Below are 144,179 nucleotides of genomic sequence, written 5' to 3'. Positions count from 1 at the left end.
ACATATTAGAGGTACACAGCTTTTCATATGGATACCTTATGCAAACAGACTCCCCATTAAATCCCACCACAACATAAGGACAATTAGTTATTTCAATGGTGATGAAATAATTAACTGGATTTCAGGTCAAGAAGCATCTTTGGTTAAAATTAACAGCCCAGTTAGAAAACTGAAGCCAGCAATTTTAACATTTCCATTTTCTCACATATGGGAGAATATGAAAAAAAAATTATAACACAGCACCAGGAAAATGTAGTCTGCCAAATCTGTTTTTCATGAAGGCTACTACCTTTCAGATGATAAAAAAGAGCAAAGAATAACAACATAAAAAAAACCAAAAGCCCTGTCACATTTAACAGTATGCTATAAGAAAAATAAGACCATAAATCTTAAGCCCAAATTGGAAATCTCTGTGTATGCAGACCCTAGGTTCAATCCCAATTCTTTCATATAAGGTGACTATTTGATGCAAATATGAGTTATGGAGATGCCTCTCAGAACAGAAATGTGAAAAACACCCCTGCAAAACCAGAAATTTGTGATAGCTGCCACTGTTCAGAAGGTGCACGGAGTCATTTACCTGAAAAGGCAACAGATTGTTGCCATTGTCCGTCCTGAACGCGTTGTCTTCCATCCAGGATTTGGGGGTTAAGGGTGCAGCCCGTGGGAACTTCGGAGGGGCAATGACATTGCTGGAGAACGGTTTTTTAAGGGGTGAAATGGGATTGAGGGGGGAGGGTACACCGACCCCCACTCCCACGCCGACCCCCACTCCAACTGCCCTTCGAGGGTCCCTACCAGCCTGCAGCCCACCCCAAGGGTTGGAAGGTGTACTCCAAGCCGCATTTTGATGGTTATTCCAGCTGGAGGAGGAAGAAGAAGAGGCAGAGGAGGAGGATGGTTTGCTGGTCATGATGGGCTGATGGCTGTAAGCAGCATTTCTCTGGGCAAAAGGTGCCTGATTAGGGCTTACAGGTGACCTCCGCTGCTGCTGCTGCTGCTGGGCTTGCTGCTGCTGCTGCTGATGTTGGTGGTGTTGAGTCTGAGCTAGGCCAATCTGAGGTGAGAAAGTGCCACCAAATACAGGGTTGACATGGTGTGGAAAATTCTGGAAAAGCATTGTCCCATTGACTGGAGTAATCCCCTGGAAAAAGCTATCATCCACCGTGTTTGTGGTCCCTGTAGACCAGGTGCTGCCAAAGGAGGGAGACAAGGAGGTGCCGGCTGCAGGTTCTTGTTGAGGCTGGTGAAAGCTCAAGCCAGGCAAAATGGGAGACTCCATCTGCATCTTCTCCTTGCTATTTTGGGAAGGAGCCGATGTGCCGATACTAGTCACTGAACTGTTGTCTTCTGGTTTGGGTGTCTCCGACGAGATGGGTGTAGAGGGGGCTTCTGCTGAGTTTGGATCTTGCTGTTGCTGCTGCTGCCGCTGCTGCTGGGGCTGGGCTTTGCTTTTGTCCATCAGTAAATCATCCTGCATGGTTTGCGCAGCTGAAACAGTAGGGGAAAAAACCACAAAGACAGATTATTAACATTGTCATTCATACCACAAACCAGTCTGTTTTAATCATTTGCCAGCCAAAAATCTCGCCCTATTGCTAGTACTATGCTACAGCAAATTGCAAGGCAAACCCGTAATCTTCCCCCTCCCCCATTTAGGAATATGTAACCTTTGATCGTGCTAGATTGCCTTTAAAAGATTTTTTAAGATGCTTCACCCTTTTTGATGCCTTGTTTCCCTTCAGTCTAAATGAGAGATGTGCTTATAGGGCAGAGATATACAGCAATTTCGCCACGTCTCTTTTCTCTTACACCGGAACTCAGAGCTCTCACCCTGCAATGAGAAACTGATTCTGGTTCCTGTTTTTCCAAGCACCCTCCTCCTCCTCCACCTCCTCCCCCTGGTTATTTGCATACGTCAATAAATACTGCTGCGTCCTTCAGCAAGGTTAAAAAGACACCAGTCTTCGCTCTTCTCCACCCCCTTTTCTATTAGGGGAGCTTTAAAGGAGCCGGGTACCGATTTTTCCTAATTAACAAACAAGCCTTCAATGATTTAGATTTATCAGAGAGAAAGCACACACGACAGCTCGCACTGATACGGGAGAGGTTCTTCGCCGCACAATCGTTTCCTGCCCTTTCCCTGCCGGCTCGGGGCAGGAGGGGCGATGGCCACGCCGGGGGAAGGGAGGGAGCTGGGGGTGGAGACACTTCACGTACAAAGCCTCCGATGGATGTTTTATTTGCCTTCATGACCTTACGGTCTCTCCGTGTAAAATGTTGTTTTACATTAAAGCAGTCATCTGCTCGCTCTATTTATACATATATATGTATATATATATATAATCATCGGTATTTTGTTCATTAGAAAGCCATAAGGTCAAAATGAGCAGATCTTAGAGCTATTACTAGACTATGATGATTCTGTTGCTTTCAAATAAAAAATAAACCCAGGGAAAAACAAAATACCTAACATATAGACAGAGCTGCATGTTAAAAAGCATCCTTATATGCACAAGACAAAGACTAGTGATGCAAATTTTTTTTTAAATCAATACATAAGGTTAAGCTTTAAAAAGTAAATGTGGAATGGTTGAGTCATCTGCTAGAAAAGGTGCTTCATATGAAAAGATGATATAATTTTATTATTGTTTTGAAACACAATAGTACTAATGCAATACAGACATTGCAATTGTATGAAATCACAACAGGAACATCAACATTTTGCAGGCTTTTAGTCAACTGAAGAGATCATTCTAAATCTCAAAAGTATTTTAAATGAGCCCCCAATCACTCAGTTTAATTGAGTGACTATGTCAAAGATGGCCATCGCTGGATACCTAATTGCATTTCTATTGAGTTAATCATGTGATAGGAACATGCCTAAGACTGCATTTTTAGGATTGTTATTTTAAGGTAACAAAGTAAAGCCAAATCGATTGACTGTTTAAGAAAGGTGGCAAAGCATGAAATTGTCGACACTGTCCTTCCTGATATCAGCGGTCTTCAGATGGTCTGTGTGTATCTAACATTTTTTGTCTCTTTTTTTCTTTCTTTTAAATCTCTTTGAGCTACACACACACACGTTTTAGTTAATATGAATGTCAGGAGAGGTTCCTGCTATCAATTAAGTTACTGCTTATGCTCCCCCTTATTTACCAGTTCAATATGTAAACCGAGCAGCAAGGGTTCCTGAACAGACTAAGCAGTGAGACAACATTAAAGCAAGCTCCTAAGAAGGATGGACTAAACTATTGCATCTGTACCAGGCAGCGCTGCTGCTGCTGCTGGGAGTGCAGAAAACCTTGTGAGGCAGTTTAAAGCAATACTGCAGTCAGCCAGAACATACCAAGCTCTGTGTAACTTTCCATTAGCTTCACTTCTACCGAAAATCACTATTGCTCCTAAGGCTACATGAAACTACTCATGGTTCCACATCAGAGAGAGAAAAGGATTATATGTATCCCCCTACCCTGGTTCTGAGCTATCAGTATAAAAATACATTTAGAGATAAAAACATAGCAGATGAAATGTTAAAATTCTATTGTCAGTAACGTATATTTAAATCAGTTAGTCCCCAGGTTATCTATAGTGGCTAGCACAGCAGTTGCTTCAAATATGCACCTTGCCTTAGCTAGCTGGTTTTGAACTTTATCCTAAGGACTGTGATTTGCATTCCCTTTCATGTTGCTTCTTAAAGGTAAAAATCACTGTGCAGTTCAACCCTCTTGTCAAGGTCAAGACCTACCTTTAATGAATGAAGCCAGTCTGAATGGAAAAACACTGGATAATGAATGACTTTGAAAGACAGGCCAGCCAAAGTCTAATGTTGGACTACTACGCAGTACCTCTTGATTATTTGCCGGTGTAAGTATTTTTACAAATTTACAATCCAGTACAGGAAATCTATATCCCCACAGCAATACCAGCTCTGTTTGCATGCAGTAACCCACGCAGTCAACACAGAAACTTTTAAGGAACAGTTACCTTTGGATTTTCTGTATTTAAAGATCAATAAAAGGAGAGTATATTTATTTTCTTCTTTCGGGTTTGCTATATGATAAATAGTCGACCATTCGGGCAAGAGCACTTTGACAACTGGAAGCTCTCAGCGCATGCTCTCCCAAGGAATCATGGGGGTTGAAGTCTTATCTATAGACAGCATTTCACTGCTGCCTATCCTGAAAGGAAAAGAGCTCGAAAGGGAAAAAAAATATGTGCAGTCTCCCTCTTTCCAGGGAAAACTGCTGCAATCTGAATCACCACCTCTGAGAAAATATCTGTCATACTGAGCTGAAAATGAAGAACTAAGTAAGAGCTCTAAACAGTTTCATTTATAAGCCCAGATCAATTAGCCACCTATTCAGAACAATTGCTAGACAAATAAATAGTTCTAGTATTTCCAAAATTCCCTTCCAACCTCCTAGTATAAAAAAATAATTATAAGTTCATATTAGCTATAAAATTTAAAGCTATTACAAAGGAGAGTGTGTCATGTTCCTTAGCTGAAGAAAATATTAAATAATCACTTAATGTAATTTCTCAAAATATTCTGAAACTCAAACACAAGTAGGTCAAGTATGAAAATATAAAACAAATCAAAATCAGTGCATAGGTGAAAAGTTGTACTACTTGAATAGTTTCCAATTTCCAAGTTATGACTTTTTCATTACTTAGTTGTTGGTCCGCTGAAAATTCTACCAAGAAAAATAAGCTGCTCAGAAAAAAAGCAAGGTGCAAATTTTACTATTTACCATTTCATCTACTCTGTGCAAAGTGGTTCCACATTTCAACCACCTCCCTTTCACTACCTACTATCTACATATCTCCAGGCTCTACATAAATATATAGTCTGACAGGGGTTCCTCTCGTAAGATATTAATATTGTGATGATTAATGTAGATTGGGTAAAGTTTTCAGAATTTTATTCCTTGGCACTTGTGTTCTGTTTTGCACTAGCCCATTCTGTATATTTATTCTAGGTAGTTATTCATAATACTAATTATTCAGGACCAAATACTAATGCTTGTATGGGAATTACTTAGTTGAAATCAGAAGTGTGAAAATAACTGTTTAATAAAAGTGCAGGCTGATTTTCAAAGGATGAAATATGCACAGTTTTGTAGGTGAAAGAGAGAAGACTGAAGCTGAGAAAGAAAAAAATAGGGCAGTTGAAAGTGAGTTTTTATAACACGTCTTTGCTTTCTGCAGTCTGTTTATGTTGGACTGTATGGTCTGCCTGCCCTAAATCAATGCCGTAATTAAGAGTTTCTCAACACTTGCTCTAACCTGTTTATACTACTCTGAATCATTAAAGGCAGGAAAACTGCTTTCTTACAGCAATTAAAAAGACTTAATTTCCTGAACTATCCCAGCTATCACAGGGCTGGCTCTAGGCATTCTATATCCCCCTTTACGTCCCTATTTACTTCTGGATTATTGCTTTTCAGATGATCTGAGGATTCACGTGGAAGGCACTGGTTCTGTCAGTTCTTCCCAGGAGACAGCTTCCCTTTGCAGATCAAACATTAGGAGAAGGAAAAGCACTCCAAAACCAAAGAAAATCAGGATGCAAATACAGTTTTTGATGGACTAGCCACTAACAGAAAAGTCTTTTTTTGTTTGTTTGTTTATACCAACCAACTCTTTCATAACTGGAAGTTAAAAGATAATAATAACAGCTGAATCAGAACATAAGAGCTTAATTCAATCTGGTATCTGAATTACTTGACCCAGGCCAGTTCCAAAGAAACAAATGTAAGAAGGCCAAAATAAGCCTAGCTAACTCAATTAACATTGTACTAAGTGTATTTTTATTTTAAGAAATTCATTATGAAGCACTATGACTAACAAACCATGCTAGTCTTTTTGACAGATAGGGACTATTCAAACTAGCTTGACAGTTGAAATGAAGTGTTATGCTATTGGAAAAAGGTTTTGCTGTAGAAACATTTTTCTCAGTTTAGATCAGTTTCATTTTAGCCTAATTGAAGGCTCTTTGTCTCTTAAAAACTGGAAATGAGTAGATGAAAAATGCCTAACTGATCTAATAGTTTAATTTTACATATTACTATCATAGTTAAAATTTAGTTTTGCCAAAATAGAATACTCTGATATTGCCAGATTACTTAGCTTTGTTGAAAACAGTGAATAATTTCAACAGTTTTAATGCTGTCACATCAAAAGAACTGTATTAAGGTACAGCTTCTTTATTATTTTTCCTCTTTTTCAGGCCTCACTGAAATAATCAGATAAATATTTCATCTACCTCCATATAGTTCTTGCAGTAATTGCTTTTCAACTTCTTTATTAAACTTAAATCTGTATAAATTTGTTATCAAACAATTTAGCATTTTAAAAGTTGATATTTTGCAGTAAATCTCATGGCCAAATTTAGGACTCAGTTTTAAGCCCTAAATAGCTTATATTGCTTTTGGTGATTTTCATTAAGTTCTCTACTTGCCTTCAATGTGCAATTTTACTTAATTCAAAATGGCTGGTGCCTCCAGCTAGTGTCAGGGAGGCTGAGCTCTGGCAAATCTCCATTAGTAGCAACCACTTTCCCTCACTTTGCAGTGGTGAAACAGAGTCTGCTCCCAGGAGAGTTCTCTCTTGGTTCAAATGCAGGTGCTACCAGGTGAAGGTAAAAGATGACAGAGTGAGACTGTGCAATGAACGCCACGGAAGCAGAAGGAAGAAACAAAGAAGGATCTATTAAAGGATGATAGGGGAAGCAATAGTTTTAGAAGAGAAAAAACTGCAAGAGGCAACCTGAGATTTATAGTGGAAATTGCCAATGAAAAGAAGGAAGCACAAAGATCAAGAAGTGGAAAGAAAATGAAGAGAAAAGTGGGATGAGGGAGAGTGAAGGAGGAGATTGTAGGGGATAATAAAGCAAGCATTTGAATAGACCAGCTGCATATCCAGTCTTGTTAAGGAGATAAGGGTGGAATGACAACCCTTCCTCTATCAGAGAATAAGGAGGGTTTCTTTCTCCGATTGTAAAACAGTTGGTTATACACGTATTTTAGGATCATGCTTTGATTCTGAGAAGAGCAGACAAATGGAGAGCACATACCCCAAGCTGTCCAAGAGACTCCTGAACAATAAAAAGGCACAAATCAGTTTTTAGATTTCAGAATCTTTAAGGAATATTAAGAGATCTGCCATTATAAAATGGTTTGGGTTCTAAGGGACCTTTAATGGCCATCTTGTCCAACCCCCTGCAATGAGCAGGGCCATCCTCAACTAGACCAAGTTGCTCAGAGCCCCATTCAACCTGATCTTGAACGTGTCCAGGGATGGGGCATCTACCACCTATCTGGGCAACCTGTGCCAGTGTTTTACCACCCTCATTGCAAAACATTTCTTCCTTATATTCTGTCTAAGTCTACTGTCTTTTAGCTTAAAACCATTAATGCTTGTTCACTTATGCTTTTATGTATCCTATTATGTTTTTACTTTTCATGTTAGAGAAAAAAATAGATTAAAAAAAAAAAAAAGTCCAAACCTACCAAGTGTTCACTATATGGCCTGATATTCAAGTTTTGTCCAGTCTTGTCATACCTCCTTGTGCCAGTGGTAGAACAAAGTAGCCACCTTTGTCACAGACCGTTCCTTAGCCTCAAATGGTAGCCAAGTGATCCTGGGTTCTGGTTCTACTTCTTCAGGTAAGTAAAGTTCACAGCCATTATTACTCATCATGACCTTTATCATAAATGGCAGGCAGCTAGCATATCTTTCTAACTACAGAGCAAAAATACAGAAATTGCACAAACCACATAATCCTAGAAATAAAATCAGCTTCCCTATTTCCATTCATAACACTGGAGAATAAATTTAAAAAAAATAAGTATAATAAATATAAAACCCCAAAACATTTGGCTAGTCTAGCTGATCAGTGTTCTGGACAACAGACAATGCACTTAGTCTAAACCAAGAATAGGAACTAGACATGCTTGGTATCTAATATTGCTCTTACATGTCACAAACAGCTGTAATTGGGACAGAGTGTATTATGTTCTCTTCCAGGAAGTCATGCCCATATGGTTTACTCAAGCCACTGTACATCCAAGAGTCCTCAGCAGTGTCAGTAACACTAAATTTTACGGTCCCAAGAATAAGTACAAAATAAATTTTCTGTGACAGGATGTCAACACCTTTTTCCTACCCACTTCTATACATACTTCCTATAAGGAACATTTACATCACTGTAACTACTTCAGCAGTCCTGTTTATGATATTTGTAGCAATCAGAAAATAAACAACACCCTCCCTACCTTTATGCTATCCCTACCATTATACACATAATGCAACTTACAGATCCAAACCTAAATGTTTTACACACCTTTTGACAACACTTTTCTCTCAACAAAGACTCTCAAAACCAGACTGATTTGTCCCTAGCTAGGGCAGCAGTCAAAGAATCCAGTATATTCACTTCCTCTTCTACCTGACCTCTGTAGACATGTATATCCACCATGCAAATGTTTGGTCTCAGCCAAGAACAGATGTAGGTTCATGCAGCTTTACAGTTGCACCCCGTGCTTGGCCCTGTAAATTACTACCTTGTGCAGCAACTGCAGTGTAACAAAGTTGTAATTTACACAAGGTATGAGGAACTAGTTTCATGTAAGAAAACTTATTACTATTCATTAAAAATATAACCCGAAAAGCTCAAAGTCGATCTTTATTAGCTAACCTTTCCAAGAATCTGAAATGTCACAACAGCCTCTGAAAAACAAGACATTGCCCTTTGCTTGGGGAACATGACGCAAGGGCAGGATACAGATACCCACGGTGGAGGTAAATGGAAAGGCAACTTCCCTCCAGGTGCTATCCACCTCTTTGCTCTCTAAAGGCTTTTCAATTTCTAAATTTCCAGTTTTCCAGACTGTGATGCTCTATGTTGACTTCTGAACATACAACAAATTTTAAAAGCACGTTAGAAGGACTTTTTCCCCATTTGGAAGCATGCCCACAAGCCCAGCTGAGAGCGTTGCCATTACCACCGGCTGTCCCACGCCTCGCCCCACTCGCACACAGCAGCGAGCGGTCACCGGGCCTCCGCCGAGCACCAAGAGCACTTACAAGGGCGCTGGGTGCTTGTCCTTGTCATTGACAACAACCACACGGGCACGGACTAACTTCCCTTTCACCGTTCCAGCCGCCGCCCCTCGGGGCAGCCCGGTCGGGGCCGGGGTCCCCTCCGCCCCGAGGCAGGGCCCGGGGCCCGGCGGGCCGAGCCGGGGGGGTCCGCCTGCACCTGTCCGGCAGGGGCCGTGCAGGAGGATGCTCCTGCCCCGACGGCGTCCTGCGGGAGTGGGGAGGGGGCAGAGGAGGCGGCCCGGCTTCTCCCTCCTTCCCTCCCTCCCTCCCTCCTCCCGTGAGGGGTCCCGGCGCGGCGGCGGAGGGCGGCGGGGGGGGGGGGGGCGGCGGCCGCCGGGCGCGGACCTTCCCCCCGCGGAGCCCCCGCGGTCCCGTACCTGCCCCGCGCGCGGTGCCGGGCAGCGACTGCGCGACGGCGGCGAGCAGAGACATGGGCAGGGCAGGGGCACTGCGGGGAAGGGGAAGGAGAGGAGGGGACGCGCCCCGCCGGACCTTTAAACCCGCGCCGGCGGCGGGACTACAGCTCCCGGCGGCAGGACTGCGGCAGGACTACAGCTCCCGGCGGCAGGACTACAGCTCCCGGCGCTCCGGGACACGCCGCCCGTTCCCTGTGGCGCAGGCGCTGCCGAGCACCGGTGACGGGCGGCTGCGCTCAGCGCTCGCCGCTCTCCCCGGGCGCCCCGTCCTGCCCCAGCCACCGGCCCCGCGCCGCGTCCCGCCCGCCGGAGGAGGAGCCGCCCCGCGGAAGGGCGGATTTGCTGCCTTCCGTCGCTCCCTCTTCGCCGCCACCGCACGCGTGACGCCTTTGTGAGGCTCCGGGCCCTCGGCTGGGCCCGCTCCGCCGCCCGGGGCCATGGCCGAGCAGACGGGCCTGGCGCTGCCGCAGACCATGGACAGGTACGGGCAGGGCCCGGCGGGAGGGAACGCCTGTGTGGGCCTTCCGCGCCCCCGCGGCGGGTCTGGGGCCGCTCCGGGGGACGGGGCAGGGCCCGAGCCGGTGCGGCGGGTCCGGTTTCGCTTTTTTGTCTTCTGAAATGTTTGGTGGCCCGGGAGAAGTTGTGCAAGTGCAGGCGTAAATCAGCGCAAGGCGGGGTGGTGTGGGGGGATCCTTCCAGAGCCTGTGGGCAGGAGGTGTGTCCGGGCTGCGGTGGGGTCTGGCGGAGGTGGAGGGCTGCACAGGGCTGTCCGTGTCCCGGCGTCTGGAAGGGCCTGTGGGTATGGAAGGCGTTGACGTGCACGTAAAATGAGGCACCACAAGACGACCGAAGTTTAGCTGCGTTGTGTGTTTCGTTGCTGGTTTTATGATCTGAAGAAAGCTTAACAATTGATTTTTGGAGTGCTGTTAAAAAGTACAACCTTAGAAGTATTTTGACGTCGTTATATGCTTATATGCTTATAGTTATATGCTTAGTAACTCTTAAAATCTATTACACTTGCTTTCTCTTTATGCTTTTATTTGAATAGGTAGCACTTTCACCCTGTTCCACTAATCGCTTCAGATTCTTTATGTGTAATTTTGAGTCATCCAGGAAGCCCTTGTGACCTGTTTCTGCACACGATAAAACCACAATGATGGCCTGTTATTGCGGGAGTTGTTATAGCCTGGTATCTCAGAAGGTGGGGACCCAAAAGGAATCAGGCTTCTGCTGATGAACCTGTCAAGTTTTCATCATAAGGAAGCAAAAAGAACCCTGGTGGTTTTTTCCTTTCCAGGTTATCTCTAAGGAAAGAGTATTTAGTGAAATACAGGCTGTCGTCAGGCAGGTGATGGAGACATAAACCATGTTGGGCAGGAGTAGAACTGCAGCCTGGAAGGTGAAGATGAGAAGTTCCAGGTTGATGTAGAAAGAGGGTAAAAGTGAGCTGGGGAGGGAGGGAAAGTTTTTTGTGTTTTAGAAAAACTGAAAGTGAAAGATAATGATGGGATGATTTAGGTTATAATTTAGAACTATGCCTGTCAAGGAGGCTGGCAGCCAGGAACAGCAAGTGGATTTCCAAGAAGTAACAGGGAGGTAGATTTTTAGAAGTACTGTCAGGAAAGCATTCAGTTTGATACACTTCCTGTGGATGTAGGGAATAAAAGGGAAGAGTTAAGGAAGACAAAGAACTGAGAGGAGAATGATAGAATTATCTTGTAGGAGAAAGGAGGGAGGGAGGAATAGATCAGGAAGAGTGCTGCAGAGTCACCTTCTTTTAAACAAACAAAAAGAAAATTTCATCTTCATCCTGAAGTTTGTAGTTCTGTAATATATAATATTTAGTGGTTTTGAGTTCTAGGAACCTGTGATATTCTCAGCAGATGCTTTACTGCTGTTATATCATACCATGAAGTCCTAGTTCACCCTGTTGGGAAGTGGTTGAAAGGTGGTGTGTATCATCTGTGTTGTGACCAACTGTTAGGTTAAACAGTTAATTTAAAAAAAGGAAATTAGTTAACTAGTGGCCAAACCAGTTTACTGTTCATCAATTGCCTGTAATAGAGATGTGGGGTTTGACGTACACGTAACATTCTTGTATCCTTTCAAGTTTGTGCAATTGTAATTTGTATCTCTGGCCCTTTTTTAAGATTTTTTCCAGTATACTTGAAGTAGCTTGATATCTAAAACAATTGAAAGTGTCCCTGACTTTCTTAATAACAAGGGCAGCAGGAAAAAATTTGAAGTACCTAAGTAGAGTAAAAGGAGGTATGAAGAGAAGCTGAAGCTTTTGTGTAAGAATTCATTGGGCTTAGTGTAGAAAACTTTAGAAACAGGAGTGTGAAAAGTGAGAAGTGGTAATGGTAAGAAGGAGCCAAGTATTAAGGATTTGAATTTAATTCAGGGTGTAGCACAATACTAATAAAAGGATTTTGGAGTAACCAAGACCTCAAAATGCAGTCAGTGTAAATAATTTTTTGTTTTATGTTGGGTTTACGGAGTGGGGTTACATTCAAAGAAACCAATTTTTATTCATCAGATACTTCTGAAGGTCATACATAACTGCTTTCATGTTGTTTGTAGTGATAGACCCTCAGTATTTTGCCTTGTGGGACATAACCCTTGGATAAATTATCTGTAGGGATTCTGAGGCATGGAAATGCCTCTTCTATCCTGTCATCTTTTTTGCTCATGAAGACAGTTGTTTTTGTGATTAAGAGGCAAAAATACATGTACAAAAGCTTAAGAGTAACTGTTAATGCATTATACCTTAACACAAAGTGCATACTTTTAAATGAAATTCAGATCTCTTAGTGAAGGATGCAGAAAATAGCTTTCCAGTAAGATGACTTTCATTTGAGTTCTAATAGTTAAGGAGGAGAAAAAGGAGGGTTTTTTCTCTGTTTCCACTACCTAGATCACCACTGAGTGGTGATGTGCTGTTGTAGCAGGAGTAAGGTGTTGCTGTGGATCAGAATGTATGCACTTTGTATACAAGGGTCAGAGCTCTCAGAGCAAGTTCTTAGTTCTGTATTTCTGAGAGAGGACAGTTGGCTTCTTCTCTGTACTCTTATATTCTACACCTATGTGATTATTGGTTTTTTTCCTTAATACAGCAATTTGGATTTCTCCAGTGTAAGGACTGTCTTGGTAGCATCTCAACATCATTGCCTGGGATTTGTCCATCTTTGATGTATTTTGTGCTCCATCCTTTATTTTCCTTACATAATTTCAGTTTGGAAGCAAACCATACATTTATAACAAAGAAGGTGTTAAGATGTAAGGAGTTTGTTCCTCAAAATTTCTAGCTAAGGATTTTATGCCTGGCTGAAGGATTGGCTACAACATAAATAAAAGAAGCAGGATTGTGAAGTAACACTACATTGTGGAGTTGTCTCATCTGCAGCATTTAGGAAACTAATCCATGTGATTATCATGATCTTTTCTAGCCTCAAAATTGGAATTTCCATCCCCCTTGTAATTTTTTTCTTGTTGTTCAGGTTTAAATAACAGTTCCAGATAATAGTCTTAAAACATGTTCCTTTTCTGCAAGAACTCTTATCAATCTATGGTAAAGGGCCATGTTCCTAAACTAATGTCTACACTTAAAGGCAGGGGTTAGTGGTCTGTTTAAATGCTAAGATTTTATTATTATTATATTATTTTTAATCCCTTTATTCATGTTGATTTAATGTATAAATTACAGAATTATAGTAATTTTCATTAAAACTTGAAATTATGTGGCAGTGTTTTTTATATGCTGTTAATGTGAGCTGTAATGCTAAAATGTACTCATATATTTAAGCTTTATTCTCTTGACTTCAGTTGAATTGTGTGTGGATTGCTCTTGCAATTGCTTATGCTAAGGCTTCAGAATGCTGGCATTTTGTTTTTTAAAGCATGTTCTGTGGTAGTGATTTGTGGTACTTCCTATACTATCTACATTAATAAAGACAACTGCTTCTCTCTTCCCATGTATTTGCCAGCTGGTCAGAACATGGGCACCATTGCCTTCTGTTATTTCAGTATTCAAATATGTTAGTTAAAGTGTGATAAACAATCTGTTGAAGGCTTGTGCAGGTACCTGCTGAAGAATCAGTGTAGTGGTAATTTTAGCATGGTTTAATTTTTGAATTAGCATGCTTTGTTTTGTGGGTGGATGGTAGTTGGTTCAGTTGTGGTCAATATGCACCCTCCTTGATAAAAACGAGCAATATGGTACAACTTTTGTTATCTACCCTTGCCATTCCTTTTTGAAAGGAGACAGCAGAGTTGAAATTGCAGGTTGACTTTAAAAGCAATTAAACAATAAAATGCAGAATTGTAGTTTGCTTAAGAAATTACTTATACTATCAAGAGAGGAATACTGTTGCGATTAAATTTTCTCTTTGGCAGAGCACTGATTTATCAGAAAAATGCTAGCAATTATAGTTCAAAAGTGGCAAAATAGTAAATTCATGGGTTTTTTATTTCAGTTTTCTAAATTGTCATCTGATTCAATGCTAATTTTTTCACAAGAAAAAAGCATATGGAGTAGTTTTGTACATCATTTTCAATTGTTACTTTCACTGCAGGTAGCATTTGAGGTGGTGTTTGTGTTGGTATGAATCTTTTCCTTCCCTCTTTGAAAGGGCAAGCACTGACTTAGTTTTACTGTCACCATTAACTGTTGATACTTTAGTAACTTAATACACAGGTTTGGCTTAAAACCTTAATGCTACAGCCTAGACAATGTAATTAGTGCAGTGTGGTCCTTGATTAAAGACCTTTATTCTGAACTTCTTAAACTTGTACTGGGTGTTGTGCACTGTGAGTTGTCTCCCTGACTGAAGTTGACACATCAGTAACTCTTTGTAGGAGAGGAGTTCAACCAGATAAGATGGGCAGAGTAATAAAGAATAAAAAACACAAAGCAGGATTTATGTAGTATTTTCACTTTTCATAAAAATGCCATCTCTGCAGTTTGTTTTGCTTACACTGATTAAGCACATCTCTCTTCATTGTCCTACCTGAAGGAATTGTTTTCTTTCTACACAACACAATTAAACTCTTTTTTTGAGAGAGGATTTTCCCTGACTTCTGGTCAAAGCCTATCAACATCTAGAAGTACCTGGCTTTCTGTTGTTCCTCCAGAGTAGTTTGTGCATGCTTAGAAGGAAGGGGATATAAGAATAAAGAATGGACTGTGCTGGTTAATCTCTACCGGAAAGGAAATGAGGTGTTTGTTTTTCCCTGTCTTTACCCCAACTGATTGCAAGCTGATACTGATGCAGGATGGAAAAAGCAAAATCACCTTGGAGAGTGGGTTTGGAGAATGAAAGTTTGAAACAATGATAACTTTGTAGTAGCTTGGCTTTTGCATTAGTGCTTCATCCCAGGTACATTCCTTACTATTTCACTTCTCTTTATGCTGAAGGTTTTACGTAGATTGAGTTCTTCCTGTGTCTTACCAGTAAAGATGGTTAGTGAAGACTTAATGCAGACCTGTAGAGTGCCTTTTGCCCATCTGAAATATAAAGGTGTCAGCATGTTATTTATAAACCATCTTAACCTTTTGCATGTCATCTTATAGGTGTTATATTTCCATCTTTGATGTCTGGTTTGATATGCTTAGGAACAAACGTACATGTTTTAATTGCTGCTTCACAATTAACTTCTACCTGCAGACAGTAAGTAATTATTCTTCCTATTTAAGTGTGGGGAAACTCCTGAGAGACTAGTTATAATTTTTTGTTCTAAAGTCTCGGTATTCCTTGTATTATCAAGGCATTCAAATAATATTATCAGTTGTTGTATCAGCTTCATCTAAAAAAGCTATACAAAACCTTGTTCATTGATCTCTTCCACATAAAAGTGCTCACACCTCTGCCATAGTGCTTAACTGGGATGGTTTCCTTTGGCATGGTGTCTTAAAGTGCTCACTGAAGTTAAAACTTTTGACAGTTAATGCAAATGTATGATGCAAATAAATATATTTATAATAATTTACAGAGAAATACCAAAAAGTTCAGATTTCAATTTTGGAACATCTTTTTAAGTAATACTTAAAGTGGTAATGAATATGCCAACTGTTTAGGACTTGTTTGTTTGGTGTTTTCTGACATCTGAACCTGCTTAAGGCCTTACTGAACTGTAGAGTGGGTGGAAAGTTCCTAGGGTGAAAGTAACAGCTTTTAGATGCATCTCTTTCTTCCTCTCTGCACAGAATAGGTCAAGTACTATCTTGTTATAGGATGTAATACCTACCTTTATCAAAAGAGTGCATGACTTGCTCATGTTTTTACTGGCATTTGTAGTTTACCACACTTTGCAAATTCATCTTCAGTGCAGAAGAATAAGATCCAATCTGAAGTGGTTAAAGCAAACTGCTTCTGGCTAATGTTTCTAAATGAAATTGTTGAGATTACATAAGATAGTCAAGGGGCTGGAGCACATGACTTACTAGGAAAAGCTAGAGGGAACTGTGCCTGCTTACTTAGCCTGAAGAAGGGATGGCTTGGGGAGACCTAATAACCTAATACCTACCAAGGAGGTTGTTCAGAAGACTGTCTGTCTGTGGAGGTGAAATGAGAACAACTAAATTTGAACAGAGAAAGTTTTGGCAGTTGAGGATGGGAGCTGGTGCAGTTGAACTTGGGAACAGTTTGCCCAGTGCAGATATGGATCTCTGTCCGTTGGGCTTTTTCAAGGCCCAGCTGGAGAAAGCTCTGGCTGCGTGGTCTGAATTCAGTGTTCCTTCTGCCTTGGGCAGGAGGTCTGACAGGACCTCCTGTGGTCCCTTCCAACCAGTAATTCTACAATGTCAGGTCTAGATGCAACCCCAGTTTAAATAGGAAGACAGCACAGTATTAGGGTTCTGTTTGCACTGCATGACATGAGCATACTGAGCTGGAGGTGCTGATACAGGAGGTACAGTCCACCAACACCTTCTAGCAAATCTACATGTAGCCTTTTTTTAGCACCTGCTCTGAAATCTGTACCTAAAAGTTAAGATGACTTCTTGTCTGCTTGGACTGGGATCTTGTTTTTTCCTTTTCTCTAAGATTTTTTGCTCCTGTTACTTTAATGGTAATATGAGTGCTTTCTGTCAGTAGTTTTCTAATGTTCAGTGAAAGTGCTTATGCTCAGGATTTTTGTGTCAGTGATTCTGGGGGAAGGATTATACACCTCCTGCCTAACACTAATATAGGATAAGAAAAATTCCAATCAAAATCTGCACTTTTAAATGCTAGTTAGAAAAATGTTGCACTGAAGTCGTATTGAATCTGGGACCAGCAGTTCATTTGTTTCTACATTAAAATAAAAATTAAACTGGCCTGCTATATAACAGTTTCCCTATAATAAGTAAATACCTACTGATTTAAGGGCCAACCATGGAATCTTGATACATGCTTATGTTTGGAAGCAACTCTCACAGAAACAAACTTTTTGGATAAGTGTTGTTCCTAGATTTTCAGGTGATTGCTGTTGAGAATTATGAACTATTTTAGTGGTTTTAGTTTATATATCTGCCTGTTTTAAATTCCAGCATCTCTTTTCAAACCTATGACACATATCTGCCTGTTTCTCCCTGTGGCTGTGCAGCTCTTTTTCAAGGTGTACATGATAAAAGAAAATACAGTGTGAAGGTAGTGAATAATAGTTGTCATGGACAAGAGGGGCTGGCATTCAGTGATTTATTTTGTCTATATATAGTAGTTATTCCTTCACCATCTTTCTAGAAAAAGGACAAGATCCTTTATTTATTAAGGTTGTCTTTACTTACCTTCCTATCTTTCCTCATTTGCTTCTTCTGTGTGCCTCCTCCTGGCATCTGAATACTTTAGTTTAAAAGTGGATATTTTTTACTGGACTAAATGTGCCAGCATAAGTTAGCCTTCTATGAAGGATATAATTACAAAAGGCCATGTGCTGAGTGCTTGTGACTGTTCTACTGGTGACTCATGCAGTCAATTCTACAGAGTGTTGAGGGGAGTTACTCAATGTTATCGTTAGATATCTTGGAGCTTTGTTCACATTTATTCAAAGTAAAGACAAATTTTCCATGTCTGCCACATTTGATTGTTGTTTTTTGTTGTTCTTGAGGTATTAATGTCCCAAGAATATATTTTCTTGGCATGTTAAGTTTTTTGGTAAAATTTAGGTCAGAAATTGTTCAGATTTTATTATTAGGGTGATACAAGATGACTGATTTCAGTAGAGCATTTTGGTTTGTTCTCTTATACTGTAATTATCTGGTAAAAAATAGAAAATACAAACTGAGAATAATTTGAGTAATAGTGTCTGTTATATAAACTCTTGAGTTAAAAGCAATTTGCTTGCTTTGGAGTCTTCTGACCACTTTTTGCAGCTTTAGGGCTATACTTTGTTTTTTCTTCTTTTTTTTTTTTGAAAGAACATAACAGAAAAATTGCTTAACTTGTGTGGTCACTTTAACCATGAAACTCTAGGAATACATGGGAAAAAAAATCAAACTTTTATTTCACAGTTAACCTTCCCTAAAAATGGAATGTAAAGTGAGTAGCCATGTTTGGTTTTTGAAGGATAAGGTCTGTGCTAATGTGTTTGCTCTGTAACTAAAGTTACTGTGCCTAGAGATTAATTTGTACTTCTGCATTACCTGTGTGACACTGGAAAAAGGCTTCAGGAGACTGAGCTCACATGAAACAGACTGTGAGTAGAATAGAACATAACTTTGCATTTCTTATCTTTTGCTTATCACAGCACCAGCTTAATGTCAAGATGGTTACGGCTTTAGACAGGTCATAGTTGGTCTATTCTGTATGTGGGTCAGTCCTGGTATTTGTAGATCTGTCATCTACTCTGTGCACACACAACCAATACCAATATTGGTATTTTTCTTATGCAACTCTCTTCCTCTTTCCCCCAGTGCAAAGTAACGTTTAATAGAAACTACGTATTTTTGTTTTCATTTTGAGACTGGTCTTCTTGAACATGCTTAGCAGCTTTTCTTTCTTCAGCCAGTGTAAATAGTAGTATATGAATTTCAGGTAATTAAGCCTCTTACTACTTCAGTTATACCTTGACATTTTGCTGCTTTGCAGTTAGAGAAGATAAGACTTCAGGGAACTTCTTTTGGTTTTCATTTTCCTCATCAGGTGGCACTTTCAGACATACTGCTGTACAATGTTGTGAATATTAGAGGCAGCTAATAAATAAAGTCACATTCAAGGAAGTAACTTTAAATAGCCTCTAAAATATAATTTGCTAGTTGCTTCCTATCTCTGTTACTTCCTATGTTTGTGATTATTGACAGATTTGTCAAACAATGCATGAGAAAATGTTTCCCTGTATAGTAAGCTATCTGCATTATAAAAAATCCATTAAATTTCTAAGGCATTAACTTAATGCTATAAGAATTCTTCAGTGTTTGCTATGTATGTAAATACTTGACTACTTGTTCAGCTTTTCTGTTCCTGTTGTTCAAAGCACGTTTCAGGTCTGGAAGTAAATTGTTTTGTGTGGGTGTATGGGGTTCTTTGTAATAAGGTGCTTAATGTATCAGTAATAGTTTTACCTGATTTGTCCTTTGCACACTTCTGGGGCCCTGTTTTCCCTCCCTCCCTTAAAAAATAAAACAAATGTAACAGCAAAGTTCATTGTATAGTTAAAGGCTGATAGCAAGGCCACTGAGCCTTGGTGACTTCTCAGCTTTTCCTTTTGAAAAAGAGTATGGTAATATTAAAGCCTTTAAGATAAATGAATTTTGAAGTCTTTGCAGAAGGGATATGTCTGAATAACTGGTTTCAGAAGTTTAATTTGTCCAGAATGAAAGCTAATTTTTTTACTGACAGTCTAGATTGGCTTTGGCAAATTAGAGACTAAAACCTAACGAGATAGAATAAGAAATGCACTCCCCCAGATTTAGCTAAGTTGTGTAGAAGCAAAGAACACAAAAGCCTTGTAAGGCCCAATTTTAACATAATAGGTGGTGGCTGGCAGTCCAAGGTTTAATTTTATCCACAAGCTGAAAAGCTGCGAGCAGGATTCTGTTAACTGTCCTTTACTCATCTCTGCCTTTATAGTGTGATTAACTCAAGTATTTCCCCTTGATTTGAGCTAAAATTGAGAATATATAAAGAAGTTCAAATTGAACTTCTGATAATCACTGGGTCTTTCTGATGCACTTCCTAATTAATTATTCTATGTTTTAATGTGTTTGCTTGTTGGACTTCAGTTATCCATGGGCTTTTATTAAAAGCTTTTTAAAATTAGCTTAAACCATGCCACCTTGAGGTCAGAGGAAATCAGAGCCTGTATATGGATACCACTTGTATGGCCATGTGTTCACACCATTAGCTTGATATTCTCTGTTTAAGCTTTCCCTGCTGCTTTTAATGAAAGCACTACTTCTGTAGTAAAGTCTAGTTACTGTTGTGTCTAGATGCTTATCAATGCCTCCTTTACACAGCATTACACTCTATCTTTGATGACTAGACAGAGCAGAATTGGGTATTAGGTCAGATGACTTTCAGGACTTCCTTTGAGGATTTTAGACTTTGTTTCAAGGTGACAGCATCTTTTCTAGTTGAATGATACAGGCTGGCTTATGGCTGCTATGCTATGCTGCTTTAAAAGGATCCACGGAAGTCCTGATGGAGCATCCAAGGCTACTATTTCTGCACTGGTATCTCTTTTCCTCACTCACTCTGTGTTGTGTTTTTTTCCCCTTAGGTTAATGTAAGGGTTTTTTGAGGTTGATAGGCACATCTTGGCTTGAAGATAAAAGTATTTTCCACTGTGTATAATGGCCAGGAAAATACTGGGGAAAGAGCAGTGTTCTGTCTGTAATCCTGCGAGTCCATCTCTTCTGGCACTTCATCTCCTCTGTGAAGCATGACATAAGCTAACATTTCTTGGGTTAATGGTATTCCCCTCTTTGTAGCCTTTATAAGGGATTTGTAGGCTAGGCTTGCAGTCTGTTGTGACCAGGCAGTGCTCCTTTAGCACAAGAATCTTATTGCTGCTGGTTCCTTCACATGCAGGGGAAGGAAATGCTCAGCAGTAGCATTTGCAGTGTGGTGTTTCTCCTGCTTTTTTTCAGACAAATTTGCTGTCCCCAAACTAAAATTCCAGCCAGCTCCAAAGCAGTGTGATGCTACTAGGTCACTCCATTTGTCTGACATCCTAGTCTTTCCACTTAAACATGATCTTACTGTACTTAGAGTGTAGTTGGCAGGTTTAGTGTAATCTTATCAGTATTTGTCATCAAGATATTTTATCTGTTGGTATAGACTGTGCATAAAAAGTTGTTATAGAAGATAATGAAAAATTGCCTCTTCCAAACAGCAGATTTGTGGTCATCCCTTAGCAGAGTGCCTTTTTATTGGAGTGCCAGTTATTGGAATGCTTTCAGTCATTTCTTCCAAGATAAGTTTTCACCCCTCACTGTGTGGGCTCTCTGTGCTATTGTAACTGTCAGTTACGTTTCAGCATTTTCACTTTCTTCCTTTTGGATGTGAAATTCAATTGCAATAAGTTACTCAGACACTAATTGCTTAGCAGAACAAGGATGCTTTACTCTGACAGCAAGATATCAGCAAATTCCTGCCGCTTTAAGGGAAAGCAATGTGCTTTAGGATGTGGGAGAAATGCAGAAAATTTCTGTTTTTGTGAAGGACCTATAATGAGAGTGAAAATGCTTTTTAGTTCTAGAGTATGTCCTGCATGTTCAAATTTGCATTTCCTGTGGTAAGGGTTATGTCCTGCTAAAAGTCTTGCAAGAATTTTCTTTTCTGAGGAGTTTTCTGGCTTTGCTTACCATTCATACTTGTGTGCCATTGAACATCAGGGGAAAAGGTACAAAACATTTTGCATTCTCACTTGCAGTAGTGAATATTTGAAACCAACCTATAAGGCAGCTGTGCTGTGCCAGTCTCACAAATCATCTTCCATTAAGTGTTGTGGACACAAGGATATCTGCTGGGGTTGTGGGGCTTTAGAAATTTCTGCAAATCTTTTACTAGTGCATATATGGAATCAATATACTGCTTTTAAATTACTTTTTTGTATTGCTTTACACAGTCATGCCTGCTTGAAAACAAAGCTGTTTTATGATGAATTCAGCTCTCACAAATTGAGGCAGATTTGATTTAAGTTATGTGAATGAGATCCTGTCTTCCATCCCATCTAAGACTGGTTTTGGAAAAAAAGTAACCTTTAGGAGGAGTATAGCTTAATAGAAAGGAAAGCAGTCTGCCTCTAGGTATGACTGTTGAAACTGGAGGATTGATGTGTGGGAGCTGTAGCTCCAATCAGGTATCAGAGAGAGTGGCCTCCTTACCTGGTAAGAAACTTGTGGTTTGGAAAAGCCTGTTTTTAGGTAGGCTTTGGCTTTTTAGATTAGTCATATAACATTTGGAGTATAGGATGCCTAGTCTTCAGTACAAGTTTCTCTCCATCTGCTTTGCTCTTAACATATGCAGTGTCCCAAAAAGGGTGTATCTTTGCTAGAGAAAAAACCAGATGCAATAAATGCATTATTCTTGGAGTGAGAATAGAATTGTTGAGACCGGAGAGCTTTAGCTGCTGGGCAGTGGAATTTAGAAGGCATTTGTAACCTTATATTCAAAGCTGAAATGGTGATATTGGCCTCGGTTTTGCTTATGTTTGGGGTTTGTTCTGGTGTTTTGGTTTGGTTTTTGTTTGTTTGTTTTTGTGGGAGGTTTTTTGTTGGTTTTTTTTTTGGTTTTGGGGGAGGCGCTTTTTTTTTTTTTGAGCCAAGGAAGTGTGGAAAAATATATTAGTGTTATTGATTTGGCTCTGTAGAAAGTCATCAAGGAAAAAGGCTTGAGTTTCTATCAGAAACAATGCTTTGTTCCACCTTTTCAGCCCTTTCTATTTCAGGTTATCTGAGTAGCAACCTGATTCAGTGGTAAGAATCAAGGTCATATTTTATTCAGTACAAGAAAATGGAAAATCTGGCAAGAGCCAAGATACTTGTTTTGAAATGGTTTTATTTAGCCCTTTCTGCTACAGCTGCTGTCAATGGAAAGAGATAAAGCTGATGACAGAGTACAGGGAATTTACTGTTCATTATTCATGACTTGCTAAAAGTTCAAGTCTGTAAAGGATTTTGTTATTCTTTTCATAGGTCTTTCAGATTTTCAGATATAATTGGCTGCAAGAAATTGGATGAAGCAATTAAAGAAAAGATGTATGTTTTTCTTGACTTACTAACCTTGAGAGAAAACTTGAGAACAGAATTTAATCCACAGAATATTCATGGACAAGTTCACTAGTTAAAATTGCAGTGTAGCAAGATTATGTTCATGCTTAAATCTGTCATTATTGGAATAAACTCTAGACTTGTGTTTTGGGCTGGCATCCTCAGATGTAACTAGCTCTGTTGTGAAGCCTTTAGTTTATAAATAAAAATCTGAGTTACAAAATTAAAGCAGTTGTAGACCTAAATAGGATGTGGAATGAATGAGTGGAGATTTACCTTTAATGCAGAAAAACCTCTGCTGAAAAGGAACAATTATCAGCAGTGTTGTGATGTCTTATTTGTTCTTAAAGTAAATTTGAGGGTTCTTGATGTAAATAAAAATGAATAAACATTTCATCTAGATTCTTCCTAACTTGTGGCTTGGCTGTCTTTCCTCCTCCTGCTTAGGAAGGTTGATGTGTCCTTTCATTTGGGACTGCAGGAGGTGCATACTGGGAGCACGAAGGTGAAAAGAGGGGTGGTGCTACAGGAGTACATAACATGACACTTCTGATTTAAACCAATGTGGGGAAGGAAAAGTCAGGAAGAAGCCAAGTCAGTCTTTGATTTTTACCTTCCCATTAAGACAAATGGAAGAAACCACAGCTCTGATTCAAGGTGTCAGTTCTTTGGCTGAAGGGTCTTGGCTGCAAACTGAGGCAGTTCTAGTTTTAGAGCACCACAGTTTGACTTTACATCTGTACCTGCTGTAATGTATTCTGTACTTACAACTGGACACGTGGACATGACAGGTTCATTTTACATATTGTTCAGTTTTACATTGCTTTTTCTGCAGTCTTCCCTGGAATCTGAATCCCAAATTGTGTTCCCTTTTACAAGTATGTCAGTAATAAGTTGCTACAGGCTGCCTTCTGCTCGTACACACAACGTAGTTTCAACGTACTTCCACCACTATAGATCAAAAAAAAGATTGAGTGCTTTAAAAGAATGTCTTTCAAATATTTTACAGGCACAGTTATTTTTACAAACAAAACATGGTTATTCTTTGTAAAGAAACATTTTCAGTTTACAAATAAAATGCTACCCAAAATAGCGAGGAAGGTGTTAGACAATATTTTTCATTTCTTCAAGTTGGAGCCCAACAACATGAAACTTCCCACGGTAGAGTCCCCCCTCTTTTTCCTCATAGAGTCGAAAACAAAAACAAAACCCACAACCTGTTTAAAACTGACCTTTCAAAGGAATTACTCAGGTTTTGTTGCTTTGAAAGTGGCTGTAGTGGCCCGTGCTGTGCATATAATTCCCTTCTAAATGTTTTTTGGTGAGCTTAGTTAGTTACAAGCATTGTTTCTTTTTTTTTGAATGGGTGCAGCAGAAAGGCCTCCACTACATATATGCTCGAGTATAAACTTGTGAATTTCTGACAACTGTTTCGGACTGGTTTCAACAAGAGAGAATATGACAATCTGGCAAAATTATTAGAGTTGGAGGGGACTTCTAAACTGTAATTTCTCCTCCCCAGGTGCTAACATAGGTTAGAGATGGGATACAGAATGGGCAGACTGAAACAAAAAAGTATGAGGGGGAGAAGGAATAAAGGTGGATTAGTGATTAAGGAGCTGAAACAAGAAAAAATGAGATGGAGGAGTTTAAAAGGCTAGCAAGAAGGTTTTTTTACTGACAAGGAATGCTGGGGGGGGGGGAGAGGAAAAGCATTATAAACCACCATAACATCTTGGCATAGAAACCACTGTCACAATTCTCAAATAGTAAAGATGTTTTGTTTACTAATGCCAGAGCATTTCTCAGCTTCTTCCTGTCTCAGTTACTGTCTGTCACTGGTTACACATAAGAAGCATCTTAGCTCTTCATCTTAATATTGTTACTGGAGTTTTTAAGAGAAAAAACTCCATCAAAATAGTGATGCAAAACTTCACATAGTGCAATGTCTGATTAGATTGTGTCTTGGTAGCTAAATTATAGGGATGATGTTGCTGTGCTGTTTTTTAAAGGTTTAACTATGATTGCAATGGCTTGTGTAAAATATTTTTTTAAAATATCAAAACAGATATCTATATTTATATATATACACTTATCTTTGTAGTAAGATCCTTATTTTGATAGATTCTGGTTTATTATATAAATTTCAATTTCTTCAGTATGGGAATTAGTAAATTATTTCACAGTGAAAACTATTGGGTCAACATGTCTGATATTTTCCTAGGTTAGATTGATATTTTACTTTCTCTTGCAAGTTGTAAGGTGTCCAAGGGTCAGGCCTAATCATCAGATCAGATATCTGGGAGGTGTTGGGTTATGTGCTCACTTCAGGTCAGGTCATATAGCCTGTCAGTCTTGTGTTTTCTCCTTAGAGAATTATTATGTTTGAATTTTACATGTCCACATAATTCTTCAGTGCAGAAATTTCCTTCTTTAGCGGTACAGTAGTATTCTTGAATTACTTTGCAACCTGATCTATATTATACAAAATCGATTTGTTTCGACAAAGTACTTTTTCTTTCCAAAGAAAGGAAATTAATTTAATACAATTACTTACAGTTTGTTTTGTGACACATTGTATCATTTGTTTCGTTTTATAATTTCGGTGGATTGGAGTTAGTTTTCCAAGTCACAGACTACAGTATTGATGTTACGTTTTTAAAAATAAAAAAAACTTACCAAATGTCTGCTGTAGAAGGAGATGGTAATACGCTAAAAAATATATGGATTTTTCGTATGTTGAATTATTCAAAGGTTGGACTACAGTCTCAGTGCTTTTTAATCATAAATTAGCTAAAAGTTAAATTAATAATTCAGGTTGTATTAAAAGCAGTTATTTAGCTATCCGAAATATTACGTTTATTATGTTGTTTTTCATGGGAAAACTGTGGTACAAAATACTCACATTTTTGGTGATTTAGAATGAGGTAACAAGCATCCTCTCCTCTACTTGCACATTTTCTAAAGCCACCTGCTTTCACATGTGAATGTTTGAGTATGGAAAAGTAGCAAAAAATATCTTTTTTTTTTTTTTTTTCCTTCCTATAATTTCAGGAGCTGCTGGGTTTGTTTTGCTACCGACGAGGACGATCGGACAGCGGAGTGGGTGAGACCTTGCAGGTGCAGGGGCTCCACAAAATGGGTTCACCAGACGTGTCTGCAGCGCTGGGTGGATGAGAAGCAAAGAGGAAACAGTACTGCTAGAGTTGCTTGTCCTCAGTGCAATGCAGAATATTTAATAGTATTTCCAAAGCTAGGTAAGATATGTATCACTGAAATTCTTGTTTCTTTATTTGTTCTTGCTTTCTTTTTTTTTCCTTTCTTGTGCTTGGAGCATCAGTTCTGTTGAAAACTTGTCTATTCCCTTTTCCAGACAGAAAGAAATAACTTTATATTTTGCTCACATCCTATTTGATGGCTTAGTTTAAATACCTTCTAAAAATTTTGAATGTGTTTGATAAATCTTGTGATTGACCTGTAATTATTTCATGGCTAATGGGATTATTTTTCAAGTTGAGCAGAGGGTGAATTCTTTCAGCAGTTGCCACACAGCACATAAACACATCCCTTTTTTTGACTCAGCTTGCAGAGAAACTTATCAGAGGAAATTAAGAGGAAAGAACCTTACTAAGCAGCGTGTGGTATTACCCAAAAAACATACTTTCACTTTGTTTGGGAGGTATTTCTGAGTCACCACTGCCCTGTAATAGAGGCAGAACATCTGTGGTTGCTGGGCACTGCTTTAGCTCTCTTTGTCAAGGTGAAAGAAAAAGGTTGGATGTGGTCTTCCAGAGTCTACTTACTTGAGTAGCCAGGTAGGACACTGCATGGTGTGTTGCATGTTATTAAATTAGCAGTGGTTGCTGTTAGTCCAGCCCTTATTTGCCCATATGTTCTATGGGATATATTAAGTAAAGCAAGAAAATGAAATGTTGCCATGGAAACTTAAATTTTGTTTAAAAGTAAAACTGCTTGTTAAAGAAATGCTGATGTAGCAAGTGAGTGCAGGTATTTAGAGGATTTTAAAGATCTTTTAAAGGACCTTTTTTTGTAATGAAACAGCTGAAAATAAGTCAGGTCTTTGGGACAGAACCTCTTTCCTATTGGTACAAGAGCTGACAAAATTAGGTGTCAAGGGAGTTTTACGAGTGATAATGTTTATTTCCATGATAGAACACTGAGTATTGGGAAAGAAAATACAGACTAGTGTATTGTTGATATTCAAGAAAACATAAACCAGCATGAAGCTTACTACCAAGTTATTTGTGTATTGACCACAATTCAGCTTTGCTGTAAAGATAAGGGAAATCTCCATCATAAAGAAGGCATCAAGTGATAAAATTTAGCATTGGCTTTGGGAAGAAAACTAGTGTGATATCTGGACAGAGGATGTACCACAAAACTTGAAGCTGTTTAAAATTCTTATTTGTATCTTGAATGATGAAATTGTAATGTGAACTGCATTTGCATTTTATTGGGAAAAAGGGGAAGCAACTGTAGTTTGGACAGGATACATGCACATAAACAACAGGCATTTTAATATGTTCTTGAAATTTGTGGCATAGTGTATTTGAAACCTAAAATTACTAAATTCTAACATTTCTGCTTTCTGAAGGTGACCTAAAATTCTTGCATGAGATTTTTCAGCTCTTGCATGCAGGTATGCAAGAACCTTTTTATGTATTTGATGTATTTTCCTTCACAATACCATCTTTTTCCATTTTAAGAGATACGAGCATAAAATTCAGACTTGTATGAGAGTACAGAAGACATCAGTAGTAGAGCAGGGAGATGAATCTGGGTCCATGCAACATCAATCATGAGCTTGAAGAGCCTTAAACAAGTGAGACAGTCTTGCCTTTTTGTAGGTCTTTCTAATAACCCAAAGCTGTTCTCTCACAATTCAACTGTAAGTCAGGCAAGGTCACAGCAGGCAGAGTTGGACAGTAGGATGTTTTCAAGCAGTCTTGTTTCTTTCTCCTGCAGCAGGTAACTTTGAAGTCAGTACTGGTCATAGCGTACAGGAATCTAAAATTACTTGAGCAGGGAAGAAGTAACAAGTTTCCCTGAGGCATTACAATTCAAAAACTTATTTACATTAAGACTTCTCTAATGTGCTGCTGGAAACTTCTTTCTAAAAACAAATTTCTGTGAAAGGGCACTCCTTAACACAACTTTTAATTTATGTTTATAGTTTGGAAGTAATATCAGTTTGAGGAGACATCCATTTATATCTTTATAAGTAACAGTGGGTATCTTTTTATATATTTACCAATTCTCAACAACCACTCCCATGGCATATCTTTACATTATAATTCCATTTCAAATTTGATAGTGCCTATCAGTTTTGGTGATTGGTAGCAATTATGTTCTTGCTAGCTGTTTTCCTCTCTTCTGAGAACTTTTACTAAATAGAAAAATGTTATTGCCACTTTGAAAGTAACTGAAGTATCTCTTAGATAATTATTTCACTTTATTGAACAGAAAACAGACTTTGGCAGAAAAAATTCTGTTAAAGCATGACAAATTTTGCAAAATGAAAAATATTTTCATTTTTATTTCCTTCTTTAATTTGTATATCAGTGATATTTATTTTCCTGCTTTTTCCTTAATACCATCTTAAAAGAAACAGATTTGTCCTCCTTTCTCACTACTGCCTTCCTAAGGGACTAGTTAAAAGATTGTTTCAGTAATTTTTTTCCTAGTGTTCTATAGCCAGTTCTGTAACTAGCTTCTCTTAATGATTAGTATCACTAGGTGTGATTTGTTAATATTTGAAGTGTTATAAGGGAAGCTTCACTGCTTTTTGAGTCTCTTGTCTTCAAACAAATACAAGTTTTCAAAATTATGCAACTAAACAACTTTTTCAGTGACTGTGGGAAACAGTCAAGATGTGTCAATTTTTGTGCATTTAGTACTTGCAGTTACGACCTTGTTGCTACTTCAAGCACATTGATAGACATCCCAGCGCTTTCTTAAGTCTGTCCTGGAAAGTTAAACACAACTGTTAAGAGCTGAACTGCTTGTTCCAGTTCTTTGTATTTTAAACAATGTTCCTTCTTCACAAGCCTTTTAATTTTGGTACTAATCAACAATATGATGCTCAGCTCGAGAACAAATTTAACTCTATAGTTACACTGTTTGTGGACTAATTGACATCAGTTGGTGTATTTGAAGCAGGATACTGGTGAGGTGTTCAGTGTCTTACAAACCACATAGGAACATGCTTCCTGCCCTTAAAATGAGAGCTTTTTACTAAAGACTGCACGCTGCACTGGAAAACACACACAAAGGGAAACAATTTGAAGTACATGAGTAGTAAATTAAGAACTCAAGGCTCCAGCAGAGCTCAAGTAGAGAGTACATTAAGCAATATTCTGCCCAAGTTGTTAGGACTGCCCACTAGTCTGTGCATAACTGCAATATTTACAATGACTTGTGTCAAAACTGCACATAAATTGCAACTCTTCAGTATGATATTCACACACGTACACAGGAACAGGGAAAAAAAGTTAGTCCTTCTACAAGGTCTCTGTACAAACAGTGTGTAAAATCCTACCCTGTTTAAAAAAAAAAAGGAAAAAACCCATCACAAAACATGTATTTGAGAGTGCTTTACGAGAATACCAATGCTGATAAAACATGACAACAGATGAATTCAATTAGATGTTCCTGTTGCTTTTTTTCACTTACTGACTTGAACTGAGTAGAACTGGTTGTTTTGAAATCATTCACACTAGAGCTGTGCTTTTAAAAAGAGGAACCAACGAAGTCATGAAACAGGAGTCACAATTTTGTCACTGTGGCTCATGGAAACACGTTTTCTGCAAATATCTGATGTGAATTTCAAATCTTGTTTGAATGTTTAAATGCACAGCTTTTAATTCATTTAGTGTAAATATGATAGTTCAGACACAAATTTTGGGGAAGGGGGTGTTAAATTATCGCCACCCTAAAAACTAAGAAAATAAGATTGTGATGTACTATGAATATTCGAGGTGAGAATTGAACTGCAAGGGATTTTTGGAGAATGCCAAATACAATACCTTTTACCTTTGGAAAGGTAAAAAATAAAAAACCCTATGGCACCTAATCTTAATTCTGTGCAAGGTCAGAACAAGTTTTGATTTGTTGAAGGTCAGGAGGAAAATGGCAGTGAACTTGGGACCAGCCTGGCAGTTCATCTAGCAGAAGTTCTGTACATCTAGTCTATCCAGACTTCAGAAAGTCATTTCATGCCACTGGTCAAGAGATCATTTTTCCCCCACCCTCCAAAAAAAAAGAGATTAGTGAAAAAATTACAGGCTAGAGTGGGTAAACCTCGATGAGAGACACAGAGGATTAGTAAGTTGAAGAATGCCTGTAGGCTGGTTTTGAGCATAACTTTTGAGCATAACTGAATTTGGTAGGAAAAAGTAGGAGGAAGCTAACAGGAACTGTTCTGCATTTGAGCTGGGGGAGGACAGTCTGTATGTAGAATTTGTTGACAAATACAAAAGTAATGTGGAATGTGATCATGGTGATGATGTTTTTCACTTCCATACATACATCTCAGTGTTCTGGCTTTTGCTTGACTGGTGCTGTTGCAGTCCCTCAAAGAAAACATGCAAGCATTGCCCTTGTTTGCCTCACCAGAGGTGGTCAGGGTAATGTCTTGCTCTCTCTAAGTCTGGAAAGTGCAGTTGTCCATAGACAGAACAATGAAACTATTCATGCATTGTTGTCAAAGGCACTAAATAAACACTGGAGAAAAAAATACTCCTATTCAGGTTGAGAGGTGGTCCTCTAAAAATACTGAATGCAGTCTCTACCAGTAGAGTCTTTCTTCCTGACTGTGCTGCTACTTACTGTATAGCAGGATAGTTTAATGACAGAATTTTCAGGTGAAGCTGTCAAAGATAAGTACATGAAGTACATTACTACTTATTGGTATTTTTTCCTTTTGAAACCTAAGTGTCTAACAAATAAAAAAGCCACTAAGCCTAAAGTGCTTTCCACAACAGAACTATTCTGATTCAACACAAAGGAAGCTTGTCAACTATAGTGGGTAAATTAGTGCTCTAACCACTGTATCAATCTCTTGGAAAGATGTTGCAGTACATTAAATAGTATTTAGTTACAAGTTAGGCTTAATAGCTTTTTAATTATATATATCCTCATTTAAACAGCACATGTGGTATGTCAGACATGTATTTTGCCCAGTTTTTTCTTTCTTATCAGTGATAGACATCGAGACCTTTCTTCAGGATGCTTTTATGTGTATCTATATCTATCTTGAAACCTTACTTTTCCTTTATCATAGGTCCAGTTGTTTACGTTTTGGATCTTGCAGATCGACTGATCTCAAAGGCATGTCCCTTTGCTGCAGCTGGAATAATGGTGGGCTCTATATACTGGACAGCTGTTACGTACGGAGCTGTGACAGTGATGCAGGTACACACGTATTCCCTCTCCTTACCAGCTTTGAAAGCAGGTCTTCTAAAGAAAAAGTCTATTAGGATTCCTTTTTTCCTTGGCTTAAAGCATATTTCAGCTGCTTTCATTGTAGTTAACAAGTGAATTCCAGATGGGCGCATAGAAAGCTTTTCACTTTTAACTGGTCACACAGACTTGGCTTGGTATAAAGCCAAGTCTGCCTGTTCAAACATGGTTCAGTCTGCAACCAACAAAATTCACTGCTGCTCTAGCTGGCTGCCTGTTGTATGGCAGGCTGGTGAACCCAAGTCTGTTCTCATAGAAAAAGTACCATTACTGCCTAGATATTACTAATGGGCAAATCTTCAGAAAGGACAAGAGATTCATCTTTTTCTCTTAGCTGGAGAAAAACTTTGCCGGTAACATTCAAAGGGTTGAAACATGGTGAAATTTTTTTTTTTTTGCGTAATGTGATTTTTTTTTTTAAAATTATACAAAGGAAAATGCGTCCTCTGAATGATGCAGTTCATTCATAAACAAGAAATGCAAAACACTGCAAATTAATAGTATGCTCTTTTAATTACTTCAGACTGTATGATTAGTTGAAAGGGGAAAAAATACTTTCCTTCTGTTCTTGTGAACTTGCTATTTAAATATAAAAATAATGTTGATAGGTAGTAGACTATTAACTACAGAAAGGCTTGTTCACAGCTGTCCTAGTTCAGCCACAAGACAAGAGTTTTCATAGATTGTACAACTAGAAGGATCTTTGTTACTGTTGTAGTTGTTGATTCCTATATCAAGTCCTTAACCTGTCTTGCCTGAAAGCATAAAAATATTTCTGATGCCAATTCAGTTGTACGCCAGCAAATATTCCTCTACACAGTTCTCATTTTAAATGTACAACCTGGTCCTTCTCCACCTAAGTCATCTGGCACTAGTTGTTCCTGAACTGTGTGGTACCTGCCCTGCAGTTCTGCAGATGGCTCCATCTCAAGATCGTGCGCTGTTTGGGTTCAGTTTGTGTGTGATCTTGTAGCAGAAATGAAGTGGAGCCCAAATGAGTTGTTGCAGTCCCCCTGGTACCAGTGTGGCCAGGGTCAAGCAGGTGCATAAGAGATGTTTAATGACTTTGAATACCACCTCCATTCCAGTGGATGAGCCTCTGTATTACAGAAGGGTACACTTAGGAATTTTCTCATTGGATATTTTGCTCTTGTGGCTCCTACAGGAACATTACAACCATCTGTAATACTATAACCAGACTTTTGAAATGCACTAGTCCTCTTCTCCTTGCTCATTGAGACCTTTTCTGTAGGAAAATATATGACCTTTTTTAGCTGCCCTAGAATTACATAACAAAGTGGAAAGATAAATGCTTCTTTCTGTAGTTGTTTTGCTTTTGAAATGAGGATCTGTCTAAACATTAGTTTAGGCAGCTGGTCAAATCCAGATATGAAGAATTAGCTGTTTACTTGATTTAATGTTTTGATTGTATGGGTGACGCCCTTGGCAAGACAATTTATTAAGGTGGTAATAGAGGGAAACTCTTCCACCCCTTTTGCCACCCCAACTTTGCTGGATTTAATACAGCTTGTCTCCTGATGCATTTCAGACTCCTTCAGCTGAATGGCTGGGGAGAAGCACAAAAGCTATTTTTAAAGGTTAAGAAAATTAAATACAGAATTGACATTGTGACTCCAGTAGTAGCTAAGTCAGTAACAAATCATATAGGGTTACTGAAAGCAGAGAAATATAGTAATCTAAAGCAGAAGAGACAAGATACTGAGGCTTTTTTAGATGGACAAGGAGTCTAAGGAGAAAAAGGATAGTGTCAGACTTCATGGTTTGGGTGGAAGATATGGAAGAAGCTGGAAGACAGATGCTGAATATTTTTTTCAGGGATAATCTTTTGGCAGCAACAGTATTGGTTATGCCTATTTTTAGAGGCTGTGGTAGATAACATAACTTCCTGTTCTAGAAGCATAAAATGGAATGGTTTTCAAAGTGTGTCTAAAAAAATACAGTTTGAAAGTACTGGGGTACATTACCCTGGTTTCTTCCCTATGCCCTACCTACTCCAGAAGTATCAGTTTTGCTGTTTTCTTTTTTTTAAAATTTTTGCTATTGTTGTGTGTTCTTATCACCTAATTCTTAGTTTTGTGCAAGTGAAGACTTGATAGCTTGTGGTATTTGTGGAAAAACGAAAAGTCAGTGAAAGTGCATCAGGAAATTTGCTGCCTGACAAACATAATAATTATTTTAATGTTTCTAGTCTTCCTGGATTCTTATGGAGAGAGTCATGAAAGAGCCTGTTCTTCACAGAAGGACTTCAAGGACTTTGTTACCAATTCTTAAATTGAGACAACTCTAGAGGATATCTACCACTTGCATGTTTTTTATGTCCTCAGCCCCATTAGATTTATTCAAAATTAAAACTATGTACTTTTTAGGAAACATAAGGCACTGTTTTGTTACAGTTTTAATCCATACATTTTATAAACTGCAAAGACTGATTAATATTTTTGTGTGCCAGTGGAAAGGTTCAGACACAGCAGTAAGGATTGTCTTTTAAAATCATAGCATTAATCACATTTGAAAATAAAGTACACATGAAGATATGCTATTTCCACTACAGTTGAAAATAATGTACATCTTCCTGCACTGTCTAGAGAAGCAACAGTTTAATACTGTGATCTCTATTGCACAAGGGATTCCTAAATAACATGAAATTTTTATTACAACATCGTGAGATACTTGCTATCAATTTATCCTTTGAACAGTAGTATCTAATCAATTTCTGAGTGTAGAATTAATTTTTGTAAAACTGTAAATGCTTCAATGCATTTTGGAAAGCCTGCTATATTAATGCTTCAGACATTTAGGGGTTTTACCTACACAGAAACACGTGAAACTTCTCTTGGGATGGGAAGGAATTGTGTTACAGCTCTCTCTAAGATTAATGATTTGCAAGCTAGAGCTGGTACCTCACCTGCATTACACTTCATAAGCAACCAAGAGAAAACAGAGTAAATTAGGTAAAACCATATTCCTTTTTTCTTAAAAAGGAAGCTCCGAACAAACTCGAGTCTTTAAGTTATATTTTGTTCAGTTGTGGCCTCTGTTATGTTTGCCAACCATATGTGTATTTTCCAGGTTGTGGGTCACAAAGAAGGTCTTGATGTGATGGAGAGAGCTGATCCTTTATTTCTTCTGATTGGCCTTCCCACTATCCCAGTCATGCTAATATTGGGCAAGATGATCCGCTGGGAGGACTACGTGCTCAGACTGTGGCGCAAATACTCCAATAAGCTACAAATTTTGAACAGCATATTTCCAGGTAATGTGATAAATTTGAAGGAAAATACCAAGATCGAATTTCTGCCTTTAGGAGATGGGGATAGGCAAGTAGTGTTTGCCATTCTTAAGCAGAGGTGATTAACACCATCCTTCTCTTTCATGTTCTTTCTATTTAGATTGTGTTTGTATAGTACCTAGGGAGAAAGGTGGGCCAAGAGGAGCAGGAGCATGGTTTCAGTTAAGGCCTTAGTAACAAAACAAGCTGCTAAAAATCATGTCTTACTTGAAAGTAAAAATTAATACAGTCATTCAATGGAAACAGAATATTCACTGAGAAGAGGGATTGGGCCATAGATTTGTAATGGAGTGGAGGGTGGGCATTACTGTGCTGTGTTTATTTTGAGGCAGTGGCTGTGTAATCTTTCTTTCCCCACTTTTATCCCTTTAGGCATTGGATGTCCTGTTCCTCGAATTCCAGCAGAGGCGAACCCTTTGGCAGATCATGTCTCTGCTACACGTATTCTCTGTGGAGCTCTAGTTTTCCCTACTATTGCCACAATAGTTGGCAAGCTGATGTTCAGCAGTGTTAACTCAAATTTACAAAGGACAATCTTGGTAAGATTCAGTATTGTTTGTTTCATAAATTATTATAATTTGGGAATATGAAGTGTTGTGGGGGAAGGAGGAAATGTAAAAAGGAACATGAATTGACCTAGAATTTTAAGAGTGGCATTTGATTAAGGGAAGGGGTTTTTTAAGGTTGCCTGTCTTGGTAACCATGTGGGTGAAAGACTTTGTCCATATGACTGAAACTAATGTCAGTTCAAGACAAGGCTGAAACTTGTATCTGGTACTGTACTAGCCAAACTTTAGCAGTAACCTTAGCCAGCATCTTCTAAGAACAATCTCTGCAAGGGAAGACTAAGGTTTATATTATAAACTTTTTCATATAAACTTTTGTTTACTAATTTTGAGAGAAATTCTTCATTTCTTATTTTAATAAGGAGAGAAAAACTAACTCTGCATAGAAGTTGAGTGGAAGGGGAGTGACAAAGAGAGGAGATGATCTCTTCCTTTGTGAATAATCTCTCTGGTTGCAGCCTTGCAAGGGGAGTTTGGTAATATGGTGTCCCAGGTCATCTGACTGTCACTTCAGCCCCTGTTTACAATTCCTATGTATTTATGCCCCTCTCTTCCATATGGAAGAAACAGTGATGTTACAAACATTCACGCAGACTAAAGGCTTCTTGGTGTCTCATTTTGAAGGCTTGAGATAAACATATTATAAAGCTTTCCAGAGGGAAATACAAAAATAGGTTTTATTTCACTTCACTTTTGGCAAGTGGTGTTTTTCACAGTCTGGTTATGGAATAGTTTATTATTCCTTGTGCCACGTATAGTATATATACAGAGAAGGAAGGTAAGCAGATACATATCTGCATTTTCTTTGTTCTTGAAATAAGATGTATTTTGATTTTGGTTTTTTTTTAAGAATATTTGTCAGACTTCCAAGCAAATAAAAGCTCTTATAGAGTCAGTGTGTAATCCCTTTAAGTAATATTAACCTCTGTAATAGTGCATTGTGACAGAAAAGTTTGAGGTATTTGTTTGGAATTGTCCTAATTAGGTAATCTTCAAAAGAAAATGCCATATGTTTGAAAACAAATCTTCTTTGACTGGAAATTTTTAAGAAGAACATTTGCAATGGTATGTCACTGAACTGTGCAGGTTTTCAAAATATCTTTTTATTTCAGGGTGGAATTGCTTTTGTTGCTATAAAAGGAGCTTTTAAGGTTTACTTCAAGCAGCAGCAATATTTGCGCCAAGCTCACCGCAAAATTTTAAATTATCCTGAGCAAGAAGGAGCGTAAGGCTGTGACCTCCAGATGTCATACAGTCTCACCTAACAGGTTTCCATGTTGTATTGGTTCCTTTGTTATTGCACAGTAGTGGAAAATTGTGATAAGTTGCTGCTCTTCTTTTTTTTTTTTCTTTAAATACAATAAAGCACTGTCTTGTGGCAGGGTAAATCCTTTCAGCAACCACTGAACCTAAGAATGTGACTTGGCTTTCATTATTTTTGAGTATTTCTGTAGGACAACAGGCTTCTGAATTATTTTCTTTGAGCCAATGTACTGAATGGAAAAAAAAAAAAGCATTAACTACAGAACATTTTAAATGTTGTTAATGTAGGCTTTATCCAAATGCCTTTTCCATAGGTGTTGTCATACCCACGCTGTCATCCAGTCCAGCATTTCACACAATGAAGGGAAATTGTTTTAGAAAGGAAGTGTGAGTCATTGCCAAGGAGAAGTAATTGTAGGACATCAGTCAGTAAACATTTCCTTGGGTTTTGCTGGTATCAAACCGGGAGTGCGAAATACTCAAATGACAGAGAAAGCAGAAGATAGATCTCCCTCTACAGGACTTGTATGTCAGCTTGAACCACCTAAGTACTAGGTGTTAAAATTAGCATGCCTTTCAGGTGACTGTTTTATTACTGATAATTTTCAGTGTCCTGTTGTATCTTCTGCAGTGCCTGGTGTCATTTTCTCATGGCTTTACTGGTTTGTAACTGGTGCTGGATAGCATTTTTTTTCCTCCACAGTAAAATAATGGGGGAAGTAAATTGCAGTTGCTTAGTTTGTAGTTAAATATTAGAACACTTGTTTAGTTTCCATGTCCTTTTGATTGTGTAAATATCCATACAAGTACCAAGAGCAGTAGAAATGTGGGGAAAAAACACTGAACACTAAAGCTACGCTTTAACTGACAGAGTAGGGCATCCTTCTGAATTTCCAGACCTGAGTGTGTGACTCAGCTCTGTTCAGGACTGGGCTCTCCTGCCCTAGAGGAAGGGCTGGCTGGAAGGGTGTGACACTACACGTAGAGTGTCATCTGAGCATCATGCTGGCAGCATAGATGCTCTTAAGGTAACTTGACTCCATTTTGTAAAGGACTAAAGGATAAATCTTGAATGTGTAATGAAGTTTTTTTATCCAGTAAGCTTTACTGTTCCAATATGTCTAAGGTAGTCAGCTGAGAGAGACATTAGCACTTCAGTTATTTGATGTGTTTATAAACTTAATTTCAACAGAAATTGTTTTGTGAAGTTAAATTTTGACAAACATAATACAGCCATTTAATATTCATACCAGACCTAATCTAGATTTAGTACTTCATATTCTTTCTTAACAAGAGTTTCTTTGTTTTTCTCCAGGTTTTTCTTTTCCTTGTTCATATTAGTATGTCAAATGCATGGAGAAGGGTTTAAAAAAATCTTCTAGTGGAATTATTCATAAATAAATATTTCTTTTCACCAGAAATGAAGTAAATGCAGAATTGACTTCATATTTGACTGCAATAATGTATGTTAAGAGAAATTCAAAATAAGGTACCTTTTCTATAGTATGTTTATCTTAATTACCAAGATGTAATATTTTAGAATTGTACAAAAGTGTATATAAAGGCCAATTAGTATTCAAAAACTATACAGGTATTGAGAATTATACATTCAATCAATATCAAATACAGTTGAGTTTCTTGCAGTAATGGAAGAATTACTATAATCTTGTAAGTCTGCTGATTATATTTGTCTTAGTGGGCTCACTTTTATATAAAACTCTTAAATTGAGTAGCGGCCTCTGAAAGTTGCTGCTTTCTGTAAGATAGTCTTGAAACAATATTATATGTATTTCTTACAGAATTCCTCGTTTCAAGAAAACAGCTTTTCCGTGGTCTTCACTGTATATATTTCCAAACAATTTATTACTGTTTTTTAAAAGTTTGAAGAATTGAATGATGCAAATTAGCGGGTTTGAAACTTGTTCCATGGGAAAGCTCATTGTCTCCTCTGGAAGTTAAAGCTATTGTAAAAATACAATTATAAAAATACTGTATGGACTGTAAGATGATTTCACATGAGCAGTAGAAGGTCATTACTCTGTAAATCTTGTTTTTAAGTATTGAAAATTATAGTTATGTTGAATTAGGTTGAATAAATATTTTTTACACTCCCTAGTGTATTTTGTCAGTTGAACAAAAGCCTGTAGCAAAACTTTTTAATGAAAAGTGTGTCTTGTTTTAATGCATATATAAGGGCTTATAATTAATTTTAAGTTTATAGCCTAAAGAAATATCTTGGTGATGAAGGAAGAATTACTATAAGACTTAAAGCTGACACTGACTTTTGGTTTGATTTTGTTTTTTTTCTCCTCTCTAGTGATCAATAAAGGATGTAGGGGAATGTGTTTCTCAAACATTTAAAAAGCAAAAGAATTGCAACACAGACAACTGCCAGTAACACAGAGCTGGGTTTGGGAGCTACTACATTTCTTTAGGTTGGCTGATGGGCAGCATTTATTTGGGCAATACACTGATCCCTCCTCTTACCTTGAGAAAGATAATACTGTCTGTAGGAAGTGTATTTTTCACTAATAGCCAATTTTTTGTCCCATTATTTTCAGGACAAGGAATATGAAATGTTATCTGGCATTTCTGACTATACTGTTTGTAATTTGGTTTCTCTTAGACTTCCATTATATTGACAAAGGCACAAATTTTCTGAGCTGTGATTATGTTAATACACAGGACTTGCTTTTCCTCTCTAGTCCTGCCTTAAAATCTTTTATTTAGATGAAGCCCTACTTTGCTTTTCACTATTATTTTTTTTTTTTTTGCTTGCATGGTGGTTCTTTCCTGTAAAACTTAAAAGTATTTGTGCCAAAATTTGCCCAGCATTCTTTCTGCTTTACTAATACATGGAAGTCCAGGGTAGGCTTTATTAATTCATTTCAAACCTTACTCAAGAGCTTGAGTAATACAGTTGACTTTCCAGAAGGGCAACTGTGACATTGACATGTGCACAGAGAGAATATTGCTGTGAGTGAAAAATGTGTTCTGCAAACAGGGATGAACTCTCTCCATTAGGCCATGGCCCCTCTGTCTCAAGAAGATTTGAAGATCTGTGACCACTTTGTCCATTCTTGCCAGTTAGTTATTCACATGTTCTGGATATTTAATTGCTTTTGCTCCTCTGAATATTGTAAGCATAAAGCAGTTATTTCTGGTGCACTGTACTGAGTCTTTCAGTAGAAAAATTCCATTCCAGAACCACTAAAAGCAAACAGCAGACATGACTTGAAACTGCCTCAACTAAACAGCTCAGCAGCACCTGTCAAAACATATCGTGCAGGCACCTCATTTAGTGCTGGGTGACTAAGCCACGGAAAAGCAATTGCCTAAGCACTGGCCCTCCATAGGAAGTACTATGCTTATTAAAAAAGTTAAAAAGAAAAAAAAGGCAACTTCTTGCTTTAGACCGCTCTGTGATAGAGCACACACAGCTTGATGGTTTGGGTGGTTTGTGTTTTTCAGTTGCTCCTCTGCTCTTACTACAGCTCAGTAACACTGGGCTGCAGATAATGGGAGCTGACAAAGGATCACACTGCTCTGAGTATTTACTATATGTCTAAGGACAGTTTTGTCAGTAATTGTCATTTCTCTGCCATGAATCATTACAAGAAGCTAATACCCTTACTTGCTACCTCTAAAAGTGCTTCCCCCTACCAATTTTCTAGATACTTCTCATGCACGGAAAATAGAATATGAAAACAACATAGAATTAGAAAAACTTTTAGTGTGATGAAAATGAAGAGTGGGGGGTTTTTTCTGCAGCAAAATGGTGGCTGGTTCAGAACTGTCTGACTGACTTGATGGAATAAAGTACCCCATGACCTCTCTGGCATAGTTATAGGTTAAGATCCCATGGGTAATTCAGAGTTTATTACTAGTCATAGTTTGCTGCATGTCTCTTGTGTTACTCTGTTTCAGTAGAAAAAAATGCCATTTTGACATACAGAATCTGAGATTTGGACCCAATTCCCTCAGTACCAAGCTATGAAGGGCTAATGGGATTTCTCATAACCAAGACAATAGCAATTCTTTTGAATGCTGAGAGGAGCAAAGAAAATTGTTGCTAACATATAAGAATATTTCACTGAATAAAGGTTTCAGTTTTTATCATTTTTTTGTACCTTTTAAATGCGAAACAATTTTTCTGTGTTCTGTCTGTGGTTTCTTTTGAAAAAGCAAATGGCATCTTTTAACAGCAGGGTTCTCAACCCCAGCATGTTTTTAAATTTCAAGGTACTACAAAAATGAAAGTGCTTTCCGCTTAGCATAAATTATACACTGTGGAATGCAACTGACCTTCCTCCATCAACAAACCCCATCTCCTACTGCAGACACAGAATTGTGCTATGGATTTACATTGCAAACCACCTTACTGGTAATTAGGCTTCTTTGCTCATCTCATTTCAAAGATAAATGAAAATGCAAACTAACCTAAGGAGTAAATTCACAAGTGATTTCAAAAGTATAGGTGCTTCCATTTCCTTGTTCAGCTCTAGATCCTTTATAAACAATTTTTCTGTTTTACTTTCTAAAGGGGCTCAAAAGTGGTGAGCCTCATTGCATCCATTAATTCTATTTTTTAAAATACACAATTACAACATTTACCTGTAGCTAGTTATATGTCAAATGACAGAAAATATATGTGTATTTCCTGAGCCTTCAGGCCATAAGCTTTTTTGGATAGAGTTGGAGTAGGTGATCACAGTCTGTAACATTCCTCAGCATTTCAGTTCTTGCTGAGCTAAATCACATACACTCTGTGTTGAAATCCCTTTATATAACACTTAAGAATAGAGTCATTAGCAGCCCACAGAAATATTTTGTCCTAATCTACAGATTAGGACCAAGAAAAACATAAACCAGCTTTGCTAGTGGCATCTGTGGAGACATTTCAGAGATGATTCCAGCAAAAGATGAACGAAGTTGCCCCAGATGTCGGATCATCTTGTTTCTTTCTGAGCAGCACAGGGCCTTTCTTGGCCAAGCATGAATCTTGAGTACATCCTCTGCAAAGGTCAAGGCTATGTGGCTTGTAGCACTGAGCTCTCTGTGCCTCAGTCTTCTTAACCAGCTACCAAGATGGGGATAAAGCTCAGCATGGAAAACTGCAGTTGCAGATAATGTAATTACAGAGTGTTGTTACAATGGGAAACAATACTGCTGATGCCTCCCAAAACTGTGCATGATGCATTTATTGACTAATATTACTGTCTTCTCACTGTCAAAATGGTGGCCAAAGTCCTTATTTATTGCAGCTGGCATTCATATGTTACGTAAGTAACTGCTTGCAAACCTGCAGTTGACCAGCAGAAGGTGTCTTTCATAGTTACCCTATTTCTCCTTGTTACCACATTAATTAAATCACCTAAACCTACCATAGAGTGTCTCATTGAGGAATACAACGATTTATGGCATCCACATATGAAGAGCTTAAAGAAAGCAATAAAAAAAAAATTGGTCTGTATAATAAGCTAGACACCTTCAAAAGCCTGTTAGACTGTCAAGGAGCCTCTTTACAGGGTAATTAGTTGCATCTTGATATTCCAAAGCATTTTAAAAAGCAGTGCATAAGACTGAATTTCTCCCTTTTGGCAGCTGCATAATCATCATCTGGGAAACCACCGAACATGGACATGGCCAAGAGAAACTGAGTATCTCTGCATCAGCCATGATGTGCAGCCTGGATGGTGGGTTTTTTTTGGTTTGGATTGGTTCTAGTCTGGTTTTAGAAGAACAAGGCTTGTCATTGCACACCCCAGGAAAGGCACAAAAGGCACAAGCGAGCTGAACCGATCAGCATGTGGCAGTTCTGCAACAGTCAGAAAGCAAATAAAATACACTGAAGTGTAATTAGGATAAATCAAATATGCACCACAATTATATGGCACATGGTAAGCAGACTCCAAAAGTGAGTGGGGTACTTTTGTATTGTAACATTTCCTGTGCTCCCAAAGCAAATTTTTTCCTTATTTCATTTTTGAGATTTAATTAGATGGCTTCAAAAGATTTTTTTTTTCTCTAACAAACCTTTTTTGAAAGTTGTGTCTTTTTTTTACTAATTTAGTTATGGGGGAACTGAACAAGATTACCATCAAAATACAGTAAAAAAGCTTCCCTGTCCAGTAGATAAGGATGCAGAAGGATGGGGAGACTGTACAATGAAGTTAAATTCTAGTACTATTAACAGGTGAACTTGGTGCTGTCTGGAGTAGTGCATATAGTGAATTTTGTCTTTTAAAATCTGCTGGCATGAAAAAAACCAAACATCTAATCAGTACTGGATAAACCAGCACACCCATGCACACACACAAAACCTGCCTTTATGTTCAACACTGATACCAAAACAAAAGTGAGATACCAGTGACAGCCAAGTGCATTGGCCACCCTGCCCCTCAAACACTGGTCACCTTGTCAGGGTCTCACCTGGCTGGAGAAAGCAGCACATGCTGAAAAGCAAGAGCATGTGAAGAACCACTTTTGGGATCAAATCTGCAAGTGACTCAGTTGTAATGGGGTGCTTCAGGCAGTGACTGCAGGGTCACTCTGATCTGCACAGCCTGATTTTTCAGTCCCAGAAGTCCTACAAATTTCCATCTATGGAAACAAAGCAACCACTTGTCAACATGAGCTGTCAGCACAGTGGAGGATTGGGGTTCCTCGGGCACCTTTGACAAATCTGTCACAGCTGGATGCTGTTGCAGATTAAATTTCAGCTGGTTTAAGCTGCAGTTACACAGCTCAGGAATGGTCTCTGCTTGATGAGCAGATGCACCCAGAGTAATTTTGTGACCAAATGAGCCATGGATATGCCACCTGATACTGCAAATTGTACTGCCCCTTGCCCATTGCTACTTTCCACATGATTGTTGGATGCTACTGGGAGTCTTTGGGGTGAGCTGCCTCCCCAGGAGGAACTGCAGTCCACAGCAGTGCCCTGTCCTGGGGCCTGACAGACACCTGTTGCCAGTGGCTCCAGAGGCAGCAGGGGTAACCTGCTCCCAGCTCAAGCAGCAGGATAGGTATAAAGACTGCTGGGGGAAAGGTCAGGGCTGGGCTGAGACACTCTAATGATAGATACTAAAAAGGGATCTGCAGACCTGAGATGGTGCCAGTGCATTGCAAACCTGCACCAGGGGCCTGTTCTTGGGGTGCAGGGCAACTACAGAGCTTTGGGCTGACCTGAAAGTCATTGCTTTGTACTGGAGCCAGGCTGGCAGAATTGTACCTCTCTCTTCCTCTGGGAGGGAAGCCAAGTCCAGTTCTCCTAGGACACAGGGAAGGCACATGAGTCAAAGGCATAAAGGGCACAGGGTGCCCTCTGCGATCGCTGTACAGTGAGAGCACAGACTAAATGGAAACAGCTGAGTTGGCTCTTGCTTAAATAGGGATGGGTTTGAGACTAATTGCTCTACTGAACAAGCTTCACGGGTACAAAATTAAAAAAAATCTTCTGTTGGTGCATTGTAAGGCTCTGACACCAAAATGCAAAGAGACCACAGTACAACTTTACAGAAGGCAGGTTGGCCTCAGAGTCTGCTGAATAACAAAAAATAGAAATGAGTGTTGTGGCGGGATTCTGGAACCGTACCAACTGCTTGGCAGAGAAGAGATTCAGATTTCATATTATGTCTAGAACAAGATTATCCCTCCTTATCACAGCTGTGGATGCAATGTAAGCCTAGAGCAGATGCTGGAATTCTAAAATTCTGCACTATCTGAAAGCAGATCCAGGTCCCCAGCAGGTAAAATGCTGAACTTGCCAACACTTAGTTTTGTTTTTTCTGCTTCTGCTGCTCCTGCCAGTAGTTGCAGTTGTGCTGAAAAGTTACTTTTAAAGGTCAGAGATAAAGATAGTTGCATATGGATTTGCAATCCTGAACACATGCTGTATCTGAGAAGATGATCTGATCTCATATTCTGATTCAGTCCTTTTATAGTTAATCTCCCCATTTTCCAACTGTGTAGGAATTGTACATTTTGGCTAATCCTCGTGTGCCTCTGGTGGTTGGAGCTTTTTCCATTGACAGCAGTTCATCAGTACAGCTAAACAAAATCACTGTAAGCTGTCAAACAGAAGACAAATGAGAGCTTACAAAATAGAATACTCGCTGAACTGAGACAAAACTTCCAGCGCCGACAATGATGATGGCAGGGGAGCAGAGACTATCTAGTTATAATTGCCAATTTAACAACAGCTGAGCCTGTACTTATCTGAATTAGTACTTCTGCTAAATTCATGATGTTTTTTCCTGTGCTAAGCCTTGACGTTAGCAGACACAATGCAAATGCAGTGTTCCAGGGATAACTCCTCTCTCAAAAAGCAGCAGGTGGTGGTTAGTCTGAGGAATGAGTCCTAGGGCAAGATTGCTTTTTTCCCTTATGTGGGCACCTGCTGTTGAGCTGAGATTTTCTGAATCTGCCTGCAAGCCTCAAGGTGATGAGCATGAGCTGGTTTTTAATTTATTATTTATTTATTGTATATTTTGTGTGTTGATGATGTTAGTACACAGCATGGCATACCTAAAGCAGAAAGAGAATACAGAATCCTGAAATTAAACTTAGGCTATTCGTTACAAAAATAGGGGATGACAAGAAACTGGAGTAAGAAACAAAGTCTTTTCATCTTTCATGTATAGGCATACTACTATCAATTTTGGGACAGGAACCTTCTAACAGCCTTCTAACCCATATTATGTACAAGAGAAACTGTGTCCCTTCTCCAATCTGACAGTATTTTAGTCCTATAAATAGTTTTTAGTCCCATAAATTATGCCAGAGAAAAATAAAATTGGAGGGATGACACAGAAACAGGCTATATGATACAGATAAGGAAGAAATTTGTCTTCTGCTGAAATTTCAAATGTTACAGACCAACATGCCACATCCTAAAAGGTTTTGACAGGCCTCTCATCAGCAAGAGTATAATTTCCTTTCCTACCATATATTCTGTAGGTCACAGCTGCAGACTTTTCTTCTAGTAGCACATTTGGTTTACAGTTTGGAGATGAGGCAGATCATATACAATGGTCAGTGTGCTCTAACAATGCTTGTGATCTGAAGCATCAATATTTGATCCAGTTTTGACCAAAAATGCTGCACTGGAGCTGAGATGGCGGGTTGTGCTGCAGGGGGCAGGGGCTGGCAGCACTCACTGTGTGTCATGGAGCAGGAGTGCAGCTCTGACTGACAAAGGCCTTACTTGAGCAGTCTTGTGGTCCAGCTTCAGAACCAGCTGTGTGTGTTTCTGTCTCACCTTTCTAAGTCATAGAAATATGTGTCATAATCATGTGTTCAGGACTGCAAATAGGGGTGCACATTCACAGCTAATACTTTTACTTATGTAATTCTATTATTAAAATCTAAGGAGACTTTAGCTTTACAAAGTTGAATTTGAAAGTGAATGAAGAAAGATGCTGGAACAATGCATTCATCTATTCTTTTCATACTGTGTGTAACATCGTGTTAGACTTTCTCTAAATCTATGTAGGCAAGAGCATGGCTTTAACTGAGCCAGTGTAATGGCTCCTTCCTGGCAGGAGTTGTTTCAGTTACCCATTCCCAACTCCTGACTCTGGCCCAACAGCATGTGAGGTGGGTGGCTGTGAAGGAGGATGGAGATACCCACCTGATCCTTTCGACACAGCCATGAGATTGGCTGCAGTCACCTCGTGAAACCAACCTTCCCTCCCCCCCATTTGCCTATGTGAATTCACCTTTTTCTTTGCTGCCAGATTTAGATTACTTATTACAGCTCTGTGTGCGTGAATCTGACCTGTTCTCCATGACAGGCTGTAGCAGAGAGCGTCAGAAGAACAGAGCTGAGCAAGGAACTTTAGCTTTCCCAGTCTTGCACTTTAATATGCAAGTAACATCGCTTCAGACTTGCAGCACAGTGGTCAGTAGGGGTAAGTGTAGGTCTGAGGCCATTCAAGCTGACAAATCTCTGACTCATCTCTCCTCTCTGTTGGGGTGGTACACTTTTCACATTAGTGAGGCCTTTGAAATAAACTGACAAAGGAAAGACAAAAGGGAATTTAACAAAATGTCATAATTAATTCAAGATTTTAAATCACCAACTGCAATGTTATTCAATTTTGGTGAATGGGAAATTAAATAATTCAATTTTTTTCAAATCTCAGAGAGCAATTATTCAATTGAAAGCTCAAAAGTTCAGATCAATCTTCAGAGAAGTATATTTCTAATGGACAGGATTTCTCTCAAGCCAAGAACATGCATTATGTCTGCAGCGTTCTTTTCAAGCTTACAGCTCTGGAGAGTGCAATTTATTAATCTGTCAGATTTTATGCACTTCTTGCCAGGGTATCATTTATATATTATTTCTCCAAACCAGAAAAAAATATTTTTAGAAAGAGAGAGCAAGTGGAATAAAGCCTTTAAATACAAATCATCTGATTCAGAGTCCCTTCTCCATTTTCTATCTCCTTCAGCCACATTGCCTTGTATTTACCCTTAAGTTAAACCAGTCAGATGAGCTTTTGCTCTCTATGACAGAATTAGAGAAAACAGGATAAGCAGTTTATCCTTTCAGTGTACAAACCAGGCATCTCCTCCAAGCAGTTGTATTGACGAGTCTCCACAGCAGGTGCAGCCCAGGGATGCTCACACCCAGCAGAAAGCCTGACTTGGGGGGGGAAGGGTCCTGCTGCATGGAAAGCACAGAGAAAGGGGCCTGTACAGCTCTGTAATCCTGTTCTTCGTTCACTGTGCAAAGTATGCAGTTAATGAGATACCTACTGCTGCCAGTTTCTCTTCTGTGCTCTCTACTGAAGGCCCATACTGCTCCTGTTCGCTCAGCACTCACGTGCCTGCACATACCTACACATACACACAGTTCCCCCACACTTTTAAGTCTAGAGCCAAGAGGAGGCTGTTAGTACAAGCTTTTGGAAGGCTAACGTGCAGGATCCCTCCCATTCAAGGATATGTCAGCTTTAAGTTACAGAGCTCTGCAAGGAAATGTTCCCTCCTCCACTTCCACCTGACACACGAAGGCTGCTGCCACCACCAGGTGACCTGGTACTTCCTTTAATAAGACCATATTTCCAGTTGCTAAGAATCTTACCAAACTTTAAACACAGTGCTACATGGCCCCAGTGGTAACTATGGACAGTTTCTTCTTCTGAAGGTTTGGACACTTAATGGGAAATGGTGGCAGGTCTCTGACAGTCTCCAAGTTTGAAGCAGGGAATTGAAAATTAGGTGGTAGAAGGAGTTCACATTGGTGGCTGAGGTGGTGGTTTTTCTGACTTGTATGAAGAAGCTTCCAAAACACCCTGAAAATTTGAACATTGAAGCTGCTCGTGTGGGATTTGATGAAACTCAACTGTAATTTTCCATAGGGTTTTTTTTTGTGCGTGTTAGGGGCACATAAAGAGAAGAATTGGATTTTAGCATCTTATCACTACCTGCAGGGCTGTATAGCTGGGCCTGAAAGCAGAAAGGCTGTCCTCCAGAGCTCCTGGTGACTTCCCTGCTTAGCCTGTCCTACTCCAAGGCAAAAGATAAAAATGTGGCCTCAGCAACAGGTGTAGTGAATGAAGGACAAAGAGGTTGGGGACTGAGCAGTCACTGAGAAAAATGCATAGGAGATGGTTGGCATTAATCTGTGACAGAGCCTGAGAGCTGCAGGAGGGCTCGGGGTGTAGGGGGCTATTGATGACAGATTGGGTGAAGGAGGCAGTGACAAATGGGTGAGGAGAGAGGACGGAGTCTGAGCAGCAGAGAAGGACATGGAGCCAGAGACAGGAGGGGACAGTCAGGAAGAAGACACATAGGTCTGTCACCACCAGAGGCTGGAGGAGAGGGTGCCTCAGCCCTTTGCTGCTCTCCAGCACCTGAGAAAGCCAGTGCTGGAGCTTATCGCACAGACACACACGTCCCCGCTGCCGGCACATCCCGCACGTGATGGATCCCGTGACTCTCCCTCAGGAGATAACGCGTGTCCGTGTCACTGAGGTAACACGGAATGAAAACTGTGCCGCCCCCACCCCTTCAGGTTCCCTTTTCTCTCGCCTGAACACTTGGCAATTACAGCCAGCTCCCCCGGGGCTGGGCGGGAAGCGGGCGAGTTTAGATCGTCGCCTTCCCGATGCCCATCGCCCCACACGGATCATTTCCCCCTCAGAGAACCGCGCGTTCCCCCGGCCCCGCCTCCAGCGCGGGCACCGCCGCGGCTCCGCTGCTGCCGCTCCGGAACCCTGTCCATTCCCAGGAACCCCCTGCATTCCCAGGAACCCCTTGCATTCCCAGGAATCCCGTCCATTCCCAGGAATCCCGTCCATTCCCAGGAATCCCGTCCATCCCCGGACACGCCGCGCCCCTGGGGAGCTGCGGCCCCGCAGCGCCCCGAGCCGGCCCGGCCGCGCTCCCGCCCGGAGAAGGAAAAGCGCTGGAGAGGAGAAGCGAGCCTGGAAATAAATCCCTTGGAAAGCACTGGGGTGTAGGGCACCGGCAGCGACTGGTGAAGATAAGGACGTCACGCAGTCTTGCTCCTCATAAAATACACATCTGGACTAGTTCTGCCATTTGAAAGTGATTTATTTCCTCTGATTAAGCATTTAAAGTTCTGTTTATATTTTGCCTGTAGAATGGTACAAACACGATTTTCCTCAGCGGAAATAGTTTTCATGCATAAAGGTGAGATGCACAACTCTTCACATTGTTACAGGGAAGAACAGCAAACCTTGCATCATATAGCACCAAGAAGAATTTTAATTACAATGTGAAGGAAAGATACCATGAAAGCTTCTTGTTTCATGGTGAATCGTTTAAACTGACGTTTTTACTCTGAAGTATATGCTGTTTTCCAAGAAATGAAAATTAAACTTTGCATAAAAAAAATATACCTGTTAAAAAAGTTAGCAGTTTCTAAAAATTAAGATATTAAATGTTACTTATTTTCTTGCATAGCAAATTTTCTTTAAACTTTGAAACAGATAAGAAAACCTAACAAAAAAACCCAACAACCCCCTACCCAAACCACAAAACAAAAATCCAAAACAAATGAACAAAAAAAAAACCACACCAGAAATTAACTCTTCCTTTCCTGATCTTCCTTTATTCTAATCTGGTCAAACAGCAGGACGTAATTATTGAATATGCATGACTACATCATGAAGTTGTCCATTCCTCTGAAAATTAAGAATGCAATCCTGCTGTTTATCACTGTAAAAATGGCACTAGAGAATTCAAAATTTATTGTCAAATAAGCCACTTCTATTTGACTTTCAAAAAGTTTTTGGTAAGTGCCAGCTCTAAAGACTCAACAAGTGACCCAAAAATTCATACTTCAAGTCTTTCACTCTCTTGCATCGCCATAAATAAAACACCCAGTCCTGTTGTTCATTTCAAAGTTGACGAACTAGATGTGACAGGCAATTTTAAACACTTATGCACAGCTGTTACCTGGAGACACAGGTTGGAAATAGCACTAATTAGTGCACTATAAATACTGCAAAAGAGAAGATATAATTAAACTTCCTTTTTGACAAGGAAAAGGTAGTAACATTTAATATTAAATCAAACCAAAGGAAAGACCTGTTGAGTAAGAAGATCTGATTTGATATAGGTGCTGCTCAAGAACAGAACTTTACGGTTTGCCCAAGGCATCCAAGAGTGCAAGGGATCAATAAAGACAGGATTGCTCTTCTCTCCCAACACCTTTAGCCACTCATACTTCCAGGACCAGGAAGGAACATTACAAATATAAACAAACTGCTTGACGTCAGTCTGTGGATACTGCAGTGCTGTCCATTCTCATTACATCTCTCCACCTTGTGCACTCTCTGTCCTGCAATAGCAGTCCACCAGTACATTTCTGATGCTACTTTTGAGGGCACCTCAGCATGTTCAATGAAATTACCACCAGTATAAGTAAAATAGTTTAGGATTACTGACTGTCAGTCTTACTTATCCTACACATAAATCTACATTCAATTTTGAGTTGCAGTCCATTTTCTGAACAATTACTTCTTTTGAGCTGCTCACAATCCTTCCATAATTCTGAGAAAGTGTATTATTTACTTCAGCTTAAGAAAAAGTGACATATTAATTACACTGCAAATGCATACTTCACAAACGTAGACATACATTATCTTTTTTCTTGCACGACGTGTGGTGGCTCCTGGGGATTAGCAAGGCAGCTCCTGTAGCATCTTTGTGACCAATCTCGGTCACAGAAGGTGTCACAGACGGAGTAACAGTCTCTGTGACACCATCACCAAATTAAAGCTCAATCCAACAAACTATGAAACTATGGGACTCTGGTGATTTCTATCCAAGACTGAGACCCTGTCTGTAGACCTCAAATAAGCAAAAACATGGATGTTACAAGACTTCCAGGACTTATAGCTATTCCAACAACATTTATTTTAAATGACTATCCAGAGTTAATGCCAAAACCATTGTTAAGACACATGTATTTTATAATCTAGGGCTATCAATATACTACAAGGCAACACATTTACTCCAGTTGTCGGGCCAACTTAAGTATTTAGTTATCAATTATCTCAACTGCCTTTATTTTTTTGGTATCTGTTTGGTAGAGAAAGTAGATCTAATAAAGTCAATGAGAAATTCTGTTAATTTAATTCTGTTGCTTTTAAAGCTCAAAGAAACTTAGACTGCTCAGACACTACAAGCTGCCCTGGAATGAAGGTCTTGTCTTCACTCTAAATTACTCAATTCAACATCTGAAAAACCCTAACACATATTATTAGCTATACAGCGAGTTGGGCATTGGTAGTTCACACACATAACACAACCCCTTTTCACAGGAATTTAAAATTTATACACAATGACGCGACAGACAGACATGATTATCAGACAAGAAGTGCAAAATGGCATGCAACTGGTTGCTTTCAACTTATATGCATTATCTTTCATTTCAACACTATTTTTATGAGGTGGCTCACAGTGTGGGCCGGCACCCCAGCTCACACTTACAACTTTGTATACATTGAGCTTAATACAATCTTTTGCACTTTCACATTCATAACATCTTTAACGATTACTGACACTTAAATTCAAGTGGACAATCCAAACTACAAGCATTCTTTATATATGCATTCTTCAAGTTACACAGAGCTTACGAGCTATTCCACTCAAGTATTCCACTCTTCCTGCTTCCAGGAAAAGGCTGCATAAGGTACATTTTTATTAGATTATTCACAGCAATAGAATCATGTTGTGCATACATCAGCAGATCAGTGTCCTGCTGCAGTTGAGTAGCACCTGTTTTCAAATTATTTCTGCAATAGTTTTACTTGCTTAAATCTCCCATTTTGCTGAACTCCAGCAGCAGCCCAGTGTGGGTCTCCAGGCTTGGACGTACTGCAGGTGCCATCTTTTATAATTTTATGGATTTACAATTAGAAGATAAGCTCTAAACATAGAAAAAAATATCCTAGAGCACACACATGCAGCCCACACACGGTGTGTGGCAGTGCTAAAGGGACACCAGTGACACTTTTGGCTGGTGTGGCAATGGGAGTATCTGGTCACTTCACCTTGGTCAGAGACACGACACAACGTGAGGTGAACCGTGGCATCTCTGAGGATGACACAAAAGAGTATCAGAACTAAACAATCAGCTTGTGGAGATGACAGATCCAGTTATACATACAGATTCCTGTGTTACTAAAGGACATTCAATGCTGCAGAATTGTCACAATTCTCTTCCTACAGTTTTATCTGGAAATCAGTATTAATCAAATCTGTGAACTGAATTATTTGCATAGATTTTTTTTTTCAGACTCCTGAAGCTTCACACATAACAGGTACGTGCCACTGAATGATACTGATACCTCATAGTCAAAACAAGTCACTTCACTTGCAGTAAGTGGTTATAAGAAACTGGTCATAAGAAACACTTTTTCCCCGGCACTGCAGAAGGCTTGGAATACACAAGGATCAGTAGGCTCAAAGTTACTGTAATGGCAACAGGATAAAGTGAGATGTTGAACTGTTTTGACACCTGATGGGCACTAATCTTTGAACTTCCCTGGCTTTAACACACATGCACAAATAATCATTTGGGTAGAAACCTGTCCTGCTAAACGTACTTCATGCCAAAGCCAGTCGGAAAGTTTCAGAAAGACCATGCAAACCATTTTTTGAGCACTATGACTGAAATGTTTCCATATTTCGGATGTTTTAAACTAGTTCCAACATTGCCTTATCAGGTGCATCACTTTAATGCTATTCAGGAAATTTTTAAGACTTCTGTCCACTAAAAGGCATCACATCCAAAATTTGCATCTTCCAAGTCCAGGCTCAGTTTTCACTGACATTTGTACACACCCACATTTCCTGTGTTCAATATCCCAGAACACCATTTTTGCACATGGTCTGAAATGACTCAGCCTTAACAATGTAAAACACATTAGTTATTGGTCTCCTGCATCTCCCTGGAATTCACAAGCAGCTCTTCTTCTATCCCTCCCATCACAGGATTCCATCCTTTATAGCAGACTTCATATAAAAACATGCTCTTCTAAGCCACAACACAGTGCTTAGTCAAGTTACCAGAACATCAACCTCATTTCCATCTTCTGTTAGAATTTTCCCTAACCTACTTTTCCTGCTTCCCAGAAGGTTACTAACGTAGGCTGAGGACCTTCTCGTTCCCTTCTGTGGAATGTGTTCTAATTTTGTAAGCATTCACCACCAGGGTATATGTGTGTCTGAGCCCACACCCACCACGGGACACTCAGTTCTGTGTACGGGTGGAGGGAAGGGGGGGAAGGGGCTCCTGAGTTCCAGCTGCTGCTCCAGTAACATTTTACATGTCTTTGGCAGTCACTAGATAAGCACCAAAATTCCTTGCTCCCCTTCTTGAAAGGGAAGCTGAGCAGACAGTGAAAATCTGTAACAGAAATCTGAAGCAGAAGGAAGCACATCTAACACACAGTAAAGTGGTGGCAAAACCTCAGGAAGATGTAGGATTTAAACTTGGATGCCTCTCACTGGAGTTTCCCCCTGGCTACGCCTAGTCACTTCCTTGCACTCGGAGCTGCGTTATCTTCCCTCATCCAATGCACAGTCAAGGAATTTAATTCAGGATTTTGCACTTTACCACTAAAGAGAGAGTCTTAGCAGTGGCAGATGCTCAGCACTGTTGTGCCTACATCCTTTAATGCTGCGCTTTCAGTTAACAGCCTTGGGGTGGCTTAGAAATATTAATTTAAGAAGCCATAAATGTTTTCAGTCTTAAATTCTGTTTACATGCTCAAGTTCAAAGAAGTTGATTCAATTGTGACATTCTGCTGTGCCTTTGGCCTTACACACTTTGTTCCTTTGAACTGCAATTCAGATTTCAACCCACAGCACATACTGTAACTTTATGAGTATATTCTTTGAATGGTAAATAGAAATGTTTCAAATAAAAGCCTTTCAGCAGAAGCTACATAGGCCAGGCTTCCTCTGAAATTTCAAGAAAGGTATGAAAGGTGCCTGACTTTCCAATCTCTGCTTTAAAATAGCCCAGAGGTGCCTTGCATTAGCAACAATATAAAAAAACAACTTGAAAACAAAGTATTTCAGAGCTGGATTTGAATATCACATTAGGTATCAGCTCAAGCGAACGCCCCAGGAGTCACTGTGGATGACCATATCAGTTAGGTGGTCACATACTAAAAAAATAGGGAAAAACCATATGAAGGTGTAGAAAATAATGATTTTTCACTTTACAGCAGACCTATAGCAAAAGCATACTAACCAGTTAAGTGGGAGAGAAAAGGTAAAATTCTGCTGATCTTATTTTAAAACAAGAGCTAGATAATAATAAGTGAAGTTTAAGAGGTGCGTAATGCTTTCTCCAGCTGTTATGATGACACTGGAACACATTATCAATAAGGGCTGCTCACATCCAAGCACCTAAATAATCTGAAAAAGCTCAAGCATTTTTTTATGGACAACAATAACAGTTAACATAGACTTGGAGAGTATGATTTTTTGTAAAAGACAGTAAAGTCAACGAGTCAAGATTTACACCAACCCCTAATGACTAGGAGCGGAGAGAGCCCGGATGTTAGGGACAAATAATTTTCCAGGTAGGGTGCTGGCATTTTATTTCTCCACTGAGAGTGCCAACCACTCTTCCCAATGCCAAGGACAAAATCTGTCTCTTTTAATGTTGCTACCTGTCACATATTATTTCAAGGAGCCCCCTCAGAACACCAGAAGGGCCTGCTGACTTGTATCTTTGTGCTGTCAGAATTGACACTACTTACTACTCTAACAATCACACACTCCTAACCTTTTGAAACATAACCTTTTGGTGTGCATAGAACAAAGAAAATGACCAGGGAAAGCAGTTCCTCAAAAGCAACACTGTAAAGCTGCACTAGGCACGATTCAGTCTGGCCGCAGTAATTCCCTATATTTACAACTTCAGATTTGATAATTAAAATTCTGTCTTGTGCAAGTATTTCTACCCTTTATATTATTAAGTTTTCATACACTCAGAGAGCAACAGAGGTGGATCTACCTAAAAGGTGTGTGATGTCACGTGGGGAAGTCCTCTGAAACTTCCCTAGAAGTGCCTGGAAGCACTTCTGCAGCAATGCTACTCAGCCTAACTAGTCCAACTGGATAGCGGAAAATCACAATTAATGTGTAACAGAAAACATGCACAGACTGACAGATGTAACATTACCAGTATGCAAAAAATTAAAATAAAACAAATTAAGAACTCCAAACATTAAATTCAGATTGTTTATTGTAAACAGAATAACTCTAGCACTCTGTCATACTGGCTGTGTCACATGCACCCAATTCCACATCAACTGCTTAAAATAGCACTTGCAAAAATTACAGTTATGTAATAATAATTTATGGTTTCTTACATAAACTAATTAACAAGCACTAAAATTGAATTACAGTGTATTCTAGGTAGTTCTTTATTGCTTGTAGACACTGCAGCTCTGGATCCATTAAAATGAACCCATTAGTATGCCTGAGTTTATCAAAATTTACTGCTATATCAAACTCAGAAACTGTAAAATGCTGGAGAACACTTAAAAGCAATTAAGAGTTGTTGGAAAATTACATGGGTTTCCACATCCAGTCACAGAACTTTGAGTTCTACGTTTTTGCTGCTGGAAAACATGATTTGTGTTAAATACACTGCTATTCCAATTTATTTATATAATTTGTTAAAATTAAGAGTTGATAGTACTTCCATGAATATATATATCTATTTATTTTTACACACAATAGAAGCCATTTCATTTTATTCACTGTACGAGTGGTATGTTTAAATACTAAATCCCAAAATATATATTTTTATAATATGTTGTCAAAACTTTTAATATATATAATACAAATACTTTTACTAAAGGAAAACTATAAACAAAAGTGAAATGCAAGAAGGCAAAAAGCCCATTTTATGTGAAAGATCCATGAAAAATGGGGTGAACAGAGACATCTTCACTGGTTTTGCTTGGATTACGTTTAACTTTTTTTCTTCTCAGGCTAAAAAAATACTAGTCCCCTTCCTTGGCAACAGGTTACATCACAAATTACCATCAAATTTATTAAAAAGACGTTGAAACATGTGCTGTTAACCTTTAAAACAAATTTTAAGAGCACCATATTTGTTCAGCTAGAAGAGACACTCAGATAAATGCAACTTAAGGCCTTTACCCTGTCATTTAATTTGGCTTTAGAGCCAGTGTAAGAATGAACATTGACTCAATTACAGGAACAGCCCTGTTGACTATACCAGGATTCTGATGCGTCACAGACATGTGTGTCACATCAGGGCTTTAATTTCAGGTTCTTTTAATAAGAAGCAAATTCTTATTAAACCTCCTGCTGAGCAGATTTTATATCTTCAGTGCTTTGCATACTCTCTCTGTCTCAATAATTACCATCTACTTTATGTATTACAGAGATAGAAGAACTTTATGTTCCTTATATTTTTCTATCTGGGGGCTGTCCCAAGCATAAGACCACTCTGGAGAAGTCAGTAGTCAGTAAAGATGGCGAAGACTAGACACCATATATTGTTTTACCATTTTACTAAATTATGTAATATATATATATACACACACACACAAACAGTGTTTCAGCATAATTCTTGATCCTTCTGAGTTTTGTGCAGCCTTCTTACAAGAAGTAGGAACAAGTCTTTTGTGATGTAACCTGGAGCACGTGCAGTACTGCTAACCCAGCACTGCACTGTCCCAAGTGCCTTCCTGAAGGACAGGAAGGACCCACACATGTATCAGGATAATGATGTATCTGACTCATTACAGGGCCTGTATTTGACATTCACCTGTTCTTGAAAGAAGAACCAGTGTGTGTTTGAAGTTATTTGCACTAGTGAGTGCTTTGCTGGGCTGAGACCTAACATAACAAATGAGGAAAACCAGACTGAGTTCTCCATCAGTACATGTGCAACTGAAAATAAAAAATGACACCAAATAAAGGATTTGATATAGTAAATGGAAAAAATCCACAGTAACACTGAAAAACTGAACAAGATGTTGATAGTATGAAGAGACTGGGACAACATTTTTGATAACAAAAATAAGATGCACTATTAAAAGTGTTTCCAGCATTTTACTAGTTTTAATATAAAATCTCCCCAAATTTGTATAGAAAGATTAAAATCATGCCCTTATCTTCAGTTATTCTCATTAAGACAATTCTCTCACTTACTACTGTGTTGTCAAATTTCCTTTTTTCCCCCCCCACTGGTCTTCATAAAACTTAAAATAGAAAATATGTTGGTTGCATTAAGGATCAATTAAAAAAGTATCATTCAACACATCACTTAAAAAAAATGTGGAAGTCTCTATTTTTAAGAAAAATTGTTGACTCCATCCCAAAAAGGACTTACTTTTCTCACCCCCTCCAGCCCCCAATAAGATAATTATTGGGATACTAAACAGTATTCTTCAGAAGTAACAAGCACATTTCAAGCAATTTAGTTTGCTCTGGAGGGTTATTTCATCAAAATGAAAATTTGAAGGGATATGCTATTTTAAAAAATATACTGCATCTACAAGTTTTTTATTATTATTGTTTCAGTTGATTTTGTTTTTCAACAGGTTGTCTGTAATATAAATGACACATGACCACAACTGATTTTTATATACTCTCTATCCCTAACACACAGCTAATGTCAAACGAACCAAGAAGGAATTTGGGACTTTCATAATGAACAGAACCATTTTTCCTAATGATCTTTAATAATTTTGTTCATCACGAAGTCCCCTGAAACCATGTCAGTACTGATCATCGGCATTTCTTCATCCATTGAGGTTCTTCACAGTTTTGCAGCCATGAAATTGATATGTGGTTTCACCAGTGGAAAGAGCGGCAGACTGCGCTTGAATTCTGTCATATTTTCAATGACACTTGGCTGCAAAGAAGTGTATGGAAGAAAAAGTCTGCTCAATATCTTCAGTCAGACAAGTGAGGAATTCCTTGCTTTTCATTTTCACTGTTGCTAAAACACCTTTCTTGCTCTTTTCTGTAGTATTAGTGATTCATACTTTGTTATTACAGGATCGCCCCCAAATATAGTGTTATTTCTTACGAAATAAATGGTTTCATATTTACATAATTTAAAACAATAGCTATGATGCAGTAACTGCATTACTAATAATGGCAGGATCTCCAGTATATGCAGAGCTTGTCTTTTCATTTACAAGTTCTACTTCAGAACACCCCACTTGTGCCTTCAGTATCAGAGGTAAGATCACACCCACAAATAGCTACTCAATGCATTACTATTTTTCAGATGCAGTAACAAAATAACTTTTAAATATTTCAGTCATAATGGCTAATATATCCACATACAAGTCATACAGAAATTTCCACTCATGGCAATTATTTAACCTGAAAAGTCTGATGAAAAACACAGATGTACTGCACTGCAAAAAGTTAATCATCTACTGGGACAAACACTGCCATCCTTCAGGAAAATTTACTGAAGGTCTGGGAAGGGTCCAGTCCTGTCATATCTAACCACAAAATGAAATCTGTAATACTTGTATGAATACAATTTATCAAACTGTTTCCTCCACAGGTTATATGTTGACAGGAATGTGCATTAATATTTTAGGCTTTAAGAAAATTACCAAATAGTTGATTTTTTTGTTGCTTTGGGGTTGGGGGCTGGTTGTTGGGTTTTTTAAAAAAGATGATAAGAATTTTTGATGCATATGCATCTTTCTCTTGACACTTGATACACCTGATCATATACAATCAGTATTTTCAGACAATAATCACCTGTATTTACTCCACTGTGCAGACACTCAGTAGAGTTTACTACTGCTATTAGCTTTCACTTCAGTGGACTAAAAGGTAACTGGAGAGATTGCTAAAAAGAAAAATCAGAAAAAATCCCTGTTGATAGTGAGGATGAAACAGCCCCATGACAACATGAATTTCAAGAAGTTTGTTTCTCCCTACAAACTTGTATTTAATGATACTAAACCTCTAGATTAAGAATGCAGCCTGGGATTGTATTGTGTGTTGTTTCTTTTTACCTGTGGTAGTGGTGGTGCTGGTGCCAGGTTCACATCATTTTGGCATGGAAATTCTCCAACAACAGGGCCTATTTAACATCATCAAAATTAATTCAAGACTATAATGTAATCAGTATCTTTTACATAATAACTGTTTTCTCTTAAAAGACAGGTATCTATATAAAGCACAGGGGTTTAATTTTTAAGTATTGCTAAAATAACATTTTCTAAACATTTTGCTTTCGTACTCCATGGCTGTCTTTAGAAATACAGAAATTAATCCATGATTTGACTTGAGAACATGATCTTTTATTCATTTTACTTACACATAAAAAGAATGTAGAAATAAAAATTGCTAATCTACTGATCAACAAATACTTAAAACTGTTTCTCAGTACAAATTATGAGAAAAGTAGCAAATGTCAGTGGTACATACAAGAGCAATGCAACAACAGCACATCTTTTGATAAGGACATGGCTATGGAGGCACAGAGGTTACTCCAGGCACCGAAATTCTGGATAGCAACCAAAATCTTCCCTGCCTGTCTCCTTGCATGCCCTACTCCAATTCCCCCCCAAACTACTTCTTGCATTTTCAATCTCAATTTCTTTCATGGCAGAGGAGAGGCCAAATGCCAGACTAAATGAGGAGTATGTAGAGAGAGTAACTTACTATAATCCCTGTAAAAGTAACCACCACCATTCCAAGCAAATAATAAACCATTCTGGCAATACAGTTACTACATTCTGAAAAGTTTTCTCTAGATAGGAAAAGCTTTAGACTGTTTCTATTAAGCAACTACTAGTCATGAAAACTGGAAAGACACTTTGAAGCAAGTCTTCCTCACTCAGCTGCAGAGTTACAATTTCTACAGTACCATAAAAATCAATCCTTCTGAGGCTGGAAGGAGTTTCATGACATGCACACAGCTATCTGCTTCTCCATGTACTACAGACAAGCTTTAATATCCTTGATTTTGCAGCTGGATGCATGTTGGAATTTAAGTCCAGTATAAACTGGTGAAAAATCTGCACAAAACAACTCAGAAGTTTTTCCTCTCGGTTTATTCATATTAACCAGAAACACTTTAACCTTTTCCTTCCTGAATTCTAAAATGGAACGATACAATTTACAATGCACAGTTAATCTATATTATTTCAAAATAAAACCTAAATAAATATTGACCTTCTGAAGTTTAAATAAAGTGTTTGATACTCCCAGAGGTTTTGGCTTTTGTTTGTTTCAGGGTTTACTTTTCCCTTTGAGGGTGTTAGAATAATATTGTGGACGTTCATTGCTTGTCAGAAAAAAAAAAACACATTGGATTGATACTGCAAATTCTAATTTTGGGTTGGTTTTTTTGCCCCGTAGGAGTATTACAGAATTTTATGTCTGTTTTAAAATATCCTGTTGAAAACAGAAGCGCTATTTTAGGATATATTGTTTTAATATCAATATACTTTACAATGGCTGAAGAACTTGGTCACAAACATTAACCAGAAAATTTGAAGCACCCACATGAAGGAAACATGTAAAAAGAAATACTTTTGCCTCTGAAAGGTATATAATCTCTAAAGCTGAGTTTTTCTTATAGTGCATTTGTATCATATAACATGGCTATGTCTAACCATGACTTGCTGGATACTCAGCACAATACTTACAGGAATCCATTTCCCTTGCAAGGACGTGCACTGATACCTTGTGTCTTCTGGGAGCATCTATTGCCAACAGCACCTACAGGAAAAAACATCAAGTTCTTCAGGTGTGGGAAGTATCCCTTAGACATTATAAAACAGTAAAAAGAATGAGAGTGTTTAAATTTTAATTTTAAGCTTTAAAATGAGGGATGCATTTTGGGATGTCCCTTCAAATATGATTAAAAGTCATCCACACAGTATACGCTGAATCATTTTACAATCAAGTTAATAAATTCATGTACCCTTTGGAACGCAGAAAAACTGTAACAGAAATTCACCCATTAACTATCATAGTATCAGGAATGCAACCTAAAATCTCTGCAGAATTTTCAATCCCTAGCAGTCTTCTGGAAGCACATCACCCTGAATACAATTATTAAACTCAGCTGGACTAGCTCACCAATCTAGCTGGTTATTTCTGCTCTGGAATGCTGCATAATCATTTCTTCAGCATTGGTGTAAGCAAAATAATATAGATTCCTACAAAACCAGAAGGTGCATGCTCATTCAAGTTATTATTTATTAAACAACAGGTGCTGAAATTCCATTTACTAAGTCTGTATTTGCTGCATATCTTCACCTATGCTATCATACTATTAAAAAAATAAAAACCAACAACCCACCCAAAGATTTCAGTGTTCACTGTGCCATGTAAATACTAACCAGTTTCAAGCATGAAGGACTAACTCTTATAAAAATAGACAGCAATGTAAAAATACCTTGGACAGTGAAAAGGATAATGCAGAGTACAAAGACAAACCACTTTGAAAGACATTACCCCCCCTCTGCTCAAGAGAGGAAAAGAAGAATGCAGACACAGACATGTCCATGCTTCTTCAGGGGTAGAAATTTTTCCACGCAATAATAAATCCTGAAGACATTAAGTTGAACTTATCTTCAGTAGTACTCCCTGAGCTCTATAAGTAATAAACCACTATGAACCCTTTGCAATATAGTGAAATAACACTGACTATGACATATTACAGAACAGAAAGAATGACGCCCAATTTTTTTATATTTGGGGGGTGAATGACACGGACACAACAGGGACAGATGCCCTCCTAGTATTTCAAGTGCCTGTATTTTAAGTACCTATCTAAGCAACTCCATGCTGAGTCGCAATGCACAATTACTGCAACATTATGCTGTTCCTTCACGCTGCCCAACTATTAGAGGAAGAAAAACCCCACCCATTTACACTGAACAAAGCTTTCAAAATATCTGTTTCATTCACAATTCATGCCACAAAATAGGCTGGATCATTTATGGGTTGAAGAAAAAAATAAAAGAACAAATGTGCAATTTTGGCCAGGCTTGGCCATAGAGCAGCACATTTCATATCCATAAAGGAAGGATAAATGAAACAAGAGAAAAAAGGAGCGGCAAGAAAAAATAAAAACCACACCAAACCTCAGTCCTTCTCCACAATTTTTACCATTGCCATTAAACTAAGTAATATTCAGGAAATAAAATTATTATTATGGAATCTGCATCAATTATATCATCTACCTAAAATAAGTGTCAGTATATCCTTTTGTAGCTTGCACAAATAAGATTCAGCTGTACCTACATCTCTTTCCAAGTAACATTTTAACTGCATGACTAGCTTACCTTGTAGAACTGTATAATATCATCCTTGGTCAGGGTCTTTAGATAAGCCACTTCAATGTTATCTGCACAACAATAGTAAAAATTAGAGTAAGTCTGCAGATCACAGCTGGTTATTAGCAAACTACTTATTCAAAGTGTATTTCTTTCAAATTCAGATGCTGTAATTGACTGTAAATAATACGCTTTTCATTGTTATCTTTCAAGTTAATACTTGCTTCACTAAAAGTGTCACTGGAACCTTGGTAGAAAGTTATACTTCAGTAAGTCTGATTGGACTTATTAAAAAAAGCATGTTTAAAGAATACTGATTGCACTGTAGGATATTCAGTAGCTAAAAGAGATATGCTTACTTTTGTATATTGTCTTCAAATCAATGTTACACATTTCTAATGCAGATGGTTTTTATTCACAGTCAGGAAACAGGATGGTAGAATGTATTTTGGAAGGATGTACTTTTTAAAGAAATATAAGGAATGGGGCCTACATCATACCTGTTAAGGAGTAATCACCTTTAAGAGATCTGGGGGCAATGTGTCTCAGTTGCTACATTACTTCATATAAATTAAATTATCATGAACTAATCATCTAATATCACTGCCGCATAAGCAGAAATGTTTTCTGTTGTAGGCATGCTTGCTTTTCTTAGGGTGAGTAGGAAGATCAAGGAATAAATGTGTGCAAGAGAACAAACAGGCAGCTAACAAGTCTGTAAGGCAGGCTGTAATTAATATGAAGTTCTATATACAGGAAATAAAAAACCCCAACAACACAGTTTAGAAAATTAGATAACATTTGGGTAACAACATTAAAAGTAGTAATAACCATAAAAATATGAAGAAAAAAATCCACTTCTTCAGGCTGGAATATGAATTTCTGATTTTGACAACTCTAGTCATATTATAATCATTAATGATATAAAATTACTAGTGGGCAGAGGGGAATTAAAGATATAGAAGTCAAGGGAAAGAGTGAGGTCGGTGGGATTTAGATATGAAATATATGGCTACAGTTAGAGGTAAGAATTCCAGAGAGAGAAAATTGATCCAAAACCAGAAACACTTAAGGCCAAGGAAAATCAAACTATTTCATCATACACAAAAAAAGTACTTGAGGGGATAAGTTTCCACACCACTCCTTATGCTCAGGCATGAAACCGTGTCAGCAGCTCTCATTCTCTCTAGACAAGCCAGATGACAAGTCAAAAACTCATCATTATTATAACAGTTTAGTGAGTCATTATCAAGCAAAAAGACTTGTGGAAAGCCCATACAGTGCATGTAAAGCAGAAGAGAAGTCACAGAATACAGAGTGAGTTTTATGGAGGAAGCATATTATGCATGACGACAGAAAATTACAGTTGTGAATAAGAGACGAGACACAAAAATGTGAGGAGAAGTTGACTGTACCTAAACTGACTTTTTCTTTAATGTTAGAAACTGTATTACTAATGTATATCAGTATTTTGGATTAAAATCTTCAAACGATGATGAAAAAAGAAAACCACAAATATTATGTTGGATCACGTTGTAAATAACTGTCCGTCCATTTGCAGTAATAACACTAGAAGTTGCATCTCATTTGGTCTTCTACAAGCTCATAATCTTCAAGGTATCATGGATTAAAAAAAACAAACAAAAAAAATCAATGTTTTTTCAAATCTACACCAAGATGAGAGAGGTTGCATATTAGTTAAAATACCTGCTGTTGCCCCTGCCAAAAGAACTGCACAATGGGAAGAGTAACAGGGTTCATATGTACTATCAGGAATGTCAGAGTGTATTTGAATGCATCTGTCAAGTATATATTAAATTATGTATAAGCTATATAAAAGTTTAAGTTGTTCCCAAGTGAACATGACACTCAATACTCACAAGAGTGGCCAAAATAAGGCATTCAGTTTCAAAGGAATTACCATTTTTCTTACCTCTGTCAAAGTTATACTGCTGGGAAATGATTTCTCCCCAGTATTTAGCACATTCTGCAGACAGCTTCTTTGGTTTGTCTAGACGACGAATTGCTAAAGCTTGGATATGTTTTTGGAAGGCCTCTTCTGTCATATCTTCTATGCATTTCTCCATAGTCTTTAAGAACGCTTCAACTCTGCTTTCTAAATAGTGGGGGGGCTTTTCAGATTGGATAATAAATCGCAGTCCTTGTATGCCGTTCGCCCGACGTGGACCACTAAACACAATGTAACCTGGGCAAAACAAGAACAGCCACATATCAAAAGAAATCCCTTCTTGCAGTATTAAGTTTGCCAAACATGGCATATTTGACAGGAATGTAATGTTATGTTAACTTAATTCTGTATTATAAACAACGCACGTTTTTTCAAAATATGTCACTGTTTTTTTTAAAAACCTCTTTATTTCACTGATGTAAATATCAGTTCAGGGGAGGGGCAAGGAGGAGATGAGGCAGACGAAGACAAAACAAAACCAATTCTGTCATCAGGATTAGGTTTCCTGAAACTGGAAAGCTGTACTCTAGTGCTTCATTACACTCAACATTAGAAATTTACTGTTTTTTCATAATGTCTAATCTGAATTCTCTTTGCTATAATGTAAGACCACTACTTCCCTTCTTATCAATCAGAGAAAAAGAAAGTATTATTCCCTTTCTTACTGTTGCAGCATTTGCTAATCTGAACAACTAATCCTTTCTTCAGTCTTCTTCCCCTCTTTTAATAATAAATCCGTCATGTTTCCTTTAAATGTTGTTTTATAGCTTTCTCATAGTTCCCCGATGCTCAGGTCAAAACTGGATACAGTATTTCAAAGTTCCTACCTGAACAATTTAGGAGTATTATTGTGAGTGCATCTTGAAAGCTTCCATTTATATATCCCAGCATTTTACACAGCAAGACAACACTGCTGATTTATGTCCTACCTCTGACCCACTGTACCCTGTAGAGTTTGCTACAGAACTGCTACCTATCCAGTTGCTTCCCAGCTTGTATCTCTGCCATTGGTTGTTCCTGCCAAACTGTTCCTAACAAACTGCATCTTATCTTCGTTGAAGTCATGTTTCCAAAATGTCAAACTTATTTTAAATTCTAATTCTAGCTTCCCACACACTTGCAGCCTCTCCCAACTTAGTATTATCTGAAGATTTACTAAGTATACTCACTCTTCTATCATCTAGTTTGGATGAAAATACCAAATAACATTGGCTCACAGTTGTAGAACAACTGTTTTTCAAATCAACTTCTCTATCCTCCAGTCATGACTTTCTGAAGTCCTGCATCCAAATGTGTAGCACTTCCACCTAGGCACTCCAGTAACAGCCTCTCAGTTACCTTCTATGAATTCAGAACTAGTTTGATAACTTATTTTGTATTTTCTAGGAATTAGAATTAAACTGACTAATCTATATATGTATTCCCCACTTTTCTCTTTGCTTTTATTAAGGTAACATGTAGCATTTACCCATGTTTATTTTTTCCAATACTTCATCTATCATCATTATAAGACTTCTAATTCCAGGATTTCGTAATTTTGTTCCTTATAATAGAATGTATAGTTCATCACACCTGAACTCCTTAAAATTTAATCTACCCAATTAATCTGTTATGTTCCTGTTCAATGGTAAGTCTTGGACTTGGATCACCAGTATTTATTTTGGAAATCATCTGATCACAGTTGACATTTTAAGTGAAAATTAACAAAGCCATCATAAAACATTTTGATTTTTCCACCACTGCCAACTTTTCTCTTTCACTTTCCCATACTGCTAAAGTGTTTACTGAAATAATTCTTGTTACGGCTTCTACTGTTTAGCACACTGCTAACTCCTTTTCCCCTAAGCTTTCTCAGAGATCTTACTAACAACTCCACGAAGTTTATTGGTATTTCTACTGTCTTTCTTCTGCAGTTATGTAATGCTGAACACACGCAGTTCTTGCTCACTGTTTCCCCCCCACTCTTTACCTGTTACTTCCAACTTTTATACAAAACCTGCCATCAGCACATTTCAAAAATCTGTTAAATAACCTGGATTCTATCCTATTTTCAGGAGACATATAGATTGTTAAAATTCCTATGATGAATATTTTATAGCTGATTCTGCTAGTTGCTCACAAGAAGTCTAATCTTGCCTGACATGCCTGCTTCTCACCTTTGGAAAACCTGTACTCCTACTCTCCAGTATTTCAAGCATGTGAACCATCATGCTAAGTCTCTCTCTCTCTCCTTGTTACTCTGGAATAATCTTACCAGTTCTGTCTTACTGGTTCAGGTAACAATTACCTTTACTTACTGATGAACATCTGTATTCTTAAAAAGCCAAAAATGTATTTATGTCTTCAACATAGTAGCTCACCATTACCCACACAGCAGTATCCCTAAAATAGGGCTTAGAGTTTAACAGCTGGACTTGATGATCTTAGAAGGCTTTTCCAACCTAAATGATTCTATGATTCTATGAATCATCAAGTGCAATTGGAAGTAGGATCACAAGCAGAAAAGATCAAACTAACACTGATTCTTTAAGAAGATTTAGAAATTTAGGAAACTGATCCATCTCCTTTTGGTAAAAGTTCTGATAGCAAGTTTTCTGCACAGTGATTGAACTTTTAGTCAGAGTTGGTTTCAGATATTTCAGGCTTATCTGAAATATGATGCGTGCTTGTTCTCATTGTAGAGACTGTGTACGGTAACATTTCTTTGAGTCATCAGCAGTTAAGATATTTAAATTTACCAAGTGCCCTTTAAATGGCATTCACCCAGCAGGGAAAGAACACCTCACCACATCTCACATGAGTGTGTGAGTGTGCATCCATGTGTATAAACACACACACCATCACCATGGGAGAACTCACCTAATTGTTCCTTGGTGCGCAGGGTGTTGAAGCATGGCTCTGAGATAATTTGACAAAAGAGTTCCAAAAACATATTCTCAGAAGTGCTCTGCATGTCTGTCTGGTAATAGATCTCAATGCCACAATTGTTATGAACTTCATTTCTCTGTTGATATACAAACCAACCTCCTAAAAGACAAAGTTAAAACATATAAGTTCATAAAAACGTACGTTCTTATTTTTGACAATTAAAATGAGAATGGCTTGTGGAATGGAATTATAATAAATGGTTTAGAACTATTAAAGCAGAATTTCCACTAACAGCATACTTTTCATGAAACTAGAAAAGAATATATTATTTTAACACATTAAAATGTCACAGCTTGAGCATATCAGCAACTAAACTGAAACTGGTTGCTTCTCCTCAAGCAAATATTTTTGGAGCTGGGGCAAAATTCTGTATTGCCTCTACAATGTAAACAGTTTCTAAAGACAATCTGTCAGAAACTATTATGAACATTAAAAATAATTCCACATTTAATACCAATAACTTCTTGGAAAGAATGTTAGGATAATTTCCACAGACAGATGACCAGCTATGCGTAATGTGCTTTGGCTGTATAGCTAGATATATTATCACTCCTGCAATACCTTGAACCTCTTTTCTTTTATATATATATATATATGAGATTTTTTTTACCATAGAAGTAAAATCATACAAAAAGTACAAGATCAAAAAAATTTATATTTGTAGGAGAAAAAAGCTGCGTAAGAGCTTTTAGTTTTCTCAAAATAGCAAGTCGTTTAGAACAGTCCTTCACTAAACAGTCAATTAATACTCAAAAACATTCAAAGAATGGTGTTTATTCAAATGTGTATACTATGTGTTGCAGAGAATGGGACAAGGCTCTTATTTCCATAAATTATAAGGAGAGAATCAGGACTGAATTACAGAAGGCTTTGGATTGGAAGGGATCTTAAAGATGGTCTAGTTCCAACTCCCAAGAACTCCAATTTACATATAAAAATTAAAAATGAAATCAAACTAATTTTCAAGTATTACAGGAAGATCATGTAATAGTATGTAATTTTATTAACAAAACCACACCCTAATTATATTTTTGAATTTTAAGTTTAAAATAATTGGAAGTAAGTCTGATTTCAAAACAGAGTAATATGCATTTCAAAATGTCATTAGCAAGGAGAATCTCAATTTAATGCATATTCAAAAATCAAAAATCATTTCACTTACTGTCAGGAAGTTGAACTTCTCTGTATCTCACTAGCTGACTGGGAAGGAGTGGTTTTGTATGAGCATGCTCAATAAGTGTGTCCTCAACCATCTGCATAATTCCTAATGCAGCCTGGAAAAGAAAACATAAGAGGCATTTCAGTGATCATTAGTTATTCTGTACCTGTAACAGCAGGGTTACACTTTCCAATTATTGATGGTGCTGTGAGAGAAAAGAAAAAAATCAGGAACAGAAAATATTTAATATAAATACAGTAGAAGTTAGGTAGATGAGAGAAAGTGGGAGTTTGGGAGAAAGGCTTTTTTTGCGTTTTCTGTAAGTTTAACTTGTGTTCTACTCCTCCCCAGTGCTTCTGAAAGTAAAGCTCAATGGGCTTTTTTTTTCCCTTTCCCTTCACCACTTTGGTGTGCTCATCTTCCAACATTTGAAAACAAGATACCTGAAATGTATGTTTGCAAAGCAAATGACATCTCAGTAGATGAAGTTTTAAGAAAACAAATTAATGGTTAAGTTCAAAGATGCATTGCATTGATGTGTTGGTGATGTTAAGACTCATTGCCCAAATACTTTCTTTTATTTGATGGACTACAATAATAATTGAAAAAACAACAAATAAACTAACAAAAATTGTTAGTTTCGTTCAATTGTTTAACTTCAATAGCTTTACCTGTTAAGGGTTATATGTTCTTGCAGCCTGCACACTGGAAATTAGAGTAACTTACTACAAAGTAGTTTTGTCTGAAAGCTAAAATCTCTCAGTCTGCATTGCCACAAACTCACAACAAAAGTCATTTTATCAAAAACATGCAAAAGGTCTGAAAATTTAATAAACATATGTCCCCCCAGCACCTCTAAAACCCCACCCAATATCAAAGACAAAAAGACTGAGGTCTAAAAAACATAGTTTGAAAGATTAGAGGAAAAATACTCTATATTCTTTCAATCAAGTCACCATAAATATTTACAAGACTGTTCTTCAGGATTACTTCCCTATTCATCTGCTTGCAGCAAATAAATAAAGGAAACTGTCACAAAACAAGTATCAGAATGAAATTAATGAAAGAAGAAATGGAAATTTTAAGCAGTTAGACAGGTCTAATTTTTCAAGCCCAGATTCACTGAAAAATTTTTAACTGAAAGGTGTAAATTTTGATTTTAGTTGAAAAAAATTTTCAGATCCAGGTTAAAATTTATGAGCTTTGTCAGTGATGAGCACATCTTGGGTACTGAAGGATAGAGAAGATTTTCTACCTGCATCTATTAAGGGAGGTTTGCAGACAATTTCTAAACATTGCATAGGTATGGGTGTAGCAGGACATCCTTCCCACTTCTCTGGCTTAAAGACTCTTCAGTCACCCTTTGTGCCAACTAAAGAATGCTTTTCTCTGATGTAACTGCATCATCATGGAAATCTCAGAAATCTGGTCATTCAGTTCCATTTCAGAAGGAACTGACTTTCATATACAAATGTGTAAGAAATAAGGAAGGAAAAAGAGACTATGCTTAAATTTCTCTGCATGAAAAATACTCTATACTATATTTTTTTTAAAGTATTTTAGAGATATATTTGAAAAAGAAAACTTTGTCTATCCAAGCTATTAGCTCCTCCATATTTTTTTCCCCTTCTTACTAGTTAACTTTCTTTTTCATACATTCAGCAGTCATTAGCAGTGTTTATGACCTCTCCTGCTAGTAAAGTATCCCAGGGCTGTTCTAACATAAAAATACTTAAACAAGTCTTATGAAAAAACAATGCAAAACCATACAAGAAATGTACTACATTTTTATAGGTACCTACATTCAAATATTTGGTTAGATTTGCTATGCAAGTACAAAGTGTTACTATTTTACTGGAAGACAAACCAAACATTGTCTGACTTTTGCTCCCCAAGCTGACACTTGGGTTTTTTTATGGCGCATTATTCCTGTTTAGCTATGTGTGAAGTACTTGGAGGGATACTGGATTCTTGAATCTTTGCTAGTTAGTCTGAAAGTTTTAAATGGAAAAAAGCAGGATCTGCAGCACATAGTTCCTTTTGCAGCTTGATCGCAGTAATGACAAGCAATATAGAATTTCAAATACTTAGATCTTAAGTTGTTTTTTATTCAGTTTCCAAGAGCACTATAAGGGCAGCACTTAGCCTAAGAAATCTAAAGGGGAAAAAACGACACTGATATTTCCATAAAGATGAAAAAAGTACGAAGTTAAATTATGAAATCACATTTGGCAAAACTTCTTTTAAGATCTGAGAAGATTAAACTAGTCTTCCATTTTTTATGCTGCTTTTAAATAAAGATGGTTTCATTAAAGAAAGTATCACACCAACCTGTTTTGTTATATTGCCATGGAGAAGAGCTTCAATGTGTAACCGTGACAACAGTTGTGCTATAAAGGCCTTGAGACGAGGAAGGGTGACATCTAGAATAGATATTTAGACAGTTAAATCATTCACATGTATTTTAAATTAACAAGGACCTAAGTCATCATTAGATACAGTGCATTTCTTAAAGGAGGAGAAACTCATTATCATGAAAAAGTGAATCTCTCCTTAAAAATGCAACACTGGAATGCTTCCAGGTCTAAATAGCAGCACTCATCATATAGTTTATTTCGCTTAGAATTCACATGCTGTCTGACCCAGATTCCAAAGGAAAGAAAAACAAAAACCTTCTTCCCAATCATGCTGAACAAACATTCATTCTCCAGAGACAACTGTTGCAATCATTCAGGAAGTGTTCCAAGGAAAAGCCTTAGTTATTAGTTATTAACAAGCAGCAGGTAGTTTATAACACTCAAGCAATACATTGTGCATTTACCATATAGACTAAAAAAAGATCATCATCAACTTAAATACAGTGTTCCAACAGTATCTTTGCAACAAACAATATGCCAGAAAAATACTTTTGTAATATATCCCAGTGCACATATAGGGCACAATATACACTCTCCTTGCAAAGTAGTTTTCATATATAACACAAAATATAATTTAACATATAGAATCAATGCAATAAAAGAGAAAGGATGGTTGAATGGATGGGGTGTACATGGATATGTATTCTGAATCCATATCCTCAAACAAATACAAAAGCCAGATACTCTTCTTGAAAAGAACATCTCTACGTATTCCAAGAAGATATTTTTGCAAACTGTTCCAGTGACCACCTTTTCTTACAACAGCAAAATACAGGCAGGGAAACGTTCTTCAGCTATTACTACAATCATAGGAAGTTTAAAGATCATTTAGTTCCAACCTCTCTGCTGTGGGCAGGCACATCTTCCACTAGACCTAGTTGTTCAGAGCCCCACTCCATCTGGCCTTTAAAATCAATTAAATCTCTTAATTTGAAATTCCTTCTTCATTCAAATATATTGGGGTGCCTGCTTTTTGTTAAGATCCATAATTCTCTTTATTCTTTATTATTGTTGTTATTATCTACAGAAATTACATTTTTTTTTATTAGCCACAGTTCTTTATTATCTACAGAAATATGAATTAGGTTTCCCTGATAACAGAAAAAACAAAAATAGTTTGTGCACCGGGAAGCACAATGCAGATACACTCCAATGCATCTGCAAGATGTCAACTACAGCCAAATGATTTCATCAACGTTGATTAAGCATTGGATTCAATGACCCAGGCTCATATCCCCAAAGCTGTTCAAATTTTGCCTGAACTTTCACCAGTAAGTTTTGCCATTTGAGGCCTTTTGGCCTGACCTACTCTACTTTCTTGAAACTAGAGGACAAGTACAGCAAGACCAGCATCAGCTCAGGTCTGGCACTGCAGGGGCTTCACTTGAATAGCGAGCAGAGTTCAAAGTAGGTACCCTCATTAGTTTAGTAACAAGACATTTTCCACAAGAAAAAGAATAAAATTAATAAAGTTTAAAAGCAGCAGAACATTACCATCTAGAGCTTCTTTTAATTCATCTTTGGTCCAAGCAACTTCTGTCATCAGGAGTCGGAGATAATACATTGCATGTTGGTGAGGCTGTTCAGCCCTGAAGTTGTTAAGTGATCTCATGTACTAAAAGAAAATCATTAAGCTCAAATTAGAAATTCAGAAATAGATGTCTGAACAAAAAATATTAACATTGCATACTCAACTTTGTGTAGTATCAAAAAGACACATTTCAGATACCAGGAACATTACCTTCCTTATTAAACGTGCTAAAAAAATTGTGTTAAGTGACCCTGGTAATAATATGGGCTTCTGAGCCTTTAAATTAAGCAGCAATCATTATAATAGTTGAAATGAGCATGAAATCAAACTTTTCCATAAAATTAATGACTGAAAATTAAATTACTGCAGTTAGACCTAAATAAGTACTTAAATCAAGTTGCTCTACCTATGAAATACACATTCTATGATGACTGATCAGGGGTGGAGGAATAAAGTTATCAGAAAATGTATTTTTCTCCCAGCAGCTTCCTTCAGCTGATTTGGTTAGACAAAACCAGGAGCATCTCGACAATTCTTTGCGTGGATAAAGGAGGTATGAGAGAACAATTAGTGAGCTTCTCCAAAAAAACCGCTCCCTTCTAGTCCAGCTGCACCTTTACAAAATAAGAAAACCCTTTTTCCTCTACCAGAGGAACTGGGAAGTGAAAACTAAAATAGGTTGGCAAGTCGGATGCATTTCCAGTACAGGACAAAAGCAATTAACTTCAGGGCACATGAGTGACTAACAGTGAGCCTGAGGTTGCTGAGGAGGTATCCTTCTGTCTGTTCCAAACAGAAGCCAGAAGTTGGTATTTCCCTTATCTGTTTGGTGTAGACATGAGGGAAGAAAACTGCAGTCTTCCCATCTGATTTGAGTTCCAGAAGTCAGCATGTATTAACCAACTGGTTACATTTGCACCAAAGGATCTTGGCCCAACAGCCAAGACACACCAGGGAAGAAGAAAATATTGCAAATCTTTTCATCACCTCCTTTCTCCCTTCATCCATTTCCCCCTTCTTTCATGGCTAGGTCCCACTGAAAACATTCCAATTTGTAAAACAGTATAGAAATTAAGATTTGCGTGGCCCCCCCCTTAGATTTCTACTCCTATCAAAGCAAGCTGCAATCCCTCCATACATCATAAAAAAGATTGACTAAAGAAAGATTACAGGGTTGGTTATTTTCAAACAAAGAATGTAATATACACACACTGAGTAACACGACCACAAAAAAGACAAGAGAAAAAAACCTTCTGGAGTCCCACTAAGGTAGAATGTCACTCTTTATTTCCATGGATAGTCAGCCCTCAGATTTCGTATCAAGTCAATGCACTCGATTTTAAATGACTCCCAAGTGTAAATTTCCCATGCAGCTTACCGCTTCCTTGATGATTTCAAATCGTTTTTCATCAATCTCAAAGGTAGCCATTTTCTCAATGATCTTCTTGAGCAAGATATGTTGCTTGTCATTATAACCTTTTACAGAGAGCTACGGAAAAAGTGCATAATTTGCTTTAAATGTGGAAGATAAAAGAATAAAACAATTACCAAGTCTTGTATAATTCAATGAGCGATACACTTTTCAATACTTACTCTAAATTCACCATTTATTGAACATTAACTCATTCTAAAATTAAACCCCTTTACTCATCACAAGAGAGCTTATGAATATATTGCACATTTGCTCAGGAGTTATAAATGAATTAATGTAATTTCATGTTGATTTAAGCAAACTGTACTCAGAATACAGATTTTTAATGATTACAATATTGAATCTAGTCAGTAAACTGTACCTTTGGAGTACTGAAATGGTTTTACTCTGGGTTTCTCACTTTAGTAATGAAGTCTAGATTCACAACCTTCTAAAATATTCTCTCCAATTTACTTTTAATCTTCTTTCATGTTTATGTTGTTGATCAAAAATATATTTTATGTAAGCTGAAGTAAGCAGTACTACAAGAAAAGGGGTGCTATCAAAAGCAGCACAATTTATAACCAGGATGGTGCTGGACTGAAACACTAAGGTAGTTAGTCTGAAATTGTAATGAGATATTGATCTGGTCATACTTTTTTTTTAAAGTATACATGAAATAAACTAAGTTATTAAGAAAATAACATTAAAATTATTATATTATTCCATCAAGCTACAGAAAATTTCTCTTGCAAAAAAAAAGACACTAAAAGGCCTTTTTTTTGTGGGAAAAACTTCAAAATCTGGTATCTCAAAGCAGGAATTTGATTGGATTTGTGCAGTTTAATTTTTAAGAGTAAAACTAAACTTAAGAACACAAACTAACATATAGGTGAATTCCTGTTTTCCGGTAGAAAGATTTTTTTTTTTCTTCTTTGGTTGCTGAAACATAGCTGAACCATGAATTTGAAGAAAAAGCTATCATAAATGGATTTATGAAAAAGGCTGGTATCCTAAATTGGCAGAGGAACCCAAAGTGTTCAGCAATCACCATGGGTGACTGCTTTCAGTGTAGCATCTGCCCTTGTAGCATCAACACTGTACCGTTACACTTATTAACTACAAAACTTCTCACAATACAAAAGACTACAAGTTTTCAGATAATATTTGAAATAACTCTAAACTCTCAAACTGTGACTGAAAATTAAGAAAATTACACATTTTTTTTCCCTTTAATTAATTAATCCTTACCACAGAAACATCAGCAAGTTTTAAACTGAGAATAGATAACCGTGTTTGCAGCAAGTCAAGTGAATGCCACAAGGAAATCACATTTGTGTTGGATAAAAAAAGAAATTGCAGCACTCTCTCATGCAGAAAACATAAAGACCATATACGGAATATTTTTTTACTAAGATGCTCTGGAAAACAGTACTTCTACAGGAAATTTTAAACACATTCTGATATATAATGATGGTTAACAAAAGATTTTAATAGAACTTCGAGACAGACTACTAAAATCTCCCATTATTAATCTCATAGGAGAAGATGAGTAAGAAATAGTCATTTATCATAATACCAGTATTTATCAAGTATTGTCAGGACTTTAAAACAGATTATAAAACATGTAATAAAAACAAACACTAAAGAAAAGCCATAAATATCCAGCATTGCAATCTAACGAACACATGCACAATCCATTTCCACAGCTCACTACGGCAGAATTAGAGAATTGTAACAAAACCTGTAAAGCTGAGATTAATTCCACAGAAAAGTTAATGTTTTTATAAAGAAGCCAGCAATAGTACTTTCCAGATTACCATGCAAGCAAGTAAAAATGTGAACTAGAACGCAACAACTGCACTGCACACATGTTCACAAGACACTGCAATCTTAAACAGGTCACTCAGTACAAAATACAGTTTTGCATTGCCTTTAATTCATGAGATATATGCAAGGAAAAAAACATTAACCATCTCATTTAGAAATGCAGAAGTCAAATGTTTTCTCCAAGCTCAACAACTCCCAAGCTGTTTAATTTCCTCCTGCGTTTTCTTACTTACAAGTATTGCATTCATTCCTGATGCAATGCCATAGACCAAACCTGAGAGGCGTGCTGCATATGTATACTCTTTTAAATCATCCTTCAATAACCTGATAAACAGGTATGTCATGTTGCAATGGAGAGGATCAGCATAAATGTAGCGACTAACAAAAAGAAAAACAAAAGAAATGCTTTGATACCTCAAGCAGTGACAAAGTAATGGATGAAGAAATATGACTGAAGAGTATGTATATGCAGCCTCATGATCAGTAGTTCTTGAACAGAAAAGCTGAAGTATACCATTTATTTAATAGCATGAAAAAGGGGTCTTTTACCCCATCAGTCAGAAAGCTTTTAGTAGACGTCTGACAAACTTATACAAATATGTAAGCTTGGATTAGGGTTGCCTTTTTTTTTTTAAATGGAGGAAGAAATCTTACAACTAATTAATTTCATGAATGATACAAAAATAAAGAAGAAAATTTGCTTAATGTGAACTGAAAGACTGTTGAAGACTTTGAACAAAATTCAACTTAAAATTCAAATCAAAGAAAGAATGGTTAATAACCAAGATCAAAAGGACTAACAGCCTTTATTTTTTATTTAAAAGTCCTTCCATCAAATCAATATAAAAATGTTGATGAGTGGAAGTAGTTTCAAGGCTCTAAGCTCTTCCTTGATTTGGGTACTTACATACATCCCATAGATGGTATTTTGGAGATCATAGTTCAAGCCAGCTAGTTCTGCTGCATATGCATACTCGTTGAGGGAGTCTTTGAGTAGTTCAAGGTACAAATAGGCCATGTTACAATGCAAGGGATCCACGTAAGCAAATGGGCTGGAAGAAAATGTTGAAAGTAAAATATGCAGTTTAAAATTATTTCTCTGTTTCTTTTGGCCTTTTAAGGTTGATCTGAAGGAAACAATATTTTCTGTGATTTTATGCTGATGGATCCGATTATGAAGGATACCTGTTTTGAAGCCAAATGTGAACACACTTGAAAATAGTTACTCAGCTTGCTTATGGTTTGGGGAATGCCTAAATATATTGAAGATTCCAGGGTTATTCTATCTGTGCTCATAAATCAAGACACATTACATTTACTTGGCTGCACAGTCAGAATTCACCAGGAGTAAAATAAACTAAATATACCAACATAATTCAACAGACTGATATGAAAGCCCACACACTGCACTTTAATTTAGTTAATACTCATACACTATCAGAAAACAATGTAGTTTCTATTACAAAAATTAAGAGATGAACAATTTGTGGTATGAAAATATGCAGTACATGCCAAGTTCAGCTCTGGAAAGAAGTTTGGCATATCCACTGTCATAACAACACAATTTTTTGTGTTATCTTTTCAATGGCAACAGCAATACAAGACTTACTGTTGCATTAGAAGCATCTGATCACACACAATACTGTTGCAAATTTCTCTAAAAGAGAAATCGAGCCTCTCAAAGACTGAAGCCATGTTTCAACTGTGCTAATGGTTAAATACCTGTGTGTTTTAAAGATTTGTGAAGCCAAGTTATCTGTACTATGATTACTTATTTCTAAAGCTTCTGAAGTGCATGTAAATTCATTATCAATTTCACAGGAATAATCAGCAGTATCTGAAACAATATGCTGCCAGGATACAGTTTACAACTCAAACCCACGCCATTTGCATTTATTTTCTCTAAGCAGTCACTAATGGTGATATTGAGGGACATGCCATCACATATGTTTACACCTATACAGAATGGTATTTCTCAGTGTATACCAACATTACTGTAGTAAAACCAAGATCACATGACCACAAAACATAAGCTGGTAACTTTAAAATACATTGCAAAGGTATTTTTAAGAAGGTTCCTGGTTGTTTTTAGTAAGGTCTTGACTTCTCCTTCCTTTTAGATTAAGGAAAGAAAGCAGAGGAACAGATTTAAAAAAATAAAAAAGCTATTAGAGAAGCAGAGCCTGCTATAGTCCAAAATCTTTGCCCAGATGAAGCAAACATGTCAGTAAAAAAAACCAAAAGGGCTGTCATTTGCATTTCTCCCTACAATTTCCCAAAACTGAGCAATTTCAATATGCCCAATGATGCAAATCCAATTACGATTGAATTTTTTAATTAAGACTGAATTCAAAGCAAGATTTAGGTCAATCCTATGTTACCATAAGCCTTACTCCAAACTCATTATATTTTTTTTTCCATTTTGATACTACAACAGAGATCAATCCAATCAATTGGAGTGATTGCTATGTCTGTATCAGTTATAAATTCTGTATACTCGTTTAGCTGGCCAACAGGGAGTTTTGAAAATAATCATCACTACTAAATCATTTATCCTCAAGTAAAAAAAAATAACTGAAAATTATTGCAACACTATTCTTGGAGCTGCCTCCTATTACTGACAGTTTTGTAAATAAATGTTTATTTCTAGTCTACCTTTCTTACTAGACTCAAGTAGAGCAACTTAATCACTGATAGTGTATTTGAAAAATCATAAAGTCCAGTCTTTTCCTCTTTCAAACAGAGCTGTAAGTGACATAGCTGGAATCAACACTGAAGTGTTGAGTTTATAACTACCTTTAGAGAGTTTTCAAAACATCAGCACATGGTTGTTCTGCTTCCTTTTAAAAAAGGACACTTGTTGAGTTCTTAAGTTGCAATTCACACAAAAGCAAAAGCTTATCATCATCTTTTAGGTCGGGTGGTAAGTCCTATGTCAGATGTTTTTACTGTGGTGTTTTTTTAAGAAGGATCCCTGTAAGGATTTTCAGCTTTGGAATAACGTGATTTCAAGAGATTCATATACTCATTGTTCCTATGGGATTTGTGTATTTGAGGGAGAAATCATCATCATCAACTTCCTCTTAATTCATTTACAGAGCAATTGGTGCTATAACATCTGGGTCAGGAATTCTTTCTATGATTCATGATGACCAGGGCTGCAGGCAGAAGAAATCTTTTTTGCTACCTTACTGAAGCAGCCTGTAGCATGAACAAATTCTTGTAATCTGCTACAAGGCAGCACAGCCTTCATATTCTGATCTAGAATTAAGGCTAAAAGTTTTTATGAAAACCCATGTCATTAAGATGGCTTTATTCAGCAATTCACTTGGTCACAAGAGATACAGGTGATTTCACTGAGTCTCATGAATAAACACTGTACACTTCACCTTTCCTTCAATGACCATCAGCATCACCAAAAAGAGAGATAGAGAGATAGAGAGAGAGAGATATTCACCAAGACTCTTTTTTAAGTACCAAAACTTGACAAACCTGCTTACACCTTCTTTTGGAGATGACGTACCCAGTATTATGTTCACATGCAATCACCATCTTATTTTTAAGGAAAAGGAAAGAACCCTCACTCCCAACCCTAAGAAAAACCCAACTTTCCACCTGTAACCATTCCCAGGAGGAAAGAGGCAAGTCATTCCACTACACTGATCAAAGCTCAACTACTCCTGGCTTTTTAAAAGGGCTCACTGAGATCAAAGTACAAATCTAAATGGGAAAGACCATCACCACTGATCCAACTGAAGATGCCCCTGCTCAGTGCAGGAGGGTTGGACTAGATGACCTTTAAAGGTCCCTTCCAGCCCAAATGATTCCGTGATATTGTGTGTATGTGCACACACTTTTATACCTTTCTGTGCTCCACAAAAAATCAGTTATTATCTTTAAATCCTTCACAAACTGGTACAGAGATTGGTTTACTCATAGTTCATTTGAAACTGATGTGAAAAACCACCACAACTGTATAACAAACTCAGTGTCCATCAATAAAATCCTGTTTTGGATTTTGGTCAAACACAGTACAAGGAAAGCCACCATGTATGAACAAAGAAGGCAAAGAATTGCAATCATTGTTCTCTGAATAAGAGATGGGCAGTTACCATTTTGATCCTCCATTTCCTGACATAACAAAGTTGAAATAGTTGTAACATTTGCACTGTGGTTTCAAAAAGCAAAAAGGAGGAGGAAATTTCCAGGAAACCTATTTTCCCCAACTAGTTCACCAACACCAGTACCAAGATATGACACACTCTGGAAAAAACCTCTATCTAAAATTCTTCAAGAAAAACTTCAAGTAGTGTCTCAAAACAAGGACTCAACAGTGCATCTAAAAGCATCTGTGAGAGTTGTCATAATAGCCTTTCCAGCAATATCACTGAATCATTTAATTAGGCAAAAGGAGAGTCCCTGAATTTTTTTACCTTTCAACCTTTCCAACACAGAAACAGTTGCACTCTAAAGACAGCAGTATTTTTTTAATTCAAAACTTAGAAATTTATTACTTGAAAGGAACATTAAGAAGGTCCATCATTGGCGTGCTTACTTAAAGAAAGATAATTTTCCTGTGATGAAAATAATGCAAGACCAGGATTAACATTACAGTTTTATATCATGCATTTTGGGGTGAAAATCACACATTCATTGATAATACAGATGATGCTCTTGGAAAAAAAAAAATCAGTTGTGGTTGTCAGTTTAGTAAAATACCAAATTTTAGGCACGTTTTATAATGGGTTGCATTATGCAAATGAAACTAGAATTTGAACCTAAAATCATTATCAGAATAGCATTTCATAAAGACAACACAGATCTTAAAACAGCTGTGACCTAGTAATTAATGTAAAAATACACACATTTTTAAAGAGTATATTGCAACATGTAGTAGCTCCTATTGGCAGGCATATTTCAGGTACAGCAAATAAAACAGAGAAGAAAATTTGTTTTAGGAGTATTTTGAGATAAACTTTTCCTGTTAATCTAGATGGAGAACCTCAAACTGCTTGCCATTCAATTACTGCATGAGCCTTCCTGATATCTACACCTTATTGTATATTCAAAGTAAGGACAAACATTTCCAAGTGTCAGTGCATGCAAGGAAGTTTTTGCCACAGAAATGTAGATTCCCAATAAACAAGAGACTTTTGGAGAGCAATTTATGTGATATACTCAATATTGCATACCTGAAAAATTCAAAGTTGAGACAAGCTTTCGGCAAAAAAAATTTGTCATCTTGCTTGAACCATAGTTTGCTCATAGCAGTGTCCTGTGTCAAGAAAAGAGGTTTTGTTAAAGTCACTTGACTTTTAACTGCAGTATATGGCACTATTTAAAAAAATGTCTTTTCACCACTTCAAATCTCAACTTAGCATTATCTCCTTAAATTCAATTTCTTGCTATATACATTGTGGATACATCTATCTATCTGTACTGAGACTCCCTTCTTACCACGTCACCTTACCAAGCAGTTAAATGGCCCCAGCATTGTGAATGAGCTTAGGATCAAAATGGGAACTACTTTTCTAGAGAGGAATGATAAAAGACAAATATAGAGTTAGCTGCACAAAATTCCCTGCTAATGCTGGCAATAAAAGATGTGTCGTTATGCAGCACTAGAGCAGCATATCATTACGTGGTTTAGAACTAAGAATACAACTGTGTATTATTGTTATTGTTAAAGTTATTATCAATGTTTTATTAAAAAAATGTATTATATGTTGTTTGAACATAACATCAGAAACAAATAACACATACGCATTTAGAAAAAGCAGTAAAATTATTTGGAAATTAGTTAAAAGATCTGTCTCCAAAATTTTTCAGAATAACTTCCTAGTACAGGAAAGACTCTAAACAACCTCCCCTATTGCTTTTTCTCCCACAAAAACTAACATACATGCTCCATCTCTTTTCCAACTTTAGTTAACTTCATCTCCCCAACACCTTTTCTTTGCATTGCCATGCATAACAAGAGAGAACTTTTAAATGTAAGATTATTTTTCTTTTTCATATTTTTGAGCAGATTTTCTTTGCTTCTCGGGGATTTAGCATGGTATTTTCCTCTTCTTTTTTGCATAAAAGAATTAAGTCCCATCTCTTACAGCACACCTTCCTCCACAATATCTGACTCACACTAAAAGGCCAAACTACAGCTTCGCTCAAAGACAACAAAGTTTTTATTCTGTTAAATTGCTATAATGCCATTTAGAATACATCTTATATGAGGGACAGAGTGCTAAACAGTAAAGCCTGTCTGTGGTACTGCAGACCTGATCCAACAGCTGGACATCACCAGCTGCAGTCCACAGAACAGTTTGGCCCTCAGGCCACAGCCCATATCCCAACTGCCGTCTATCCTGAGGGTTTTTCAGGGCAAGATGTGCTATTACAACAGAGGTGACATAGTGACATTCTGCCAGTGAAAATGGCCATCCTGTTCCTGCACTTATGTTCCTGTCCCTCCCTTTCTCCACAACATTGGTCCAGTCCTTAGTAAGCTCACTTAGGGACACAAAGCAGCAGAAAAGCTGGGGGTTTTGTACATCATTCTTACTGATTTAGTTCTTGCACTGTTTTGCTGTGGGGTCAGACAAATGTCAGTGCCTACAAAAAGAAAATGGCACAGACATACAGTTGGAGAGAAAAATAAGAAAAGAGATTCAGGTAGAACAGATAAAGTGTATTTCATCAACTGCATGAGATTAAAACCATTTTCCCTCAGAAAATATATTTTAAACAGAAAGGAAAAACCAAAAGCAAATACATTTCCAAAGCAATGCCACCTTAAAGCAAAGTTTTTGTGTGGATCAATTACCAAGCTGCTATAGAGACACTGAAGGACCATCAAGTTTCTGCAGCACACCAGTTAGTGTTATTTAATAAAGCTGTAGTATATGTCCCTGCTAAAGTTTAGGGGTTTTGTTCAGGATGAACATAAATATATGCTCAAAGGCTTTCTCCATTAATAATATTGCTTCAAGTATACACTTAAAATGTCCTATGCAGAACAAATATGTTTTCCTGAAGGGTATCTCTGCACTAGAGTAGACTTCTATTCATCTAGTGTGAAAGAAGTATGCCTGAATTGAGTATTCAAGATGAAGTACAACACGTAATTGCTGAAGACTTTTCCTGTTTATCCTCCAGCTAAGCCTAGAACAGGGATGAGCATTAGCAAAGACAACCATGCTTTACAATAGTAAGAAGTAATTTTTTCTATGTTTTACACACTCAGAAAAACTGAGATTTTCTAAATATTTTGAGATCATGAAATGATGCTTCTAGGAAACTGGAGAGTGATGTCTATTTACGTGTTTACACTTCTCTCTCCCTTTTTCCACACCATCACACACTTTTTCCACACACAGTTACAAAAGAATAGCCTTGTCTACACCCATGCCTTACTCAACACTGTTCAAAAAAATGTAAGAGTGGCAGTCACTCTTCTGCTGAATAAACAGCCTTATTATTATTTCTATCAGTGCCAACACCCTTTCAGAAGGGCAGAAAGAGTTCAAGCTGTTTGCAGACTCATTTACATAGGAATCCAAACTTTCATAATCCACTACTGTCTTTACAGTAATATCTTGAAGTTTTGTACTTTTTTTTATTATATTTTGAAATATGACATGATCTGTATTTTAGAAACACAGAGGAATTAAGTTCCCAGGAGGTTAGGTAGCAAACAGGACAAATACAGACAGTTTACCTTGACAAGGGCAGGGTACTGTGTTGCATCTTTTTCCAATGGCAAAATCTCAAAGTTTGTAGGAATGAACTCGTTCTTCATTGGAAGCTTGAATTTCCCATTCAAGTCAGCATTTTGCCATTTCTAGATAAATAGGAGAAACAGTGAGGCTAAGCAGAATTTCTGCTTAACTAATAGATATATATTTATTTCATGCTGAAACAAAAGATTTTAAAATGTGTTCCACCACCTTATGTGTAAATACTATTAAGATAAAAGGGAAAGAGAGGCATAGCTGGGAAAACAAGTCAAAGTAGACTATCAGCAGGATGTAGTACTCTGAGAAGGAGGATGGTGATAAAAGGTAATTTTGAAAAGTTTACAGTACTGTGTGTTTTATGTCTCATATTTTCTGCTACTATGAACTGTAAATGATGATATTAAACCAAATACTTCAACAGGAATTCTAATCAAGAGCACAGGTGTGGTCAAGCAAAAGGAAGCGTTCCTATGTAATGTCTGTTCAGAGCACACTTGGAAGGTCCAATTCAGCTTGGAGGTATATACTTTGCAGCCATCTCTTCTTAAAAGATTAGAACAATAACAAGTTTCAATAAGGATTTTCTCACCTCCTTTACTGGAGTTTTAATTTTTAGAATCTCATTTAACTGGCAATATATATGTGTTTTCTATGTTGCAAAAGTAAATTTTAAAAATAGTTACATGTAACAGTTGTAAAAAGATTCTTTTCTTAAGTACAGATGAGTTAATTAACATATAATAGACGCTATTACATTTTAAGAAGTTAATGCTTACATTTTTAAGTAGCCACTGCATATTATGGATCATTTACAGCAAAAACATTTTAACATATAACATTAAACAGACTTATTGTATGATTTTCATGCTATGTAGAGCAGCAGATTTAACCTCTCCCTTGAACTAAAGGGAAAATTAGACAAAGGGTTTGCCACTGACTTTCATTTGCAGGTATTAGAATATATTAAAAGTTTTAACATGCCTTAATAACTTCATCAGAAATCGCTTCTTGTTTGTACTGTGTTCCATACCAGTCTTCTGTTCGATCAGTTTTTCCTTCAAAAGACTTGGAAACTATTGCAACTCTGAAAACAAAGAGACAAAGCACTTTGTCATGAATGTGTCTGAGAGTGTGAGAAATTATTCCGAGCACTGTTTCTGCTCCATCCCCAGAATGCATTTATTTCTGCAAACAGTCCCTGGACAATTACAGGGTACCTTGGATAGCAAGTACATGTATACCAAACTACACACTAAGGTTAACCTTATCAAGTTAATGTTACCATAAGGATCAGCAAGTTCAATTCCCTGCTTCTTACATGATTACCTAAAACTAAACCATATGACTAACAGCATCATCCAGACGCTCCCTGAACTAAAGAATACACCTAAATGAAACGAAACACACAAAAAAAGAAAATTACAAATTAATCAGTATTTTTTCAGTAGTCTACATGACAGGAATCAAGAAAACTCCTTTAATTCTTTTGAACAATCTACAACACAAAAGAGTATTCAACGGAAATAAGTGGCTAACTTCAAGAGTAAACAGATATTTCTAAGAATTTTGAAATGGTTAAAAAAGGTAGCACAATTACCTCCTGTATATATTTAATAATCGCTAGATGCTGAACAGCACAGTAACAAACTTTGTCAAGTCTTTGCAGATGACTTAAATACACATTACAACATCAAAATATGTGCAATGTAAGTGTTCTTTTTTAATCACAGCATCTTCAGACCAGGAACATTCTGTTGTTTATTTCTAATGTGCACAGCAAAGTGGGGTGCAAATCAAAGCAGGCACATGTGGATGTGTCCCCAACTATAGTATTGTTACGTTACAATACACTTGGGATGAATTTTGCAATACATTGAAAAGTTTAACTATGTAGACTAATACTGTAAATACCCTTGTTCTTATCCCTCCCAGTTCATCTAATGGGTACACATAAATCACTAAATGATCCAAGAAGGCTGAAGAAAATAGGATTCTACTGTATTTAGTTCTAGATGCCCCTATTATGAAGATTTTCAAATTATTAATTATTTAATCCCTGCATTGCAGCTTGAGTAGCAGGAGAGCAGTGAGGTAAACAGTCAGCATTGCATGCACTTAAGTACATGTCAGAGTTACACGGAACTGTAAAGACACATTCTCTAACAACAGATTCAAAAACTGAAGCAGGACTTGTTCCACAGATGGTCTAATTTTGAGACAATATTTTAAATCATATATTCTGAAGAATGTTTTAGGGATGCAGATTTCCTCTGGGGTGAGAAAGAGAGAAATTTCTACTCCCCAGCTTTTAAGGAACCACATGATTAGCACAAACACACACACAAAACAACCCTTGCTCCTCTGCAGAAGTTATGCAATATCCAAACCAGAAAGAGAATACTTATTTTTAGTAGATGCATTATTTCATCTCTCATTGCTAAAAGGCAATAGACATGGTTAACATTTTTAATGTGCCTTCACACAAAATGGTCTCATATCTGTTTGCATGATGTATCTATTTCATTTTTTATACAAAAGAAGCACTATTAAATAAATATTCAGCAAAGAACTAAGCATTTTAATCCTGGGAATACTTGTTCTTGCAAAAAAGCAGATACTAGCTTGGTCAACAAGGTGGAATCTGTTAGATAGATTGTTGTTTTTATTAAAGCGAACCACAGAAATATTCTGGTTTGCGTTTTAACTTGAACAGCTGGTGAGTAAGAGTTCTATCATGTTGTGCTGGTTTTGCCTGGGGTAGTTAATTTTCTTCACCGTGCCTGGTATGGGGCTGTGTTTTGGATTTGTGCTGAACACAGAGGTAATGATATACAGATGCTGTTGTTGTTGCTTGAGCAGGGCTTACACAGAGCCAAGGCCTTTTCATGCTCCTGGTTAAAGAGGCTGGGGGAGCGTGGCCCGTCAGGAGGAGACCTGGCTGAGACAGGTGACCCCAACTGACCAAAGGGATATTCCAGACCATGTGGGATCATGCTCAGTATATAAAGTGGGGAGGAGAAAGAGTAAGTAGGGGACATTTGAGTGATGGTGTTTGTGTTCCCGAGTAACTGCTGTGCATGACAGGCCCCTGCTCTCCTGGAGATGGCTGAATACCTGCCTGACCATGGGAAGCACTGAATTAACTCCTGGTTTTGCTTTGCTCCTGTGTGCAGCCTTTGCTTTCCCTATTAAACCGTCTTAATCTCAACCCACGAGTTTTCCAGCTTTTACCCTTCTGATTCCCTCCTTGATCCCACTGGTGGGGGGATGAGCAAGCAGCTGCATGGTGCTTAGTTGCTGGCTGGGGTTAAATCACAACACTGGCACAAAGTTTGTAAGAGACTATAAAAACCATAAAGTCTTTTAGAATTTCAGAGCAACCTACCACGTCTTTTCATGCAGTAAATAAAGAATAAAAATAAAAAAAAAAGTCTTAAGTGAAAAGATTATCCTGGTAAATTTCCAATAATCATATGGTCTGAGAAGCAAGACAAAGATGTCTTAAGATATAATATACAGATGTCTGTTATTCAACATTTCCTCCTTCTACCCTTCTCCAGCACACTGATGTTCAAGCAGTAGTGACAATTCAAGCATCCAAACATTTGCTGTAGGAACACACTAAAATTAAAGAGCTAAAAATAATTCTGTCTGCTCAACGTATAGAAAATGAAACTTTGGAAATCAGCATTGTAATTCTTCAAGCAGTTTTGCTTCAAGGGATCCTCCTGCTCTCCCTGTATCCCAAATCACTACTGGAATGATTACTGACATTTTGAGCTCTCAGAAACATACCCACAACAACATAAAAAAATCGGAAGGGATTTCACCTGTCCAAGAATTACTACTTAAACCAAGATACAAGCACCAACAGGAATGAAGACCAGGGCATGAAAAGAAGAGAAGAAAAGAAGCACAGCAGTTAGAAATAAAATGCCATACAGCTACTTAAATGTATCGTAATGCATCTTTACAGTTACCAATTATGTAATGTTATTTTTGCTTTTCAATTCTGTGTTGTGCTGTATAGCACTATGAACATCCCTGTGTTTTAAGACAGTATTGAAATGCATGGGAAAAGCAAGACAGGCAATCAGGCAACCTTCAATAGGATCTGCTTAAAATGCAATTAGGCTTGGGCCATTCATGAACATGGAACCATACATGCAATTTACTTCTGTATTTACATTCTTGTACATGCCAACTGTGTAGTCCTTGGTTATGGTCAATTTTCAAAAACAAGCACAGTTTCTATAATGTGATACATATTTACTAGACAGTATCTTGTTTTTCACTCTTCTGAAATCTAAAATGAAGCTAAAAGTGACAGATCCACAGGAGACTGTTACTTGGGAAGAGAGTGTGTGCTTTGAAATGAAGGTACTTCCAGGAAAGATTATCAGCTATTATATTCCAGACTTACATAACAAAACTCAAGGTTCTAAGGGTGAAAAGGTAATAGAGTTAGAAAACACAGTATCTGTGATATTAGTAACAAACACGTCAGAGTAAATTTGTTGCAAAAGAAAAAAATCTATACTTATAAAGGATCAATGCCCTTTTTTAGGACCCAATTTAAACTCTGTCTTCCAAATTATTGTCAAACGATGGAAAAAACGTATCTTATTCATATGCATAACATAATGTGACTGAGGTAAAACCAGTAAAATCCTTCATTTGTTCCTAAGTTCCCTCAAAACCATCAGTAAAACTGATGCAAGGCAATACAGGCTATTTGAAGCCACTTGCATACCAATATCATCAGAAACCAGAGTAAGAGGGGAATCTGCATGCAGAGAGATGCTGCAGGGGTTTAGCACTGTAATCACTCTGCAGAAGCACAAGTTATTCATCAGGGTTCAGTAAAACTAAGTCGCTACAAACGCCACGGTTTGGGGGGGAAATAAGTGAGCAAATTGTGATTTTCAAAATTGTTACTCAGATACAATGCAATTAAAAATAAACACATACATTCTGTATTTCTAGCATGTTTGTCATCGGGGGGGGCATCCCCAACTGCCCCGTGATAACAGTTTGCTCAGTGTCTATGAAATTCTAGCAGTTAGAAATTCCTGTATCAACACTTTTGGCATTCATTTTATTTTTCTTCCCTCTAGGATAGGACTAGTGCTGCACTCCTGATATCATGAGAAGAAAAAAGCCCACTTACTATCCAAGGGAAAATGTTCTGTAGCTGTTTAATCTGGTGAGTCACTATCTTCTTAAATTTTAATAAGAGCATTTATTCTGCAGATGATGAGTAGAAAAATGTATTGGAAATGATAGGAAAATTACATTTTTCAGCTAAGACTGTGACACATGCCAAGTCTATTCCCTTATCTTCACAGATGGCTGGCAAAACCCAATACAGTTTGAAGAAGTAAAAATGATACTTACATTTTAAAATGTTTCTCTCTAAGGGAAATTAAGGCACTAAATGCAACAAGTAGTGCACGGGGGTGGGAAGAGAATATGAAAACTTCCTGCTATAGTTCAGTTGAACAGAAATGCATATGTATACTTAGTACCATCTGTCTGGATTTTTTCATACCTTTTAAGCACAAAGTTTTTTAAGAAAATAACAGTGGAAAAACTATACTTTTTAGAAAGACATTGATCAGTTGTTTCAAACTCTGAATGCAGTTATTCCAGTAGAGGTATGCCAAGAAAAGTCCTTAGTGTAGGTGAATTCCAATAGGGTTATGAAAAGGCAATTATAAGTAAAACCAAAATACAAAGAAAAATTCAAATAAATGGAAATTAAATCACCTCAAGACAGAATGAATGCAAGGCATAAAAATTAAAAAAAAAAAAAATCAATACAAAACAGGAAAATAACCTCAAACAACAGGCAAATTTAGGATGTGGCACATACTAACTCTTATAAAAAGGGAAAATAGAAAGGTAAACGTGCATACCTATCAGTAAATGGTGGATAACCAAAACACACACAGATATTTAAAGCGCACGTTCACAGGCGTTTTTTATTAGTATATAAAATTTCCTCAAGGACAGATAAAAGAAGGAAATGGGCTACTGGATTGGTAATTCACTGCATTCATAAAGATATAAATGTAACAAAAAAAAAGTACAATAGAAGGACACCCTTTTATTAATATCTGTAATCTCAATTAATTCTTTCAGGAGAGCCCTCTAAAACTACAAATCCACAGTGGCTTTCTTGAGTCTTTGTAAGGTACCATGACATCACTTTTAGCAAGACTTCCGCCTCCCAAGATAATTTACCTTGCCAGCAATTATAAATATACTATAAAATTATATTCCCTGTTACATTATACTATACTTTGAAAAGGTTAAAAAAATTGCAGTCTATTTTATTTTCATAGAATAAACCCTTAAAATGTGCCTAAAAAGAATACAGAACGATAAGTTAATTTTTTTAGTCAAATAAAAACAGGAGAGTCTGATGCCTCAAATAAAAAAAATTAATTCCCACTAAAACTGACTTATACTTTTAAATTTGAGAAAAATCTGCTTCCTATATTACCACAGAAGCTAAATGGAAGCACAACTGTAACTTTTGTGTTTAATCTGAAAAATGTATCATTTATGGCAGCAGGACAAAGCAACATGACACTTAGGAATCTTAAATTTGGTTTGATGTTTGGTATTTCTTTTTATAAGTTACACTTTTGGAGATGACAAATAGTCTGAACATAAAGAGCACTAAGATGTGAATGTACAGCTGTTGTAGCGATTGCAAACACCAGCAAGACTTCAGTCTACACATAAAAAGCAACACATTGTCATTACTTTGACCACATACCATTCAAACTCAATGCATGCCTGCTGCTACATCATTACAGTCCACCTGCAGGCCTTATTTGATCCATGTTAGAACAACAACTGATTCTGGCAGTTAGAACTGCATTTAATCAGTCTTTGGTCACTCTCTAGTTTATACATATTTATACTTGAGCCTTAACAGGACAGCTGTCATCATAGCTCTGGGCACTTAAGCTTCAGAGAACTAACCCACTTGTACTTACTATCTTTAAGCCCTACTAAAATCTCTGTAACAAAGAGAATATGTAATTATTTAACAATTAACTGAAGAGGCCATAAACCCAGATATATTCCAGTTCTGAAAGTCTTTCTTTCTCCCAGTATTTAGCTTTTTTTTTTTATTTTATCCAAATGCTTAAAAGTTACACATTTCTTCATCTATTAAATGACACCTATTTCTTAAGGCAGGTAAAGTGAAGAAAGATTAAATGCAACATATTTTTTCCAGAATCCAAAAAGCACAAACTAGAAGAAAGCAGCATGACACATATGACATTTAAAGCCCAAGATTACACAGAGACCCACAGAAGTTACTAATGACCCTCTCTGATAACCAGTTTTCTTGACTGTTACCATGCCATCATCACTCTGCCATTATGAAAACTTTGAGACCTTCCTGTACAGAGAAGCACACCTATTCCTGTCCACTTTCGTTTACAAGACACCTCCACCACTTGCATCTCCAGTCCAAATGTACTGCACTTTGCTCCTTAAAAAGTCACATAGACACCATTCAAAACAGGCTGAATTTGAAAGTGAATTGTGAAACACCCATCTTCATCATCTGCAGGATCAATGCTTCCCAGTTGCTTAATATGCTAAAACTGATCATCTTCAGATGGTATTTGTTCTAGATGTGTTCCGTCTTAGAAAAAAAATCCAGCTTTTAGTTAAAATTAATCCACAATTACCAAGTGTGGAGAAAATTCCCCTCTCCAGCAAGTTACTTAGTCAAATGGGAGAAGACTGATGTAATACTACAAAACTACTATAGAAAGACACATATCATGGTAAACTATTATTTTCTTTGGTTACTAATAGTCCAAACATGTTACACCTAAATTCCGTGACTTTTTAGAATTACTTTTTCCTCTCTTTCTAGTAAGATTCTTGCTCATCTTTCTCTTGTCTTGCCCCACCCCCTTTTATTTTAATTTTGGACAAAGATGAATGCAGAATTGCAACGGAAAGTGCAGAGATGGGCTTATGTTACTTAAAATAAAAGAACATTGTGAAATGGATGTTCACTACATGTTTGAAAAAAGCACACCACATTCTTCTAAAAACTGTCACCATTATTCTTGTGCTTATAGTAACATGCTATAGGCTTAAATTTTCTCCCTCTACCAGTATTCTCTATACTTTCCCTTCTCATATTACTAGCTTTTGAACAAGGTTCATTATGGCTATTTTATGCTTAAGTACTGTCAGCTGCAAGGAGTGTCAAAAGATGGGCATAGCCAACAACAGGGGTAACATAGTAGTGTCCAGCAGCTTCTGACAAGCCTAAAGAGTCTATGAATGTATTTACATATATTATTTCCTCCAGCAATTTTTGAATGTTTAAGTAAGAAGATGCTTTGGAAATTGTCTGGCTAGTAACAAAGATCCGATTTACATTTGTGAGTAAGGAGTCACGTTTTAAAGCTATATGAAGGTCTGATAAACATCAGATCTAATTAAGCACCTGGAGCTTCTTTACTAAATCAGTATTAACTCAGGTTTACTTATAGCTTGTAAACAATTCTAAAACCAGTAAAGGTAAAGGTTCACATTCAGCTGGAATTTCATAAAGCTTTCTTCAGAGAACAAGTAATTACACATTCTCTCTTTTAATTACTAAGAACAGTCTTTATGTTAAAAGTATCAAAATTTCAAGGTCTTGGGTGGTAGATTAACATGAAAATACATTCAAAATAAAAGTACTAAATACAATAGAAATGAGAACCTGGAAATTTTCATTAAAGTATTGTTTGTTCAAAGTATGATCTCTTGAAATAGTCAAGCTTCAGTTGACGTATCCCACACACATTACACACAGATCCACACCCACACACAAAGATATAGGCCCTTCTTTAAAGGGCATTAATTACTATGGCAACTACTGTTGCTGATATAGGCAACTCCATTTATTCTATCACTATTTGCATACCCCATAAAACACCAGAACCCCATGACATTTGCAAATACTTTCATAATCCAAGTTTATCCTACTTTATCCAATAATTATCTGAAATATACTATCTTTTAACAACAAATTTTCATATATCTTAGACTAAATGAATATACAAGACAGACTTTGTCATAAAAAGAAACATGAAGATTTGTGCCCAAACTTTTAAATAATTCACAGTAATTTCAGAAAGCTGAAATACATCTCATCCTTCTATATCTAACACTGTCTGAAAATTTCAGTGTGGAACATATTCAGAAACAGCACCCTCCCATCATTATTTTTTTCCAAAACCCTGATAAGCAGGTGCTCAGATACAGTAAGACTGATAGAATACACAAGCAAAAGCTTGTTTCTGTATTTTTATACAGTTTAATAGTATCTCTACACCATTAACTTAATATTACAATTTATTACAACATAAACAAAAGTTGTATTAAAAGAATCAAACTGAAAAAAGGCTTAAAAAAAAAAGAAAATTCAGGCTTCAGAGTGCTAGTGTAACTGTTGCCTATGCAACCTTGTAATAATGGAGATTGTACCACATTATACACTTGTATAAATACACACACAACTTTACACACTGTTCTACTGAACCTCTGCCCTGTTCAGTGCACAGAACAATTAAGAAACAGTTATTCAGTATTTTATGTGTTTTGCCCAATGCATGATCTGACTTCTCTTTCCAATATTCTCCAAATAAACACAATTACTACAATGTCCCTTCCACAGCACTGTGTTACAGGAATTAATTTAATGTTTTAAAATATCCCAAGAGACATTTTTTCATAGATAGGAAGTCAAGTGAATCAAGAGATTCACAAAGTTATACAGGAGGAAGACTTGGTAAATTTTAGTTTCTCTGCCCTCTGTAGACTACACTTAGTCTACAGAGGCTTTTCTGCTCAGGTCCTCCAAGTTTAGTCCCATCAGTTCTGCTGCTGTCCTACCTCAGGTTCCTTGTCTCAGACTTTCTCTCTTTTCTGTCTGCCCAAATTCCATGATTCAGGACAGCCAGTTGAATATCCTTGCTAAGCCTGACATCTTCTAGACTTCTCTTACCTCCACTCTTGTCTACTAGTCCCACTTTCCGTGCCCCTCTCATTTATTTGTCCAACCTGCACTTAACCATCCCCAGCAGTTCCACTAGTCAGCCCCTCCATCCATCCTTGAGTGAGATACCAATTCCCCACAGCTACCAACAGAATACTCCCATGATGTCCTCTGCCAGCTCTCTTGTCCCAGGCTCTTCCTCCCTTTGTTAGATACTTACCCAGCCCTTCCTACTCCTTAAGAAATATGCCTTTTTTTTCATCTGCCCTCATCCTCTTCTCTATGTTTCCAGATTCCTTCACTTGTAAATCATCATTTCAGCACAGAATTATTTCCCTCATCCTGGTCACGTTATTGTTCTTTAGGTATTCAAACAGACATAAGGTACATTCGTTCTTTTCTGCCTCCCTTTTCTACCCCAGTTGTGTGACAGCAGAAGATTCTCAAAAGCACAGGAGGAGAAGATTCCCCTTTTCCTTTCAACATCTAGTCTGACCAATTCCTGAGCCCTGAAATTTTTACTGCAGCACACTCACTCTGCAAAGGAAGCACATGTGCAGTAAGGTCATGCTCACATTGAAGAATGCTCTGAAGCCTGAGAGATTTTAGGAGCTAAAGACACAATTATTTCCACCCACATAAATTGATATTTTTCAGGGGGTTTGCTAATTTGCATAAAGTTTCATATTTCTCCATAGGGGAAAAGAAATATATACAGCAGATAAAAACCATCCCCTTAACACATTTCCAGACCTAGCTCCAAATCATTAATTAAAGCATTCTATATAAAATGTCCCAATAATCTAGCGAGGCAGAATAATTTTACCAGGCTTTTCCTCAGAAAAAGATTCTTACTCTGAGTAAGAATCTTCTTGAAAACTGTTTCAGGCCAAGGGAAACCACTCCACATAGAAAGGCCTGAAATGACATTTCTGTCTGAACAGGAAGAGTTGCATGCACTTACGAGATAATTTTCAAAGGGAACCAAAGACATTAACAGAACAACCAGCTCTTTTTCAGTCACATTTACTTCAGAGTTGTAAGAGATACCTAAGAATTTTTGTTTCCATTAGGTCATTTGCTTTTTTATGTTTGTGTTTAACTTACCGAACATTTTCTGGTCTCAATTTATCCAGTACCATCTCTATTAAATCAGGTCTGAATTCTTCAAGCAAATATTCAGCAGCCAATACTTCTTCTATTGGATAGTACTAAAAACAAAGCCCAGAAACACATAGATGAATAAACAAAACTAAGCATGAAAAAACTACGGTTCAGTAAAGAAAGCAAAAGAATATACTTTTGGTCACAAAATCTGTATTACCTCTGTAACTTCAAATTAGAAGTGTGTAGATGTTTTAAAATCTTTTTCTTAAAACTAAACAAGAGGGAGTAACATTCTATCTATGCAATCGTATTTCTCATGTATTAGGCAATTTTATATACTGCAGATTTACCATTCTTTTCTCTTGAAATATTTTATGTCTCAATATAAAAAGTCACCCACCTTTAAATAATATTTTGAGTAAAGTAAAAAGTAACGTGGTAAATGCTGACCCCTGCAGGATATTTTTAAAGATAAAAGAATACCAAGTACTCTACTAGACTGAATTTGGGGAAAAAAAACGTAAGTAAGCAAAAACAAACAAAAGAAAGAAATAAAAAAAAATCCCATAAAAATTCCCCAAATAACCACTAAGTTCTTTTAGGATTCTCAAATAATTCAATTCTTATTTACAGTAATTTAAAGGTTAAGTATATTTCAATATCTAAAAGCATAATACAGATTTAAACACTTTCAATTTTAACATCTTTTATTTAAGATCAAGCTGAAAATCTCTTAAGGTACACGACAACTTACGAAAAAAAAGTTTAAACTTGTCTGAAAATGATTAGTGTGGTTGATAGGAAAACTTTCTTGATAAACACCTGGGAGGGAAAATCACCAGATGACACTGAGTACTTGCACTCTGCCAGGCAGCTGTAAGTTTTTTGACCAGAATTATTACAAAATTACTTTCTGAATTACATACATTATACAAAAAAACTACTGTGGAATGACTTCCAGAACACTGAGTAACTCATAAAAAGTATTCTGGAAAAGAGAAAGAGCTGAGGGGCTGGAAACCAAGGACAATGAATCAAACCTGTGTTAAAAAAAATTCAAATGTAAATGCTAAATATTCAGAATTTGATGCTCATTTAACTACTAACAGCAGAATGAGAATTACCATTCATACTGCAAAGCACAGCAAAAGAAAGGCAGTGAAAAAAAAAGTCCTGAATCACTACCATACTCTTTGGAACACTTCTGGCAACTTCCTGGCCTGATTTTTGAAGCAATTGTGATCAGAAATGATCCAACAAATACAAACCACTGAAAGACTGTTTCAGAAGTTAGAAGTCCATTTGTTACATGGATTTTAGGCATTTGACTGAACAAAAGCAAGAGACAGCAGCCCAAACACGAGTTCTTTAAACAACCATTCAAATTATTTCAGTTCAGTCTAATGCTTTTTTGTAAACAAAGAGAATTCTAAAATTAAAGATCACTATTTTAGACTTCACAAATTAAAGGTCTAGGACCATTAACAGGAATTTCTGCAAAGAAACCAAAAGTTTCTCTGAATAAATGCAGACATTAGCTATGCAATGAAGAAGAGCTGCAATCTATAAAAGTTATGTAATTTCACCAGACAAAAAGAACCCAATAAACCCATCTAAATATTCTACTAGTGCAAAATGAGGGAATTAAATTCTGCAAGAAGTATAAAGACCAAGTAAAAGCTACATGAGGGTTTTTTCAGTACCAACACATAATCATATCAGTAAAGTCAAACATTTGTAATTTGCAATCTTAATACAAATATTTCTGCTTACTGCAGTATTTCAACGTTGTTAACTATGGAACATAGTGCTCATGTTAATGATAAAATACTACTTCTCTAATATTTTCCCTAATATTTCCTATTTAGCTACAGGTAGACACAGAATAACAAGCTATCTAAGTCTTAAGAAATACTGAAACAGATCAAATAGCAACTCCAGTTACTGTATAATCAGTTCTACCGAGTACAGAAGTATAAAACAGCAGAGTAAACAGAATGTGACCTATTGACTGCCAAAACTAAGATGTATGCAGCATGGTATTAGCTTCCTAAGCACAAGAAGTGCAGAGGACCTTTGCAGATGCCTGTATTTATTAAGATTATAGTGAAACACACAGCTAAATGATTATTAAAAAAACCAACAACCAAACAAAAATGACCCCCCTCCACTTACATGCAACATTCCTCCAAGCTTTGATGTATAACCTCGTGGTCGCTCTTTATCTTTAAATCTGAATGCCACAGCATTTAGATCCTAGAAAACAATGTATGAATGACTGAAAAGCATAAATTAAAGCCTATTTTTAAGAATAATTATTTGCTACTTAATTCCTTTTTATAATGAAAGGAAACAAAGTACTTTTGTTGTATCCATGTTATAGCAGTTAGACAGGTACCTAACACAAGTTTTCAGTAACACTCAAGTTGCATAAAACTCACAAGCAATTTGGGATAGTATCACAACGTGAAGTGTTATACAAGTCTTGTAAGTCCTGTTCATAGTAAGAGATCTATCCCATATCTCATATATTTAAATTTCCTGATAACTTGAAAACACACCAACTCTGATACAACCAATGCATAGTGTTGCAGTGCAATGTTTGTCATATGTTAACGAACTGAAGTCTTTCCCTCTTCCTTTTTTCTTCCTTTTGTTCAGCCAGCCAATAGGTAAGTTTAGAGACAGAAAGAGTGTGTTTCTTTATGCTGTCTTAGCCACAGAAATAGAATACATCATTCTTAGGATACAATGCCAAGGGTGAATTAAAGAAATCTAAGACTATACAGTCAGTGAAAAGTACAGGCCATCCTTCCAAGAAACCATGCAGAGAGTCTGATTAATTTAACAGTTCAGCTGAAAATAAACTCTAAAGATTCTTTTCATACTAGTTTGCCAGCTCTCTGACTCACCCCACAGTCTCAGGAGTGCTGGGGCTGATACAAGAGGAGCAAGGGAAAGACACAGGGATGAGATAGAAGGATGGAACTACCTCTTTCAAATCTTCTATTTGCTTACTCTGTAAAGTGAAAAAAATCCATTGGGATTTTTAGCAGAGTATAAAGAGACTTGAGACTATTTTCATAGGTGTACAGTGTCAAAGTGTAAGAAACAAAGCTAACCCAGCTGCAGAATTTCTGTTCCTAGAAGAGACTCAACAGTTTTCATAAAAGAAAGCTAAGATGGAACAAGAAACTTTCATCCAAGCACATATAGTGAACCAATGAGACTATACACATAAATAAAACTGGGTTTATTTCACACTGACACTGAGAAGTACAGTGCTAATTCTACCAGGATACTTTACATTTGTGCCCTGTGCACACATAACCATTCAGACTTGTAAGAAGCATGAATAGTTCAGCAAAGACTGAAGTCTACAGCCAAAGTACTCCATGAACAGCCTTTAGTTCACTTTTCAAAAACATGAGGGAACAAACAGCAAATGTCCCATTGCCTTTACAATCTCATCTATACAATCTGACACGTGAAAGAAGAGAGGGGTAGAATAACAGCCATTTCAATTTCCAATTCAATGTTACCCCTCATAGAAAATGTTTTCCCCCCCTCCTCTTTCAGTGAAGACTAAGGAAGGTTATGCAAAATCCTTGTGGAAAGAGTAAGATCCTTCTTCCTTCACCTCCACTATGCTATCATAACCCACAGCTCTGTAAGAGCTTTTCATACCTATGTTAACACAACATATTCTGAATGTACTTGTCATTTGTGTCATGTTACATCTTCAAAATCAATAAACTTAACTACTATGTGATTATTAAATTTTGTAAAAATACAACCCTTGCACATTTCAAGTCCCAATTACTTACCTTGCACTCTTGGAAAACCCATTCTTGAGGTCCTTCTGTACGTAGTTTTTGAATATACTGAAACATGTGCAAAATAATATCTTCAACATGCACTGGAAAGAAAAAAAAAATCCTTAAAAATCCACTTAGTTCTTCACAAAGAAGGAATTCTGATGAAAACAAATATGGTTTCTCTGATTTTATTTGTCATTACACTCTGATACATCAAGAAATTTAAGGACACATTTAGATATTTAAGGACATCTGCAATCCCACCAGCAAAGTTAAACCAGCTTTTTTCAGACATGAATTTAAGTGTTTATGTCCCCAACCAATTCCAAGAACTGCACTGAACATGTCTTCACATGAAGATATTGATTTATAATATAATTTAACTTGGGTTTGAATAGTATGAATAAGTAGCACACAACAGATATTAACAGCTTTTACAGAAATTTATTTGAAGTATCTAATTAACTTAATATAATCTCAAATAAATTGATTTCTTAGGTGACCTGTGTTAGCATAGTGTGTTAGCATAGTGGGAGGATCTAAACAAAGAAGAGTAACCAGTTAAAATAAATTGGCTTTCAAGCTATAATTACAATTAGTCTCTTCGGATACAAACACAAAGCCATCAGATCAGGAATAACATGGAATGAAGGCACATTGCTTCACTTACAAAGTCCTTCCTCTGTCAAGTCCACATTAATGATGAAAAACATGAAACCTCTAGCACCTTCCTTCTGGCCTCCAACAAGTGTATTTACCCATCCTATGACATCAGAAAGAAACTTTATTACATAAACAAATGTGTAACAATTTATGCAACTTTTTGTATGCCTCAGCAACACAACTTTTTTCAAAAATATTTTGATTAATTTACACGTTCTCCTTCTCTTCCTTAATGCTTACAGCAACAGTGCAAGTTAAATATAAGCACAAGTCAGAACTATCTGATTTTGTACTCAGAGTGATATGACAAACTCAAGATCATTTGATTACTAGGTAATTTATTTCTGCTTGGAACAGAGTGATATAAAGAAAAATAGCAAAAGATACCTTGCAGTCTTCCAGACATTAAGGGACCTGACAAAGTAGTCTCAAAGTCAGTGACAGAACAGAAACACAATCATGTCAAAGTTCATATAACTATCTAAACAGGGCAGATAAAGGGGACTGCAAGAAATCATAGCTTCAGCAGTCTGAGTGCTTATTAGCTACTTATGTTTACCTGCCACAGAAATAAAAATAAAGCGCCAAATCACTTATAATTCAAATTACTCAAGTAGTTGAAGGTTTTAACATACAGAGGTCAATTTTAAGTGAAACTCAGCTAAAATGTGTGATCAAATATTTTTTTAATTGTTTAACTTCAAAGGACTTACCTTTGGCTTTAAGCTCTGATAGAAGACTCCCCGGGCCTTCATGCCCAATCAGATGACCAAGGTAATGGCCAGGGTTTGATTTATAGTACTTCTGAAGGTCTGGTATAGGAAATGTGACATAAAGATTTCTAATATCCTTAATGGGTACCACCTTGTAAAGTTGCTGAGGGGAAAAAACAAACAAAGAGACACATAAACAAAGGGAAACTCATTTATTTTATTCCTCTCAGGAGCACACACTGTGTTCCCTTCACACACATACACGTTATTTCCAATGTACCTCCAAAATCTCAAGAGTAAAGATATCTAAAACTTAGGGCAATGTGTAGCCATTCATAAGGCAAACAAAAGGAAAACTAACTATCTTTCAGTTGCTTACAGTTGCAACCAAATGTACAACCTTTACTATAAACTATTCAAAACTACACTCAGCATGGAAAGGTGGGTGGAAAATCAATAAATGAACATGGAACTTGACAAGGACACGGATAAAAAAGTAGTGAAGTGTATAATGTTTATTGAAACATTAAAAAATCATTTAAGGTGTACACTCCTGATGGACGATGTGTCTCCATACATACCCGGAGATGCTCTTCTTGGAAAGGATGTTCAGGAAACTCTGGTATAGGGACATTTTTATTCTCTACTTCTGAAAATAACTTTACCACTAAGCAAGTCAGCTCATCCAGAGATTCTAGAATAAAGAAACATTAGAAAAAACCATAGTCATTATCTGAAGACTCTGGTAAATTTGGGGTTTGAATATTTTTTGGGAGAGACATGAATTACACAGAAAAGTAGTTTCAATGGTGTTATGATAGTTAATTTCAGAAAGCAAATCTATATTCATACTTAAATTTTGAACTATAACATGCTAGAAACACCATGTTTATTAAAGGAAGGCTTCAATCATTATTAAAATAAATCCTGCAACCTAAAAATAAATTTTACTTTTTACTGATAAATCTAAGCTAGAACCAAAGAACAGATACACCAGCTTTTGAACATTTACAAAAACAAACATTCCACAAAAAGCTTAAGGGACGTGGAATTACAGCTGCAAATCTTCTAGACTGAAAACATCTTTGCCAAACTCGAATTTTCTTAAGCCTCAGCTCACATCCAGTATTTCAGATACATGGGGAGTCAGGTCATCTGTCCTCAAGCACCCAAAACAGACACATCTGTGACCTGTTTAAGCACTTCTACTTTTACATCCATTCTAGTTTCAGTCTGTGTCTCTAGTACTCCGCAAAAATGAGCAGCAGAACTTCTGCAGAAAGAATTTCATGTTGTGCATTAATTCACCTAAACCGACCTGTACCATTTCTGTTAAAATGCTGCCTTCAAAATTGCTATGTGCCTCAAGAAATGCATTTTGGAGCACTTCTCAAAGTGTGAATAAGATAAAAAAGACTCATCTGTCAATTTTTTAGCACACGCCTTTCAAGGGTGGGTGTTGGAAGAAAAAAACGTGCATTTCTTGGACGTCTCAAAGCAATGGATCTCAAAGGATGTCTCAACCTTAATCCTTGACAGATTTCAAAAGCAGTTATCAACTGGTTATCAAAACAATCCCAGTTAGATTGAGAAAGTAGAGTCTTTCCTAAACAACATACCTGTGCTCCTACATTAAGAGAACTGTTCAGGGTAAAAAACCAACAAAACAATGCAAACCAAGATGGTTCACTGTATACCAAAATTTTGTGAACTGCATGTAATTCTATTACAAACCTCTATTTTTTATTCACATCACCAAAATACACATTCATTTAAGCTTTACAACTACAGTGATGGTTTCCTTTAGTATAGATTCCCAGTTGCCAGGGTGATTCTTACTGAAAGCTTCCATCTAAAATTCCTCAGTGAATTCTGCTTTTGATTAGATAAAGAATTAATTTTATTCCACTCATATCCACCATCCGAGCACTACTGTAAAACACCACATAAATACCAGTCTGTCAGCCTATTTTCAAAAAGCAAACCATTCTCAACACAGTTATTAAGCTTTTAACAAATATATGCAAAATATCAACTTGTGTAGAATGTTTTAAGCAATTGGAACCTTCATTTTCTTCTAATATATATTTAAAGACTTAACCAACAGAACAAAACTCACCTCTTCCTAAGACACAAATAGCCATTAAATTTGACGAATAATAAGTAGAATGGAACTTCAATAGCTCTTGTCTGACATCTATTCCTTCTTTGGTTGGTCTAGTTTCCAGAGTGAGTTTGTTCCCTGTAGCATAAAAACAGTTAACAATATTTGACATCTATGAACTCACAGACTGAAAATAAATATATTATTAATTCATCTGCTTTCCTTGGGATGGATATCAATTTCTTAAATAATTTCTATGTATAATAAGTAAACTGGATCAGTATGGTGTTATATTTTAAATATTTTGTCTATATTCCTCATCATCTGCAGACAAATTAAATTGTGAAGTTCTAGATATCCTACTGTGTTTATTCCCACAGCATCAACATATAGGTTAAAATAAAATAACACAAAGCTGAAGCTTTAATTCAGTAACTTTGCTGTTACAGTATCTGGAGTACATTATGAAGCAACAGTCAGAAGACACCCTGTAGATGTAGGAAAACAGACATGAGACAGTGCGGAAGTGCCGGGAAACCACTTAACGTTGTTGAGGGCACTGATGGAGAAGAATTGCCATCACAGGCATTAATTCAGGGAGATGGGTATCTGGGGCACACTTTAACAAGAAAACTGGAAGACTAAGGTGTATTTGTTTCTATGGACAGACAAAGAGCAATAGAAAGTTTGCTGACAAAACAAGCTGCACAGCAACCAGGAGTGACCTGAAGCATCAAATTGAGGCATGCCTATACTGTGCTGCATTAACAACATCTTAGCTGATCAAAAGGAAACAATAAGGATACCAAATGCAACTGTCATGAAAAACATGTCACAGATGTCATCTCTTCGGGTAAATAAAAGCCACCAAAGCTGGGCTCTACTTCTGCTGGGTCATATCTACAGGAAGGCTATGTGCTATCACTTAATCTCAGAATCAGAGCCTAATCTAAGGAGAGTTGAACATGACTACTGCTGTTGAATTTGAGCACTCTTTGGATACTCTCCCCATGAAAACGTTTCTCTTATGTCAGCTAAACAACCTTCTTAAAATGGGGAAAACTATTTAATATCTTCAGTAGCAGAGATTAACAAATGTACATTGAACACTTGCTTATTAATTAGTATTTCCCAAGACTCTTTTTTTCAAATTTATCTGTTTGGAGAACGCAGTTACAGCTTCGCTTTCACAGACAGCTTCCCTTTACTGGTCAACAGAGCAATATGTGCTCCCATAGCAGGTGGCTACCAGACCCATAACTATGCCCTCCATCAGCAGATGCAAAAATGTTCTTGTCTTTCTGGAGACAGAGAAAGAAACTAGTCCCTTAAAGCCCATTATCTGCTCTCCCTGTCATCCTAACTGTCCCCAGTATTTGTGTCAACTATTCACAGTACAAACTGACCCAGCCACAAAATGCATTGATGCTCAATGATTAAACACTGCAGCCCTATTACTTTGACAGTTTCAAAAATAAATTCATGTCAAAAGTAACTTCTATGGAAAAAAACCAAAAACACCCAACATTTAAACTTCTACCAAAGCATCAAACATTTGTGGTTTTGACCATAACTATAGTATCTCACTTCAATGCTTTTTAAATTGAGGTTTTAGGGTGTTTACTTTAAATTGTTACTAAGCATTCTGTGAATAATTAAGCCTGAACAAAAAAATACAGTCATAAGATTGGAATACACACAAGATGATTTTATCTATTCATCTCCTACTGTTGTGCTCTATGGTTAAGATGTTGTTTCTATATTCCTACCCAGTAATTTTCACTTCACTTTGCTGATCTTTCTGATTTGACCTAGTCACTGTCACCTAGTCTAAATGTTGGTTAACAAAAAGAGCATGTGGCTTACAACAATTTAAACAAAATTCATTCACTTTGTTATGTACGAAGACTTAACAGTACCAAATTATGACAAATCCAGTAATTGGAAAACAGCATTCACTGCAGTAATTATCAGAATCATAAAGGCTGCTTCATCACTACACTCCAAGTCTTGGATCTCTCTGTTTCCCATGCTTTTGTCTAGCTCTGTTTGGTTTATGATGTGGAAAGGAGAGGAAAAAAAGGGAATTGTTTCAGTCTGTCTTTAGCAATTTTATATAAACAATACTACTATGTATGTTACGCAGAACTCCAATGAAAGATAATTATATTCTGACAAACCTGTTCCAAATTTACTGAAGGGATGATTGGGGTTTCCAGTAGCCTTCTCCAGTTGAAACAACCTCCAGGCATCATTCATCAGATTCTTCTCATGCTCAGAATCAACAGCATTCACTTCCCTGTCTTTGCAGCTTTCATCAAACAGAGGGCACAAGAAAAACTGGGCAAATCTAAAGAGAAAAACTTTAATTCAATCAAGAGTACTGTACATAAATGGTAACAGAAAAGTAATAAGCTTGGTACCTCCTGGAAACAACTGAATACATTCTTTTTTAATGCAGAACTTATAAATTCTGTAACAGTTTTGACACTGATTCAATATCTTTATTTCTCAGTTTCTCAATTAGGTATAAATGCAGACAACACATTCATCATATAAGGTACTAAAAGAATAAGGACCCTGCATCACAATTCTCACTGAAAATTTCTAGTGTTTTGAGGTTTAACTGCAGGAGGCTCTTAATCTCACAAATCAAGTATGTCTTGTCAGACATCCTGGGAGAAGCCAAAGTAAACTCATTCTTTACCTCACTGACTACACACTTTTCAATTTCTGTCCTGTTCCCCTTACTAAAAGCATCCTAATATATTTCTAGACTTCACCCTGCTTTTGCTATCAATGCCAAAATTCATGATCATATTCTGTGACCCACATTTCCAAAAATACTCACTGTAAACACGACATTTAAATTTAAAAAATTCTGCCTCAGTGAAGAACTCTGCTAGCCCAAAAATAAATCTTAGCAAGACTTTTAAACTGAAAAATATCTGGTTATCAGTTTTAACAAAAGATAGTGCTCTCAACCCTTTTTTTAATATCATAACAATAGAACTAGCAAAAAACTTTAACACTAGTTCAAGTAAAACTTACAGAACAAAAATGTAAATCTTAAAAAATGTGTTTACCTGTCTAGTGCACCTTCTAGATGTTCATGTGACACATCAAAGTAATAGTTGGTATGTTCACCACTCGTGAATGCATTTGAGCTCCCAGCATGCTCACTTAGGAATTGGCTATACTCGTTCTCTTTTGGGTATTTCTTGGTTCCCAGGAACAACATATGCTCACAAAAATGACTAAGCCCAGCAATGTTGGGGGGATCAGACAAAGATCCTACAGAAAGAAAAATTTCATGTAACCATTCATAAAAATTAATACTAAAATGTTAAGCCTTTTAACATGTTCTACATTACAGTTCATTGCTTCAAGTAATTATGTATCAATTCTGTAGTTGTAAGCAGGCACTTGAGCAACTATAGTCAACTAAACTTAATCTTAAAAAAAAAAATTTAAAAATTAGAATTAGTAATAATCAATTAGTGTATCAACCTGCCTCTTCAAATCAGCTTGCACTTCCTTATACAGGCAACTTTTCAACTGAAGTCCATGACTCATAATCTGAAAAGACCTGGCAGATCACACTGTTCTAAATTCTATACCTTGACTGTACTGTGTTAAGAGGCAGCAACTGCCAACCATAATTAAGGAGGTATTTATCCAGGACAAGCAATAACCTGTAATTGCCTGAACACAAGCACCTATGGATGACCAGCTAGTAGGTGTAAAAGCAAACAGATTATAAGACAATAATGATTTGGAAGAATGGCAGACAAAACCACGGAAGTCTGAGTCTGGCAGTCATGCTTTGGAGTATGCAGTGATGTGCAATGGGAGATTAGAGATGAAGGCAACAGATATATCTCCTCCAGTACACACACAAACTGGATGGAGCAGCTGGCTTTTACTGCCCTATACCTAAACAAAACCACATTCAGGATCCTCTGAACTAGATAATGATTTGGGACTGCTATTTCCATAACAAAAAAGGTCAGAAGAAGTTACTCTATTACTTCTCCCCTAACACCAACAGCAGCAAGAGCTCCCAACTAAGTAAGAGTTTGTAGTTATGTGTGGGTGTATCATACTTTCAAGCAAGTGAAAAACTACACAAGCTTGAGAAATACCTCAAATATAAGGAAAGGCTTCCTTTATTCCAAAGAGTCAAAGTAACTGCCTTCCCCTTCTATTTCCAGTATTTGTTTGCACACTTAAGCATCATTGGAGTTAGGGAGAGCCTCTCCAACTTCTCCAGCACTACAGCATTTTCTCACCTCTACACATCAACAACTTAACATGAAAAAAGCAAGTCTGACATGACAGATGGAGCTGTCTAAAATAATTGCACCTACACCCGTCCCTTTCCTGCTTACAAAAGATCTTTTATAACATGAAATTTCATGGTTAAAAGCAGTCTTTCTACTGACTGAGCTACACTTGAGTAAACACAGAGTACAGTAAAAGCATTTAGTTAGCTCTAATAATTTTCAACTTGATGTGTCAAAGAATTAAACTCCAAATTACAATAAAAGGCTAAGCTGCCAACTGCATACCACTCCCGTCAGTTTATTTGCAATCAAGATACCAAAACCTTACGCATTTTTATTAATGACATAATGAACACAGCATGAATTAAATACCTATGTGCACATCAAGTGCTGCTGAAGACTTATCTGTGGTGGGGTCACTAATGAGAAGAGCTTTAATGCCATTTGCCAGTTCCAGTCCACGATATTCTCGTTTATCCTCAGGTGATTTGATAATTTCATTTGTTATTCTCTTAATAGCTGGATTGTTCATTTTGTTGTTTGTCTCCTGAAACCTTGAAGAAAACAGAAGAAATTTCACTTATTATTTTTACTTAAGCCTTGCAACTATTTTAATATTATGTTAGACAATACTGGGTAATACTGACAGCAAGAAGTTCTATTCTGCAAAAAACTCACCTAGTTTGCCTAAAAGTATAGTTAAGATCCTGAAAGATATTGCTGTTAAAACAAAAAAAATCCTGAATACCAAGAAACATAATAAAAATGTAGATCACATAACTGAATGCTTCAAGTATCATACTACTGGTAATTTAAAAAAACCCAAACTTAATACATGTCATTCCCTTATTTGATTATGATAAAATTAAATTAAATGAAGCATACACTGCTACCTCAAGTATACTTTCAAAACTTCAAGAAAGTATTTAATGTGTCTGAATTGGTGGTTATATTATGAATGTTGCAACTTTGTGATTTAGATAAAAAAAATTTTACTAACAGATTACTGGATTTGTACACTCAAGCAAGAAATGGTAACACTGTTTGCAATGTTGCCACTAAAATACAAACACACTGCAGAACTGTCATGATAAACAGGAATAGACCGTCTCACACGTTTAAACTTGTACTATTAGTTTAACAGATGCTATGAGACGCTTCTTTAATGGCACAATTTTGAAATGCTAAGAAACTGTGATTCTGAAATCATAAACTGTGGTTATACATTTTTTTAAATGCCAAGTGAAGAGGTAAGACATTCAGACTAGGATATTTGTGGAGGTAGAGTAGAACCCCTTGACTGTGTGTTAAAAATAAAGCAAAATCAACACACAAATAACAAACAGCAACACAAAACCGAAATAAAAACGTCCAAACAAACCACAAACACACACAAAAAGAGCACAAACCCCAGACGTGGGAAATCAGAAAGCTATGCTCTGAGATCATTCACGTGGTGGATTCCTGTATGTAACAGCCACTGAATTCTAACTGTTTTACAGGAAGGGTTTTAGAACAGGGCCTGTTCTATAAATATATAGTACCAACAAAACTTAATCTTCTCCTGTGGTGAAACATTGCTTGGCGTATTGCTGGGTAATTTACCACATGGGCTTCGTTAGTCGTCACTGAATTCATTTCACTTAAAAAACCAGCTCCAAGTCCCACTCCCCACCACAATACATACATACAGGCATGAGAAATTTGTTTGTATCACATAGATAAGATGGAGTTTCACAGCATTTCTTTTCCGTTTTCAGGCTGTACGATTCAAGGAACTTCCTCCAAGTTTTAAAACCATGTACAAGCTTAAGGCCCTAGGGGATGTACAACGTGAAGGACTGCAAAGTTCTCAACATACAGATTGTTTCAAGGTACTCACTTATGACATTTTAATCAACTCTCTAGCTAGCAAACCAACTGCATACTCAGTGTTACAGACACGTGACAAAAAACCCTGAAAAAGAAAATCTGATTATATATTTTACTTACAGTTTAAAATTACATATGAAAGGGAGTCAGCTAATAAAATCTCCTTCCTAAAATACTGTTATCATTCTCAAAAAGAGAAGCAGTTCCGAAAGCTGTTGTCCCTCCAGATCATCTCCCTCAAATTTATTCATGTGACTCCATGGTATAAAAACAGCCAACTTGAAGCCAGCAGAAGCAGTGCCATCACTATTGGTGTTAGATATTATAATGAGGCTACTAAAGAGCTTATTATTAACAGCATTTTAAGGATAGAAAGTTTGTGAACATAATTTCTATGGCAGAATCAATGAAAACGAGTGTTTCACAAACACTAAATCAAGCTTTTACTTGTAGCAGAGTGAAAGTTTAAGACTCAATTTATGTTTGCAGAAGGAGATATATATATATGTGTGTATATAAAAATATATAAATATATATATGTAAACTGGAGAAGGCATTATTGTAAAAAACCCCAAAGTAGTAAAGTAAGCATTAGATCTCTGAAAGAAGTAAAAATATTATTTTGGAACTTTTAAGTATGCTTAAGTTATAACACGTCCTAATATGAAAAAAAGCAAAATACAGACAGGAATTACAATCCAAAAAGAAAATAGAAGCACTCAGCTTAGAAAGCATCAATGAGTAATAAGAATCTGAATGTCTCTAATCAAAATCCATAAAGAATATGAAGTAACTTTTTACAGTTCAATATAAGTGCAGTTCAATTCATTTTAGAAGGAAATAGTTCCACTAGTAAAACATGGCTCTCGCACTGTGAATTACTTTAAAAAAAAAAAGTGCAGCCAAATGTAATCACTAAACAATAAATGAAATGCTGAATTTAAATTTATATGTCTACACTCTCATTTAAACCTTCATTTATCCACTAGTTTCACCCTGTACTCAGGCTAATCCTGCTTGGAACATCTATGGGCTTCCTTCCTCCAAAAAGTGCAGATACCACTGAAATCCAAAGACTACTCCAAGTACTGCACATCTCTGTTTCTCTGCATCAACAGCACTGATACAAACAATGCTAACAATTAAAAAATGCCTCCATGTTCAAAGTTTAGAGCATTAAGTAGAAATACTCAACTTCAGATACTATGTAAAATTTATGAAGTGAGAATAGATACTGCTTTTCATATATGAAAATCAGTAACTAAACTGTTCCTAATTGTTTTTCACTTGCACACAAGTGATTTGCACACAAGATGGACTGACAAATATAAGTATGTAGGAGAACAAGGAGGTCTCTGAATCTCCTGATTTCACATCTGCTAAGGAAGACATCTTGGTTTTCAGCTAGAATATTCTGTCTCATTAAGATACTAGTTGCTTATTGTAAGACACATACACACTATAAGCTGCTCAAGTTGTGGGGTTTTTTTAAATGTTATACAATTTTCTTGTCATCTGATATCTCCTTGTTATTTCTACACCATATCATTAAGTCATAGAACTTTACTGTTTGTTCAGATGACTCATCTTTCCAATGTGATTCATCAAATTACGCAGCTTCTATGAAACCTTACGAGATTGCAATTGATGTCTTGTGAAGCTGTACACCTCCACTTCATTTTATTATCATTCCCTACTTCTGTCTCCTTCACAGGCTACCTCCAGCTTGGTAGTCAAACTTCAGTGAAGGAAAAAGCTACAATCTTCAAAAGGACAAAACCAGTAATTAAGCCTTCAAATCAAGGACTTAAACTTGCATGTCAATCTTCATTGTTATGTCAAGGGGCATTGTGAACACAACATTCTCTAACTTCAAAAGGGTTTGCATGATTAACCTACAATTATTTTGCTGCAAACTGAATTAATAGTACCAGACAATTTGTATGAAAGCAAGAGCAGATCAACTATGCCATACTCCTGGAAGGCAATATGTCAGAAGAACAAGACCAACACCTTCCTGCTCAAGTACTGTTCTTTCTGGGCGATGTCACTACAATATAAAAGTGAGGAAAGTTGTGAGGAAAGTTCACCAGAGAGAGAGAGAGAGAGAGAGAGAGAGAGAGTTTTTATACCATTGCTTTTTCTTATGGAGTAAACTGTAAGACCTAATATTAAACATTCCCTCATATGACTGTTTTCCTGTGCAGCTTTTAAGTTCTCCGAGTGCAATTGCTTTATAAGAATACCACATTCCATTCTTTCAGACCAGAATCCTAAAACTCTACAAACCACTTTTTGACAACAGAACTGCTTTTAACCACAGGCAAAAAAAAAGTGATAAAACCAGAAACAATTCTGTATTTCTCATTATTTTTTAGAAGTAGGTTAATTTCTAAGGTCATGTTCAGACACTGCCCTGAAGTACATGTGCTGTATCTACTTGCTCTGCTTGTCACTAGAGTGAGCACCAGATGCTGCAAAGCAATTCATCCATACAGGAGATGCCATGTTTATTGCAGAGCTAATATCCTAACAAAAACATTTAAATGTTTAAATAAAAATATTTAAAAGATACACTGTCATACTACTTTCACAAAATAGAAGCAACAGTGAAAGATCCAAATAAGAAAGGACAGCAGGAACAAATACAAAGCATTACTGAGACACTGGAAATTCTTCCACTGGCTCAAAAATTACATTTGGCAAGATAACCAATGTAGAAAGAAAAAAAAAAGAATGGGGATGTCTGAACTCAGAGCAGTGTCTCTATTCAATTAATAGGAAATATTCTTCCTCCTCCTCAAAATTACTTCACTTGTACAAGAAAAGTATCAGTTAAAACCAATGCTGAATTTTCAATTATAGCACTTTGAAGTGAAATTATATTCTGTTCTTTGAGGTTCCATTTCTGTAATGATTTCCAGGCAGGCAGTCCCTTGGAACCAGTAAGGCTCTCTGGGGATGCCAGGTTTCACCTGCAAACTTAGCATTACAGGGTGGGATTAAGTGATTTATGATTCTACCTCACTATTTTAATCTCCCAAAGTTATTTTAGTAAACTTACTTTAATTAAAAATTAGCCAATGTAATCAAATCTAAGTTCAATGTTTGAACAATTAAAGGACCACATCTGAAAACCAATTAACAGAAACTCCTGAGGGTTGCTTCAATGCAAGAATGTGACTAGCTAATAAAAATATGACCCCCAAAGCAAAATCTCCAAAGCCTTTTTCAAGACTTTTTTGACATGACAGTCTGCATTTCTTTCCATTTATATCAGCTGCCTTAAAATTTGGGTTTACCTGAAGATTTTATGCAACTCGATGCTTACCATTTACCAGAGTGAAGAGAAACCTTTGTTGAGTCAGAGCCTCTCTCTGTTCTGTCCTGCAGAGTTACCATTGGTAACATGTTCTCTGCCTTATTTACTAATCCATCTTGATTACATGAAGATTTTTCCAGCTGCCAATGCATGGAGTGAAAGAAGTGCTGTGTGCTCTGGCAGGAGGCCTGGTGCTGCAGAACCACCAGCCAGAGTTTTCTCACCTCTCTTACAAGGATGGCAGCACTGAACTGAGCCCTCCGGAGGAGTCCAGAACTTCTGCAACACATCTGCACTCTTGCACAGGTCTTCACTCCTCCTCCTCTTTGTCTCTTGCACCTACTTCTGCTCATGATAGCAGTAGAATTTGATGGCACTGTGATATCCTTGTGTGTGTAACAATCATGTTACCAGTAAGACAATCAATAATCTACCTACTCTCTTAACTTCTCCATTCACTTTTATGTTACAATTAAAAAAAAATGTTTTTAAACTAAACCATAGGCAGTAAAGTTTTTTTCCCAAAATCAGACAAACGTTTTGAGTAGTTACCAAGAATGTAATACAAAAATGGAGCAGAAAAAGGGTAATCTCAAGAAATCTCAAAAAAAGAAAACCCAACCAAAACCAACTAACCAATCAAGACAAAACAAAAAACCCTGAAAAAAATCACCACTAAAAACCAAAACCCAAATCAACAAATTAGATCAATTCAGGCGAACATTACCAAAAAGGACTCTTCAGGAGACTCTCCATAACTCTTTCAGGTCACAGGTTCACCAGCAGACAAACCTAGCAATCCTTCTTTTACACATTTAGAGATTAAAATACTTCACATTATTCAAAATCCATGAAGCATCAATCTTCTGTGAATTTACTTGTCATGAAGCTAGAGAATGTATGAGATCCCAACACGTTCCTGATACTGATCTAAATAATTCTAACTGCATACACAGGCAGACAGACTGCATAAGTAGATAAACTGCTTAAAATGTTAACATATTTTATCATTTTTAAACTCATCAGGAATTCAGCATACTCCTTCATACACAAAGGCTCCAACTACAAAGACCCACAATGATTTAATCAGTGCTACCAAGTTATTAAGAGCAACTAATCATGCCGAATCAGGCAAGTTTGAAGATGATGAATATTTATAAGGCTTTGTTATGTAGTTTATTTTGAAGAAATTCTAAACTCACGCTACAATTAAAGCATTTTCAGAACCTCAGTCTGCAGCTTTTTGCCAAGTCTATAATTGATTCAGAAAATTCCCTCCTAATGATGGTGGCCAGGGCAGACACTTGCCTTGCTCTGGTTCTCAAAAGAATCCAGCTTCTACAACTTCTAGATCACAGCAGTAAAACTTGGTCTGCCACAGGCTTCACTGCCAACGTGACAGAAGAAACACTGGTGTACAGGAATTACCAGTAGCATTAATGAGACAATACCACATGTGAACTTGGCAAAAACAAGGGCCCTGGTGGCTTCACATGTAAGATCAGGCAATTGGCCCGAAAAGTAAAATGATGTGTGCTTTCAACAGTCTTGTGTTAGTCAAACAAGATGGGATATACAATAAAGACACTATAAAGCTGATTTATTGCCCTAAATCTATGTTCCTTAACTTGACCACTCCAGTTTCCAAAGCACTGGGTAAAAAAATCAAACAAAAAGTCAGGATTTTATACAACCTGATTTTACACACAGCAATAAAGGATAACAAGGTTTTTTTTAAATCTCTACATCACTTGAGCTTACTTTTCCTACCTCCTCGAAAACTGCCCCAAACAATTCATCCAAACACAACCTGCAAGGTAAACAAGTTTTAACCATGTTCACAGGAAATAAAACAATTAAAATTAGTCTTTTCCTAGCAATTCTTCACTTCAATTTTTTACAAGATTGCTGAAAACTAGGGAAATTCCAAAAGGGTTTTGAAGCCTTTGATTACTTGAAAGATTTGAGACTTTTTAAACTTAAATAAAACTATCTGGTTTCAATTTTTTATACGTCATCATAATATAGGATCTTCAGAATTTCCACAAATGTGGATTTTACAATTATTTTCATCAGTCTCAAACTGAGTGTTAAGAACACGACTGATCAGACTAGTTTCTGTGCTACATGACCAGCTGCTTGAAAACGTATTTTACACATTTGCTTCAGAAATGTACTCATTAATTCAGTTAATTGTTTTATGCCTTGTATATTTGCAAACCAGTGGGTTCTGAGTCTCTTCCTCCTTCCCTGACATTTTTCCTTCATCACTCTACAGTTGCAGGGTTTAGTCCACAACCCCAGTACAGTGGTGGTGTCTGGTGAGTGGCCCTGCACACACAGTGGGAAACATCAAACTGGATGCTATAGAAAAGACCTCTGTGCTTTATTCTAACAGTATCTTAATGTGTATTTCATAGATTTTATCTACAAGTAGCACATCAGATTGCCCAAAACTCTTTGTAAAGCCAACTCATTTAATACTTTATGCTACCATCTGTCTTATACCCTCAAAAAGAAAAACTTGTGAGGTCTGAATTAAAAAAAAAACAAGATGAGACTAAAACTTGTGCATAACACCAAGTAATACATAGAAAGATGAGAGAACTGGCAAGAAAATCTGATCAACAAAAACAGAGAGCACTTCAGAATTCTGAATCATTAAAAGCACTGTAATCCCACATTAAAAGCAATTGCTTATCTGACACTAGAGCTCTGACATAACCAACAAACCCATAAAAACGAGCACTTTACAGTCAGGGGTGTGCTTCAACAAAGGAAGTCCTGGCTGTTCACCTATTTGCTGGTTTAGTTTTTACAATTTTGCACAATTTAATTCTAGTTCTACTGCTAACCCTGTAAGTAAACTCTCAACTCTACAGCATTTTTTTCCATCTCAGTTGTTCAGGCAAGCTGTAACTCATTCTAAAAACAAGCTGCAGAAGGTCAGACCTTAACAGAAAGCAACTTTCAAACAAGCTCCATCAAAAATCACCTTATTACATATATACAGTGCTATCTCATAAGTATATTTTATCAATTTATGGACATCACAAAAACTGAAAACAAAGATGTGCATTGACAGACCCTGCACATGCAAATACAAAACCAGACGCAAAACCAACTACAGCAATTTCTCTAGATTTTTATTACAAACTTTCTGATTTCTATCTTGTTAAAAGATCAATATACCAAAATTATTATAAAAGCATCTAATACAATAGAATTAATATATAAAAAATATCAACTTAATATGCGATCTCTCAAATGGTCTGACAGTATTTTCAGTAAATGATTTCTACAGTAACCTGCAGTGAACCCCAGCTAGGGGCCTAATACCTTCCAGTTCCATGAAACACTGGAGGTACTAAACAACTTGTCCCTTCCCTCTTTCTTCTGGACCTAACAGGGTAGGGGAATCCTTCTGTATTCATGTGCAAAGTAAGTTATATGCCTAACAGTTTGATCAATTCCCGAAGGTACCGTTTCATCCATGGGATTAACACACAGCTTTACACCGACTGAAGACAGAGAGGAAAAAGGGAGCAAAAAAGCATGCAAACACAGATACATGAAGCCTTCACGTCTTTCCAACTACAACAGATCATTTCAATGCCATACATGAGACAAAAAGGAGATAAGAAGTTCTAACTGTGAAATTATCTTGCTGCTTGACATGCAGATGAAGGCTAAAAATTTTATGAAAAGTTAAAGCTGAAAAAAGGTGAAAACACGAACAAAATACAGAAATGGAAACAGAACATGCAATTGAAAAAAAAATTCTTAATTTCCACATCTTAAAAAAATCATCACATGAAAGCACTATGCCTGCTCTCTTTTCATTATCACTTATGTAAATCCTAATTCACAATTAAAATTAAACAGATGATTAAATCATGCTTGTAGGCAGCATGAAAACATAACAGGCCTACTCACATACATAAAGTTAAGTCCAAATACTGAATATATTCACACACTTCAAGAGGAGTAATCCAGAAGGAGAAACTACAGCCTGAAAAAAATCATTGACTCCGAATACGCACTGTGGATCACCTTTACAATTCTGAAGCATAAATAGCAATAATGAACAATAACGGTGCATCCGAATTTTGACACGCAAGCACTGACAGTATGAGTCATCATAACTCGCTTTTTTTCCCCGGAAAGATGCTACTTTTGACGTAGCATCTTACTTGTGCAGTGTTAAAAATAGATTTGGCTACTAAGGTACAGTATTAATGAAAGAAAGAAAACAACTTGGCCTTTGTCCCTTATTCAGCTCTCTTCCTGGAAAAACTTTGCCGAGTTGTTACGCAGATTAATTTGCCCCTAAAAGCGAGCCATGCCAAGCCTCCCGCCCGCTCCTCCCTCGATGGAGGTTACTTCTCTCTCCCCACCGGAGCTGGTAACACCGGTAACACACACACACAACACCAAGCCCCGCACAATGCCAGTGCCAGACGGCTCGTCGCAAACTGAAGAGGCCGCTCCCAGCAACTTTGGGTGACTGATAGCAGTTTCTTCTTAAAGAATTTAAACTTACTTTTTTTTATCTCTTCCACAATTAAGGCTTAGGAAGTCATGGCAAGTAACATGAAAATTCATGGGGTTTTTTCCAAGAGGGAAGGGAACAATAAAGCAAGCCCCCGGGCAAGGAAAGCCGCACGGCTGATGACCAAGCTTGCTTTGTCAAGGGAGGTGCAGCTGCAGACACCGGAGCACGTCAGCCCGAGCGGCAGGACAGGACACAGGGCAGGACACGGCAGGACACAGGGCAGGACTCCGGCCTCCCCGGCACACCCGGCCCCGCCGCCCCCAGCTCGGCTTCCCGCGAAGGCTCCGCCGCCAGTCCCCCTCCGCGGCCCGAGCCGCCCCGGCTCCCCGCCCGCCGCACAAGGTGCCCCCGCCCCACTGCCGCCTCTTACACAACCCTGCGGGGGCTCTGCGGCCTCCCGGCCCCGGGTCACACGGCGCCGGGTCCCGCGGCCCTGCCCCGGCCCCGCCGCAGTCGCACCGTACCCGAAAGAGCTGCGCCGCCGGCCCGGAGGGAAGAAGCGCGGGGCCGGGGCGGCCCAGGGGCGCGCCCAGCCCGGCAGAGCCCGGCTCAGCACAGGGCACAGCCGCTGCCGCATAGCCCTGGCGGCCCCGCCGCCAGCACCGGCCTTGCCCCGCCGCCCGGCCCGGCTCCGGTCGCTCAGCACGCGCCGCTCCCCGGCGCCATGTTCTCCGCCCGCCTCCCCCCGCCGCCCGGCCAATCCCTCCCGGCGCCCGCGGGGTCCCGTCCGCCCTCCGCGCCCGGGCCTGGCGGGACCCGTACCTGGGGGTACCTGGGAGCGCTGGAGCTGCCTCTGCCGCCGGGAGGGCCGGGGCTGCGGCTGGGGAGGGGGCCGGGGGCCTCTGGGAGGAGGCGGAGGCGGCGGAGGGGGTGGGTGGCTGGGCGGGGAGCCGGGGCGACACTCGGCGCGGCGGGGGGGCCGCGCCCGGCGGAGGCGGACGGGGCTGCGGCGGGAAGGGCAGTGGGGCGGCCTCGGGCTGCGCCCGCCGAGGAAGCGGCCCGCCCGCGACCCGGTGTCCGCGCTCCGCGTCCCTGCCGGCGAAAGCCAAGACAAAAGGTAATTAGACGCCTCGTAATTTGAGCACAGTGGGTGCAGCGCCGTCCTGAGCGGCAGAGATTTCGGGTGTCAAAATCCTCCCTCCCCCGGGGACTGTGCGCCCTGCGGCAGCGATCTCTCCCCGGGAGCTCCGCTGGAGCCCGCTGGCCGCCGCTCACCTGCAGCCGAGCTCTGCGGCCCCGCCGCGCCGGGCACTGCATTCGCTTCGCAGGCTGGGTGTAGAGGTGTAAACGCTGGGTAAGATCGGTTGCCATATATTTGATTTTCTGGGGAGATTTCTGGGGGAAAGTCGTGGATGGGGCTGGTTGCTTTAATTCCTTTGTAGGAAAAAAAAAAAAAAAAACCCAAACACAAAAACCCCACAAAACCAACACAAAAAAAAGAAAACCAAAAAATCCCCACAGAAACCAAACCAAAAAAAACCCACCGCCCCCCCAGCCCCACTGTTTGAAGTTCTGGTAATGTGTTTTCTTCAGGTGTATCTATTTTACTATGTCTTATTTTTCAAAGGTAAGGGGAAAAAAAAAAAAGGTGGTATCTTACAGAAGGAAATTCACAGAACCCTCCTGTCCTAAAAAGGTAGTAAGATGGGCCAGATGAGTTACCTAAGGTTATTTCTGCACCCAAAGATGGAATTGAAGATGTAGCAGAAGTAGCTTTAAATTAGTCAGCTTTCGTGAAATTTGCAGTTAAGAAGTGGCAGCGTACTACTTCATATGGTCAGCAGGGAATCAACATAATCTGTCAGGGAATGCTGGTTTCCAGTGAGGTCTGTGCTGCTATAGAGACGCTCTTACCCATACCTGAGCTACCCAGTTAAAACATTTGTGTCTACATCAAGTACACCCACGCTTCTGGCCTTCGTTTAGACACAGAACTGTCTCTCAAGTTAACTCATCCTGGTTGGAGCAAGGCATTTGTTAGTTTTCACCTAAATCAACTGGTTGGATTTAGAACTGTGTGGGTGCCTAATTTTAACACAGTATGTTAACTACTGCAAAAATGTCCTCATGGGATTCTAGTTGGAGGCAATCTGGTTTTTTCCAGTTCCTGGTGTATATAAAAGTGAAGACCAAGCCGGACAAAAAGAGGACAGGATAAATGGTGAGCTCTTAATTCTGACTTCCGCCAGTGCATCAGAAAGGCTCATCCCCTGGTGTCTGACAGAAGGCACACTGCTGGGTGAGTGCCTCTTCGTGGTCTGTCTCCTCCCTTTCTGAAGCAACTGGGGGATTAAGAGGCTGTGAATTGCAGTCATTCTGTTAAATTGGATGTATGGTAGAAATGTTTATGCTTTTATTGTTAACATGCTATAGTCATGCTATATCATTTACCATGTAGGGGTGAAAACTGTAGAAGTATACAGTTTCAGGCAATTTATTCTTTTTTCAGGTCCTGACAGAGAGTTCGCTAACCTCATGTAGCTAAATGTATATGTTTAGCTAGTGCTGGCCAGGTTTATATTTAGCTGCTCTGATAAATCTTGCCTTTTCCTATAAGTCTTGCCTAGTATACACAGGGGCAGTCCTGGGAAAGCAACACAGACTGCACCTGCGAAACTGTGGTGGTCTGCTAATAGCTGGATCTAAAACAAGCGTTTCTGTAGTTGTGGTGATGAAAGATTGCACCTCCTCATGCACCTAACATAAGTATTGCAGCAGAGGTCTGCAGTGGAGGTCACGCCTATTTTATCCACTGTAAGCTTCTTTAGTGGCTGTTCCATGGCACTGGTGTGTTGTGGTTTAACCCAGCTGGCAGCTAAGCACCATGCAGCTGCTTGCTCACCTCCCTCCCCTCCAAACCCAGTGGAATGGGGAGGAGAATCAAAAGGAAGACTTGTAGGTTAAGAACAGTTTAATATTTGAAATTAAATTATAATAATAATGATAATAAAAAGACAAGTGACACACAATACAATTACTCACCACCTGCTGACCAATGCCAGAACCTACCCGCAAACCCCAATTGGCCCCTTCTGGGTAGCTCCCTCAATTTCTATACTGGGCATGATGTTCTATGGTGTGGAATATCCTTTGGCCAGTTCAGATCACCTGTCCTGCCTATGCTCCTCCACAGCTTTTTGTGCACCTCCTCACTGGCAGAGCATGAGATATAAGGAAGTCCTTGGTTTAGGATAAACATGACTTAGCAACAATGAAGACGTGAGTGTGTTATCCACATTACTCTCATACTGAATCCTAAAGACAGCACTGCACCAGCTACTGAGAAGAAATTAACTCTATTCCAGCCAAAACAGGACACACTGATGTTTATTCAGAGCAGGTTGGGTTCTTATAATCTGACCTCTCTCTATTTCAATTTATACTAGTCAAAATTACAATCATTCACTATTTTGGATATCCTTTCCATGTTTTAAAGATATTTTTAATAGGACACCATCAGCAAAAGTTAAAAGGACTTGCAGTAAAATTGGCTTCTCAGTCTAGTCCAGCAACTAAGATTTCTTCCCATGAAATTTTAATTGCTCATAGACAGTTGGTGCTTTCTGCTTTCTTCATCTGCCCTAGTGGAAAAACAGGTGTTATCTAAAAGACTAAATGAGCCTAAATATAATTTAGAGTAAGTGTGGAAATTATTCAAATATTCCCATGAAGAAGCCTTACAAAGTAGCAGTGTGGAGATCCCTCTTCAGAATATGTGACATAAATGTACAGAGAAATTGATCCTCAAAGTAGGCAGGTTATAAGTAATTTAAAATAAAACTAGTATTTTATACTTGTCTTGAAAGCTAAGAGACAGCAAGTGTAGAACTCTTAAGTACAGTCTTGATAGGCTTCTAACGGAAGCATGTTTTTGCTACCTAGATAAAATTCTGGACTAAATTCAAATTGTAATTGTATATAATAGGGCTTTGTAGCAAACTGGCCTCAGGCTCAAAAAAGCATAGCTTATGATTGTTATTTCCACTCCAGAATAAATAGCAGCAATGATGTGGCATATATAAAAAAAACTGTCTATTGACTGCTCTCAGTAGAAAAATACTGAATGAATAAAATTTTAAGATATTAAAGGTAATGAGGCCAAGGAGACATTTCCTGTTGACTTCAGTCTGTTCTGTCAAGTCTGTATGTTTCCAGTTTTTCCATTCATTGTTTCTTTTCTTTTTATGTAAAGGATGTCTTCCAGCTGCACACCTTAACTGAAAATAGGTAAGCCTTTGTAAAATGACTAGCTTTACTCTGAGTTAGTTACACAGGTGCATACATCCCCCTACGTGTGGTGTTAATTTTTTATTATGGCAACTATAAAAAGATATAAAGGTGCTACCATCTCTGTTGGACAGTGATCTGGCACACATGCCTAAAAAAAAAAATCTTTTATTCTGTGTATTTTCCCTACTTAGTTGAAACCAGTTCTGGTTTTAATCATGTTGTATATGTATTGAGTCCTTAATTTTAACAATAGTTACTTTATTGCATTGTATCTTTTGTTTTTAACAGTGACATAATTATCCTGGTACTTTGACTGTCCTCAGCTGAAAACATACCAGTACAGTGTGTGTAAGTCCTTATTGTTTAACTTTCTGTATGTGAACAATACAAAGTTTAGAATATTACTGGTCAACTGGACAGGCTATTCAAAGACTAGAAATTGCTTTATAATTATCTAAGGTGCAGGTCGATTCCCCTTTAACCTGAATATACAATTAATCAGCAAATTTTTGCTATGTCACTTATAGTATTGAACAATATTACACTCTCCACATGTTCAATACAGTTGATACACTGTGTAGCATGTTGGTAATCAAAACAGGTGTTACTAAGCCTTAAAGAAGTCTCACCCAGCTTTATAATTTGTATTAATTATATCTCTCCATTATTATACCTTATATAACCTTTCTTCATTCTTAGCTAATCATGTTTTGTGTCAACAGTTTTACTATTTGTCAGACCTCTGTACCTATAATTACCCAGATGTTCTGATACAAATCCTAGGAAAACAATGTTTGTTTTGTCTATAAATATCACCATAATTCAATGGCTTTTTCTTGGCAAGCTATAGTTAAAAATTGTCCTTTTTGATCCATATGTGGAAATTAGTAATTTCTACTAGTTGTTACCTTGGCTGTTGTGTGTATTATTATATAATTTAATTTTCTGTAATGTTTTTGTCTCTCTTAAAAAAAAAATTATCACAGATGATGTACATGCCTTGTTAAAGGTCATTCTCCCAACCACTATTGAGACTAGCCTAAGTATTCTTGCGGTTTTTCTTATTGCTTGTGAAATGCTAGCTCCCTGTTACTCAGTTTATGTTTATAGTATATTAGTATCTTTAGGTTCAACCTTGTCTAAGAAAATGTACAACCTATACTATAAATTGACTTTGTAAAACAGACCTACAGCTATTAAACTGTATGCTTTTTTTAAGCTAACTTGATTACCAGAAATACATGTTTTTCACTTACCACAACTATAGCAAAGGTAGCTATGGACCAAATTTAATTCCCAATAATTAATAGATTCTTCTTGTTTAAATACATGTTTAAATGATGTCTTCTATGTTTGTGAGAGACATGTTATATTTTGAGGAAAAATCTGACTTTTGTACCAGAAAAGAACAAAAAAGCAGAAGTTGGAAGAAAATATTTCCTGAGTTCCAGTGCTACATTCTTTTGTATGATCCATTTGAAGGAGTATAGAGCAAAAGGTAAAGATTCAGATTATTTGCATACCTGCATTTGAATTTTCAGTCTAGCAGTATATACTACACAATTGTCTGTATGAATAATTTCTGCTCTTAGCATAGATGGAATACAAAAAAGCAACTAAGAGTAAAGGTGGTCTCACTATGTTTGCCATGGACATTGTTCTTATATTTATTTTCCCACTTGATTAAATCTGTGCTTAGCTGAAGCAAAATGTATTATTGTGATTTTTAGTGTTTCATTAGAGGGGAAAAAAGTAGCAAGTCTTAGTAACATGAACCCACCAAACTCGTTTTGGTTTGAAAGTTAAGCTCCAAGACTGTTAGAAAATACGAGTTCCTTAGTTGCCTGTTGTGGTTTAACCCCAGCCAGCAGCCAAGCCCCACACAGCCACTCGCTCACTCCCCCACCTGTGGGATAGGGAGGAGAATCAGAAGGGTAAAAGCTGGAAAACTCATGAGTTGAGATAAAGGCAGTTTAATAGGGAAAGCAAAAGCTGCACACACAAGCAAAGCAAGGAATTAATTTACCACTTCCAATGGGGAGACAGGTGTTCAACCATCTCTAGAAAAGCAGGGCCACATCACGTGTCATGGTTACTTGGGAACACAAAACACCATCACTCCAAAGATCTCCCCTTCCTTCTTCATCCCCCCACTTTATATACTGAGCATGGTCCCATAGGATCTGGAATATCCCTTTGGTCAGTTGGGGTCACCTGTCCTGGCCATGTCTCCTCTCAACCTCCCATGCACTCCCAGGCTCCTCACAAACATGGCAGCACAAAAAGGCCTTAGCTCTGTGCAAGGCCTGCTCAGCAATAACAACATCTCTATATTATCAAACCTGTGTTCAGCACAAATCCAAAACATATCAGTCACTGTGAAGAAAATTAACTCTACCCCAACCAAAACCAGCACATCTATGCTTATAAATTTTGTTTTTTTACAAGCTGTTCCTACGGAATCATTGCCTTATTTCTAGGTTTGAGGTCAAAAGGCTAAAAATTGATGTTGAAGGGCAGTAATTCATCTGGCAGTTACTAACTTCGAAATGTCTGTCCTTGCAAAGTAGTTTTCTTGTAATATATTTATATATTATACATACTTTCAAATTGTATTGCTTTCAGTGGCATGCAAGCAGTAAAATCTTATATGGGTGTAGTGGTTTGAATCAGGTTTTTCCCCTGCAGTTGAAAATGGTAAAACCCCAGGGGGTGGTGGCCCCAGAAGTTTTGAAGTTTTGTCCAATGAGTGCTTCTGCGAAATATAAACATATCACAACCAAACAGAAGAGAAGAGTTGTAGTTAGGGGTTGAAGAAGAAGTAGCCATGTTCTGAAGCCATGAGCTGAAGGGGCAAGAGCCCCTCTGGGGGGCCACGGCCCCCAGCCCCCGGCTGGGGTCATAGAAACTCAGAAACAGTGTTAAGCTGGACTATGTGTCTGTAGCTATGAAGGCTGGGAGTTTGCTCTCCACTGTGGGCAGCAGCAGGAGTAGCGACAGACCAGCAGTGGCCGGAGAAACAGTGGCACAGAGCCAGAAGAGATAAGATGAAGCAACAGAGACATGCAGCACACAGAGAGAACTCCTGGAAGGAGACAGAGAGCCAAGAGAGAGCCAAAAGCAGCAGATGAGAGCAGAACTAGCTCTACAGAGAGAGTTGGGGTAAGAACTGAACCAAAAGACCCCAGACTCCTTTGAGACCCCTCTTAAGTCGGGGTGGTGGACTCTTACTGATTAGAAGTCCTAGATGGAGTAAAGGAGCTAAGAAGCTTGGTCGTCCTGAAAGCTTAGCCAAGACGGTGTGTGGAGGCTGACCTTGAGGCCCTCCCTTGCTGCAAGCTACAAAGAAGCTCGCAGCCATCTTGAAGCAGGGCACAGAAGCTCTGCAAAGGGGAATCTGAATCCCCTGAGGAAAGGGACTGCCACGAAGACCCCTGAGCTTTGTGGTATGACGTGGTGACGCGAGCTTGTCCCTGCTACGCAGTCCACGGAAGAGAAGACCCTCGCTTGGAAGAGGAGTGGCCAAGGGCTTGGATATCCCCTCGTCTGTGCTGGCAGAGATCCAGCAACAGCTGCATGCGTGAGAGAGAGATAGACTGCTACTCTGAAGAAGCTGCTGCCCTGAGAGTTAGAAGGGATCTGTCCTTCTTCCCTCCTGGACTTTTATTTGGAGGGGAGAAGAGATTTGATCCATTGTAAATACTTATGTCACGGTAGAGATAATTAATATTGTATATAATGTATTGTAGTATTTATTTATGTGTACAGTCATTGTAATATATTCCCTTTTCCCCATTTTGAGTCCGTGTGATTGTCTGGAAAACACATCTTACACTAGGTTGAGATGTAGGAGGGGGTTTAGACTAGGGAATTAGATTTTGGGGTATCTCAAACCATGACAATGAGGCAAACAAAATACTTGCTCAGAAAGGCTTGAAATGAAAATTTTTATTAATACTTATAAAGTTTTCATAGCTCTTGTCCTGTTACATCATCAGCCTACGTTTAGAATGGCAGACAAAATTTCTTGAATGTTAATGCTTTCTGATCAATTTCTGCTCGCAGCAGAATAGGAATCCAGTGCTTCATGTCCTTTTCTGTGAAAGTAATGTATTTCTCAGATCCTGTTCTTTCTGCCTAGTATAAGATTGATTGGCTCTGACATTGTTCTGACTCTTCAGATTAATGGTAGAGGAGCATAATGTAATGCTGCTTCATGTCACTGTCAGAAAAATTACTGCAAGCCTTAAGGGTTAGGATTTGTTTGTTATTAATTTTAACAATTCATGGAGGAGGGAGATGTAAATTTCAGAGCAGACAACTTAGGGGAAAAAAAAAGAGTGTGGACACTTCCAAAATTATAGATGGGTAATCTGAATTTCAGGAACTGGGAAGGCCCTAGAAGAACAGCAAAACACTGTAGCACCATAGGCCATAACAGGTCGATGACAGTGTGACAGTCTGTAGGAGCCAGTACAGATTTGTTGGAAAAAAAGTGTGTCAGACCAGTTGAATCTTCTATAACATCTGCTTCTTCCTCTCTACTTGGAAGACCTGTTATCCTGTCATAGATCTCCACCTAGCAAAGCTTTTAATAGTGCCTCTCAGAGGAAGCTGTCACAGGGAAGCCAGGGTGATATAAATCAAACTGCTAGTGAGAGGGTGTAATTTTGTGCTTGGCAAGTGGCTCACATGATCTAGTTTCAAAGCAAAAGGATGGATGTGATGCACCCATGATGCTTTGTCCTGAGCCTTTACTTACTTTCATTGTGATATAAGACTTTGCCAGGAATCGATCAGGCAACACCCACCTGTAAACATTTAGAAAGTTAGGTGTAGAATTCAGTGATGTTTATGAGTTGTGCTGGAGACCAGCCTGAGTTGGTGTGTGCAAGGAACAGAGGGTCCAGAGAGGAGCTCAGCAGGCATGGCCCAGCTGGGGATGGGGTCTGGCCAGCTGTGGTTCTGCTGCAGACATGTGGCAACCTGAACTGGGGCACCACCAACCGAGGACTCAGCAGGTGCCCTGCTGGGAACAGTGAACGCTGCGCTCCACCATGTAAATTAGAAATGTGATTAATTTTTTTAAACTGGTAAAGTAATGCTTCCACTCCACAGGGCATTTTTTAGGCATGCTTCTCCAATTTTGTCGTGATATTTGAAGAAATTGTGGACTAACAGGAGAGCTAGTGGGGACAGAAGAATGGCTGCAGGGCTTGACCTGCGAGAGAGGGTTACGTCGATGATGTGACTGTTGAAGTGACTGTCGACTGATGTGCGCGGCGAGGAGTTGGGCTGCCCTCAGAGCCGGGGCTGTCAGCGGCAGCAGCAGAGGAGGCCGGTCGCGGCCCTGTTGGCCCCTGGCGCTCTGAGGAGGAGGTGCGCGCTGGGCGGGAGCGGAGCGCGGTGTGGCTGCCCGGGCGGGCGGGGCCGCCATTTGAAATGCCGTCCCGTGGTGCCCCGCGGCCGCCGCTGATTGGCCGAGCCGGGCGCCGCGCGGTTCGAAGTGGCGGCCGTGCGCGCGACACGTCCCGCTCCGGCAGCGCCTCGGCTCCCGCTCCCGGCATGGCTTCCTTCGGCTCCCAGGGCGGCGGCGGCACCACCAAGAAGGAGGAGAAGGGCAAGAACATCCAGGTGGTGGTGCGGTGCAGGTGAGTGCGGCGGGTCCTTTGGGCGAGCGTTGGGGGCCACCCCGGGGAGGACCCTGGTCGGTCCCTGCGGGACTCGGGCCCGGGGCGTTCGCGGCGCTGCGCCGGGGCCGCCGCGGGACGGAGGCGGCTGTGGCGGTGCCGAGCCGGTGTGCCCGACGGTGGGTCTCTGTCTGCCCGGCGGTACCGCCGAGCCCCCCCGGGCGTTGGTGAGCGCGGGAGGCGGCCCCGTGTGCCCGCGAGCGATCGGCGCTTCCGCGCGGTAACGCTGCTGCGAGCGAGTTCGTACGGCTTAAAAAGGCGAAAAGGTGCAGTTTCCGGATTTGATTCGTTGCACACCCGGTGTAAAGCGACGTGGGAAACTTAAGGAGAGCTAGATGAGAGTTAGTTAGTAGGACTGCTGTTCAAGGCGCACAAAAACCCAAGCTGAATTTTTACCTTCCATAGGAAGCCACTACGCTTTAGCAGCTAATGGAATTGTTGCTATTCCACTTCCTTATACCTCTAATATAATTTCATTGGTGCGGACTCTCCAGTCGAAAAAGCTACGGGATGGGGGTCAACTGTTTAAGTAATAATGGCCAATTATCGTTTTGATTATATAAATTTATTTCTTGTATGAAGTGATACATTTCACATACCATAAAATTAAGTTCTCGTTGTAATTTCGAGGTGACTTTAAAGAATTGCTCACTGATAGTAGATCTTAAATAATCTTAAAGCATTGCTTGTTAAAGCTGTAATACTGGTAATGTGTTAAGAATAGGGTTTGAAATACCATTAGAAGTTGAGGTGTTTTTTTGAGCCAGAACTGCAAATGTTAGCTTGCATATTATGTTTTAATGCCTTTTGCAATCATGTTCTCAAGCTTGTGAGTTCTACTTTTACAGATGCACAATGAAAATAGAAATTTAAAGCAGTTTTACCTTATTTTTGCAATACAACTGAAACGGTTCTGTAACAAATATTAGATTGGTGAAAGTGTCGATGTGAGTCAAGGCTATTGCAAAAGAATAAATTTCTTGAAGCAATTGAGTTTGAAACAGTTAAGAGCAATAATTTTCTTTTTCATCTGGTTAGTCTCTGTTGTTCTGGAATAGCCTCACTACGTATCAGTGTATTTTTATTTTATATGACAGTAGCATCAGGGCTGTCTATGATGTAGTGTTCTGCTTTTGTTGCAACTCATAGTCTTAACTCCTATGTCAAGATTTAGTCTCTAACCCCTAAAAACTTTCTTACCCACCCTTGCTCTTGCCCCTTGTAGAGCTTTTCTTTTTTTAATAGCTTCAGTGCACTTGAGCTAGTAAGTGTTTTTTCCACTTTTCCTTTTTCTTCTTCATCAAGTCAGGTTCTTCTTATCTTATAGATATGTAGGTAGATGCATTTATGTTTGTTTGTATCCTAATTTGCTCTCAAAAACTGATCTGTCTGAGCATATCAAAAACCTTTTCAAGTAACACGTTTACTGTGCTTTGGTAAAACATGAATTTGGAAACTTAAAATGCATGCATTAGCATTGTTAATATGTGTGATAGTCCTTTGTACCGAAAGGAATGAACATGTGATCAAATGTCACCATGGCATACCAGGCTGCTGCTTGTCTAGTGGGATGGTGGCAATGTGGATGTGTGCTTCAGCTTTGCTAAATTGTTCCTCATATCACAGTTGTGGGCTGTCCTACGTCCTGCATTGTACTGGTTCACTCATATTGTTAAATAGCAGAATATATTCATTATTCAGCTTTCTGTTATTTTAAAAGTCACAAAACTGAAGCTGTAACTTGCTCCTGCTAACAAGATTTTAGTGATCATCTGTTGTCACCAGTCAATCTTGCACCAAAGTGTCCAGTGGTCTGTTTAGAATCTGATACTTCAACCTCACTTCTATGTTGAGGAAGAAATATTAGCCACAAGGGTCAGGAAACTCGAGATGCCATGTACTTGTGGCTTTTTGGGTTGTTTGTTTCTTTTTTTCTTTAACGTAACTTAGCACCTGAAGTGTCTCTGTTAAAATATTTTAAAGACTAACAAGGTTGTAGATGTTATATTTTCAAGTTAACTGTTCAGGTCATCTCTACAGGTAGCATAGACATTCAGTGCAGTAGTGCTAATAAATGAGTAATAAAATGGGATTTCATGCCATTAGTTTTCAACCCGCAGTCATCTCCATGCTTTTTAGGAGAAATTGTTGCAAATGTCCCTTCAAGGAAAATGGTGTGCATTGGGTTTGAATTAACTTAGTGGTGAAACAAAATGCCCACCATAAAGTTCCAAAAATTTTATTGCACCTCTATTAAACCTTTTTACTATAATTGAGTTTTAATTAATGGAGACTTTTCCCCCCAAAATCTGTTTTATCTGTTTTTAATTAAATTCTATTCAAATGCATCAGCATTATAAATGTTCTGGTATTGCTGTTTTCTGTTCTGCAATTAGTAGGGTCTGTTGATATTTCTGGTGCTTTAGTCTTGTCATTGGCATGAGATGTAGGCATCATTGCTTGTGTAAATGAAAAATAAAAAAGGAAATTTTTAAAGTTAGTTTGATTCACTGGTGCTCTAACTTGCATGTATAAGTGTTTTCCTTTTTTGAATGCTCTTATTTATACAACTATTTGGGATGTTAAATCTTCTTCCCCCCTTGCAGTTGAACAACATGTTCTAATGCATCCTAGCTAGATGTGTATCTAAATGACCTTAAAAATGGTTGTGGACCTGTTAAAAATACATATGTAACAAACAAAGCGCTATAGACACTTGATTTGTTCCACAGCGATAGAAGGCAGGGTCTTTAGACTGCCAAAATGTGACTTTTTTTCCTTAAACAATTATTAAACAAACTAAGTTAACTATGTTCCTTTTACCCAGTTATTCTATTCTAGATCCTTAAACTGAGTGATGTTTCTGCTTCATCAGTTTGTGTTCTTGTTAGCAATGATATCAATCTGATTTTCTTAACTCCTGTCTTTTTAGGCCTTTTAGTGCCTCAGAACTTAAAGCAAGCTCCCATCCTGTTGTAGACTGTGATCAAGCAAGAAAGGAAGTTAGTGTCCGCACTGGAGGAGTGACAGATAAGACATCAAAGAAGACTTACACATTTGATATGGTTGGTAACTGCTTGTCAGGTTGGGAACTTCTAGAAACGAGCTAGTACATTTCTCTGATATGGTCTCATTACTGTACAGTGTGATGCTATACATTATTGTATGGATAAATGGGATGTATTGTCTTTGTGTCAATAGGTTTTTGGACCTCAGGCTAAGCAGATTGATGTATACCGGAGTGTTGTGTGTCCCATTTTGGATGAAGTGATTATGGGCTACAACTGTACAGTGTTTGCGTAAGTAAGCCAGTCATGATTATTAGGGAATTTTATTTGAATTTTAGCTTCTTGTTTACATTTTTATTTTTACTCTCACAGTTATGGCCAAACTGGTACTGGTAAGACCTTCACAATGGAAGGGGAGCGGTCACCCAATGAGGAATATACTTGGGAAGAGGTATATTTTCACTCCAGAGATTTCTCTTGTCTTCACTATAGTTCAAATTTGGAAACTGCAGAAAGCTAAAGAAAACTGAGAGCTGGTGTCCTTCAAATCCTGAAGCTGACTTTCCTTAACTGTTTGTAGATTAACAAGTGGTCTCATTCATTCAAGTGAAAAGCAAAACTTTACATCTTTAATGTATTGCATACAACTCTTGGCAATTTTTATGTGGAAGATCATCTTTGTCCAAAGTATTCTTGCTTATATCCAATCGGGCTGTTTAGCGGAAACTCCACCCCGTAACCCCAAGTGCATTTATAAATTAAATACTTCTTTTTAATTTGTAGGATCCACTAGCAGGTATAATACCCCGTACATTGCATCAAATATTTGAAAAACTCACAGAGAATGGTACTGAATTTTCAGTGAAAGTCTCTCTTTTGGAGATCTATAATGAGGAGCTTTTTGATCTTCTGAATCCTGCTCCTGATGCCGGAGAAAGACTGCAGATGTTTGATGACCCTCGAAACAGGGTTAGTGCTTGCAAAATTTGTTATCTTAAGGCTTTCAGGATTGTTGAGAGATGTATAATAAGCATTTATTACTTTCTGACAGCGGGGTGTAATTATTAAAGGCTTGGAAGAAGTAACTGTACACAACAAAAATCAAGTCTACCAAATCCTGCAAAGGGGTGCGGCAAAGAGAACAACTGCAGCTACGTACATGAATGCATATTCCAGGTACAGATCTTCGTCATTTCAGACTTTGTATTTTGTTCTTTATTAAAGAGGATCTTATTGAAGAAGTAAAAGATGATTGAAGCTAGTCCAAACCTGGCATGATCTTGAGATTGTGTATCACAGTGCAGAGTGTCAAATGTGGGTTAGAAAGCCAGAGTTAAAACTTCCTCCTTATGGCATCCAGTGGGGTGATTGTAATCAGTGTATGAAGGGATATTGTGGTTTAACCCCAGACAGTAGCCAAGCACCACACAGCTGCTTGCACCTGCTGGATGAGGGAGAAAATTGGAACGGTCTGGAAAACTCATGGGTTGAGATAAAGACAGTTTAATAGGGAAGGCAAAAGCTGCACACACAAGCAAAGCAAGGTGTTAATTCAGTGCTTCCCATGGGCAGTCAGGTGTTCAACCATCTCCAGGAGAGCAGGGCTCCATCGTGTGTGATGGTTACTTGGGAACACAAATGCCACCACTCCAGACCTCCACCCCCTCTTTCTCTTTCTTACCCTCACTTTATACACTGAGCATGATGCCATATGGTCTGGAATATCCCTTTGGTCAGCTGAGGTCACCTGTCCTAGCTGCGTCTCCTTCTGATCTCCCGTGCACCCCCAGCCGCCTCACCAGCGTGGCAGCAGGAAAAGGCCTTGGCTCTGTGTAAGCCCTGTTTAGCAATAACAAACCCTCCATATGTTCAGCATAAATCTAAAGCATAGCCCCATACCAGCCACTGTGAAGAAAATTGCCTCTACCCCAGCCAAAACCAGTTCAAAGAGCATTATAAAATCTGAATACTTCTCGTCTTAAAAATGGGCAAGACATTTCTCCCTGCATGATTTTTACATAAGCTTCTCCTCTTGTTTAGAGTTTGCATGCTTTGTTATTAGTATATCCCTTGAAAATACGCAGTGGCTATTTTGAACAGTAGACCTGGTATTCCACCTAAATCTAGCTCTGATAAAAGTATCACAACATTCTTAACTGGACATCTAGATATTGAAATTTATTTCTCAAAGTTGCAAAGTTAACTTTTTAAAGCCTTCTGTGACTATGAAAACAGAAGACATAAATCTGACAGATAAATCACTGAAATACATTGCATGTACTAGCGTGAGATAAATATTCTCTTATATATATACAGTATATACTGTACCTTTCAAGAAGGCTGTAGTCCTTTCATGTTTGGAAGACGTTGAGTTGATATACCTGTATTGGAGAGGTGGGTTACCTTTGTTCTAGCTCTTACAGGTGATTGGGTGTTTTGGCCAATCCCATTTACTAAATAAAAGCCTGGTATAAGCGTATCAAATATCCTTTCCTTTCCTCATCAGCAGTAGAAAACGGTACATTAGGATTTGTTACAGAAGTTGAAATTTCAAAACACTGATAAGATCTGCTTTTTACAGGTCAACGCAAGATGCTCATTTCAAACCCTGGCCTCTGAAAACTTGCAAAACTAGATTGTGGAAGTTGGGGATAAGGTTGAGGAGAGGGTTTTGTATGGTAATACAGGCTATTTCATATGATCACAGGTCATAGTCAGAATCTAGCAGAGACATCTGGGTCCAAAATAGCTTTTTTTTTTTATTACTGCTTTCTCATTCTTCAACTGCAGATAGGGTATGTATATCACTGTAATGATCCTGTATTGCAAAAGTAAACAATGCACCCTGCCCATATTGTATTTTAAATCAAAGGTATACTGAGCATATCTGTCTACTGGTGAAAGGGAATAGGTATTTTCTAACACAGATTAGAATACAGAACTAATTTTGTCTGAAATTACAGACAGTTTAGATAATTCATTCTGCCTGAACTGTTGTTTTATGTATAGTCTAACTGGTGTAAGTTGACATCTGTGGCTTTCTATATATGTCAGCTTCCTATTGTAAAAACTTATTAAAGGAATAAACTCAGCCTAAAATCATCTTTACTATGAGAGTGGTGAAACACTGGAACATGTTGCCCAGAGAAATTGTGGATGCCCCATCCCCAGAAGTGTTCAAGGCTAGGTTGGATGAAGCTTTGAGCAACCTGCTCTAGTGGAAGGTGTCCTTGCCCACGATAGGGGTGTTGGAGCTGGATGAAACCATTCAATGATTCTGTGATCCTAAACTGTATTACTATTTTGAATGAAAAATTAATTTAACTTCTAAAATTTTAATATTAGTTTCAGCTACTTGATTATTTTCTTAGCCTGAATAAAGAAAACTATGTTCCTGAAGATCACATTCTATAAAACTGTTATTAGCATATTGACTAAACTGACTTGTAGATTTTTTTTTTTCATGAGATGCAAGTTGAGAACACACACATGTAAACAAAACCACAGCATTTCTCTTGGTTTTGCTCAAAATAAGATAAAATGTATCTAGATTGAATGAGTCAAATGTCATGCGCTTGGTTCATCACTGGTTTTAAATACCATATTCCTATGTATACACACAAAAATATACTTGGTAAAATAACTATGTATTGAAAATGTGTAATTTGCAATTGATGGGCTACATGTATTGCCTAAAAAGAGCACAGATACATCACTTGCAGCAGTTGCATGTAGCAGGTAGATAATTTGGTTTTAATGGAACGTCTGAAACTGGTTTCTCTTGCAGCCGCTCCCACTCGGTGTTTTCAATTACCATCCATATGAAAGAAACAACAATAGATGGAGAAGAACTTGTTAAAATTGGAAAGCTAAATTTGGTAAGTATTTGAACTAAGTGGTGTTGATAGCATTCTGAAAGTTATAAACTAGAGTCTGAGTTTTTTTCTGATAAGGGGAAAAATGATTGTTTTCATAATGTGATATGAGCTATATTTGTCACTCTGAAGAATGTCAGTCCCATTTGTCATCCTGGTGTCTCTTGAACAACTCTCCTGCTATTTTAGGTGTTTTGCAACACCTTGGGCCAAGCATTCTTTAGGGTGGTTTGAGATAGAAGCATAACCTTATTTTCAGGTTGATCTCGCAGGAAGTGAAAACATCGGTCGATCAGGGGCAGTTGACAAAAGAGCTCGTGAAGCTGGAAATATCAACCAGTCTCTCCTGACACTAGGAAGAGTTATTACTGCTCTGGTAGAAAGAACCCCACATATTCCATACAGGGAATCTAAACTCACAAGAATCCTTCAAGACTCTCTTGGAGGACGGACAAAAACATCAATAATTGCCACAGTTTCTCCTGCATCTATAAATCTTGAGGTAAATTTTAAGTCTGAAAATCTATTCCTAAAATAAATAATACATTTTGCTAATGATAAAAAATAGAAGTTAAATTCCTCAGCTTGACCTAGTCTCACATCTGTTTTTCCCAGGAAACATTGAGTACACTGGAATATGCCCATAGAGCAAAGAACATAATGAACAAACCTGAAGTCAATCAGAAGCTAACAAGAAAAGCTCTTATTAAGGTACTAGACATACAACTTAACAAATGAAGTTACAGGTTACGTTTGATTTTGTAGTCTTTACTGTGCAGGAATTATGAGGGTGTGGAGAAGCTGTAACTGGTAGCAGTGCTTTTCTGAAGTGATTTGAATCATTGAACTGGAGCTTTTAAACTGGAGCTGCTCTACTGGTACAGGATTAGTGACTTTGCAGATACTGAAACTGTGGCCAAGACTGAAGTTGAAAAGAGAGGGTTATTGCTACTGCCTGTGGCTCTGTTTGTGGATTACATGTTTACAAGTTATTGGAAAGCCACTAAACGACACAGTTTTTCTTTCTGGAGGAGTTATATTAGCAGGGTCATTCCCCAAAAAGTCCATAAATTAAAGTGAACTTGTCAGTAAGTATGAGTGAAAAGCCAATGTAAAGTAGGTCTCTGCTACAAAGGAAGTTGTGATTCCAATTGTGAGCTGCTAGATGCAACCAAGTATTCTTCAAATGGAAGGTTCCAATGCTTTACATATATCCAGTTGTATGATTTTAAAGGGTACTGTACTGTACTTAGAACAGAATGAAGTGCTTTGCTCCCATGCTTATGCAAAACTTCTGTAGAGCACTACCTTTGTGAAGTATCTGTTAAGCTAGATATCAAAACCAAATAGAAATTTTCAGGTTTACATGGGATTGTTTCTTTATGCAGGAATACACTGAAGAGATTGAGCGCCTGAAGAGAGACCTTGTTGCTGCACGAGAGAAAAGTGGAGTCTATATTTCTCTTGAAAATTATGAGTAAGTCTTCAAAATTTCTGTAAAAAGGCTAGCAACAAATCTCAGATACTGGAAGAGAAATACTTTCAGATCTATTTTCACACCAGAAAGTTGAAGGAAAGTCAAGAAAATTTAACTGACTGCTCAACTTGTTCTTTAGAAATTAATTTTTACACAGGTTAAGCCTAATAGCCTTGCACTGAGGAATTGATTTATATGTGGAATAATTACCATAAGCATAGCCAGGATGCAGATTTACATCATGCAGTCTCTCTTTCAGTGGAAGTTCATACAGGAAAGCAAACTTAATATAGTTAACTTCACTTTTAAGAGGGATAGTTTACACGGAAAGCTTACAGTGGAAAATTGTTTTAAATCTTTTCTGTATTAAGTGAAAATTACCCGCTTTTCATCTAGAAGTTAGCAATACTTATTTTTTTAAATTACTGAAATCATAGTGTAAAAACCTGTAGATAGTCTTGAAATTGCCTCTTACTTGACTAATTTGTTTTAATCTTTGCTTTAGAGCCCTTAATGGAAAGCTGACTGTTCAGGAAGAACAAATTGCAGAATATATTGACAAAATTGGTGTTATGGAGGAAGAAGTGAAAAAAGTAAGTGATGTTTTTGAACTGTTGCTTAAATCTGCCAAAAAATGGAAGAAATTAATTCCTCCTCTCCAAAGGAGGAAAAAAGTTTGAGCAAAGAACAGTCAAAAGATTTTTTGACTCCTTTTTTGTTGTTGTTGTTGTTCTTAAAGTTCCCCTATTAGTCAAGAGTGGAAGCTTCCTAATCCTTGAGTTAGGAAGTTGAAATAACATATATAAGTTTAAGAGTGCAATATTTATTTTTTAAAGCTGTTTTCATGTCTGTTACTTTAATTTGCATTGCTGGATTTTCAGCAAAAAATTTGCTTGTAAAATGGTATCATCTCAGTCGACAGATACCTGCTTAGGAGCAAAGAATGAGCAGAGAGGGTCATGAGCTCCCATTAACAAATCATATAGAAAATTGAAGCTCCTAGTATAAGAGAAGTATAGGTATTAACTTGCTGGAATACATAACTACTCTATGTAATCAGCTTTACTGACTCTCTTCAGTCTGTCTGCTTATATTTGTTCCGTGGGATTTTCTTCCTTGTCCTGTAACAGTGGATTGCTCTTATGTTTTCAGTAGGGAAGCAAGGGATTATTTTGATGAGAATGGTATTGGGTTGATATTTTCAGTGAATACAAAGACTATACAAACCTCTAGTTTAGGTTTAAGACCTCTAAGTCTTACAGCTGAAATTACATTTTACATCCTGATATCTATTGTTGCATAATTTGAGAGATGTGAAGTGAGACTGAATTTTTATAAAGTTATGTTGCCCTATTGATGTTTGTCTTCCTCTTTAGATCACTGAACTATTCACAGTTAGTAAAAATGAACTTCAACAGTGTAAAACAGATCTGCAAATCAAGGAGAAAGAACTAGAAGAAACACAGAAAGATCTACAAGAAACCAAGGTTCATCTGGCTGAAGAAGAATATGTGGTTTCAGTTTTGGAAAACAATGAACAAAAACTTCATGGCACAGCTAGCAAGGTTGTCACAGTTCTTGCACCTACTGTAAAACAGCTTCCTATGTTTAGGAGTTTCGTGGGCTGTTCAAGGAAATCAATTGTTGCTAGAGCATGATGCAAGTGAGACAAGCTGAATTTAAGACGGAAAACTAGAATTAGAATGCAAGACTTTCTCTGTGGTAATATTGACAGTTGACTGCTAAACACGCTGGTTAGTCTGGAACTAACTTGCTTTCAGGCCAGTTTGTCATGGGAGTTCCAGTGCTTTGCAGTATCTATTACCATAAGTTGTTTTGCAGAATAAGTAGTTTTCTTTTAGAAACTTATGACTGGTCCTACAAAACAGTAAATAATATTATAACTGAGGAACGTGGTCTAGTGGAAGATGTTCCTGCTCATGGAGGAGGCTTGGAACTTAGATGAACTTTAAGGTCCCTTCCAAGCTGTTCTGTGAACTGGAGCAGAAAAATAGCAAAAAGTTTGAATAACTTTGCCGTCACCTCTGTATTTTAGGATATGGCTTTGATTGGTCATAATTATCAAAACAGACTTGATGTAGGGAGACAGACTGTCCTGCTACTTAAACTGCAAAGTGATGAAATTTGTATATTTAGGCAACATGACAATTTTTTCTGTTTGGATTCCTGTAAGACTGAAAGGGAATACCTGGTTTTTGCATATGGGTTGTGGAATGTTTGTGTGAGACAAATGGGTAGGGAAATAATATATGCTGACTACAAAACCAAGACTAATATTTTTATGAGTTCCAGATTATTTCAGAACTAGTACTGGAAACTGGTTACTTGACTACTATATTAAAGAATATAGTTATTGTCAAATTATTCAGAAGAAAGTTGAAATGGTCAGGAATTTTTCAGTTACTGTTCTGGGATAAATGGTACCTTAATTCCTTAAATACTGAGGAGGTAATTTATTAATGCTTTGGCTTCAAAGCCAGAACAAATGATCTCTAGTAAGTAACTTTTTCCCGTGTTCTAAGACCATAAATGACATAACACTAAGATTCAGAACAGTTGTAATTTGATCATGTAAGGGGAAATATCCTTCTAGAGAGAGAACTTCTCTAGCTCAGAACTATTATTGATTTTCCTTATATAATATGTACTTGACTTCTTGTTTAAACACTGACTAAAATAACTTTAAAATTTATAGTTACTTAGTACAGTTGAAGAAACTACAAAAGATGTATCTGGGCTTCATGCGAAACTGGACCGTAAGAAAGCTGTTGAACAGCACAATGCTGTTGTCCAAAATACATTTGCAGTACAAATGAATGCTTTGTTCAACAAAATACAGGATTCACTTAGTGAAAACAGTTTGAAGCAGCAACAGATGTTGACATCTTACACAAAATTTATAGGTAAGTATAATACCTTTATCAGTAAGATAGGTAAATTTTATAGGTAAGTCTAATACCTGTATCAGTAGTCATCCTGAATTTTTGCAATAGTAGTCTCAAAGACTGCTTCCTAAAATGGACCTATTTTAGGAAAGTGGAAGAGGCTTTATTTTAAGCAATGTAATGATTACAGTTGCCCCATTATTAATGTATCTGGGATCATCAACAGCCTTCCTGTGCTGTAAGAGCCAATAAGGTGATGAGCAATAGAAAAAGTTCCTATCTTACAGGGGAACTCTTAAAACATTTGTAACTCTTCTTGATCTCTTTTGTAGGTGACCTCTTGTCTACCAGTTCTTCAAAAGCTGATATTCTTGCATCAGTTATGTCAGCAGCTTGTGCCTCTGTTAAAGACTTAGTGTCTACGGAAATTTCTCACTTGTCTGAAAAAATAACACAGCATGAGAATCTGTCACTGGATTGTAAAGCTGAGCTACTGAGATTAATTGTTAGTACACTTACATATTTTTATGCTACTTAAATATATGAAACTATTCTTGATCAAAAGGGAGTTCTGTAAATATATAGTTTTTCTGATGCTCTTTACTTGTATCTGCTTCAGCACTTGACCTTGATTATATCCCTCCCTACTTCCTCTTCCTTGTTACTACCGCAAGTTGTAACGTACTATGTAGCAAATACTGTCATAACAGAGTACATGGATATGTATATAGATAGCTTCTTACAAATGTAGACGAAGGAGCAGCCATCTTATGTTTTACTTTTTGTTTGTTTGTTTTTTTACTGCTGTTCCTAGGAGGAACATAAAACTGGTTTAGGAAGAGCGTTAAATAGCTTGACACCGGTGGTAGAATTTGTCTTGGGGTTAAACTGTCAGTTTCAGAGTAACATGAAGAAATACTCTGCTGTGGCTGACCAGGTAATGCACATAACTTCTCACTTGTGTTCTTCTATTTTATTTAATTTACAGATAATATGTTCTTTGTTTTTCTGCAGTGTGTCAGTGTTTCCACTTCTGGTCTGTCCTTTTTGCCTTTATCCTATCCTTCTGCCTTTTAATTCTTCCTTTCAGACTTCTTTGTCCACTTCTGAGTGTGGTAAATTTGCTTGTTACCTATATTGGCATAACTGCTACCTAAATGCCTCAGTCAAATGGTAAAACATGGATACTTAAATCTGTATGTAAGAAATATTTGATAATACACTGAATATACTCTCCACTGTATTTTAGAAATCTGAAAAAGAAAAATCAACTTAGACAAGTCTTATCACTCCTATTTTTTTTCTGCTGTCGTACCCAACTTTCTCTGTAGTCACTTTGATTCCTGGAGAATGCGATGCTTTATCTTGTTAACAATCATAAGTGCAAACAACACTGCACTTACTGAAGTCCTTTGCAGCCCTACTCTTTCATTTATTTTTTTCCATTTTGTTAAAAATAAGTCTTTGTTTCTGGTGACCCCTTGTTCTGGCTGAAAAACTTTCCCCTTTTGTCAATTACAGCTCATGTGAAACCAACTCCCCTTGTCTAAAGGGTTTCTATTGGTTTTCAGACTTAGGCAGCAAGTAGTCCATGGCTTACTAGCTCTTTCTGTACTTTGTCTGCTTTTCTGTTTTGTCTACCTTGCATGTCAGAATTTGTTTGGAATAGCCCATACCAAGTTCCAGTCCCAAACTTCAGATTGCTCCAAGTGTTATTTTCTGCCTTTTATGCACAATACCTTATTAATGCCTTTTGACAATTTGCTTGGAGTAGAGTTTGTTTCTACATTAATTACGCTAGGGAAAAGTATCCTTTTCTTAAGTAAAGACAAATATCTAACTGTAATTTTTTTTTTCAAGATGGAGGCCCATAAATGGGAAATGGATACCTTCTTTGGAGATGTTTCTCTCACTCTGAAAAAAATACATGAAGAAGTGGACAGTGGTTTTGCTGAACTTCAGCATAATTGTGATGATTTAAAAGAAGAAGTGGAAATGACGAGGTTGGCACATGCAAAGGTATCCTTAGAGAAAGAAATCCTAACACCAAGTGTGATTGCTTGCTTTGATTTAAACTCTTTGTAGTAGTAAATCATTATATTTATATAACGACAGTAACTTGATCTTTTCTGACAGAAACTTATTCTTTTCAGGTTTTGTTAGGCTGCTTTAAGTCGTTTATGTAGGAAGGTACCAAAAAAGACTTCCCCTTCCTGTGGGCCTGTTTAGTATATGTGTTTACATATATCTCCAAAAGCAAAATGTCTTTGTCTTGGCTACACAAAAATTGTACCTTCTGCTTTAGAACTGCAAAACTTTTATCTGCTGCACTTTTAATACGGATATTCAAGTACCCTTTAAGAATGTTTAAAAAGTGCAGAATAACAGTAAAATTTATGGTATTTTTCTTAACAGAGAACAGCTGAATTCATGTCCTCACTGCAAAGCCAGCTTGACGTGTTTGCTCAGGAGACTCAGAAGAACTTAACTAACGTACTCACGAAAAATGGAAGCTTGAAGACCACCATCACTGCTATGCAAGAAAATGTTCACTTGTAAGGAGCAGATTATTTTTGCTGTACACTGATGCAAGATAAAACTATACATGAAGAGAACTTCAAAATTAGATGCTCTTCATATTTATGTTCTTATAAAGTCTTTTGAATGAGGTCTCTATGTTACAGCTGAGTTCTGCCACAGAGTGTAGATCGTAGTTTTCTCTGGGATCATCTTTCCCCGGAGTAAACTAGCTCTACAATGCTTTTCCTCAAGCTTCTCTCCTGAGCATGTTGCAGATAAGAGACTGTCATTTTAGGAGCAATATTCTGATGAATGTCCCTCAGTGTCTGGACTTCAGAATGTCATATCATAAAGTCTTGAAGTATAATGTATCTATCATGCTTCATTCAGTTGTAGACTGAACAATGAAGGTGTTGCCAGTTGCTGTTTTTAGCTCGTGGTTGGGGTTTTTTGGTTCTAGTTTGGGGTTTTTGTTTGGTTTTTAACAAATCTACTCATCCTACTGCAATTTATATATTTACTAAAAGAGCAACAAGATTATAATTAACTGCTTTGCTAAAATTGTACTGTTTCACTGGTTCCAGTCTCAAATATTTCTAAATGTAGATTGTGATTAAAATCTACCTTTCAAAATTTCTGAACTTTTACAAATATGTTGTTGCAGGAAAACTACAGACCTAGTTAGCAGTGCAAATTCCAATCACAGCAAATGTACTACATCTCTGGATAATTTCTCTCAAGAGCTCAGGGGCATAAATGCTGAAAGTAAGATAATGCTGGAAGAATCGAGTGACCACTGTCAACATCTCCTCAGCAATCTCAAGGATGTGTCTCAGGACACCAAAACCTGGTGTGAATTTACAACTGCTCAAGTGGTCAACTTTACTGATCAGCAGCTATCATCGTTCAATGATGAGAAACAGCAGTTTCAGTGTTTACAAAAGGTACTTACAGTAATTTGTAATCTAATGCAACATTATGAGACAAAATTTTACTTGTAGAATTTGCAGGGAGGAAAGAAATTCTCAGTTACAGTCAGAAGAAAATTGTGTCTTTATTACAGCAGACTCATGTTACTGAGCTTAGATGCAATGAGAGGAAATAAAAAGCTTAAATTAATAGGAAGACTTTGGACTAAAAATGCAAATAACCTCAAAAATGGTGTTATGATTAATGCTATGCAGTTAACTTGCATTTTCATCATCTTGATAGTATATATCTCTAATTCTTCAGGCTTTATCTATGAGTAACATCTCTGGGAGATCTGCACAGGCTATATTGTGGAGGATGCAAATGACTATTAGTCAGATTGAATTAACATGGGAGAAAGTATTCCTTTTTGGTATCTACAAGTTCTGACTTCTTATCTGAGAGTTTCTCTCTCAGGTTTTTCGTTTTATTCATTTCCATCACAAACTTCCCACTCTTCTTGTTTTATTGTTGTAATAGGGAATGAAACAGGCAAATCCAGCATTTTCCTTTCTTTCAGAAAGAAAAGCTTAACTGGAAACTCTTTGCACAGAATCACACAGAATATTCTGAGTTGGAAGGGACCCACAAGGATCACTGAGTCCTTAACTCTTAACTGTTAAAGACATTTGCAGTCTCAAGACATCTCTGTATCTGTTGTACCTGCTGAACACTTCAGAAGTTTCATTTCAATTGGAATGGCTAAAAATGCATATTTTCCCCTTCCTCCTACAAATGCATAAAGCTTCTAGTGCTTGTAGGATGTTCACTTCCAATGGAATGTCATAATCCTTCAGGGTTGTGCATAGAAGCGTGAGGAGTCTGATCAGAATTAGATGGCATCATCTTTATGAGTAGCTTTTTAAAATGATCATACTTTCTAAGAAACTGACTCTCTTGTGAAGATAGTTCTCAAAATGAGAGTGTAAAACTGGCACTGAAACTTCTCAATTTGATGTCTCAGTTGTTTCGTTTCAGGTCATGTCACTAATCATGCACCGCATCTTAGAAAAGAGGCCATAATCTTACCTTTCCTGTTAACTTGATGTTTTTAGCTGGATTGTTTGTTTGCTTCATTTTCAGAAAAGTGAAGAACACTGTGATAAAACAACAGCTGAAATTGCTGACTGTAGTAGTAGACAAGTGGCTGCTGAGGGGAAGGTACTCAGTGACTTTCTTGATCAGATAAAGGTGGATAAAGAGATACTTCTGGAGCAGAAGCTGGCACTTAGCAACGAAGTACAGGATGGACTAACTCAGGTTAATGGCTTCCTGCAAGAGGATCTGAAAGTGGATATTCCAACAGGTATTTAAAGTAGGTCGGAGACAGAAGGTCTTACCGAAAGCAATTTGAGTTCCAGAATTTGTAAGTGAATCTCAATGGGGACATAATATAGCTGGCAGCCTTACACCTTTTCTTAAAATGTGTGCAAAGAATGGTGACTGAACAAAGCATGATTTCTGTATTGAGTTAATGTAAAATTGAGGATCTGAAATTAAAGCACTGAATGCTGAAAGCATTTAATAGTGTACACTGATGAAAGGCAATCTTCATTAAAGGGACAACTCCACAGAGAAGAGACTACTTCTATCCAGTCACACTCATGAGAACAGAGCCACGGGAACTTCTGCTGGAGCAATTAAGGCAAAAGCAATCCAAGCTTGATGCTATGCTAAGCAGCATGACAAAGGAGATGGAGGATAGTGCAGGTCAGGTATGTACATGAACAGCAAATGAGGCTCTTGAATGAAGATTTCACATCTTTGAGGTTTTTAATGCCATTGTGGAGGGTTGACTAGAATCCCAGAGCTGTTGCAGATTTTGTTTTACAGTGTACTTGGAGTCAAATATGCTGAGCTTTTGATAAAAACATTCTCTTACTGAAAAATAAGCAATAATATTAATAATTTATTTCTGTTTTTCAAAAATGGAAGTTCTATGTCTTTTATAGATCTGATCATGCTTAGTTTATTCACTGAGGAAATTCAGACATAAAATACACTTTTCTGAAAAATTTCTGTTTTAGGACCTGTTGGAAGAGGAGGGAGGGTTGCAAGAATCCAATGAAAGCCTTGCTAGCGACAAATGCTTAGTGGATACAAACGTACACTGCCACACAAATGGTGGCGTTCCTTTTTTCCAGGTAAATTCCACAGATATTCAAAACAGCTGTGTATTTAAGAGTGAAGAAAATTAATTTTCCATAATAATACTGTAGTTTCAAGTCACTTGTAATTTAGTGTAGTCTCATAGCTTCTTTAAATCCTGTAGAATACACTTTGCTAAACTTGAGCTAAAGTCACAGCAGATTCTGATGACAGTTAATGCTGGATAAAATAATGCAGATTTCTGACAAGCTAGACAGAGAGTTGAAAATTCAGCAAATAGTCCTGCATGAAAAAAGTTGTCATAACTTGTTAGACAAACACATGTGTGTTAATGGAAAAGTTGAAAGTATGTGGAGGGTTTTTTTTTTTTTTTGCTTGCTTCTGACCCTTTTGCTCTACTAATGTATCAGCGTAAACTCGTTGGTCTATTTGTCTAGGGGTTGGCTTGCTGGGGTAGTGTGTTTTCTTGTTGTGGATCCTTTAAAAGCAGCTGCTGAGCTTCTGTGTGTCTGCAGTAAATCTCTTCAGTAAATGCAGTATTAGGAACCTTTTTCAGGAGTTCTACCAACTTTTTTTGAGAACACTATGTACTGCACTGTACATGAGCAAGAAGTCTTTTCTTTGTATTTCTCTTAATATTGGGTATTCTCTTTAAATCCCAGCAGAGAAGTCGTCGCAAAAAGGGTAAAGAGAACAAATCTGCAGCTACAGTGGAGAACAAAATGGGGGACATGACAGAAGAGTTTCTTCAGGAATCCAAGCATCCCTTAAGATTGCTGAACTAAGATATATCTATTGCAAATTCCTGGTTTTAAAAATTTCTATCTCATTGTCTTACTGAGCCATAATGTTTTTGGTTATTCTTGGTCTCTCTTTATTGTGATGCAAAGTTGAATCAAAAGATTGGCCTGCTAGATGTCATGCCTTTGTCCTGTTTTTATATGCTATGCTGGTAGCTTGCAATGTATTAAGGAAAAAAACCCTGCACATTGTGGTGCTGTTATGTTAAATATATTTCTGTGTTTTTAAGTAAGATACCATTTTCTGTTTCTCAGTAGATTTAAAACACCAGAAAGGGATGTTGAAATATGCTTTGTCAGCATTATCAGCTACCATTTTATATATGAATCAACTGTAAAAAAGTGTTCTGGTTTTGTACCTGCTTTTTAATCCAGTTACTCTCTTTGATACTTCAAATAAATTTTGATATATGGAAAACAAACATAGAAATACCTCAGTGAAACAAACTTACCTGACTTTTTTGTATTACCATAATATAAGAATAAGATAATACACCTAATTTAGCTAAAACATTAGTAACTCTTAAATCTTGTGCTGTCAGAAAAGGATGGTTCTCTCCCTTGTTTCATAATAGACAGTAGCTTTATTTCAGTGTCTCTTCACTCTGTGAAAGCTAGTCTCACTGCTGAGTCGTGGGGGTTTTGTTTGTTTGTTTGAACCCCACTGTTCTTATCTTTCTTTTAACCTGCAGCTGTGAGGTGTTGGCTGGGGTACAGTGTCAACCAGAGCTTGTGTATCATAGACTGGCAGCATTTCTTTTGAGATCTAGATACTGAATGTTAAAACATGAAAACTTGGTTACAAATGCAGCTTCTATGTTGTATAATAACAGGGTGTTTCCACTAATTGACAGTAGCAGTTGGACCAGCTGCTCTCTTCATGTTCCTTACATGGAAATTTGAAGAAAACTTCAAGCTACAAAGAAGTAGATTAATAGGATTATGATAGGAATAGGGAGAGATGCTGGATGGCAACTGTTATTTACATTGAAGCACTATT

General features: G+C 37.7%; 4 protein-coding genes across 19 annotated transcripts in view; 2 read left to right on the top strand and 2 right to left on the bottom strand.

The window, feature by feature from the left end:
- The window catches only part of CPEB3 (cytoplasmic polyadenylation element binding protein 3), an 84,505-nt gene extending 74,793 nt beyond the window's left edge, over positions 1–9,712 (bottom strand). For 2 of the 8 annotated variants that reach the window (XM_027648310.1, XM_027648316.1), the window contains exons 1-2: positions 9,486–9,589; positions 581–1,491 (exon numbers count right to left, since the gene is read on the bottom strand). In XM_027648310.1, coding sequence (XP_027504111.1) covers positions 581–1,491; positions 9,486–9,540 — 966 coding nt within the window. In that variant the 5' untranslated portion in view covers positions 9,541–9,589. The other 6 variants (XM_027648313.1, XM_027648309.1, XM_027648315.1 and 3 more) reach the window with 6 other exon arrangements.
- Positions 9,713–9,842: 130 nt separating this feature from the next.
- On the top strand, positions 9,843–38,448 carry MARCH5 (membrane associated ring-CH-type finger 5). 2 transcript variants are annotated; one of them, XM_027648318.1, is made up of 6 exons: positions 9,843–10,005; positions 25,768–25,970; positions 31,016–31,146; positions 34,285–34,468; positions 34,877–35,043; positions 36,183–38,448. In XM_027648318.1, exons 1-6 carry the CDS (start codon positions 9,962–9,964, stop codon positions 36,297–36,299), a joined length of 846 nt encoding a protein of 281 aa, XP_027504119.1. In that variant the 5' UTR covers positions 9,843–9,961; the 3' UTR covers positions 36,300–38,448. The 2 variants fall into 2 exon arrangements, with proteins under 2 accessions (XP_027504119.1, XP_027504120.1); XM_027648319.1 differs by having other exon boundaries at positions 31,046–31,146; positions 36,183–36,583.
- Positions 38,449–55,063: 16,615 nt separating this feature from the next.
- Positions 55,064–116,426, bottom strand: IDE (insulin degrading enzyme). Of its 5 annotated transcripts, XM_027648308.1 has the most exons (26): positions 116,060–116,147; positions 106,525–106,566; positions 106,219–106,400; positions 104,647–104,854; positions 103,741–103,910; positions 101,576–101,698; positions 100,038–100,150; positions 99,457–99,619; positions 98,751–98,843; positions 98,090–98,181; positions 96,438–96,518; positions 94,263–94,366; positions 84,104–84,206; positions 83,104–83,226; positions 80,582–80,664; positions 76,297–76,441; positions 73,527–73,637; positions 72,112–72,232; positions 70,532–70,623; positions 68,204–68,315; positions 66,973–67,140; positions 64,078–64,350; positions 62,154–62,215; positions 60,507–60,579; positions 58,866–58,933; positions 55,064–57,733 (listed from the first exon to the last, which is right to left on the bottom strand). In XM_027648308.1, the coding sequence occupies exons 3-26, from the start codon at positions 106,376–106,378 to the stop codon at positions 57,638–57,640; spliced, it is 2,937 nt and encodes a 978-aa protein (XP_027504109.1). In that variant the 5' UTR covers positions 106,379–106,400; positions 106,525–106,566; positions 116,060–116,147; the 3' UTR covers positions 55,064–57,637. The 5 variants fall into 5 exon arrangements, with proteins under 5 accessions (XP_027504109.1, XP_027504106.1, XP_027504107.1 ...); XM_027648305.1 differs by lacking the exons at positions 106,525–106,566; positions 116,060–116,147 and adding an exon at positions 116,358–116,426; XM_027648306.1 differs by lacking the exons at positions 106,525–106,566; positions 116,060–116,147 and adding an exon at positions 116,368–116,425.
- A 3,687-nt stretch (positions 116,427–120,113) lies between these two features.
- On the top strand, positions 120,114–143,605 carry KIF11 (kinesin family member 11). Of its 4 annotated transcripts, XM_027648299.1 has the most exons (24): positions 120,142–120,173; positions 121,228–121,323; positions 124,944–125,476; positions 128,448–128,580; positions 128,717–128,814; positions 128,896–128,974; positions 129,307–129,492; positions 129,575–129,699; positions 132,311–132,401; positions 132,658–132,900; positions 133,014–133,109; positions 133,787–133,875; positions 134,381–134,468; positions 135,252–135,440; positions 136,592–136,791; positions 137,106–137,286; positions 137,596–137,718; positions 138,642–138,800; positions 139,197–139,336; positions 139,966–140,245; positions 141,354–141,576; positions 141,831–141,985; positions 142,298–142,414; positions 143,042–143,605. In XM_027648299.1, exons 3-24 carry the CDS (start codon positions 125,268–125,270, stop codon positions 143,162–143,164), a joined length of 3,327 nt encoding a protein of 1,108 aa, XP_027504100.1. In that variant the 5' UTR covers positions 120,142–120,173; positions 121,228–121,323; positions 124,944–125,267; the 3' UTR covers positions 143,165–143,605. The 4 variants fall into 4 exon arrangements, with proteins under 4 accessions (XP_027504103.1, XP_027504100.1, XP_027504102.1 ...); XM_027648302.1 differs by lacking the exons at positions 121,228–121,323; positions 124,944–125,476 and having other exon boundaries at positions 120,114–120,173; XM_027648301.1 differs by lacking the exons at positions 120,142–120,173; positions 121,228–121,323 and having other exon boundaries at positions 125,243–125,476; positions 143,045–143,605.
- The last annotated feature ends 574 nt before the right edge of the window (positions 143,606–144,179 follow it).

This window comes from Corapipo altera, unplaced genomic scaffold, assembly GCF_003945725.1.
Source record: "Corapipo altera isolate COAL_440 unplaced genomic scaffold, ASM394572v1 56, whole genome shotgun sequence".
Classification (NCBI taxonomy): domain Eukaryota; kingdom Metazoa; phylum Chordata; class Aves; order Passeriformes; family Pipridae; genus Corapipo; species Corapipo altera.
This window is presented reverse-complemented; position numbering and strand designations above follow the sequence as displayed.

Coding starts and splice junctions, on each gene's coding strand:
- IDE (XM_027648305.1), bottom strand. CDS start 106,378: ATGAACAATCCAGCTATTAAGAGAATAACAAATGAAATTATCAAATCA. Junction 99,620..100,037: donor TCCAAGAAGAGCATCTCCGG/GTATGTATGGAG, acceptor TTTTCCCCTCAG/CAACTTTACAAGGTGGTACC. Junction 64,351..66,972: donor GCGCACCAAGGAACAATTAG/GTGAGTTCTCCC, acceptor TGTTTTGCCCAG/GTTACATTGTGTTTAGTGGT.
- KIF11 (XM_027648299.1), top strand. CDS start 125,268: ATGCCGTCCCGTGGTGCCCCGCGGCCGCCGCTGATTGGCCGAGCCGGG. Junction 128,581..128,716: donor AGACTTACACATTTGATATG/GTTGGTAACTGC, acceptor TTGTGTCAATAG/GTTTTTGGACCTCAGGCTAA. Junction 142,415..143,041: donor GTGGCGTTCCTTTTTTCCAG/GTAAATTCCACA, acceptor TTTAAATCCCAG/CAGAGAAGTCGTCGCAAAAA.
- MARCH5 (XM_027648318.1), top strand. CDS start 9,962: ATGGCCGAGCAGACGGGCCTGGCGCTGCCGCAGACCATGGACAG. Junction 25,971..31,015: donor AATAGTATTTCCAAAGCTAG/GTAAGATATGTA, acceptor CCTTTATCATAG/GTCCAGTTGTTTACGTTTTG. Junction 35,044..36,182: donor ATTTACAAAGGACAATCTTG/GTAAGATTCAGT, acceptor TTTTTATTTCAG/GGTGGAATTGCTTTTGTTGC.